The 122915-nt window shown below is 35.1% G+C and overlaps 13 protein-coding genes, 1 long non-coding RNA gene and 1 pseudogene across 15 annotated transcripts; 11 read left to right on the forward strand and 4 right to left on the reverse strand.

The window, feature by feature from the left end:
* The first annotated feature begins 1215 nt into the window (after positions 1–1215).
* On the forward strand, positions 1216–7419 carry LOC144420853 (CUB domain-containing protein 2-like). Its single transcript, XM_078110562.1, has 5 exons — positions 1216–1335; positions 1727–1808; positions 3390–3559; positions 4595–4751; positions 6992–7419. Exons 1-5 carry the CDS (start codon positions 1216–1218, stop codon positions 7417–7419), a joined length of 957 nt encoding a protein of 318 aa, XP_077966688.1.
* A 1621-nt stretch (positions 7420–9040) lies between these two features.
* LOC144420854 (inter-alpha-trypsin inhibitor heavy chain H4-like) lies at positions 9041–9689 on the forward strand. The gene is made up of 3 exons (XM_078110563.1): positions 9041–9171; positions 9284–9477; positions 9566–9689. The coding sequence occupies exons 1-3, from the start codon at positions 9052–9054 to the stop codon at positions 9687–9689; spliced, it is 438 nt and encodes a 145-aa protein (XP_077966689.1). The 5' UTR covers positions 9041–9051.
* Positions 9690–12505: 2816 nt separating this feature from the next.
* Positions 12506–13776, forward strand: LOC144420788 (tumor necrosis factor-inducible gene 6 protein-like). Its single transcript, XM_078110436.1, has 2 exons — positions 12506–12613; positions 13293–13776. Exon 2 carries the CDS (start codon positions 13361–13363, stop codon positions 13718–13720), a length of 360 nt encoding a protein of 119 aa, XP_077966562.1. The 5' UTR covers positions 12506–12613; positions 13293–13360; the 3' UTR covers positions 13721–13776.
* Positions 13777–15530: 1754 nt separating this feature from the next.
* LOC144420855 (inter-alpha-trypsin inhibitor heavy chain H4-like) lies at positions 15531–28858 on the forward strand (annotated as a pseudogene). Its single transcript, XR_013474757.1, has 18 exons — positions 15531–15670; positions 15784–15977; positions 16063–16144; positions 19738–19905; positions 20530–20711; positions 21008–21286; positions 21670–21797; positions 21892–22147; positions 22216–22403; positions 22602–22807; positions 22896–23019; positions 23760–23939; positions 24393–24428; positions 25803–25826; positions 26002–26025; positions 26983–27152; positions 27732–27888; positions 28321–28858. The product of XR_013474757.1 is annotated as an inter-alpha-trypsin inhibitor heavy chain H4-like (transcript).
* Positions 28859–34112: 5254 nt separating this feature from the next.
* LOC144420856 (uncharacterized) lies at positions 34113–42899 on the forward strand. The gene is made up of 14 exons (XM_078110564.1): positions 34113–34225; positions 34602–34799; positions 35096–35269; positions 35977–36231; positions 36300–36487; positions 36686–36891; positions 36980–37103; positions 37961–38140; positions 38512–38547; positions 39861–39884; positions 40060–40083; positions 41041–41240; positions 41781–41937; positions 42370–42899. Exons 1-14 carry the CDS (start codon positions 34113–34115, stop codon positions 42795–42797), a joined length of 2307 nt encoding a protein of 768 aa, XP_077966690.1. The 3' UTR covers positions 42798–42899.
* Positions 42900–44404: 1505 nt separating this feature from the next.
* On the forward strand, positions 44405–58561 carry LOC120343464 (inter-alpha-trypsin inhibitor heavy chain H4-like). The gene is made up of 20 exons (XM_078110856.1): positions 44405–44525; positions 44639–44832; positions 44921–45002; positions 48887–49054; positions 49678–49859; positions 50155–50433; positions 50800–50927; positions 51022–51277; positions 51346–51533; positions 51732–51937; positions 52026–52149; positions 52735–52914; positions 53281–53310; positions 53803–53838; positions 54968–55003; positions 55163–55291; positions 55748–55795; positions 56215–56384; positions 56942–57098; positions 57773–58561. Exons 1-20 carry the CDS (start codon positions 44406–44408, stop codon positions 58189–58191), a joined length of 3132 nt encoding a protein of 1043 aa, XP_077966982.1. The 5' UTR covers position 44405; the 3' UTR covers positions 58192–58561.
* LOC144421115 (uncharacterized) lies at positions 46212–47942 on the reverse strand. The gene is made up of 2 exons (XR_013474967.1): positions 47690–47942; positions 46212–47435 (listed from the first exon to the last, which is right to left on the reverse strand). It is a non-coding gene; the product is annotated as an uncharacterized LOC144421115 (long non-coding RNA).
* Positions 58562–60239: 1678 nt separating the features above from the next.
* On the forward strand, positions 60240–72615 carry LOC120342972 (inter-alpha-trypsin inhibitor heavy chain H4-like). The gene is made up of 18 exons (XM_039412033.2): positions 60240–60454; positions 61228–61406; positions 61949–62030; positions 62179–62346; positions 62723–62904; positions 63246–63524; positions 63750–63877; positions 64153–64408; positions 64873–65051; positions 67412–67617; positions 67792–67915; positions 68027–68203; positions 68816–68863; positions 68944–68994; positions 69344–69493; positions 70340–70509; positions 70931–71090; positions 71733–72615. Exons 1-18 carry the CDS (start codon positions 60335–60337, stop codon positions 72152–72154), a joined length of 3081 nt encoding a protein of 1026 aa, XP_039267967.2. The 5' UTR covers positions 60240–60334; the 3' UTR covers positions 72155–72615.
* An 861-nt stretch (positions 72616–73476) lies between these two features.
* On the forward strand, positions 73477–75707 carry LOC120342319 (uncharacterized). Its single transcript, XM_039411100.2, has 5 exons — positions 73477–73789; positions 74157–74181; positions 74539–74694; positions 75169–75241; positions 75431–75707. The coding sequence occupies exons 1-5, from the start codon at positions 73541–73543 to the stop codon at positions 75567–75569; spliced, it is 642 nt and encodes a 213-aa protein (XP_039267034.1). The 5' UTR covers positions 73477–73540; the 3' UTR covers positions 75570–75707.
* A 4908-nt stretch (positions 75708–80615) lies between these two features.
* LOC120342492 (uncharacterized) lies at positions 80616–83178 on the forward strand. The gene is made up of 5 exons (XM_039411333.2): positions 80616–80938; positions 81470–81494; positions 81736–81891; positions 82229–82301; positions 82713–83178. The coding sequence occupies exons 1-5, from the start codon at positions 80690–80692 to the stop codon at positions 82885–82887; spliced, it is 678 nt and encodes a 225-aa protein (XP_039267267.2). The 5' UTR covers positions 80616–80689; the 3' UTR covers positions 82888–83178.
* Positions 83179–83826: 648 nt separating this feature from the next.
* On the forward strand, positions 83827–85816 carry LOC120342493 (uncharacterized). The gene is made up of 5 exons (XM_039411334.2): positions 83827–84234; positions 84319–84343; positions 84708–84860; positions 85258–85330; positions 85442–85816. The coding sequence occupies exons 1-5, from the start codon at positions 84157–84159 to the stop codon at positions 85509–85511; spliced, it is 399 nt and encodes a 132-aa protein (XP_039267268.2). The 5' UTR covers positions 83827–84156; the 3' UTR covers positions 85512–85816.
* Positions 85817–86985: 1169 nt separating this feature from the next.
* Positions 86986–89654, forward strand: LOC120342277 (uncharacterized). The gene is made up of 5 exons (XM_039411045.2): positions 86986–87197; positions 88144–88168; positions 88431–88583; positions 88899–88971; positions 89440–89654. The coding sequence occupies exons 1-5, from the start codon at positions 87099–87101 to the stop codon at positions 89564–89566; spliced, it is 477 nt and encodes a 158-aa protein (XP_039266979.1). The 5' UTR covers positions 86986–87098; the 3' UTR covers positions 89567–89654.
* Positions 89655–90942: 1288 nt separating this feature from the next.
* LOC120342459 (uncharacterized) lies at positions 90943–93878 on the reverse strand. Its single transcript, XM_039411288.2, has 3 exons — positions 93744–93878; positions 92118–92334; positions 90943–91643 (listed from the first exon to the last, which is right to left on the reverse strand). The coding sequence occupies exons 1-3, from the start codon at positions 93759–93761 to the stop codon at positions 91495–91497; spliced, it is 384 nt and encodes a 127-aa protein (XP_039267222.1). The 5' UTR covers positions 93762–93878; the 3' UTR covers positions 90943–91494.
* Positions 93879–100915: 7037 nt separating this feature from the next.
* Positions 100916–108979, reverse strand: LOC120342855 (cyclin-dependent kinase 8-like). The gene is made up of 10 exons (XM_039411843.2): positions 108515–108979; positions 108321–108431; positions 107843–108034; positions 106615–106756; positions 106285–106399; positions 105284–105455; positions 104869–104966; positions 104456–104543; positions 103181–103282; positions 100916–102241 (listed from the first exon to the last, which is right to left on the reverse strand). The coding sequence occupies exons 1-10, from the start codon at positions 108716–108718 to the stop codon at positions 101990–101992; spliced, it is 1476 nt and encodes a 491-aa protein (XP_039267777.2). The 5' UTR covers positions 108719–108979; the 3' UTR covers positions 100916–101989.
* A 2681-nt stretch (positions 108980–111660) lies between these two features.
* LOC120342117 (importin-7-like) lies at positions 111661–115572 on the reverse strand. The gene has a single exon (XM_039410808.2). It carries the CDS (start codon positions 115458–115460, stop codon positions 112305–112307), a length of 3156 nt encoding a protein of 1051 aa, XP_039266742.2. The 5' UTR covers positions 115461–115572; the 3' UTR covers positions 111661–112304.
* Positions 115573–122915: the final 7343 nt, after the last annotated feature.

The following is a 122915-nucleotide window of genomic DNA, read 5'->3' on the forward strand; positions in this document are numbered from 1 at the left end:
ATTTTATCATGCGTTTGAATGCTTATGATTCGTGATTTTCCTATCGTCGTACCGCAAAAGTTTCGTATTTTGTTTCTTTTAAATACACGATTTGAAACGTGACGATGGACCGATGTTTGGAATTCGTGGCTTTTGAATTTCGATGCAAATTTACTGGCGCCACCAGGCAAGCTCTCGAAAAATTTACATGTTCATCCTTGAAAGTCCATTATATTTTGTTTATGCTTTTCAAGACACAGAATAAAACCGATGCACATACAAATGGATATACGGGAATCCCAGGAAATTGAGAATATATTTACAATTCCGAATTGTGGCCAATTTGAAGAATAGTTCAAATTAATTTCAAACAGCATCATTTCGATTTCATTTTGCCGCATTTATGAACTATCAAATAAATATTTTTAAAACGTGATCTGACTAGGAATTGCAATATTTATTTTATATTAAAACTCCCACATGAGGGCGCCGTTCAATAAACCCACGATTGAATTAATAGAGCATGGAGCGTGCAAGAAACGACGTCAATCAAACAAAATTTTCCTATCTAAGGGAGAATCACGAAAAATGCACGTTACATATATTTATATCGGTATTGCATATCAGTTAAATGAGAATCTTCAAAAGTTACCTAATTTTATCTTAAAATTTCAATATTTTAAAAACGTTTCGATTTCCATATAAACTTGTTTAGATGATCTGGTGCGCCTCAGGCGAGTTCTGTTTTTAAGTTGAAGCCTTTGACATGCAAGTATATATTAGCTAGATATATAGCACTGGACTATGAGACTTAAACTGACTTGATAGCAACGCTCAGGTATAAAAAGGGTAAACCATATCCACGAACAGCGTTCGTAATCATGTTGAGCAGCAAAAAAGATTTTTTTCGGGACAGACATCGATCAATGTTTTTTGCTAATTTACCCGATAGTTGCATTTAAATTTGATGATTGCTCTTGATTAGTGGAAGGGGGTGTTGAGTGAGTAACCCTTAGAGTGAGTACTTTGAGCAATCTAGAACGTTATTGGTCTTAAGAAACTTCAATATTGGACGAATACTGTTGTATATCTTCCGATATTTTCGGAACATATTTATAAGTGAATTTTGTCAGAACCGCGCTTTTTATTATATTTTATGACCAGACGTAAAGTAATTTCTATTTATGTAATTTTGAACCATTATTGTAATAGGTGAGTTGTATTTATATAAACGTTATGACCTGGACTGAAGTTCAAGCAAAGGTTGTTGTGCTGTTATCTCTATATTCTGTATGTTTTGCGAATCCTCTGTCAAGGGGACAGTCTTTCGTCATTGCAGAAAGTGAAGAATTAGCGGTAAGGTTTTTCTTTTACCATTCAATGGCATTTTAAAAATTTGTTTGCAACGCTATATGTTGTCATCAAAAATTATATATATATATTTATTTTTATCACTGATTCCAGAGAGAGAAAAGACATGCATCGTCTTATCATGGACCAGATGAGCCCCATCACAGTTTGCACGTCACGAGTGTAGTCCAGTCAAGATTTGCAAGAGTATCGTTTGTGAATAAAATAGCGAACACTGAACGCTCAGCGAAAGAAGTTGTTTTTTCAGTAAGGCTTTCAGAAGCAGCCTTTATCACAGAATTCGACATGTAATTATTTTTTACAATATCACGGAGTTTTATAACTTAGTGTTACTTAATGTTTTCACACTTTTTTCTTCTTTGTTAACCTCACACAGGATTGTTCGCGGTGTGAAATTTGTCGGGAAAATACGAGAGAAGAAAGAGGCAAAAGAGCAGTACGATCGCGCCGTCGAAAGGGTAATTGTTGTCTATACTCTATTTGGGGATGGGAGACCTGAATCACTCTCGTGTTTTATTATTGAACATCGTCTACTCTATTAGTTAAAACACATTTAATACCTGGGCCTCTTTCCAGAGACTCACACGAACGTAGGCCGCGAGCCGAGGCCCTGAAAAACGCCTAGAAAGTGAGTTTGTAGCGCACATCAGGTAACTAACTAAAAGTGATTTTAAAATGTTCCCTAAAAATTTAGTAACAAATATTGCCTTGTTCCCACTTCCAAAAGTTGCACGTTTTCGGAAAAGACGCTTTTACTAAAAGAAATATGTGCTACGATCAATGTTCCCTCTAATTTTTTGTAGTATGTGTGCGCAGAAATTTTGGTGTGTGCGCACTTTTTTGGAAATGACTAATATTTGTGCAAAAACCAATGAAGAAATTTTGGCGTTCTAACCGCGTAATGAGTGGGCCAACAACAAACTTTTTCAACCTGCCAACCAAGAACATTATTACATTACATCGAAATACGTCTGTGCGCAGTAAATCTATGCGTGTGCGCAGCCTCTGAAAGCTGTGTGCGCGCGCACACTTTAGAGGGAACACTGGCTACGATCTGTCCTATATTCTCTATATTTCCGGCAATGAACAGTGACTTCTGCATGGCGTAACAATTGCATATATGGATTCAAAGAAAAAAAGGATTTGATAATAGTTTCATTTATATATTTTGCATCAAATGACATGAGTAGCCCCCTATAGCTTTTAACCTCAGCGATCAGGTGAAACATTTGTTAGTATAGAAACAAAAGCAGTATGTATGTGACTACTTGACATATTCCGTAGCTAAAAGATTAAATGAAGATGAATGGTTTCTGCTACATATCCAATACTAGTTGGCATTCTATTAATTATTCGTCTGCTCAATCATTACAGCCAAAATTTTCAAGTAGGTTTATTTTGAATAAGCTACTAACGCTACTTTCCCCAACCAACGCCTCATATATTGTTTCCATAGAACATTAATTTTAACAATTAGCCTTACGAGCGAAATATTTGCTGCGAACATGTAGCGTCGATGTATGCATATCAAGTTTTATTGCAATTTTCCTAATTTTTATCTTCTTGGCATGTGTTCGACCTTCGCGCCCGTCATCAGGTGCTACTTCCCGAGGACCAAGTAAAATTAATGAGTTTTTAATATATCAATCGAATTGATTATCTTGCTTTATTTGTTTATGACATGTACTTGTACCTATACCAACCTGTCCACATATTGTTCTGTGAAAGCGTAATTATGGATTTAAAATTGATAATAAACTTAACAACCCAAGACATTAAAAAATGATAGGCATTTTTCCTAGTAAAAATGATCGAAGCACGCACTCATCCCTGAGCCACCACAAATAATATTACTTTTGTGATTAGGCGTGAAAATCAAGAAATCGTTGTAAGATTCATTGTAAAAATTGAGGCTGCTAAAAATTTGTGCTGTCTCGATTATAATTTTTTCAACCAATGTTTAAGCTAATATATCTGATATCACTTGATTGCCTATTAAACCTATTTCTCCCTACGTTACATTTTATCATCGTTTGCAGACATAAAAATCTGGGATAAATGTAGTGGAAAACTCGACGACGAAAGCGGCACAATACAACTCCCGCATGAGATTAGAAAGAATCCATACCAATGTGAATGGAAGATTGAACTGACAGAAAATAGTTGGATGGACATAAAAGCGGAGACTCTTAACACTACTCAAAACAAAGTGAGTAAATTATGTGAACACCTCTACTATCTCATTCGATTACTTGCCAGATCTCGGAAATTGCTCATAATCGGATGACGAATTTATATTCGAATGAAAAACAAATCCGATAAGGCGATTTAATCATATTTCAGAACACAATCTTCTTCATAGCCTTGGTCGGGCAAGAGAAAAGATATACTTAACCAACTTATCGTTCAAGAAATATGGACTTGGGTGACGGAGAATACCGTAATCGAACCACGAGCGTCAAACAAACCTACGGCGGCCGTATGTCAGTAATCCTCTCGCGCAAAGAGGTTTTTAAACGCTTCACACAAAGCTGCAATCTTTGCAATCGAATCTTAGATCAGTACAGTCATTAGCCGGAATATTATATACTTTTTCGCCGCGGTGTTTCATGAGCCACTCTTTACCAAACATAATTGAAACAAAAAAAAAATTGGCGATACACTCAATAGTTAACATTCTATCCGTACTGGCAAATCCGTTCACAAGTTTCAGTTATGCATCCTATAAAATACAAATTTGTCTCGGTGCCATATACGTTAACTGTACACTCGCCCGCAGCCAGTGCTTCAGCTGAGCAGTTGCCGTGGTTACCTTGGTGGTGCTTGGAGTCTATTTTTATATTAACGAGAGACTCTGGATTTCCCAAAAATCCGCTGGATACTTGAACGTTTCCAATATTCAATTTTATTTAGTGTGATTATTTTGCTTTTTCATTCATATTCATTTTAAGCTTTCTATTTCATGTTATTTCTTCATGCTGTGTTAGACCCCATCTAGGGTGTCGCTGCTCGATAACCAATACTGGTTTTTCAGCGTTTCCCTCCACCCTGAAATGCTATTCTTCTTTTATTTTATTCTGTATATGTACCTTGCGGTGAAAAAATAAATTACTGATACTGATACGATTGGAACTTATTCCAATAACACTAAATTTGATTCAAATCGAATCACGAACATTTCCGCCACTCCCCACAACCCCCCTTTTCCATACAATACCATTGATTCCAACATGATTTGGTGCAGGTGATCGTCACAAGCCAGGGCAAAACTATTTTGGAACATAAAGGTGGAATCTCCCAGTTGAAATCCGTGTCGATACAGCATAACACAGCGACTGTTCTGTTGACGGTTTATCCGAAAGATGATCGATGGCCAGGAATTGTGATTTCTTACAATCAATGTAAGTATGATATGAGCATCCATTTATTTTATTGGATTCATGTAAAATAGTTCATGTATATTTGAGTTGCACGCCCATTGCAATCTACGACATATACGCGTCGAAGCTCTTAATAAATAATAATAAATTACGAATAAGATGAAACTAGTAATCAGTCAATATATATCTAACTAACTTCAAGTCTAATGTCTAACTCTAGTACCTGCGGGTTTTCGCAGGTACCCAATTCTCAATTAAATTTTATTATCTTAATTCAGTTGATTCGACTAAATTAAAAAATAAACAAAGATAAAATTTGCGATAAGCATAATAACTTGCTGTTATAATGTCGCAAGTGTATCGAATTAAGAATGAAAACCCTTACTTTGGCCTACCCTTGCAATTCGTTGTGATAAGGAGTTGGAAAGTCGTCACGTGCGCAAACCATAATTTATTCAGCACGATTTGATTAAGAAAACAATGTGTTGCGTGTTTGCATTTTGTCTACAGATGATGGATATGGTTTCTTAGTTATTATATTATATGCATTTTGTCAATGTAGTTAACGGACCATTGCACCACTCTCATTTTTCGGCCAATTTGAAGATTGTACACATTTTACAAATATATATTGTGTCAGCATAAATTGAGATATTTACCCTTCTCACGTCTATGGTGGCCCATCGTTGTCACGCGTAAAATTGAAAATAAAAATAAAAAACCGAAAATAAAAAAATAGTTGTGAAAAACATAAAAATAATTGAAAAAAAAAATTGAAATTAAAAAAAAAAAATTAAAAATAAAAACGAAAAAAAAAAAAAAAAAAAATTTAAAAAAATTGAAAAAAAAAAAATTTGAAAATAATAATAAAATAAAAATTGAATAAAAAGAAAATAAAAAGGTTGACAACGATGGTTCGCCTCGTGGCCCATCGTTGTCACGCGTTTTTATTTTTAGAAAATTTGCTTCTGCTTGGGACCAACGTTGTCAGGCATAATCCTACGCGCACAAATGTGTTCCCTGGGTTTCCAACTCACTACTGATTTTCTTGAGCAATATTCAATATGAAAATGTTCTATAAATTCTCCATGCTACAAGTTCAACGAGAAGTAATATATTTATAATAATGATAAGAGAATATAGAATTGAATACGAAAATTCGGAAAATTTGTTTTTACGTGTCTCGCGACACTCGCGATGCCGGTACCGTACCGTCTTACCAAATACCGATAGTCGGTTATAGTCGCTTTGCGTCTGACCGTACCGGTAGCCATGCAATCACTCATGAAAGAATGGGAGATACGGATAGTCTCGTAGAATATAGACTACTGAAACACTCTCTTTCCGCCTGTCTCATACCGTACAGCCGTAACGTACCGATCCAGACAAATGATAAATCGCCCGTGCTCAACCATTTATTTCAATCCATACCTCGATCCTAGTAGAATATAGTGAGTCGAGGTATGGATTGAAATAAATGGTTGTCTGGATCGGTACGTTACGGCTGTACGGTATGGGGCAGGCGCAGAGAGTGTTTCAGTACTCTATATTCTACGAGACTATCCGTATCTCCCATTCTTTCATGATTGATTGCATGGGTACCGGTACGGTCAGACGGTACCGTACCGGCATCGCACGAGTGTCCAGTGACTCCAGACAACTGAGCAGTTAAGCAGCATTTTTCAATTCAATTACCTTCTACACGTAAAAACAAATTTTCGTATTCAATTCTATATTCTCTTATCATTATTATAAATATATTGCTTGTGGTTGAACTTGTAGCATGGAGAATTTATAGAACATTTTCGTTTTGAATTTATTGGATATTGCTCATGAAAATCAGTAGTGAGTTAGAAACCCAGGAAACACATTTGTGCGTGTAGGATTAAGCCTGACAACGTTGGTCCCAAGCAGCATCAAATTTTCTAAAAATAAAAACGCGTGACAACGATGGGCCACGAGGCGGACCATCGTTGTCAACCTTTTTATTTTCTTTTTATCCAATTTTTTTTTTAATTTTTTTTTTTCGTTTTTTTTTTCGTTTATTTATTTTTTACTTTTGTTTTTATTTTTAATTTTTAATTTTATTTAATTTTTCTTTTCTTTTTTTTTCAATTATTTTTATGTTTTTTCACAACTATTTTTTTATTCTCGCTTTTTCATTTTATTTTTTCATTTTTTTTTTTAATTTCAAGCGTGACAACGATGGGCCACCATACACGTCATTTGCAATATTATATAAATTGAATATTGTTTTGTAGTCAAGCCGGATAGTCCGTTGCAACCAATTGCTACACCGAAGGATTCTGAATTTGCTTTGAATCAATCTATGAAGAATTGTGGTGATGATATTTCATCTTCTAATAGCAAAGAAGGCATCATCACATCTCCTCAGTATCCAAAAATGTATCCAGACAACGCATATTGCATGTGGAATTTTGCCAACACAGATTCGAGTCACAAATTGCGTTTAACCATCATTGATATGGATATAGAAATGGGATCAGGAGATCAATGCAATCACGATAAATTAGTTATCAAAAATGGGAAGAATGTGCAACAAATCTGTGGATACAATCTACCAGATGGAATAACGACATCGGAGAAGAAGATATCGATTGCATTTTTGAGTGATGATAGTTTGGGAGCTGGTGGTTTCAAAATGCGATACCGATTTGTTCCTAAGTAACAGTTTCTCTTTATCATTTTGTCGCTTTTACAAGCTAATCAGTAACGTTATTGTTTATGTTTTATGTTTTAACCCTGCTAAAACGCTTAAACAGCTATCAGTTAGATTCTAAAGTTTTCACAAATGATCCTGGTAATAAATCAATAAATTTATTCAATTCAATGTTTTTGTAGTATTACATCCAGAATATTTGAGTGGGAGAGGAATACTTACAGCGCATGTAGAAATACATTAAAAAGTAGAAGTCGCAAGTTTGTTAAAATTAAATACTGACGGAGTGAAATCGGGGGGTTGCTTCACTTTACTATATAGCAGGTCGCGAAAAAAAATAACAAATATTCCATTGGGTGAACTGACAAAAATATATATTTATACTATTAAGAAATATTCTTACTTATTTTATCATGCGTTTGAATGCTTATGATTCGTGATTTTCCTATCGTCGTACCGCAAAAGTTTCGTATTTTGTTTCTTTTACATACACGATTTGAAACGTGACGATGGACCGATGTTTGGAATTCGTGGCTTTTGAATTTCGATGCAAATTTACTGGCTCCATCAGGCAAGCTCTTGAAAAGTTTACTTGTTCGCCCTTGGAAGTCCAGATTATTTTTTGTTTATGCTTTTTAAGACACGGAGTAAAACCGATGCACATACAAATGGATAAACGGGTATCCCAGAAAATTGAGAATATATTTACAATTCCGAATTGTGGCCAATTCGAAGACTAGTTCAAATTAGTTTTTAAACAGCATCATTTCTACTTCATTTTGCCGCCTTTATGAACTATCAAATAAATATTTTTAAAACGTAATCAGACTAGGAATTGCAATATTTGTTTTATATTAAAACTCCCACATGAGGGCGCCGTTCAATAAACTCTAATGATTGCACTAATGATTGAATTAATAGAGCATGGAGGGTGCAAGAAACGACGTCAATCAAACAAAATTTTTCCTATCTAAGGGAGAATCACGAAAAAAGCACGTTACATATATTTATATCGGTATTGCATATCAGTTAAATGAGAATCTTCAAAAGTTACCTAATTTTATCTTAAAATTTCAATATTTTAAAAACGTTTCGATTTCCATATAAACTTGTTTAGATGATCTGGTGCGCCTCAGGCGAGTTCTGTTTTTAAGTTGAAGCCTTTGACATGCAAGTATATATTAGCTAGATATATAGCACTGGACTATGAGACTTAAACTGACTTGATAGCAACGCTCAGGTATAAAAAGGGTAAACCATATCCACGAACAGCGTTCGTAATCATGTTGAGCAGCAAAAAAGGTTTTTTTTCTCGGGACAGACATCGATCAATGTTTTTTGCTAATTTACCCGATAGTTGCATTTAAATTTGATGATTGCTCTTGATTAGTGGAAGGGGGTGTTGAGTGAGTAACCCTTAGAGTGAGTACTTTGAGCAATCTAGAACGTTATTGGCCTTAAGAAACTTCAATATTGGACGAATACTGTTGTATATCTTCCGATATTTTCGGAACATATTTATAAGTGAATTTTGTCAGAACCGCGCTTTTTATTATATTCTATGACCAGACGTAAAGTAATTTCTATTTATGTAATTTTGAACCATTATTGTAATAGGTGAGTTGTATTTATATAAACGTTATGACTTGGACTGAAGTTCAAGCAAAGGTTGTTGTGCTGTTATCTCTATATTCTGTATGTTTTGCAAATTCTCTGTCACGGAGACAGTCTTTCGTCATTGCAGAAAGTGACGAATTAGCGGTAAGGTTTTTCTTTTACTATTCAATGGCATTTTGAAATTTTTTTATTATACCAGCAACGCTATATGTTGTCATCAAAAATTATATATATTTATTTTTATTACTCATTCCAGAGAGAGAAAAGACATGCATCGTCTTATCATGGACCAGATGTGCCCCATCACAGTATGCACGTCACGAGTGTCGTCCAGTCAAGATTTGCGAGAGTAACGTTTGTGAATAAAATAGCGAACACTGAACGCTCAGCGAAAGAAGTTGTTTTTTCAGTAAGGCTTCCGGAAGCAGCCTTCATCACAGAATTCGACATGTAATTTTTTTTACAATATCACGGAGTTTTATAACTTAGTGTTACTTAATGTTTTCACACATTTTTCTTCTTTGTTAACCTCACACAGGATTGTTGGCGGTGTGAAATTTGTCGGGAAAGTACGAGAGAAGAAAGAGGCAAAAGAGCAGTACGATTGCGCCGTCGAAAAGGTGAGATGTTTTCTATACTCTATTTGGGGATGGGAAACCTGAATCACTCTCGTGTTTTATTATTGAACATCGTCTACTCTATTAGTTAGAACTCATTTAATACCTGCGCCTCTTTCCAAAGACTCACACAAACGTAGGCCGCGAGCCGAGGCCCTGAAAAACGCCTAGAAAGTGAGTTTCGTAGCGCACATCAGGTAACTAACTAAAAATGATTTTAAAATGTTCCCTACAAATTTAGTAACAAATATTGCCTTCCCACTTCCAAAAGTTGCACGTTTTACGGAAAAGACGCTTTTACTACTAGAAATATGTGCTACGATCAATGTTCCCTCTAATTTTTTGTAGTATGTGTGCGCAGAAATTTTGGTGTGTGCGCACTTTTTTGGAAATGACTAATATTTGTGCAAAAACCAATGAAGAAATTTTGGCGTTCTAACCGCGTAATGAGTGGGCCAACAACAAACTTTCTCAACCTGCCAACCAAGAACATTATTACATTACATCGAAATACGTCTGTGCGCAGTAAATCTATGCGTGTGCGCAGCCTCTGAAAGCTGTGTGCGCGCGCACACTTTAGAGGGAACACTGGCTACGATCTGTCCTATATTCTCTACATTTCCGGCAATGAACAGTGACTTCTGCATGACGTAACAATTGCATATATAGATTCAAAGAAAAAAAGGATTTGATAATAGTTTCATTTATATATTTTGCATCAAATGACATGAGTATCCCCCTATAGCTTTTAAACTTCAGCTATCAGGTGAAACATTTGTTAGTATAGAAACAAAAGCAGTATGTATGTGACTATTTGACATATTCCGTAGCTAAAAGATTAAATGAAGATGAATGGTTTCTGCTACATATCCAATACTAGTTGGCATTCTATTAATTATTCGTCTGCTCAATCATTACAGCCAAAATTTTCAAGTAGGTTTATTTTGAATAAGCTACTAACGCTACTTTCCCCAACCAACGCCTCATATATATTGTAAAATGTATTGTTTCCATAGAACATTAATTTTAACAATTAGCCTTACGAGCGAAATATTTGCTGCGAACATGTAGCGTCGATGTATGCATATCAAGTTTTATTGCAATTTTCCTAATTTTTTTTCTTCTTGGCATGTGTTCGACCTTCGCGCCCGTCATCAGGTGCTACTTCCCGAGGACCAAGTAAAATTAATGAGTTTTTAATATATCAATCGAATTGATTATCTTGCTTTATTTGTTTATGACATGTACTTGTATACCTATACCAACCTGTCCACATATTGTTCTGTGAAACAAGAGCGTAATTATGGATTTAAAATTGATAATAAACTTAACAACCCAAGACATTAAAAAATGATAGGCATTTTTCCTAGTAAAAATGATCAAAGCACGCACTCATCCCTGAGCCACCACAAATAATATTACTTTTGTGATTAGGCGTGAAAATCAAGAAATCGTTGTAAGATTCATTGTAAAAATTGAGGCTGCTAAAAATTTGTGCTGTCTCGATTATAATTTTTTCAACCAATGTTTAAGCTAATATATCTGATATCACTTGATTGCCTATTAAACCTATTTCTCCCTACGTTACATTTTATCATCGTTTGCAGACATAAAAATCTGGGATAAATGTAGTGGAAAACTCGACGACGAAAGCGGCACAATACAACTCCCGCATGAGATTAGAAAGAATCCATACCAATGTGAATGGAAGATTGAACTGACAGAAAATAGTTGGATGGACATAAAAGCGGAGACTCTTAACACTACTCAAAACAAAGTGAGTAAATTATGTGAACACCTCTACTATCTCATTCGATTACTTGCCAGATCTCGGAAATTGCTCATAATCGGATGACGAATTTATGTTCGAATGAAAAACAAATCCGATAAGGCGATTTAATCATATTTCAGAACACAATCTTCTTCATAGCCTTGGTCGGGCAAGAGAAAAGATATACTTAACCAACTTATCGTTCAAGAAATATGGACTTGGGTGACGGAGAATACCGTAATCGAACCACGAGCGTCGAACAAACATACGGCGGCCGTATGTCAGTAATCCTCTCGCGCAAAGAGGTTTTTAAACGCTTCACACAAAGCTGCAATCTTTGCAATCGAATCTTAGATCAGTACAGTCATTAGCCGGAATATTATATACTTTTTCGCCGCGGTGTTTCATGAGCCACTCTTTACCAAACATAATTGAAACAAAAAAAAAATTGGCGATACACTTAATAGTTAACATTCTATCCGTACTGGCAAATCCGTTCACAAATTTCAGTTATGCATCCTATAAAATACAAATTTGTCTCGGTGCCATATACGTTAACTGTACACTCGCCCGCAGCCAGTGCTTCAGCTGAGCAGTTGCCGTGGTTACCTTGGTGGTGCTTGGAGTCTATTTTTATATTAACGAGAGACTGTGGATTTCCCAAAAATCCGCTGGATACTTGAACGTTTCCAATATTCAATTTTATTTAGTGTGATTATTTTGCTTTTTCATTCATATTCATTTTAAGCTTTCTATTTCATGTTATTTCTTCATGCTGTGTTAGACCCCATCTAGGGTGTCGCTGCTCGATAACCAATACTGGTTTTTCAGCGTTTCCCTCCACCCTGAAATGCTATTCTTCTTTTATTTTATTCTGTATATGTACCTTGCGGTGAAAAAATAAATTACTGATACTGATACGATTGGAACTCATTCCAATAACACTAAATTTGATTCAAATCGAATCACGAACGTTTCCGCCACTCCCCACAACCCCCCTTTTCCATACAATACCATTGATTCCAACATGATTTGGTGCAGGTGATCGTCACAAGCCAGGGCAAAACTATTTTGGAACATAATAGTGGAATCTCCCAGTTGAAATCCGTGTCGATACAGCATAACACAGCGACTGTTCTGTTGACGGTTTATCCGAAAGATGATCGATGGCCAGGAATTGTGATTTCTTACAATCAATGTAAGTATGATATGAGCATCCATTTATTTTATTGGATTCATGTAAAATAGTTCATGTATATTTGAGTTGCACGCCCATTGCAATCTACGACATATACGCGTCGAAGCTCTTAATAAATAATAATAAATTACGAATAAGATGAAACTAGTAATCAGTCAATATATATCTAACTAACTTCAAGTCTAATGTCTAACTCTAGTACCTGCGGGTTTTCGCAGGTACCCAATTCTCAATTAAAAATTAATTCAGTTGATTCGACTAAATTAAAAAATAAACAAAGATAAAATTTGCGATAAGCATAATAACTTACTGTTATAATGTCGCAAGTGTATCGAATTAAGAATGAAAACCCTTACTTTGGCCTACCCTTGCAATTCGTTGTGATAAGGAGTTGGAAAGTCGTCACGTGCGCAAACCATAATTTATTCAGCACGATTTGATTAAGAAAACAATGTGTTGCGTGTTTGCATTTTGTCTACAGATGATGGATATGGTTTCTTAGTTATTATATTATATGCATTTTGTCAATGTAGTTAACGGACCATTGCACCACTCTCATTTTTCGGCCAATTTGAAGATTGTACACATTTTACAAATATATATTGTGTCAGCATAAATTGAGATATTTACCCTTCTCACGTCATTTGCAATATTATATAAATTGAATATTGTTTTGTAGTCAAGCCGGATAGTCCGTTGCAACCAATTGCTACACCGAAGGATTCTGAATTTGCTTTGAATCAATCTATGAAGAATTGTGGTGATGATATTTCATCTTCTAATAGCAAAGAAGGCATCATCACATCTCCTCAGTATCCAAAAATGTATCCAGACAACGCATATTGCATGTGGAATTTTGCCAACACAGATTCGAGTCACAAATTGCGTTTAACCATCATTGATATGGATATAGAAATGGGATCAGGAGATCAATGCAATCACGATAAATTAGTTATCAAAAATGGGAAGAATGTGCAACAAATCTGTGGATACAATCTACCAGATGGAATAACGACATCGGAGAAGAAGATATCGATTGCATTTTTAAGTGATGATAGTTTGGGAGCTGGTGGTTTCAAAATGCGATACCGATTTGTTCCTAAGTAACAGTTTCTCTTTATCATTTTGTCGCTTTTACAAGCTAATCAGTAACGTTATTGTTTATGTTTTATGTTTTAACCCTGCTAAAACGCTTAAACAGCTATCAGTTAGATTCTAAAGTTTTCACAAATGATCCTGGTAATAAATCAATAAATTTATTCAATTCAATGTTTTTGTAGTATTACATCCAGAATATTTGAGTGGGAGAGGAATACTTACAGCGCATGTAGAAATACATTAAAAAGTAGAAGTCGCAAGTTTGTTAAAATTAAATACTGACGGAGTGAAATCGGGGGGTTGCTTCACTTTACTATATAGCAGGTCGCGAAAAAAAATAACAAATATTGCACTGAGTGAACTGACGAAAATGTATATTTATACTATAAAAAATTATTTTAATCATTCCATCATGCGTTTGAATTCTCATAAATTGTGATTTTCCTATCGTCGTACCGCAAAAGTTTCGTATTTTGTTTCTTTTACATACACGATTTGAAACGTGACGATGAACCGATGTTTGGAATTCGTGGCTTTTGAATTTCGATGCAAATTTACTGGCTCCATCAGGCAAGCTCTTGAAAAATTTACTTGTTCATCCTTGGAAGTCCAGATTATTTTTTGTTTATGCTTTTTAAGACGCGGAATAAAACCGATGCACATACAAATGGATAAACGGGAATCCCAGAAAATTGAGAATATATTTACAATTCCGAATTGTGGCCAATTCGAAGACTAGTTCAAATTAGTTTTTAAACAGCATCATTTCTACTTCATTTTGCCGCATTTATGAACTATCAAATAAATATTTTTAAAACGTAATCAGACTAGGAATTGCAATATTTGTTTTATATTAAAACTCCCACATGGGAGCGCCGTTCAATAAACTCACGATTGAATTGATAAAGCATGGAGCGTGCAAGAAACGACGGCAAGAAACGACGTAAATCAGACAAAATTTTTCCTATCTAAGGGAGAATCACGAAAAAAGCACGTTACATATATTTATATTGATATTGCATATCAGTTAAATGAGAATCTTTAAAAGTTACCTAATTTTTTATCTTAAAATTTCAATATTTTGACAACGTTACGATTTCGATATAAACTTGTTTAGATGATCTGGTGCGCCTCGGGCGAGTTCTGTTTTTAAGTTGAATCCTTTGACATGCGAGTATATATTAGCTAGATCACGTTACATATATTTATATTGATATTGCATATCAGTTAAATGAGAATCTTTAAAAGTTACCTAATTTTATCTTAAAATTTCAATATTTTAAAAACGTTACGATTTCGATATAAACTTCTTTAGATGATCTGGTGCGCCTCGGGCGAGTTCTGTTTTTAAGTTGAAGCCTTTGACATGCGAGTATATATTAGCTAGATCTATAGCACTGGACTATGAGACCTAAACTGGCTTGATAGCAACGCTCAGGTATAAAAAGGGTAAAACATATCCACGAACGGCGTTCGTAATCATGTTGAGCAGCAAAAAAGGTTTTTTTTTTCGGGACAGACATCGATCAATGTTTTTTGCTAATTTACCCTATAGTTCCATTTAAATTTGATGATTGCTCTTGATTAGTGGAAAGTGGTGTTGAGTGAGTAACTCTTTGAGTGAGTACTTTGAGTAATCTGGAACGTTATTGGTCCTAAGAAACTTCAATATTGGACGAATACTGTTGTATATCTTCCGATATTTTCGGAACATATTTATAAGTGAATTTTGTCAGAACCGCGCTTTTTATTATATTTTGTGACTCGACGTAAAATAATTTCTGTTTATGTATTTTTGAACCGTTATTGTAATAGGTGAGTTGTATTTATATAAACGTTATGACTTGGACTGAAGTCCAAGCAAAGGCTGTTGTGCTGCTATCTCTATATTCTGTATGTTTTGCAAATTCTCTGTCACGGGGACAGTCTCTCGTCATTGCAGAAAGTGATGAATTAGCGGTAAGGTTTTTCTTTTACTATTCAATGGCATTTTGAAATTTTTTTTATTATACCAGCAACGCTATATGTTGTCATCAAAAATTATATATATTTATTTTTATTCCTGATTCCAGAGAGAGAAAAGACATGCATCGTCTTATCATGGACCAGATGAGCCCCATCACAGTTTGCACGTCACGAGTGTCGTCCAGTCAAGATTTGCGAGAGTAACGTTTGTGAATAAAATAGCGAACACTGAACGCTCAGCGAAAGCAGTTGTTTTTTCAGTAAGGCTTCCAGAAGCAGCCTTTATCACAGAATTCGACATGTAATTTTTACAATATCACGGAGTTTTATAACTTAGTGTTACTTAATGTTTTCACACTTTTTTCTTCTTTGTTAACCTCACACAGGATTGTTGGCGGTGTGAAATTTGTCGGGAAAATACGAGAGAAGAAAGAGGCAAAAGGGCAGTATGATCGCGCCGTCGAAAAGGTGAGATGTTTCCTATACTCTATTTGGGGATGGGAAACCTGAATCACTCTCGTGTTTTATTATTGAACATCGTCTACTCTATTAGTTAGAACTCTTTTAATACCTGCGCCTCTTTCCAAAGACTCACACGAACGTAGGCCGCGAGCCGACGCCCTGAAAAACGCCTAGAAAGTGAGTTTCGTAGCGCACATCAGGTAACTAACTAAAAATGATTTTAAAATGTTCCCTAAAAATTTAGTAACAAATATTGCCTTGTTCCCACTTCCAAAAGTTGCACGTTTTACGGAAAAGACGCTTTTACTACTAGAAATATGTGCTACGAATACGATCTGTCCTATATTCTCTACATTTCCGGCAATGAACAGTGACTTCTGCATGACGTAACAATTGCATCGAATCAGCTGTTAGCGAGCGGATGAATCTTAGTTATTACTGCTCGATCTTGCGTTGAGTGGGGCAGCCTTTCCATAGCCCTGTTTAGTTATTATTAGTTAAGTTATGTTTAGACGTTGTTAAAAAGTACAAGTAAGTTACTAAACCCTTGTACATCCTTACCACGGATATGGGCATGAGACGAGGCCTTGAAAAACTCCTAGAAAATGAGTTTCGTAGCGCACATCTGGTAACTAAATCAATTCTTTAGTTTTGTATGAGAATGAACATACTGAACGCATTACAGCTTTTCCACAATCCTGATGCGAAATTGGATATAAGGTTCACGGGAATTCAATAACCATAGGTTTACAACAACGCAGCATAAGAACTATGCAATTAAAGAGCCCTACAGCACACTAACACAATGTATTTCTGTAACGTCTTGCCTGACTAAAATCAGACTTCCTCAGTCAATCATAATTTATTAGGTAGATTACGAAAAATATGGCATACATGTAACCAACAACAAAAAATATTTTAATTGTGTGACAGGATTTGCGAAGGACCTCGAAAGGTCTTCAAGCAGGGGCACCAACAACGCTGATTCAGATTAGCGAATGAATTTTATGTAATAACCACAAGCAGTTTACAACAAGAACAGCATAAGAAGTTGCATTCATTTTATAGAAGCTATCAAACGTATTTATTTTTAAGCAATGAAGTCACAAATTAAAATCGTGAGCACAAAAAACACAAATAAATCAGTTATTTTTCACTTAGAAATTTACAGGAAAAGTCAAGAAAATTAAATGAATGTTCAATATGTACATAACATAGTGAACAAAAGTATTACAATTAGTCTTTTTTTAGTTTATGTGGTTATGTATTTGAACAAAGGGAATATTATTTCTAGAAACAGGACTACGACACTAACGGATGTCCGAAAAAAAAATAAATAGTATTTATTAAATCAACTTCAATATCTAATCCACTTTCTTCTGAATTGTTTCCGAAATCCACTATCTCGAAAATCGACTTTTCCTCTATAAGTGTACTGGGGTTTTTGGAGTCAATACAAAAACAAAAATCTGTGCAATTTAGGTTGCTTTCGGCACACACGACTTATATTACACGGCTTATATTATTTTGACTATTGCCAACACTTGCAGTTTGCCAACTCAAGAACTGATTTGGGGGCTTGAAGTAGATCCATCAATTTAACCCGCAAAACACCCTTATCAAGAACACATTTATGGCCGATAGGTGGGAGAATAATTGGCCTTGGTTCTAGGCAACAATGATGAAGTCCTGCCAGGTAATTTTCCATCAGCTTGCTTGCTTCTTGCCCCACATGCTTCTTCAGTGAATCATTGTTGGGTGGATGAGTATAATCCATATGCCAGTGATAAAAAGACGTGCCTGGTATCATTTACATTCTTCATATCCTCTCCATACAGTGAACAAACAAATTCCCCAGCTTTATTTATTAATGCCTCGTTAACCTCAAAAGATCTTCATATTTGAAAAAAAAAAATGAATTGAAAAACTCAATGAAGTCTCCAACATCGGTTTGTTGGGCAGTTCCAATTGCAGAAAAGCGAGAAAGTATTTCATTATGAATAGCCCATCTAAGCTGTTTGCAACTGTTATGATTTTCATATACCTTTACGCTTCAAGACTTCTTGTTCGATCCATTTTGTAGCACTGATAGCAGCAGGGATTAGAGCCTGCGTTAGGTTGAATTGGTGGAACATTGCCGTTTTCTTTTGTAGTGCAGTAATTAATATGAGGAAGAAAATCATATTTGGAATAGCAAGAGTGTAAAAATACCACTAAATACTGACTAATACATAATGCATTTTATCTGATGTACTCAATGAGCGTATACATGCTCATTGCATTACTAGAGTCATGCAGTGTTTGCATACCGGTACTAGACTATATCTACACTGAATTTCGATATATCACAATCTGAAATGCCCTATGGACTATATTTTAAAACATCAACTGTCTGTCTACAACTTGATTTCTCACCTCTCAATCGCTTCCAGTGCTACTTTTCTTTCCACTGCGGCATAACTCATCATTGCTTCCCAGGTTCTTGTCGACTCTATGAATTTAGATTTAGACCAACCGACATCAGTAAAATTGATTGTTTTCCTCTCTTTCACACAACCATGCATTACAGAAACAGCCATTAATTTATATTTCCAAATATGCCATGGCCTATATAGTAGTATAAGTCTGCTGAATAGTCAAGAATTGTCATTAAATTATTCATAAACCTTTCATGCAAGTCAGGAAATATCGTTGTTTGTGGCATATTATTCTAGGTCTAGCCTTCCTTGGAGTTATCGTACCTATTTAACAACGTCTTATGAGCCAGTGCTCACCTAAAACTGCTATTTAAGGTAAGGATATACAAGTGTTTAATATCCTACTCATACTTTTCTACCACCTTCTTAGAATAACTCAATTAATAACAAGAGAGCTATGCTCGAATATATGGACACGTAGCGCCACCCAGTGGCAATAATTTTGATGACGTCATAGCGAAAAAAAAAATAATGGCCTTATCTTCAACCACTGAAAATATCAAAGCAATTGGTCCAGTATTCGAAGAGAAAAGCGATTTTTTAAAAATGGAGACGGAGTCAAATAACAAAAACAACAAAATTTTGAAACGATCGTTATGGCCACTAAACGTGTCCAATAAACGTGTCCAATAACTGAAAAAGACTGTGGAAAGGCTACTCAACGCAAAAGCGAGCAGTAGTACATCTGATATCCATCCGACCACGGGGGATCCACCTACAGCTGACCAATTTGATTGTTACGTCATGCAGAATATCTGCGTTCATTGGCCCATGATACCGAAAACAGAGAATATAGGACAGGCGGTAACACATATTTATTGTAGTAAAACGTCTTTTCCGTAAAACGTGCAACTTTTGGAAGTGGGAACAAGGCAATATGTGTTACTAAATTTCTAAGGAACATTTTAAAATCATTTTCAGGTAGTTACCTCATGTGCGCTACGAAACTGAAAGATAAATGGCCTCGGCTCGCGGCCTACATAAGCAGACTATTATTTCGTTTGAAACCATCTTTTTAAAATTATTTTGAGATCTAAATCTTTATGTTCTTAGGACAAGACTGGATGAAAAATAGAAAAATTGTCTGCTTTGTATATTTAATTATCAAGTGTCTATTTTTAGGGTAACACTGCGGGTCTGGTTGTTGCGGATGTTCGGGAGACTCAGACCTTTGATGTTACTGCCAATGTGCCTGCTCAATCAAGTGTGGAATTTCATCTTGTTTATCAGCAACTATTGAAGCGGAGGCTAGGGAAATATGATCATACAATTATGGTGAACCTGAGAGAGGTAATTTCTAACGTTGAAATTAAGAAAAAACTCAAAGTTGAAAGTTAGCTATATCACATCAATGGCAAAGGCCACGGCAATGAAGAGCAAGGCAGTATTGTGCAACACATAGATGAAAAAATTGCCGGTGTCTTTTGATTTTCAAAGCAGTCACTCACCAGTTACTGGTAAACGTGGAGGGTGGAGTGGAAATGCTGTGAAAATACCCTCATTTGCTTATGTTTTGTGAGTTCGCGTGAACTTGTTTGCGCAAATTTTCTTACAAAAAAACGAAAACAAACAAGATATATAAGTAAAAGCGTTCTGGGAGACACTTTCAACTTTAACCACCGAAAATATGGAAAGCAAATAGTTCAGTAGAAAAAAGTGAAAGACAAATGTCACAACATCAACATAATGAACAACAATTTATATAAACGATCCATAGGTCTATTTTTATACATTGAATTATTGCTCACCAATCTATTTACTACATTTCAAATACGTCATTATACAACCGACCTGATTTAAGAGAAGTTCCTTTCACTAAGACTAGGGTGGAAATTATTTGTATATATAAAGATGGGGGTTTATGTGAGGAAGATGTTGAACATGGAGTAAGTTTTAAATACTCTCCCATTTTAGATCATTGATCATTTTGTGATTGATATATTCATAACGGAAAGATCCGGAATTACATCGATATCTACTACATATGCTGGTGAGGGTAGTGGAGCCAGAGACAAGGGTCTGAGAGGACGAGATTCAGACGGTATACTACAAGTCAAAACTGATGTCAGAAGAAGCAAATACCAGGCTAAAGTCACGTTAGTATTTTTGTCAAATAATCATACTTAGAATGAGAAATACGACAAATAATACCTAATGTTAGTTCAATGAGAAATAAGTGGGAACATAAGTCTATAAAGAGTTTTCATATGTCATACATACATCGTCAGATTTTCCTGTCTAAGCAGTCATTGTAACTATTTTAGATCACCAAACGTATGAAACGGACATGTTCACAAACGTCTAAAAATACACATTGATTTGAAAAACAGTCGAGTACAACGATTTAAAACTGTTTGTACACAAGTTCTTATTATTATTTTTTTCAATCTAGATTCAAGCCAACACCGACCGAAATGCGTCGTCTTATAACTTTACCTGAAGATGAACAAAAATTTACTGTAAATTATGACGTTACTCGGGAAGATTTAGGTGGAGAAATTCAAACAAGAAACGGATACTTTGTTCATTTTTTTGCGCCAGAAGATCTTCCAGTTTTACCCAAGAAAGTTGTTTTTGTGATTGATAGAAGTGGATCGATGTCCTGGAAAAAAATCTCGCAAACCAAAGATGCATTTGTATCGGTCATAAAATAACTCAGAGACTCCGACCAGTAAGAACAAAAATTCAACTATGTTTGTGGATTTCAAGATGACCTAAAATCGCGTAATTTTAATCAGACATAATATATTACCTTATCTAGAATGTCAAACATGCGTTTAATGATAATATTCAGGAATTTCCATGGGGCAGGTTGGTATTGATCACACCAAACTGCGCAGGTGAAGATGTGTAGACTGATTGACACTATATGTTATGGGAGTGATGAGTATTTTCAAGTAAAATTTCTACCAATCATAACTGTTTAGCAGGTATCAACGTTTTGAACGGGAATGTTTTTACATTAATACTGCTGTATCATGTTATCGTCAATTCTAAATGGCAATGACATCATCTTAGCTACTAGCACCTAACTGGCGCGGTACATTTTCACAGATTCAACATTGTGTCATTCGCGAGCAGCCTAACTATATGGTCGGACACCAAGGCCGGTTTAGTTGACGTAACTAAAGCGAATCTAAATAACGCCATTGCACACGTAAACGGTATTCGTGCTGCAGGAGGTGAGTATGAGCTCTCAGTCACGTGACTTTACATATTGTTGCTTATGTATTACATGAACAGTCTATGGTATTCAATCGCCTTTATTATTGTCAGGGACCGATATCAACAGTGCCTTAATAGCAGCTTCTGAATTACTCTCTGGAGTAACGATCGATGACGAAGTTTCAGCAATGATAATTCTTTTAACTGATGGTAATCCGACGTCGGGAATTACAAGAACATCTAGTATCCGAAAAAATATAAAAGAAAAAATTGCAGGACGATTTTCTCTGTTTTGTCTTGGATTTGGCGATGATTTGGATCATGACTTTTTAAAACGAATGGCAAATGAAAACGACGGAATAGCCAGGTATCAAAACTACAACAAATCTTTTCAACCTAACAAATAGATTTTACTTATTTATTCCTATTTTGCAGAAAAATTTATGAAGATTCCGACGCCGACTTACAATTGGAAGGATTTTTTCAAGAAGTTGCGACACCACTTTTGCTCAATGTCAAAATGACTTATTTAGGTGTGAACTTGGCAACCATCAGTCAAACAGATTTTAGCGAATTCTTCAAAGGATCTGAAGCTGTTGTTGTTGGAGCAATAGCCAATAACGGTGAGTTGCAGTAACCGAGTCCAGTACGACGATGCAATTTTCTGAGAGGTTATCTGCTTTTTCTCGTTCATTTCTTGCATTATCTAGCGATATTTGCAGGTAATATTATTATTTTGGCATTTTTGTCTAGACACAATATATATATATATAATTAATGCAAATATAGTTGATAATAAACATTTGTTAAAAATCGTTCAGATGACAAAACGAAAGTTGTTAAATCAACGATCAAAGGAACATCTAAGGATGGTGAAGTAGAATATAATGTAAAAAGCAAAGAATTAGATAAAACATTTCAACACTGGCACAAAGAAACTGGCGCATTTGAAGATTTTATAGAACGTTTATGGGCGTATTTCACAATACGCGATCTTTTGGAAAAAAGAACTTTATCCTCAAGTCGAGTGAGTTATTCTTGTTCAAACTCGTGTTCTTCACTCTTTTTGGCTATTTAAAATTCCATGCTCTCATTATTTTCACCTACCTACACAGAGGGAAGTTTATCAAATTACAAGTGACGCATTACGATTAGCTCTGAAATACAGTTTCGTGACTCCTCTCACATCGATGGTGGTTACATTACCTGAAGATGAAATAACAACAACCCCTGCTAGGCGTGAGTATTGGGATATATTCACTTGCCTAAATGACTGAAATATTTTGCTCCACCATTGCACAATAGCAGTTTAATGTGTGCTAGATTCAAATAATTGACATCTTTAAATGATTCAACGAATCAAAAGACAGGTTCCATATTTATACCAGAAAAGTAAACAAAAAATGATTCAATCATATGGTAAAGTATGGCTATAGCAATCATGTCGACGGTCTCCCTGATAACTAGCCAAGATTATATAAGATGGATGTTTGCTCCAAGTGGTTAAGTAGTTAATCCAAATTTTTGATCAGCTATCAGTATATTTAAATGACAGGTTGTTACTTATCGATTTTAATCGGTAAGTATGTTGATAGGTATTTGTCTTATGTCGTATAATTAGCGAGTTATTAATTAATTAGTGATGGGACACAAGGTGTCACTATGGAGTAAGAGCGCTGTTTTGGAGGGTCCCCTAACTTTCGATCGATAAGTCTTCGGTTTCTGACCGATATTCTCGTTTATTAGTTTGATTAGAAATGATGGTGTTTAAAAATGTACAGTTTTTAAGCGGCACCTTGCAAAACCTCAAAATATTCGTCAAACACTTTGCAATGGTATGGAGATAATTTTTCTGGGGCAAAAGTGGGGGGAAACATATATAACGTAAATAGTTCATTTTATTTTGGCATACAAACTTGTTTAATGAAAGGTTGTGTCAACTTTCTAGATTAAGATCAACCGCTAATTACTTGTTTCAGCCACAATACTTCCAACAATACCTCCGTGTTATCATCGAAGTGACGTCATTCCTCGAGGACACCTGCTTCAACGACCTCCTATATGGTGTCCCTATATCTTGTCAGCAGCAAGAGATAGCAGCTCACCAGATAGTGGAAGGGCCTCTTCCTCGGCCAAAACCGTTTCCAGAAGAATCATAGGTTTGTACAGTACTTTAATAATTTGCCTTTGCCTCATGTTGTTTTTGATGTGCCTCTTCCTCGGCCAAAACCGTTTCCAGAAGAATCATAGGTTTGTACAGTACTTTAATAATTTGCCTTTGCCTCATGTTGTTTTTGATGTTAAAAAGTTGAAAAGGTCAAAGGTAACGTTACAAAATCACTGATTCTTATTTTTGTGAAGTGATTCACTGGTGCTGTACTACAACAATTTGACAATGCGATATATATACACCACCTCACTCACGAGTTGACAGAAGTAAAGTTTCGCTACTATTATGAACCTTTTTAGTGAATGCAATTGGCTTAAATCTGTCACCTGTCCCCTGTTTTACAGTACAAGACAAAATTGTAGCGAGATGTTCAATTCCTTAGCCACGTTCCCATTTTACCTTCGCATAATATTTATTTCTGCTGTCGTTTCTGTTTTCACAGGAAGCTCTTCAGGTGGATCTTTTGTGCAGCGCTTAGGTAAGTACAAAAATATATTGTTGACAAAAATAAAACTCCTTATCTCTTACGAAATAAAAATGTAGTAAAGTATCATTTTTAGCGACTTATTAATTTTTTCGTTGTATAACATTCAATTTTAGTTTAACTATCCACAGGTGGGTCATCGAGTAGACCTGGTTCGATGCCACGCTCAGACAAGTACAAAAATATATCCAATTGTTTTAATGAAGCCTTTCCCAATAGAAAAAAATTTAATATTTATTATGTATGATTGGTCAAACCAAAATACCGAGGCACTAACAAGAAGTTGATAGAATACTTATGACCAAAAAAAGTACTACAACGCTTAGATATAAATGCACAGAATATTTCTACCGTTCAAACTCCAATATATACTTATTAGCTATTGCCAGCCAGCAGCAGTTCAATTTTAAATAAGTGCTGGCAGAAAATCTAATGGGTAGATGGTAATTTCTAAGAGCAAACTGACTCTGGCACACCACCGCGAAAATGGAATTCTCTTCGTAACTTGTTGAACAATCGATTTTAAACCTTCAGAAGTAAGATGATTCAGAAGACTAGTACTTTAATTCATTTTCCAGTTCCCTTGTGAGTATCAATGAGGTCCAATATTACACCCAAAAGTACACTGCTTTATTTTAATTGATGGGAACACAGTTATAACTTTCTCAGGCGTGACCGCCTACGTCACGGCTGACAATTTGTTTTTTGTGAACGCTATGCTCAGCAACATTTTTGCGTTTTGTTGCTCTTTTGTTTATTTCCGATTACTCTTGACATTTCACCATTTAATTATGTGTGTTTCGGGAGTTTCCGGTAGAATCCCACTTCTCGACGGTTTTTCAGGTTACTTGTGAAAGAGTTCTAAGGCTCTTATTTAAAAAACATACGAATTTATTTTTGCTATAAAATTGTCAATAAATATTAACTATGGCAAAACCCGAGAATTTATTACTCAGAGTAGACTTTCTGTGGTGTACTACAAACTCCGTATATTAAATACGGTACGCAAGTAACGCTACCGTTATGAACAGAACAATTCGGCTTAAACAAGTATTGAAAACGCTCTGAATGAAATAAAAAAATAGTAATGACATATTCACTAATACTTTAACTTATCTACATCGCTTTTATACTGTATAACTTGTCTTCAATTATGAGGTATATTAATGATATATATGTATATATATATATATATATATTCAGGAGGTTCCGGTTGGAAAAGACTTTTACCAGGTTTGTTAAATAACATCCTGTTAATGGTGAACGGTTGGGTTGTGAACAGTGATGAGACTCATTATATGTTCCTTACCTTATATGTTCATAATTGAATATAATATGATTGGTATTAATGTATTCTATATATTTCAGGGTTTACTCTTCCACTTCCTCCACGTGAGTTTAGAATCTAATATCAATACTTTTTTATCTGTAAGTAGTATGCGACTCAAAATTGTAATTGTCGATGTCGTAAAATCTCGCAACGCGACTTGACTATAGTTTACGTCATAAAGTTCATGTTTAAAGATAATGTGCCTGGTATTGAAATGATCTATTCTATATATTTCAGGTGATCCTCCTCCACCTCCCCTACGTGAGTTAAGTATCTAATATCAATACTTTCCTATCTATTTGACACAATACATACATTTGTTAGCTAATGTTGGATGTATAAATAAAGTAATTTTTTTCTATTCGGCTTGAACGATTTTTTTCGATCGTAGGTATACACAATATTTGATTTGATCTCGTTGTTATACTACTCTTTGTGCCTTTCAATTTACGAAGTTTTAGAATAATGTGTTTGATATTGAGATCATGTATTCTATATATTTCAGAGTTTAATGCTCCCATTCTCCCACGTGCGTTTAGTCTCTAATATTAGTACATTTTTATTCATTTAATGAAATCAAGAACGTTTCAATAATCAGTTCTTGATAATAGACAACCAATTTGAAAATTATAAAATATTAGACATGTACGCAAAAAAGATTGTTAAATGCTATATCTTCTCCTGCGTCGAGTAATAAAAAGTGCGCTTTCTAAAAGTTGCTGTTTGATTTTTTAATATTCACAATTTGTAACAATTTTTATTAAACATTTATAGTGTATCTCAGATGAGCATTGATTTCATTAAATGTATATATATAGATTCAAATTGATTATCTTGCTTTATTTGTTTATGACATGTACTTGTACCTATACCAACCTGTCCACATATTGTTCTGTGGAACAAGAGCGTAATTATCGATTTAAAACTTATAATAAACTTAACAACCCAAGACATTAATTAAAAAAGGTCAGGCATTTTTTCTAGTAAAAATGATCGAAGCACGCACTCATCCCTGAGCCACCACAAATAATATTACTTTTGTGATTAGGCGCGTAAATCAAACAATTGTTGTGAGATTCATTCTAAAAATTTAGGCGCTAAAAATTTGTGCTGTCTCGATTATAATTTTTTTAACCAATTTTTAAGCTAATATCTGATATCTCTTGATTGCCTATTAAACCTATTTCTCCCTACGTTACATTTTATCATCGTTTGCAGACATAAAAATCTGGGATAAATGTAGTGGAAAACTCGACGACGAAAGCGGCACAATACAACTCCCGCATGAGATTAGAAAGAATCCATATCGATGTGAATGGAAGATTGAACTAACAGAAAATAGTTGGATAGACATAAAAGCGAAGACACTTAACACTACTCAAAATAAAGTGAGTAAATTATGTGAACACTTTTACTATCTCATTCGCGTATGTCTGTAGATAAGCCATTGCTATTTCTCGGAAATTGCTCATAATCGGATGTTCGAATGAAAAACTAATCCGATAAGACGATTTAATCACATTTCAGAACACAATCTTCTCCATAGCCCTGGTCGGGTATGAGAAGAGAAATGTTTAACCAACTTATGGTTCAAAAAATATGAACTTGGGTGGCGGAGAATGCCTTAATCGAACCACGGAGCGTCGAACAATCATGCGGCGGCGTATGTCAATAATCCTCCCGCGCAGAGAGGTTTCTAGCGCTTCACACAAAGCTGCAATCTTTGCAATCGAATCTTAGATCAGTACAGTCATTAGTCGGAATATTATATACTTTTTCGCCGCGGTGTTTCATGAGCCACAGTTTACCAAACATAATTGAAACAAAAAAACAATATGCGATTGGAACTTATTTCAATAACACTAAATTTGATTCAATTCGAATCACGAACGTTCCCGCCACTCCCCCCAAGCACACCCCGCTTCTATTCAATACCAAATCAATGATTCCAACATGATTTGGTGCAGGTAATCGTCACAAGCCAGGGCAAAACTATTCTGAAACATAAAGGTGGAATCTCCCAGTTGAAATCCGTGTCGATACAGCATAACACAGCGACTGTTCTGTTGACAGTTTATCCGAAAGATGATCGATGGCCAGGAATTGTGATTTCTTACAATCAATGTAAGTGTGATATGAGCATCCATTTATTTTATTGGATTCATGTAAACTAGTTCATGTATATTTAAGTTGCATGCCTATTTCAATCTACGACATATGCGCGTCGAAGCCACTTAATAAATTATGGAAAAGTCGAAACTAGTAATCAGTCAATATATATGACGTGCGCAAACCATAATTTATTCAGCACGATTTGATTAAGAAAACAATGTGTTGTGTGTTTGAATTTGTCTTTGGATGATGGATATGGTTTCTTAGTTATTATATTATATGCATTTTGTCAATGTAGTTAACGGACCATTGCACCACTCTCATTTTTCGGCCAATTTGAAGATTGTACACATTTTACAAATATATATTGTGTCAGACTAAATTAGGATATTTTCCCTTCTCACTCCATTTGCAATATTATATAAATTGAATACTGTTTTGTAGTCAAGCCAGATCGTCCGTTGCAACCAATTGCTACACCGAAGGATTCTGAATTTGCTTTGAATCAATCTATGAAGAATTGTGGTGATGATATTTCATCTTCTAATAGCAAAGAAGGCATCATCACATCTCCCAAGTATCCAAAAATGTATCCAGACAACGCATATTGCATATGGAATTTTGCCAACACAGATTCGAGTCACAAATTGCGTTTAACCATCATTGATATGGATATAGAAATGGGATCAGGAGATCAATGCAATCACGATAAATTAGTTATCAAAAATGGGAAGAATGTGCAACAAATCTGTGGATACAATCTGCAAGATAGAATAACGACATCGGAGAAGAAAATATCGATTGCATTTTTGAGTGATGATAGTTTGGGAGCTGGTGGTTTCAAAATGCGATACCGATTTGTTCCTAAGTAACAGTTTCTCTTTATCATTTTGTCGTTTTCACAAGCTAATCAGTAACGTTATTGTTTATGTTTTATGTTTTAAACAGATATCAGTTAGATTCTAAAGTTTTCACAAATGATCCTGGTAATAAATCATTAAATTTATTCAATTCAATGTTTTTGTAATATTACATCCAGAATATTTGAGTGGGAGAGGAATACTTACAGCGCATGTAGAAATACATTAAAAAGTAGAAGTCGCAAGTTTGTTAAAATTAAATACTGACGGAGTGAAATCGGGGGGTTGCTTCACTTTACTATATAGCAGGTCGCGAAAAAAAATAACAAATATTGCACTGAGTGAACTGACGAAAATGTATATTTATACTATAAAAAATTATTTTAATCATTCCATCATGCGTTTGAATTCTCATAAATTGTGATTTTCCTATCGTCGTACCGCAAAAGTTTCGTATTTTGTTTCTTTTACATACACGATTTGAAACGTGATGATGGACCGATGTTTGGAATTGTGGCTTTTGAATTTCGATGCAAAATTACTGGCTCCATCTGGCAAGCTCTTGAAAAGTTTACTTGTTCACCCTTGGAAGTCCAGATTATTTTTTGTTTATGCTTTTTAAGACACGGAATAAAACCGATGCACATACAAATGGATAAACGGGTATCCCAGAAAATTGAGATTATATTTACAATTCCGAATTGTGGCCAATTCGAAGACTAGTTCAAATTAGTTTTTAAACAGCATCATTTCTACTTCATTTTGCCGCCTTTATGAACTATCAAATAAATATTTTTAAAACGTAATCTGACTAGGAATTGCAATATTTGTTTTATATTGAAACTCCCACATGGGAGCGCCGTTCAATAAACTCACGATTGAATTGATAAAGCATGGAGCGTGCAAGAAACAACGTAAATCAGTCAAAATTTTTCCTATCTATGGGAGAATCACGAAAAAAGCACGTTACATATATTTATATTGATATTGCATATCAGTTAAATGAGAATCTTTGAAAGTTACCTAATTTTATCTTAAAATTTCAATATTTTAAAAAACGTTACGATTTCGATATAAACTTGTTTAGATGATCTGGTGCGCCTCGGGCGAGTTCTGTTTTTTAAGTTGAAGCCTTTGACATGCGAGTATATATTAGCTAGATCTAATATATAAGAAAGAGGCAAAAGAGCAGTACGATCGCGCCGTCGAAAAGGTGAGATGTTTTCTATACTCTATTTGGGGATGGGAAACCTGAATCACTCTCGTGTTTTATTATTGAACATCGTCTACTCTATTAGTTAGAACTCATTTAATACCTGCGCCTCTTTCCAAAGACTCACACGAACGTAGGCCGCGAGCCGAGGCCCTGAAAAACGCCTAGAAAGTGAGTTTCGTAGCGCACATCAGGTAACTAACTAAAAATGATTTTAAAATGTTCCCTAAAAATTTAGTAACAAATATTGCCTTGTTCCCACTTCCAAAAGTTGCACGTTTTATGGAAAAGACGCTTTTACTACTAGAAATATGTGCAACGATCAATGTTCCCTCTAATTTTTTGTAGTATGTGTGCGCAGAAATTTTGGTGTGTACGCACTTTTTTGGAAATGACTAATAATTGTGCAAAAACCAATGAAGAAATTTTGGCGTTCTAACCGGGTAATGAGTGGGCCAACAACAAACTTTCTCAACCTGCCAACCGAGAACATTATTACATTACATCGAAATACGTCTGTGCGCAGTAAATCTATGCGTGTGCGCAGCCTCTGAAAGCTGTGTGCGCGCGCACACGCGCACACTTTAGAGGGAACACTGGCTACGATCTGTCCTATATTCTCTACATTTCCGGCAATGAACAGTGACTTCTGCATGACGTAACAATTGCATCGAATCAGCTGTTAGCGAGCGGATGAATCTTAGTTATTACTGCTCGATCTTGCGTTGAGTGGGGCAGCCTTTCCATAGCCCTGTTTAGTTATTATTAGTTAAGTTATGTTTAGACGTTGTTAAAAAGTACAAGTAAGTTACTAAACCCTTGTACATCCTTACCACGGATATGGGCATGAGACGAGGCCTTGAAAAACGCCTAGAAAATGAGTTTCGTAGCGCACATCTGGTAACTAAATCAATTCTTTAGTTTTGTATGAGAATGAACATACTGAACGCATTACAGCTTGTTCCACAATCCTGATGCGAAATTGGATATAAGGTTCCCGGGAATTCAATAACCATAGGTTTACAACAACGCAGCATAAGAACTATGCAATTCAAGAGCCCTACAGCACACTAACACAATGTATTTCTGTAACGTCTTGCCTGACTAAAATCAGACTTCCTCAGTCAATCATAATTTATTAGGTAGATTACGAAAAATATGGCATACGTGTAACCAACAACAAAAAATATTTTAATTGTGTGACAGGATTTGCGAAGGACCTCGAAAGGTCTTCAAGCAGGGGCACCAACAACGCTGATTCAGATTAGCGAATAAATTTTATGTAATAACCACAAGCAGTTTACAACAAGAACAGCATAAGAAGTTGCATTCATTTTATAGAAGCTATCAAACGTATTTATTTTTAAGCAATGAAGTCACAAATTAACATCGTGAGCACAAAAAACACAACTAAATCAGTTATTTTTCACTTAGAAATTTACAGGAAAAGTCAAGAAAATTAAATGAATGTTCAATATGTACATAACATAGTGAACAGAAATATTACAATTAGTCTTTTTTTAGTTTATGTGGTTATGTATTTGAACAAAGGGAATATTATTTCTAGAAACAGGACTACGACACTAACGGATGTCCGAAAAAAAAATAAATAGTATTTATTAAATCAACTTCAATATCTAATCCACTTTCTTCTGAATTGTTCCCGAAATCCACTATCTCGAAAATCGACTTTTCCTCTATAAGTGTACTGTGGTTTTTGGAGTCAATACAAAAACAAAAATCTGTGCAATTTAGGTTGCTTTCGGCACACACGGCTTATATTACACGGCTTATATTATTTTGACTATTGCCAACACTTGCAGTTTGCCAACTCAAGAACTGATTTGGGGGCTTGAAGTAGATCCATCAATTTAACCCGCAAAACACCCTTATCAAGAACACATTTATGGCCGATAGGTGGGAGAATAATTGGCCTTGGTTCTAGGCAACAATGATGAAGTCCTGCCAGGTAATTTTCCATCAGCTTGCTTGCTTCTTGCCCCACATGCTTCTTCAGTGAATCATTGTTGGGTGGATGAGTATAATCCATATGCCAGTGATAAAAAGACGTGCCTGGTATCATTTACATTCTTCATATCCTCTCCATACAGTGAACAAACAAATTCCCCAGCTTTATTTATTAATGCCTCGTTAACCTCAAAAGATCTTCATATTTAAAAAAAAAAATGAATTGAAAAACTCAATGAAGTCTCCAACATCGGTTTGATGGGCAGTTCCAATTGCAGAAAAGCGAGAAAGTATTTCATTATGAATAGCCCATCTAAGCTGTTTGCAACTGTTATGATTTTCATATACCTTTACGCTTCAAGACTTCTTGTTCGATCCATTTTATAGCACTGATAGCAGCAGGGATTAGAGCCTGCGTTAGGTTGAATTGGTGGAACATTGCCGTTTTCTTTTGTAGTGCAGTATCTAATATGAGGAAGAAAATCATATTTGGAATAGCAAGAGTGTAAAAATACCACTAAATACTGACTAATTCATAATGCATTTTATCTGATGTACTCAATGAGCGTATACATGCTCATTGCATTACTAGAGTCCTGCAGTGTTTGCATGCCGGTACTAGACTATATCTACACTGAATTTCGATATATCACAATCTGAAATGCCCTATGGACTATATTTTAAAACATCAACTGTCTGTCTACAACTTGATTTCTCACCTCTCAATCGCTTCCAGTGCTACTTTTCTTTCCACTGCGGCATTACTCATCATTGCTTCCCAGGTTCTTGTCGACTCTATGAATTTAGATTTAGACCAACCGACATCGGTAAAATTGATTGTTTTCCTCTCTTTCACACAACCGTGCATTACAGAAACAGCCATTAATTTATATTTCCAAATATGCCATGGCATATATAGTAGTATAAGTCTGCTGAATAGTCAAGAATTGTTATTAAATTATTCATAAACCTTTCATGCAAGTCAGAAAATATCGTTGTTTGTGGCATATTATTCTAGGTCTAGCCTTCCTTGGAGTTATCGTACCTATTTTACAACGTCTTATGAGCCAGTGCTCACCTAAAACTGCTATTTAAGGTAAGGATATACAAGTATTTAATATCCTACTCATACTTTTCTACCACCTTCTTAGAATAACTCAATTAATAACAAGAGAGCTATGCTCAAATATATGGACACGTAGCGCCACTCAGTGGCAATAATTTTGATGACGTCATAGCGAAAAAAAAAATAATGGCCTTCTGGAGAAAAATTTTATCTTCAACCACTGAAAATATCAAAGCAATTGGTCCAGTATTCGAAGAGAAAAGCGATTTTTTAAAAATGGAGACGGAGACAAATAACAACAATAACGAAAACAACAAAATTTTGAAACGATCGTTATGGCCACTAAACGTGTCCAATAACTGAAAAAGACTGTGGAAAGGCTACTCAACGCAAAAGCGAGCAGTAGTACATCTGATATCCATCCGACCATGGGGGATCCACCTACAGCTGACCAATTTGATTGTTACGTCATGCAGAATATCTGCGTTCATTGGCCCATGATACCGAAAACAGAGGATATAGGACAGGCGGTAACACATATTTATTGTAGTAAAAACGTCTTTTCCGTAAAACGTGCAACTTTTGGAAGTGGGAACAAGGCGATATTTGTTACTAAATTTCTAAGGAACATTTTAAAATCATTTTCAGGTAGTTACCTCATGTGCGCTACGAAACTGAGAGATAAATGGCCTCGGCTCGCGGCCTACATGAGCAGACTATTATTTCGTTTGAAACAATCTTTTTAAAATTATTTTGAGATCTAAATCTTTATGTTCTTAGGACAAGACTGGATGAAAAATAGAAAAATTGTCTGCTTTGTATATTTAATTATCAAGTGTCTATTTTTAGGGTAACACTGCGGGTCTGGTTGTTGCGGATGTTCGGGAGACTCAGACCTTTGATGTTACTGCCAATGTGCCTGCTCAATCAAGTGTGGAATTTCATCTTGTTTATCAGCAACTATTGAAGCGGAGGCTAGGGCAATATGATCATACAATTATGGTGAACCTGAGAGAGGTAATTTCTAACGTTGAAATTAAGAAAAAACTCAAAGTTGAAAGTTAGCTATATCACATCAATGGCAAAGGCCACGGCAATGAAGAGCAAGGCAGTATTGTGCAACACATAGATGAAAAAATTGCCGGTGTCTTTTGATTTTCAAAGCAGTCACTCACCAGTTACTGGTAAACGTGGAGGGTGGAGTGGGAATGCTGTGAAAATACCCTCATTTGCTTATGTTTTGTGAGTTCGCGTGAACTTGTTTGCGCAAATTTTCTTACAAAAAAACGAAAACAAACAAGATATATAAGTAAAAGCGTTCTGGGAGACACTTTCAACTTTAACCACCGAAAATATGGAAAGCAAATAGTTCAGTAGAAAAAAGTGAAAGACAAATGTCACAACATCAACATAATGAACAACAATTTATATAAACGATCTATAGGTCTATTTTTATACATTGAATTATTGCCCACCAATCTATTTACTACATTTCAAATACGTCATTATACAACCGACCTGATTTAAGAGAAGTTCCTTTCACTAAGACTAGGGTGGAAATTATTTGTATATATAAAGATGGGGGTTAATGTGAGGAAGATGTTGAACATGGAGTAAGTTTTAAATACTCTCCCATTTTTGATCATTTTGTGATTGATATATTCATAACGGAAAGATCCGGAATTACATCGATATCTACTACATATGCTGGTGAGGGTAGTGGAGCCAGAGACAAGGGTCTGAGAGGACGAGATTCAGACGGTATACTACAAGTCAATACTGATGTCAGAAGAAGCAAATACCAGGCTAAAGTCACGTTAGTATTTTTGTCAAATAATCATACTTAGAATGAGAAATACGACAAATAATACCTAATGTTAGTTCAATGAGAAATAAGTGGGAACATAAGTCTATAAAGAGTTTTCATATGTCATACATACATCGTCAGATTTTCCTGTCTAAGCAGTCATTGTAACTATTTTAGATCACCAAACGTATGAAACGGACATATTCACGAACGTCTAAAAATACACATTGATTTGAAAAACAGTCGAGTACAACGATTTAAAACTGTTTGTACACAAGTTCTTATTATTATTTTTTTCAATCTAGATTCAAGCCAACACCAACCGAAATGCGTCGTCTTATAACTTTACCTGAAGATGAACAAAAATTTACTGTAAATTATGACGTTACTCGGGAAGATTTAGGTGGAGAAATTCAAACAAGAAACGGATACTTTTTCTTTTTTTTTCGCCAGAAGATCTTCCAGTTTTACCCAAGAAAGTTGTTTTTGTGATTGATAGAAGTGGATCGATGTCCTGGAAAAAAATCTCGCAAACCAAAGATGCATTTGTATCGGTCATAAAAGAACTCAGAGACTCCGACCAGTAAGAACAAAAATTCAACTATGTTTGTGGATTTCAAGATGACCTAAAATCGCGTAATTTTAATCAGACATAATATATTACCTTATCTAGAATGTCAAACATGCGTTTAATGATAATATTCAGGAATTTCCATGGGGCAGGTTGGTATTGATCACACCAAACTGCGCAGGTGAAGATGTGTAGACTGATTGACACTATATGTTATGGGAGTGATGAGTATTTTCAAGTAGAATTTCTACCAATCATAACTGTTTAGCAGGTATCAACGTTTTGAACGGGAATGTTTTTACATTAATACTGCTGTATCATGTTATCGTCAATTCTAAATGGCAATGACATCTTAGCTACTAGCACCTAACTGGCGCGGTACATTTTCACAGATTCAACATTGTGTCATTCGCGAGCAGCCTAACTATATGGTCGGACACCAAGGCCGGTTTAGTTGACGTAACTAAAGCGAATCTAAATAACGCCATTGCACACGTAAACGGTATTCGTGCTGCAGGAGGTGAGTATGAGCTCTCAGTCACGTGACTTTACATATTGTTGCTTATGTATTACATGAACAATCTATGGTATTCAATCGCCTTTATTATTGTCAAGGACCGATATCAACAGTGCCTTAATAGCAGCTTCTGAATTACTCTCTGGAGTAACGATCGATGACGAAGTTTCAGCAATGATAATTCTTTTAACTGATGGTAATCCGACGTCGGGAATTACAAGAACATCTAGTATCCGAAAAAATATAAAAGAAAAAATTGCAGGACGATTTTCTCTGTTTTGTCTTGGATTTGGCGATGATTTGGATCATGACTTTTTAAAACGAATGGCAAATGAAAACGACGGAATAGCCAGGTATCAAAACTACATTAAATCTTTTCAACCTAACAAATAGATTTTACTTATTTATTCCTATTTTGCAGAAAAATTTATGAAGATTCCGACGCCGACTTACAATTGGAAGGATTTTTTCAAGAAGTTGCGACACCACTTTTGCTCAATGTCAAAATGACTTATTTAGGTGTGAACTTGGCAACCATCAGTCAAACAGATTTTAGCGAATTCTTCAGAGGATCTGAAGCTGTTGTTGTTGGAGCAATAGCCAATGACGGTGAGTTGCAGTAACCGAGTCCAGTACGACGATGCAATTTTCTGAGAGGTTATCTGCTTTTTCTCGTTCATTTCTTGCATTATCTAGCGATATTTGCAGGTAATAATATTATTTTGGCATTTTTGTCTAGACACAATATATCTATATATAATTAATGCAAATATAGTTGATAATAAACATTTGTTAAAAATCGTTCAGATGACAAAACGAAAGTTGTTAAATCAACGATCAAAGGAACATCTAAGGATGGTGAAGTAGAATATAAAGTAAAAAGCAAAGAATTAGATAAAACATTTCAACACTGGCACAAAGAAACTGGCGCATTTGAAGATTTTATAGAACGTTTATGGGCGTATTTCACAATACGCGATCTTTTGGAAAAAAGAACTTTATCCTCAAGTCGAGTGAGTTATTCTTGTTCAAACTCGTGTTCTTCACTCTTTTTGGCTATTTAAAATTCCATGCTCTCATTATTTTCACCTACCTACACAGAGGGAAGTTTATCAAATTACAAGTGACGCATTACGATTAGCTCTGAAATACAGTTTCGTGACTCCTCTCACATCGATGGTGGTTACATTACCTGAAGATGAAATAACAACAACCCCTGCTAGGCGTGAGTATTGGGATATATTCACTTGCCTAAATGACTGAAATATTTTGCTCCACCATTGCACAATAGCAGTTTAATGTGTGCTAGATTCAAATAATTGACATCTTTAAATGATTCAACGAAACAAAAGACAGGTTCCATATTTATACCAGAAAAGTAAACAAAAAATGATTCAATCATATGGTAAAGTGCGGCTATAGCAATCATGTCGACGGTCTCCCTGATAACTAGCCAAGATTATATAAGATGGATGTTTGCTCCAAGTGGTTAAGTAGTTAATCCAAAATTTTGATCAGCTATCAGTATATTTAAATGACAGGTTGTTACTTATCGATTTTAATCGGTAAGTATGTTGATAGGTATTTGTTTGTCTGTTTGTCTGTTAGATGCACGCGATATCTCACGGAAGCAAGATTGAATCTGCTCCAGATTTTGCATGTGCATTCATTATATGTCGTACCGGAAGCCTATTGATTTTGGATGAATTATGTCGTATAATTAGCGAGTTATTAATTAATTAGTGATGGGACACAAGGTGTCACTATGGAGTAAGAGCGCTGTTTTGGAGGGTCCCCTAACTTTCGATCGATAAGTCTTCGGTTTCTGACCGATATTCTCGTTTATTAGTTTGATTAGAAATGATGGTGTTTAAAAATGTACAGTTTTTAAGCGGCACCTTGCAAAACCTCAAAATATTCGTCAAACACTTTGCAATAGTATGGAGATAATTTTTCTGGGGCAAAAGTGGGGGGAAACATATATAACGTAAATAGTTCATTTTATTTTGGCATACGAACTTGTTTAATGAAAGGTTGTGTCAAGTTTCTAGATTAAGATCAACCGCTAATTACTTGTTTCAGTCACAATACTTCCAACAATACCTCCGTGTTATCTTCGAAGTGACGTCATTCCTCGAGGACACCTGCTTCTACGACCTCCTATATGGTGTCCCTATATCTTGTCAGCGGCAAGAGATAGCAGCTCACCAGATAGTGGAAGGGCCTCTTCCTCGGCCAAAACCGTTTCCAGAAGAATCATAGGTTTGTACAGTACTTTAATAATTTGCCTTTGCCTCATGTTGTTTTTGATGTTAAAAAGTTGAAAAGGTCAAAGGTAACGTTACAAAATCACTGATTCTTATTTTTGTGAAGTGATTCACTGGTGCTGTACTACAACAATTTGACAATGCGATATATATACACCACCTCACTCACGAGTTGACAGAAGTAAAGTTTCGCTACTATTATGAACCTTTTTAGTGAATGCAATTGGCTTAAATCTGTCACCTGTCCCCTGTTTTACAGTACAAGACAAAATTGTAGCGAGATGTTCAATTCCTTAGCCACGTTCCCATTTTACCTTCGCATAATATTTATTTCTGCTGTCGTTTCTGTTTTCACAATCTTCACAGGAAGCTCTTCAGGTGGATCTTTTGTGCAGCGCTTAGGTAAGTACAAAAATATATTGTTGACAAAAATAAAACTCCTTATCTCTTACGAAATAAAAATGTAGTGAAGTATCATTTTTAGCGACTTATTAATTTTTTCGTTGTATAACATTCAATTTTAGTTTAACTATCCACAGGTGGGTCATCGAGTAGACCTGGTTCGATGCCACGCTCAGACAAGTACAAAAATATATCCAATTGTTTTAATGAAGCCTTTCCCAATAGAAAAAAATTTAATATTTATTATGTATGATTGGTCAAACCAAAATACCGAGGCACTAACAAGAAGTTGATAGAATACTTATGACCAATAAAAGTACTACAACGCTTAGATATAAATGCACAGAATATTTCTCCCGTTCAAACTCCAATATATACTTATTAGCTATTGCCAGCCAGCAGCAGTTCAATTTTAAATAAGTGCTGGCAGAAAATCTAATGGGTAGATGGTAATTTCTAAGAGCAAACTGACTCTGGCACACCACCGCGAAAATGGAATTCTCTTCGTAACTTGTTGAACAATCGATTTTAAACCTTCAGAAGTAAGATGATTCAGAAGACTAGTACTTTAATTCATTTTCCAGTTCCCTTGTGAGTATCAATGAGGTCCAATATTACACCCAAAATTACACTGCTTTATTTTAATTGATGGGAACACAGTTATAACTTTCTCAGGCGTGACCGCCTACGTCACGGCTGACAATTTGTTTTTTGTGAACGCTATGCTCAGCAACATTTTTGCGTTTTGTTGCTCTTTTGTTTATTTCCGATTACTCTTGATATTTCACCATTTAATTATGTGTGTTTCGGGAGTTTCCGGTAGAATCCCACTTCTCGACGGTTTTTTAGGTTACTTGTGAAAGAGTTCTAAGGCTCTTATTTAAAAAACATACGAATTTATTTTTGCTATAAAATTGTCAATAAATATTAACTATGGCAAAACCCGAGAATTTATTACTCCGAGTAGACTTTCTGTGGTGTACTACAAACTCCGTATATTAAATACGGTACGCAAGTAACGCTACCGTTATGAACAGAACAATTCGGCTTAAACAAGTATTGAAAACGCTCTGAATGAAATAAAAAAAAGTAATTATGAGGTATATTAATGATATATATGTATATATATATATATATAGGTATTTCAGGAGGTTCCGGTTGGAAAAGACTTTTACCAGGTTTGTTGAATAACATCCTGTTAATGGTGAACGGTTGGGTTGTGAACAGTGATGAGACTCATTATATGTTCCTTACCTTATATGTTCATAATTGAATATAATATGATTGGTATTAATGTATTCTATATATTTCAGGGTTTACTCTTCCACTTCCTCCACGTGAGTTTAGAATCTAATATCAATACTTTTCTATCTGTAAGTAGTATGCGACTCAAAATTGTAAGTGTCGATGTCGTAAAATCTCGCAACGCGACTTAACTATAGTTTACGTCATAAAGTTCATGTTTAAAGATAATGTGCCTGGTATTGAAATGATCTATTCTATATATTTCAGGTGATCCTCCTCCACCTCATCCACGTGAGTTAGGTATCTAATACCAATACTTTCCTATCTATTTGACACAAAACATACATTTGTTAGCTAATGTTGGATGTATAAATGAAGTAATTTTTTCCTATTGGGCTTGAACGATTTTTTTCGATCGTAGGTATACACAATATTTGATTTGATCCCGTTGTTATACTACTCTTTGTGCCTTGCAATTTACGAAGTTTTAGAATAATGTGTTTGATACTGAGATCATGTATTCTATATATTTCAGAGTTTAATGCTCCTATTCTCTCACGTGCGTTTAGTCTCTAATATTAGTACATTTTTATTCATTTAATGAAATCAAGAACGTTTCAATAATCAGTTCTTGATAATAGACAACCAATTTGAGAATTATAAAATATTAGATATGTACGCAAAAAAGATTGTTAAAAGCTATATCTTCTCCTGCGTCGAGTAATAAAAAGTGCGCTTTCTAAAAGTTGCGTTTTGATTTTTTAATATTCACAATTTGTAACAATTTTTATTAAACATTTATAGTGTATCTCAGACGAGCATTGATTTTATTAAATGTATATATATAGATTCAAATTGATTATCTTGCTTTATTTGTTTATGACATGTACTTGTACCTATACCAACCTGTCCACATATTGTTCTGTGGAACAAGAGCGTAATTATCGATTTAAAACTTATAATAAACTTAACAACCCAAGACATTAATTAAAAAAGGTCAGGCATTTTTTCTAGTAAAAATGATCGAAGCACGCACTCATACCTGAGCCACCACAAATAATATTACTTTTGTGATTAGGCGCGTAAATCAAACAATTGTTGTGAGATTCATTCTAAAAATTTAGGCGCTAAAAATTTGTGCTGTCTCGATTATAATTTTTTCAACCAATTTTTAAGCTAATATCTGATATCTCTTGATTGCCTATTAAACCTATTTCTCCCTTCGTTACATTTTATCATCGTTTGCAGACATAAAAATCTGGGATAAATGTAGTGGAAAACTCGACGACGAAAGCGGCACAATACAACTCCCGCATGAGATTAGAAAGAATCCATATCGATGTGAATGGAAGATTGAACTAACAGAAAATAGTTGGATGGACATAAAAGCGAAGACACTTAACACTACTCAAAGTAAATTATGTGACTACTTTTACTATCTCATTCGCGTATGTCTGCAGATAAGCCATTGCTATTTCTCGGAAATTGCTCATAATCGGATGTTCGAATGAAAAACTAATCCGATAAGACGATTTAATCATATTTCAGAACACAATCTTCTTCATAGCCCTGGTCGGGTATGAGAAAAGAAATGTTTAACCAACTTATGGTTCAAAAAATATGAACTTGGGTGGCGGAGAATGCCTTAATCGAACCACGGAGCGTCGAACAATCATGCGGCGGCGTATGTCAATAATCCTCCCGCGCAGAGAGGTTTCTAGCGCTTCACACAAAGCTGCAATCTTTGCAATCGAATCTTAGATCAGTACAGTCATTAGTCGGAATATTATATACTTTTTCGCCGCGGTGTTTTATGAGCCACTGTTTACCAAACATAATTGGAACAAAAAAATAATATGCGATTGGAACTTATTTCAATAACACTAAATTTGATTCAATTCGAATCACGAACGTTCCCGCCACTCCCCCCAAGCACACCCCGCTTCTATTCAATACCAAATCAATGATTTCAACATGATTTGGTGCAGGTAATCGTCACAAGCCAGGGCAAAACTATTTTGGAACATAAAGGTGGAATCTCCCAGTTGAAATCCGTGTCGATACAGCATAACACAGCGACTGTTCTGTTGACAGTTTATCCGAAAGATGATCGATGGCCAGGAATTGTGATTTCTTACAATCAATGTAAGTGTGATATGAGCATCCATTTATTTTATTGGATTCATGTAAACTAGTTCATGTATATTTAAGTTGCATGCCTATTTCAATCTACGACATATGCGCGTCGAAGCCACTTAATAAATTATGGAAAAGTCGAAACTAGTAATCAGTCAATATATATGACGTGCGCAAACCATAATTTATTCAGCACGATTTGATTAAGAAAACAATGTGTTGTGTGTTTGAATTTGTCTTTGGATGATGGATATGGTTTCTTAGTTATTATATTATATGCATTTTGTCAATGTAGTTAACGGACCATTGCACCACTCTCATTTTTCGGCCAATTTGAAGATTGTACACATTTTACAAATATATATTGTGTCAGACTAAATTAGGATATTTTCCCTTCTCACTCCATTTGCAATATTATATAAATTGAATACTGTTTTGTAGTCAAGCCAGATCGTCCGTTGCAACCAATTGCTACACCGAAGGATTCTGAATTTGCTTTGCATCAATCTATGAAGAATTGTGGTGATGATATTTCATCTTCTAATAGCAAAGAAGGCATCATCACATCTCCCAAGTATCCAAAAATGTATCCAGACAACGCATATTGCATATGGAATTTTGCCAACACAGATTCGAGTCACAAATTGCGTTTAACCATCATTGATATGGATATAGAAATGGGATCAGGAGATCAGTGCAATCACGATAAATTAGTTATCAAAAATGGGAAGAATGTGCAACAAATCTGTGGATACAATCTGCCAGATAGAATAACGACATCGGAGAAGAAAATATCGATTGCATTTTCGAGTGATGATAGTTTGGGAGCTGGTGGTTTCAAAATGCGATACCGATTTGTTCCTAAGTAACAGCTTCTCCTTATCATTTTGTCGATTTCACAAGCTAATCAGTAACGTTATTGTTTATGTTTTATGTTTTAAACAGCTATCAGTTAGATTCTAAAGTTTTCACAAATGATCCTGGTAATAAATCAATAAATTTATTCAATTCAATGTTTTTGTAGTATTACATCCAGAATATTTGAGTAGGAGAAGAATACTTACAGCGCATGTAGAAATACATTAAAAAGTAGAAGTCGCAAGTTTGTTAAAATTAAATACTGACGGAGTGAAATCGGGGGGTTGCTTCACTTTACCATATAGCAGGTCGCGAAAAAAATATAACAAATATTGCACTGAGTGAACTGACAAAAATATATTTTTATACTATAAAAAATTATTTTAATCATTCCATCATGCGTTTGAATTCTCATAAATTGTGATTTTCCTATCGTCGTACCGCAAAAGTTTCGTATTTTGTTTCTTTTACATACACGATTTGAAACGTGACAATGGACCGATGTTTGGAATTCGTGGCTTTTGAACTTCGATGCAAATTTACTGGCGCCATCAGGCAAGCTCTTGAAAAAGTTACTTGTTCATCCTTGAAAGTCCAGATTATTTTTTGTTTATGCTTTTTATGACACGGAATAAAACCGATGCACATACAAATGGATAAACGGGAATCCCAGAAAATTGAGAATATATTTACAATTCCGAATTGTGGCCAATTCGAAGACTAGTTCAAATTAGTTTTTAAACAGCATCATTTCGACTTCATTTTGCCGCCTTTATGAACTATCAAATAAATCTTAAAACGTGATCTGACTAGGAATTGCAATATTTGTTTTATATGAAAACTCCCACATAGGAACGCCGTTCAATAAACTCACGATTGAATTGATAAAGCATGGAGCGTGCAAGAAACGACGGCAAGAAACGACGTAAATCAGACAAAATTTTTCCTATCTAAGGGAGAATCACGAAAAAAGCACGTTACATATATTTATATTGATATTGCATATCAGTTAAATGAGAATCTTTAAAAGTTACCTAATTTTATCTTAAAATTTCAATATTTTAAAAACGTTACGATTTCGATATAAACTTGTTTAGATGATCTGGTGCGCCTCGGGCGAGTTCTGATTTTAAGTTGAAGCCTTTGTCATGCGAGTATATATTAGCTAGATCTATAGCACTGGACTATGAGACCTAAACTGGCTTGATAGCAACGCTCAGGTATAAAAAGGGTAAAACATATCCACGAACAGCGTTCGTAATCATGTTGAGCAGCAAAAAAGGTTTTTTTTTCGGGACAGACATCGATCAATGTTTTTTGCTAATTTACCCTATAGTTCCATTTAAATTTGATGATTGCTCTTGATTAGTGGAAAGTGGGTTGAGTGAGTAACTCTTTGAGTGAGTACTTTGAGTAATCTGGAACGTTATTGGTCTTAAGAAACTTCAATATTGGACGAATACAGTTGTATATCTTCCGATATTTTCGGAACATATTTATAAGTGAATTTTGTCAGAACCGCGCTTTTTATTATATTTTGTGACTCGACGTAAAATAATTTCTGTTTATGTATTTTTGAACCGTTATTGTAATAGGTGAGTTTTATTTATATAAACGTTATGACTTGGACTGAAGTCCAAGCAAAGGCTGTTGTGCTGCTATATCTATATTCTGTATGTTTTGCAAATTCTCTGTCACGGGGACAGTCTCTCGTCATTGCAGAAAGTGACGAATTAGCGGTAAGGTTTTTCTTTTACTATTCAATGGCATTTTGAAATTTTTTTTATTATACCAGCAACGCTATATGTTGTCATCAAAAATTATATATATTTATTTTTATTCCTGATTCCAGAGAGAGAAAAGACATGCATCGTCTTATCATGGACCTGATGAGCCCCATCACAGTTTGCACGTCACGAGTGTCGTCCAGTCAAGATTTGCGAGAGTAACGTTTGTGAATAAAATAGCGAACACTGAACGCTCAGCGAAAGAAGTTGTTTTTTCAGTAAGGCTTCCAGAAGCAGCCTTCATCACAGAATTCGACATGTAATTTTTTTTACAATATCACGGAGTTTTATAACTTAGTGTTACTTAATGTTTTCACACTTTTTTCTTGTTTGTTAACCTCACACAGGATTGTTGGCGGTGTGAAATTTGTCGGGAAAATACGAGAGAAGAAAGAGGCAAAAGAACAGTACGATCGCGCCGTCGAAAAGGTGAGATGTTTTCTATACTCTATTTGGGGATGGGAAACCTGAATTACTCTCGTGTTTTATTATTGAACATCGTCTACTCTATTAGTTAGAACTCATTTAATACCTGCGCCTCTTTCCAAAGACTCACACGAACGTAGGCCGCGAGCCGAGGCCCTGAAAAACGCCTAGAAAGTGAGTTTCGTAGCGCACATCAGGTAACTAACTAAAAATGATTTTAAAATGTTCCCTAAAAATTTAGTAACAAATATTGCCTTGTTCCCACTTCCAAAAGTTGCACGTTTTACGGAAAAGACGCTTTTACTACTAGAAATATGTGCAACGATCAATGTTCCCTCTAATTTTTTGTAGTATGTGTGCGCAGAAATTTTGGTGTGTGCGCACTTTTTTGGAAATGACTAATATTTGTGCAAAAACCAATGAAGAAATTTTGGCGTTCTAACCGGGTAATGAGTGGGCCAACAACAAACTTTCTCAACCTGCCAACCGAGAACATTATTACATTACATCGAAATACGTCTGTGCGCAGTAAATCTATGCGTGTGCGCAGCCTCTGAAAGCTGTGTGCGCGCGCACACGTGCACACTTTAGAGGGAACACTGGCTACGATCTGTCCTATATTCTCTACATTTTCGGCAATGAACAGTGACTTCTGCATGACGTAACAATTGCATCGAATCAGCTGTTAGCGAGCGGATGAATCTTAGTTATTACTGCTCGATCTTGCGTTGAGTGGGGCAGCCTTTCCATAGCCCTGTTTAGTTATTATTAGTTAAGTTATGCTTAGACGTTGTTAAAAAGTATAAGTAAGTTACTAAACACTTGTACATCCTTACCACGGATATGGGCATGAGACGAGGCCTTGAAAAACGCCTAGAAAATGAGTTTCGTAGCGCACATCTGGTAACTAAATCAATTCTTTAGTTTTGTATGAGAATGAACATACTGAACGCATTACAGCTTGTTCCACAATCCTGATGCGAAATTCAATATAAGGTTCCCGGGAATTCAATAACCATAGGTTTACAACAACGCAGCATAAGAACTATGCAATTCAAGAGCCCTACAGCACACTAACACAATGTATTTCTGTAACGTCTTGCCTCACTAAAATCAGACTTCCTCAGTCAATCATAATTTATTAGGTAGATTACGAAAAATATGGCATACATGTAACCAACAACAAAAAATATTTTAATTGTGTGACAGGATTTGCGAAGGACCTCGAAAGGTCTTCAAGTATGGACACCAACAACGCTCATTCAGATTAGCGAATAAATTTTATGTAATAACCACAAGCAGTTTACAACAAGAACAGCATAAGAAGTTGCATTCATTTTATAGAAGCTATCAAACGTATTTATTTTTAAGCAATGAAGTCACAAATTAACATCGTGAGCACAAAAAACACAAATAAATCAGTTATTTCTCACTTAGAAATTTACAGGAAAAGTCAAGAAAATTAAATGAATGTACAATATGTACATAACATAGTGAACAGAAATATTACAATTAGTCTTTTTTTAGTTTATGTGGTTATGTATTTGAACAAAGGGAATATTATTTCTTGAAACAGGACTACGACACTAACGGATGTCCGAAAAAAAAATAAATAGTATTTATTAAATCAACTTCAATATCTAATCCACTTTCTTCTGAATTGTTTCCGAAATCAACTATCTCGAAAATCGACTTTTCCTCTATAAGTGTACTGTGGTTTTTGGAGTCAATACAAAAACAAAAAACTGTGCAATATAGGTTGCTTTCGGCACACACGGCTTATATTACACGGCTTATATTATTTTGACTATTGCCAACACTTGCAGTTTGCCAACTCAAGAACTGATTTGGGGGCTTGAAGTAGATCCATCAATTTAACCCGCAAAACACCCTTATCAAGAACACATCTATGGCCGATAGGTGGGAGAATAATTGGCCTTGGTTCTAGGCAACAATGATGAAGTCCTGCCAGGTAATTTTCCATCAGCTTGCTTGCTTCTTGCCCCACATGCTTCTTCAGTGAATCATTGTTGGGTGGATGAGTATAATCCATATGCCAGTGGTAAAAAGACGTGCCTGGTATCATTTACCTTCTTCATATCCTCTCCATACAGTGAACAAACAAATTCCCCAGCTTTATTTATTAATGCCTCGTTAACCTCAAAAGATCTTCATATTTGAAAAAAAAAATGAATTGAAAAACTAAATGAAGTCTCCAACATCGGTTTGATGGGCAGTTCCAATTGCAGAAAAGCGAGAAAGTATTTCATTATGAATAGCCCATCTAAGCTGTTTGCAACTGTTATGATTTTCATATACCTTTACGCTTCAAGACTTCTTGTTCGATCCATTTTATAGCACTGATAGCAGCAGGGATTAGAGCCTGCGTTAGGTTGAATTGGTGGAACATTGACGTTTTCTTTTGTAGTGCAGTATCTAATATGAGGAAGAAAATCATATTTGGAATAGCATGAGTGTAAAAATACCACTAAATACTGACTAATACATAATGCATTTTATCTGATGTACCCAATAAGCGTATACATGCTCATTGCATTACTAGAGTCCTGCAGTGTTTGCATACCGGTACTAGACTATATCTACACTGAATTTCGATATATCACAATCTGAAATGCCCTATGGACTATATTTTAAAACATCAACTGTCTGTCTACAACTTGATTTCTCACCTCTCAATCGCTTCCAGTGCTACTTTTCTTTCCACTGCGGCATAACTCATCATTGCTTCCCAGGTTCTTGTCGACTCTATGAATTTAGATTTAGACCAACCGACATCAGTAAAATTGATTGTTTTCCTCTCTTTCACACAACCGTGCATTACAGAAACAGCCATTAATTTATATTTCCAAATATGCCATGGCCTATATAGTAGTATAAGTCTGCTGAATAGTCAAGAATTGTCATTAAATTAATCATAAACCTTTCATGCAAGTCAGAAAATATCGTTGTTTGTGGCATATTATTCTAGGTCTAGCCTTCCTTGGAGTTATTGTACCTATTTAACAACGTCCTATGAGCCAGTGCTCACCTAAAACTGCTATTTAAGGTAAGGATATACAAGTGTTTAATATCCTACTCATACTTTTCTACCACCTTCTTAGAATAACTCAATTGATAACAAGAGAGCTATGCTCAAATATATGGACACGTAGCGCCACCCAGTGGCAATAATTTTGATGACGTCATAGCGAAAAAAAAACTAATAGCATTCTGGAGAAAAATTTTATCTTCAACCACTGAAAATATCAAAGCAATTGGTCCAGTATTCGAAGAGAAAAGCGATTTTTTAAAAATGGAGACGGAGACAAATAACAACAATAACAATAACAACAAAATTTTGAAACGATCGTTATGGCCACTAAACGTGTCCAATAACTGAAAAAGACTGTGGAAAGGCTACTCAACGCAAAAGCGAGCAGTAGTACATCTGATATCCATCCGACCATGGGGGATCCACCTACAGCTGACCAATTTGATGGTTACGTCATGCAGAATATCTGCGTTCATTGTCCCATGATACCGAAAAACAGAGAATATAGGACAGGTGGTAACACATATTTATTGTAGTAAAAACGTCTTTTCCGTAAAACGTGCAACTTTTGGAAGTGGGAACAAGGCAATATTTGTTACTAAATTTCTAAGGAACATTTTAAAATCATTTTCAGGCAGTTACCTCATGTGCGCTACGAAACTGAAAGATAAATGGCCTCGGCTCGCGGCCTACATAAGCAGACTATTATTTCGTTTAAAACAATCTTTTTAAAATTATTTTGAGATCTAAATTTTTATGTTCTTAGGACAAGACTGGATGAAAAATAGAAAAATTGTCTGCTTTGTATATTCAATCATCAAGTGTCTATTTTTAGGGTAACACTGCGGGTCTGGTTGTTGCGGATGTTCGGGAGACTCAGACCTTTGATGTTACTGCCAATGTGCCTGCTCAATCAAGTGTAGAATTTCATCTTGTTTATCAGCAACTATTGAAGCGGAGGCTAGGGCAATATGATCATACAATTATGGTGAACCTGAGAGAGGTAATTTCTAACGTTGAAATTAAGAAAAAACTCGAAGTTGAAAGTTAGCTATATCACATCAATGGCAAAGGCCACAGCAATGAAGAGCAAGGCAGTATTGTGCAACACATAGATGAAAAAATTGCCGGTGTCTTTTGATTTTCAAAGCAGTCACTCACCAGTTACTGGTAAACGTGGAGGGTGGAGTGGGATTGCTGTGAAAATACCCTCATTTGCTTATGTTTTGTGAGTTCGCGTGAACTTGTTTGCGCAAATTTTCTTACAAAAAAACGAAAACAAACAAGATATATAAGTAAAAGCGTTCTGGGAGACACTTTCAACTTTAACCACCGAAAATATGGAAAGCAAATAGTTCAGTAGAAAAAAGTGAAAGACAAATGTCACAACATCAACATAATGAACAACAAATTATATAAACGATCCATGAGCTATTTTTATACATTGAATTATTGCTCACCAATCTATTTACTACATTTCAAATACGTCATTATACAACCGACCTGATTTAAGAGAAGTTCCTTTCACTAAGACTAGGGTGGAAATTATTTGTATATATAAAGATGGGGGTTTATGCGAGGTAGATGTTGAACATGGAGTAAGTTTTAAATACTCTCCCATTTTAGGTCATTGATCATTTTGTGATTGATATATTCATAACGGAAAGATCCGGAATTACATCGATATCTACTACATATGCTGGTGAGGGTAGGGGAGCCAGAGACAAGGGTCTGAGAGGACGAGATTCAGACGGTATACTACAAGTCAATACTGATGTCAGAAGAAGCAAATACCAGGCTAAAGTCACGTTAGTATTTTTGTCAAATAATCATACTTAGAATGAGAAATACGACAAATAATACCTAATGTTAGTTCAATGAGAAATAAGTGGGAACATAAGTCTATAAAGAGTTTTCATATGTCATACATACATCGTCAGATTTTCCTGTCTAAGCAGTCATTGTAACTATTTTAGATAACCAAACGTATGAAACGGACATATTGACAAACGTCTGAAAATACACATTGATTTGAAAAACAGTCGAGTACAACGATTTAAAACTGTTTGTACACAAGTTCTTATTATATTTTTTTCAATCTAGATTCAAGCCAACACCAACCGAAATGCGTCGTCTTATAACTTTACCTGAAGATGAACAAAAATTTACTGTAAATTATGACGTTACTCGGGAAGATTTAGGTGGAGAAATTCAAACAAGAAACGGATACTTTGTTCATTTTTTTGCGCCAGAAGATCTTCCAGTTTTACCCAAAAAAGTTGTTTTTGTGATTGATAGAAGTGGATCGATGTCCGGGAAAAAAATCTCGCAAACCAAAGATGCATTTGTATCGGTCATAAAAGAACTCAAAGACTCCGACCAGTAAGAACAAAAATTTAACCATGTTTGTGGATTTCAAGATGACCTAAAATCGCGTAATTTTAATCAGACATAATATATTACCTTATCTAGAATGTCGAACATGCGTTTAATGATAATATTCAGGAATTTTCATGGGGCAGGTTGGTATTGATCACACCAAACTGCGCAGGTGAAGATGTGTAGACTGATTGACACTATATGTTATGGGAGTGATGAGTATTTTCAAGTAAAATTTCTACCAATCATAACTGTTTAGCAGGTATCAACGTTTTGAACGGGAATGTTTTTACATTAATACTGCTGTATCATGTCATCGTCAATTCTAAATGGCTACTAGCACCTAACTGGCGCGGTACATTTTCACAGATTCAACATTGTGTCATTCGCGAGCAGCCTAACTATATGGTCGGACACCGAGGCCGGTTTAGTTGACGTAACTAAAGCGAATCTAAATAACGCCATTGCACACGTAAACGGTATTCGTGCTGCAGGAGGTGAGTATGAGCTCTCAGTCACGTGGCTTAACATATTGTTGCTTATGTATTACATGAACAATCTATGGTATTCAATCGCCTTTATTATTGTCAGGGACCGATATCAACAGTGCCTTAATAGCAGCTTCTGAATTACTCTCTGGAGTAACGATCGATGACAAAGTTTCAGCAATGATAATTCTTTTAACTGATGGTAATCCGACGTCGGGAATTACAAGAATATCTAGTATCCGAAAAAATATAAAAGAAAAAATTGCAGGACGATTTTCTCTGTTTTGTCTTGGATTTGGCGATGATTTGGATCATGACTTTTTAAAACGAATGGCAAATGAAAACGACGGAATAGCCAGGTATCAAAACTACATTAAATCTTTTCAACCTAACAAATAGATTTTACTTATTTATTCCTATTTTGCAGAAAAATTTATGAAGATTCCGACGCCGACTTACAATTGGAAGGATTTTTTCAAGAAGTTGCGACACCACTTTTGCTCAATGTCAAAATGACCTATTTAGGTGTGAACTTGGCAAACATCAGTCAAACAGATTTTAGCAAATTCTTCAGAGGATCTGAAGCTGTTGTTGTTGGAGCGATAGCCAATGGCGGTGAGTTGCAGTAACCGAGTCCAGTACGACGATGCAATTTTCTGAGAGGTTATCTGCTCTTTCTCGTTCATTTCTTGCATTATCTAGCGATATTTGCAGTTAATATTATTATTTTGGCATTTTTGTCTAGACACAATAAATATATATATAATTAATGCAATTATAGTTGATAATAAACATTTGTTAAAAATCATTCAGATGACAAAACGAAAGTTGTTGAATCAACGATCAAAGGAACATCTAAGGATGGTGAAGTAGAATATAATGTAAAAAGCAAAGAATTAGATAAAACATTTCAACACTGGCACAAAGAAACTGGCGCATTTGAAGATTTTATAGAACGTTTATGGGCGTATTTCACAATACGCGATCTTTTGGAAAAAAGAACTTTATCATCAAGTCGAGTGAGTTATTTTTGTTTCCACTCGTGTTCTTCACTCTTTTTGGCCATTTAAAATTCCATGCTCTCATTCTTTTCACCTACCTATACAGAGAGAAGTTTATCATATTACAAGTGAAGCATTACGCTTAGCTCTGAAATACAGTTTCGTGACTCCTCTCACATCGATGGTGGTTACATTACCTGAAGATGAAATAACAACAACCCCTGCTAGACGTGAGTATTGGGATATATTCACTTGCCTAAATGACTGAAATATTTTTCACCATTACACAATAGCAGTTTATTGTGTGCTAGATTCAAATAATTTACATTTTCAAATTATTCAACGAAACAGAAGACATGGTTTCATATTTATACTAAAAAATTCAATTAATTGATCCAATCCTATGGCAAAGTATGGCCATAGCAATCCTGTCGACGGTCTCCCTGAACTAGCCAAGTTGGTATAAGATGGGTGTTTCCGCCAAGTGGTTAATCAGAATTTTCTGAAAAGCTGCGATAGACGTGGCTAAATTCATTCATTAGTATATTTAAATGACAGGTAGTTTAATAATTGGATTAGAAATGATGGTGTTTAAAATATGTACAACAGTTTTTAGGCGGCACCTTGCAAAATCTCAAATAAGGCGTCAAAAATTTTTAAATGGTATGGAGAACATTTTTTGGGGCCAAAAGTGGGGGGGAAACATCTATTCGGTAAATCATTTATTTTATTTTTGTATATGGACGTGATTGAGGAAGGATTGTGAAAACTCTCTGAATGTAAAAATAAAATCAACTGATAATTACTTGTTTCAGCCACAATAATTCCAACAATACCTCCGTGTTATCATCGAGGTGTAGTCATTCCTCGACGACATTTGCTTCTACGACCTCCTATATGGTGTCCCTATATCTTGTCAGCGGCAAGAGATAGCAGCTCGTCAGATAGTGGAAGGGACTCTTCCTCTACCAAAACCCTTTCCGGAAGAGTCATAGGTTTGTACTGTACTTTAATAATTTGCCTCGCATCAAGTAGTTTTTGATGCTAAAAAGACAAAGGTACGTTGCTACCTTCACTGGTTTTTGTGAAGTGATTCACTGGTGCTGTATTACCACAATTTGATAATGCGAACATGAATACGCTTCCTAACTCACGAGTTGACAGCAGAAATAGAGGTTCGCTACTATTTCAGGCCTTTTTAGCGAATGCGATTAGCTAAAATCTGCCCACTGTCTTTTTTGTCATCTGTCCCCTATTTTACAGGACAAGACAAAATTGTAGCGAGATGTCTAATTCTTTAGCCATTTCTTCACTATTATCAAGTTCTATCGCATCTTTACTGAATTTTCTCTAATTGGCAGGTGCTCGACCTTCAGGGGCCCGAAGACCAGGTAAAATTAATGAGTTTTTAATATATTTATCGAATTGATTATCTTGCTTTATTTGTTTATGACATGTACTTGTACCTACCAACCTGTCCGCATATTATGGTTCTGTAGAACAAGAGCGTTATTATCGATTTATAACTTACAATAAACCTAACAATCCAAGACAGTATACGCGGTCAGACAATTATTCTTAGTAATTGTGATCGGAGCACACACTTATCTAGAAGCCACCGCAAATAATATTACTTTTGGTATTAGGCGTGAAAATCAAGATTCATTATAAAGATTAAGGCTACTAAAATTTGTGCGGTCACTATCATCATTTTGTCAACCATTCTTACACTGATATCTGATATGTCCTTTTATTGTCAAATGTTCCCAGTTTACAGGACAAGGCAAAAATGTAACGAGATGTCTAATTCTTTAGCTATTTTTTCACTTTTCCTCCGCATAATATTTATTTCTGCTGTTGTTTCTGTTGTAAATTTTCCACAGGAATGAGACCTAGTGCGACGCAACGTGGTTTACGTCGTAAGTACAAATATATATATATATATATATTCAATTTTATTATTTTAGTAAAATTACTATTGTCGAGAAAAATAAACTGGCTTCATTTACGGGGTAAAATGAAGTAGTAAAGTCCCGTTCTTTTTAGTTTTTCTTCTATAACATTCAATTTCAGTGTAAATTATTCACAGAGTCATTATTTAGATCTCATCCGAAACAACACCCAGTTGAGGACAAAATATATCCCATTGCTTTAATTAAGCCTTTCCCAGATTTTTTTCCTAATATTCATTGTGTATGATTGGTCAAATCAAAATTCCGAGCCCCTAACACGAAGTTGAGAGGATACGGATGACCTAAAAGAACTACAACGCCTATATGTAAATGCACGAGATATTTCTGCTTTTCAAACCCCAATACCTATTATCTATGGCAAAAAGCCAGCAGTAATTCAATTTTAAATAAATGCTCTCAAAAATCTGATGTATAGATGGCATTTCTAAAAGCAAACTTACTGTGGCTCACCACCAGCGATTTTTGGTGCGCGAAAATGGATTTTTCTTCGTAACTCATGGACCAATTGATTACATACCGGTAGTTTTTATTTTGTCATGCTTTTGTCGCCGCCTACGTCACAACTGTCCCTTTGATTTTAGTGAACGCGATGATCAGCAACATTTCTGCGTGAGTCGCATTGGCATAGATTACCGGTGCTGCTATTAGGTATTAGACCTTCATAACCATATACGATCATTGCTCTCGAAGAGTTCTTATACAAGAATGCTCTTATATAAGTACATATATGAACTTATTTCTGCTGTGGAAATATCAATAAAATATGTACTGTGGCAAAACCTGATGTACCTAACGTCAAGTAGGCCTGAAAGCTGTAAAACAATCTGATGGGCATTAATTACTCCGAGCAGACTTTTTGTGGTGTATTACAGACTTGCTGATACTGAAGTGAAAAACTTCGCACATTAAATACCATGCGCACGCCTAACTTGTGCTACTGTTAAGAACAGAACAATCGACTCTAACAAGTAGCCTGCTCAAAACACTCTGAATGAAATGTTAAAACGTAATGCCATATTCCCGAATTAAGATCTGACTTTAATTGTCTTATGATATATATATGTATGTATTTCAGGAGGTTTCGGTGGAGGTTTCAGGAGGTTTCGGCAAGGTTTGTACTTAACCTTTTGTTAGTGGTGAAGAATTGGGTTGTAAGCAGTATATATGCGACTCAAAATTGTAATTGTTGATGTCGTAAAATTTAGGAACGCGACTTAACTAGTTCAAGTTATGACGTTCATAATTGAGTTTTATGCATTACTCTCTCCAGCTCTACCAAGACCCAGACAACCTGGTCAACCAGGACAACCTGGTAAATCAGGACAACCTGGCCAATCAGGACAAGCTGGTCAATCAGGACAACTTGGTCAATCAGGTCAACCAGGAAAACCAACGACAGGTAAGATTGGTGGTAATTATTATGATTAATCTGGCTGACTTTACAACTTCTTACGTTGATTTCAAGGAGGACTTTATACTATTACCAGTTAATGCGTTTGCTAACATACATCGTAAAATGTTATGTTGCTAATAGTTATAACAACGTTTGGCCTTGCGAAAGAAATATTTGTTGCGGTCATGTAGTGTCGATGGTGACCGTACATTTGAACCCATGTACATTTGAACCCATGCGTATATCCACGGGTTCAATCTATATGCGGGTGCTAAAACCCATGGGTTAGGGTTAGTATGGGTTTAACTATCCGTGAAACAAAAAAAATTCCATAGGTGCAATAGCATACAGGTGCAATTGTCATGGGTTCAAATGTACGTGGGTTCAAATGTAATGGAACCAGTGTCGATATATAGATATCAAGTTCTACCAAAACTTTACTGAATTCCCTCTCATTGACAGGTGTTCTACCTTCGCGCCCTTCACCAGATGCTACTTCCCGAGGACCAAGTAAAATTAATAAGTTATTGATATATTAATCGAATTGATTACCATGCTTTATTTAGTTATGACATGTACTTGCACATACCAATCTGTCCGCATATTGTTCTGTGGGACAAGAGCGTATATCAATTTATATCTCACAACAAACCTAACAATTCAAGGCAGTATAAGCGGTTAGGAAATGATTCCTAGTAATCGTGATCGGAGCACGCACTCATCCCTGAGCCACGCAATACTATTACTTTCGTGATCAGATGTGAAAATCAAAAATCGTTGTGAGAGTTATTGTAAAAATTAAGGCCACTAAAATTTTGTGCTATCACGATTATAATTTTTCCAACCAAACTTTAAGCTTATATCTGATATCTTTTGACTGCGTATTAGGTCTATTTCTTTCTTACGATAATTTTTATCGTCGTTTGCAGACATAGGAATCTGGAATAAATGTAGTGGAAAACTCGACGACGAAAGCGGTACAATACAACTGCCGCATGACATTAGGAAGACTCCATTTCAATGTGAATGGAAGATTGAATTATCAGAAAATAATTGGATGGACTTAAAAGCGGAAACTCTTAACACTACTCAAAACCAAGTGAGTAAATAATGTGATCACTTCCTACTATTTCATTCGCTCAGGTTTATAGGTTAAAATTGCTAGATCTCAGAAATTGATTATAATCGGATGTCGCATTCAAGACGATTTAGTCATTTTTCAAAACACAATCTCTTTCACAGCCCAGGTCGAGTATGAGAAGAAAAATGCTTAACCAACTTATCGTTCCAGAAATTTGGACTTTAGTGAAGGAGAATGCCGTAATCGACCGTCGAAAATCATTTGTTGACCGGTTATCAGTAACCCTCTTGCGCAGTGACTACGAAAATCATGTTTCTAACGCTTCACACAAAGCTGCAAGTGTCGAATCTTAGATCAGTACAGTCATTAGCCGAAATAATGTATACTTTTTCCAGCGGTTTTCATGAGCCACTGCATGCCAAACATAATTAAAACAAACAAAATATAATATGCGATTGGGAACTTGTTTCAATAAAACTCAAATATGATTCGATTTAAATCGCGAAAGTTTCAGTCGCTCCCCACAACCCCCCTTTTCCATACAATGCCATTGATTCCAACATGATTTGGTGCAGGTGATCGTCACAAGCCAGGGCAAAACTATTCTAGAACATAAAGGTGGAATCTCCGAGATGAAATCCCTGTCGATAAAGCATAACACAGCGACTGTTTTGTTGACAGTTTATCCGAAAGATGATCGATGGCCAGGAATTGTGATTTCTTACAATGAATGTAAGTGTGATATAAGCACTCAATCATTTTACCAGCTTTATATGTAAAAATAGTTCATGTACATTCAAGATGCATATCCATCTACGACATGTGTGCGTTTAACTTATTTAATATCAAATTACGAATATGGCGTCGGAATTTGTAATCAGTCCATATGTATCTAACTTCAAGTCTAATTACTGTGAGCAAGCTAGCGGATATTTTTTTTCCAAGGTTTATCTGACCAAAAGAAAAAAGTTTTTTTTGCTGGTACTTAATTCTCAGTGAAATTTTATCATCTCAATTTTTAATTGAATCGACCAAACTAAAAAAACTGAGATAGAACTTGCAATAAGCATATTATAATAACTTCCTTTTATAATGTCGCAAGTGTATCGAATAAGGAATCAAAATAGTCTGGCCTATACCCTTGCTATTTATTGTGGTAAGAAGATGTGAAGTCGTCATGTGCCAAAACAATAAATTATTCAGCACGTCATTTGATTGAAAAGTGAAGCATGGATGGTGTGTTGGAAGTATCTTTTTGTTCGGATTATGGATATTGATGCGATTTGTCGATGTATTTTAACATACCATTACACCACTCCACTTTTGGTGTATTTATAAGTCATGTATATTTTTACAAACATATTATGTTATCATAATAATTGAATAATGTTCTTTCGTCAATCCAGATCGTCCAGTGCAACAGATTGTCACACCGAAGGAACCTGAATTTGCCCTGAATCAATCTATGAAGAATTGTGGTGACGATGTTTCATCTTCTGATAGCCAAGAAGGCATCATCACATCTCCTGAGTATCCAAAAATGTATTCAGACAACGCATATTGCATATGGAATTTTGCCAACACAGATTCGAGTCACAAATTGCGTTTAACCATCATTGATATGGATATAGAAATGGGATCAGGAGATCAATGCAATCACGATTTTTTAGTTATTCAAAGAGAAAAGAATGTGCAACAAATCTGTGGATACAATCTGCCAGACGAAATCACGACATCGGATAAGAAGATATCGATTGCATTTTTGAGTGATGATAGTTTGGGAGCTGGTGGTTTCAAAATGCGATACCGATTTATTCCTAAGTAACAGTTTCTCGTATCATTCTGTCGCTTTTACGAAATAATCAGTAAAGTTAATTTGATGTGTCATTGTTTTCTTTTTTCAGAATGTTATAACAACCTGTTTTATGTTTTCAACAGCTACCAGTTAGATTCTAAAATTTTCACAAATGATCATAGTAATAAATCGACTAAATTCATATTTAAAAATATTTGTGCATGTAAAAGAAAATACTTTTGCTGTTTTTGTAATATTACATCCAAAATATTTTAGTGGGAGAGGAATAAATACAGGGCATGTATGGTAATACTTAAAAATTTTTTGAAACACAAAGAATTGCCAGTACTCGTATTGAAATAGATGTTCTTCTAATTGCTATGCTTCATTCATGCCTGCATTGCTTTAATTGGATATAATAAAAGTTCATAACTGCATGTTGTTGTTACCCTATCGTTTTTGGGGGGTTATTAGGAATTCGCTCGATAAATACTACACGCTTGCTACTGGCGAAGCGGTGAATAAGATCTACTCTACAGGGGCAACTCAATATCTTTTCAACGTTACAATTTGGTAATATTCTGTTTAGTATTTGGTATAAATTTTGTAAAACAAGAAGTCAAATACAAATTCCCAGACGTCAGTAACATATGAAAGTTCAAACAATTTTACAGTGAGGAAACCTCACCATACAGAAGTAATTAAATATGGACTGATACAGAACTATATATTTCTCTGGAAATAGTCACTTGCGGTGAATTACAAATGCCGCGGTTAGATTTATTACGCATAAAATAGGTAGGCTTTTCTGTATATAGAATGTTGTTTAACTGTATTTACCGTTGGTTTCAGGAAGCGCTTGCAATAGGATTTATGTTGTGAAAATATGAAAATAACCCGGAATCACGTTCATCAAAAATTGCATTTAGCATTTTTGGTTATATTTTTTTATTGAAATCTGCTGTACTTCAGTTGTTGAAAACTTTCTGACGTGAGGACTGTTTAGAAACGATTCAATCGGGTCCAAATTAGATTGTTGAGTATCGACATCTTGCTGCAATATCCCAATTATGTTTTTAATATGCTTTGTTGCAGTAGTACTAAAACTTGAAACGTGTTTACGTCAAACGCCTATTACCTCATCGTTGATCATACGTATTCACCTATACATTTGCTATAATATCCGTTCAAAGGTTCATATGCTCATACACAAATCGCTAGAAACTATTGTTAAGCAGAAAATTCCCTGCTTCTACGAGTTTCGATTGCACCAATCAAAGAACGTCTTAATCAATAGAAAATTTGTTTTTTTGCGTAGATTCGCTGAAATCAAATTCTCCGAGCAGTAGAATTATTTCCGGAATGGCAAAATTTCATTTGCACTGAATGTTTGAATTTAAATTCCATTTTGGGTCAAAAAATGTAGCGTGCGGTAACAGAGGAAAGACTTAAATCGTTGGTAGTATTTCATTCTTCTTGGCGTTGAATACCAACAGTGGCAGGAAAGGATTTACAACGACTCAGATGGGAGATTACTTGCTTTTCGCTTAGATATTATACTCAATTTCACATATATACATATACACAGGATGAAAGAATGGTTGAATTTTGAACTATTTATTTTGCTGAGGATGCTTGCTATTGGTTAAACTATAGCAATCAATTGGCGACCACTCTACGATCTTGCACGCTTTCATTATGAATGTATAGGCGCTTCTGCAAGTAGCTTTGTTTTTGGTTCTTCAAATAAAAATATTATAACTAACTTATCTTCATATAATATGATAAGTGCACGCAAAAATTACAACATGACAAAGAGTAGTTGAGTAAAGCAAATAAATAGGCGCCGCCCAGAAGCTAGAATTTAAATAGATCGGAATTACACAGCCTACAAATTTATAATATCGCGAGTAGGGATGATGGGTTGAGACGTTGGGAAGTTTTATGAGTTAAGGGTTCGATTGTCATATCACTAATATGTAATGTCATTATAGAAATGACAATCATGAACCACCAAAGTCACATTACTTTTATAGATCGCTATATACCATACGGAAACCATACGAGAATTTGGGAATTTCCGATATATATATATATTTATAGCTATATTAGTGTAGTGATTATATATACTACCTACTAAAACTTAAAATTGCAAACAAAGATATCGTGAGAGATGAGAGTCCCCTGTATTGCGGGAGCTGTGATGCTTCTTTGCATGGCGGAATACTTGGTTGCACTGGAACAGTCGATGGTCATTGAGAAGCTGGATAATGTTAACTCTGACATACTTTCAGTGAGTTATTCATAATACATATTATCCTAGTTGTTAGTAAGTACAAATATCCACAAGTTTAAACCAACGATATCAACGTTATTTCAGAATTTTCTTTAATGTTTTCACTAAGTGTATCAAAATTGGTTGTTGAAAATATATGAACTCATGACGTATTTGTACGTATTTCACACCGAACAAGAAGTCACTGATTTGTAGAAAGCTACTTTAATTTAGGGCCGGAATCTTTCCGGATAAGCATTGTCTACTCAATTTACTATACACACCGGGTGAGGTGGTGGTCTTGGGATTTGTACCTGAGATTTTTACCTGTGCTGCTATTACAGTCAAGTCCTTCATAGTTAGTAAGCTTCAACTAGTAAGCAATTTCCGGATCCCGTTTTTGTGACACAAGAAATATCCAAGAAATATGACGTAGAATCAACAAATATATGAAAAAGTTGGTAAAATAGATCTTTTTAGTAGATTATATACTTCAAATAATATATTGGTACAAAAATTACCATGACGTTTTACTGAGAGAATCAATATAGAGTTTTACAGCATTGTTGTTAAGTTTTATTATGATAATATAACAAAGTTCGCATCGTTTTTTTTATTGTTATTGAACAAGTTAATTGCCTTGTATATGTGACTGGTAAATATAATATCATATCAATACTGGCATTTACCCAATAAACGTTCGACTGACTAATACATAAATTTCCCATCACTTTTTTGCTACTGACATCGAAGGTTTTATTAAATTCGTACTAATATTACTGTATTTACAGCGTCAAGAGAGAAGTCTTTCTTCAACAGGAATCAAAAGCCTACGGGTTACAAGTGTGATTCAGTCAAGATTCGCGCGAGTGACATTTGTCAGTACAATGGAAAATGGCGAAAACTTTGCAAAAGAAATGACATTTTCTGTCCGACTGCCGAAGGCCGCGTTTATTACCGAATTTAACATGTAAATACGACAATATTTGAATCTTAAAATCGTCCGTCAGTCACTCAGGCTACAATCACAAGGACAAAATTAAAATTTACATCAAGCTTCTTCATTATTGGGGAAAACCTTCTATTTTACTAATCGGTTGGATTTTTTAGTAAATATGGCAATGGTGATTTGCTAGATATCAATTCACTACAATTAATTGATTAATTAATTGCAATTATTTATTTAACAATTTGTTTTCAATTTGGAAACTTACTGTGGCCTACCATACCCAGTTATCCCTTTAAGTATCTCAAAGAGCAGCTGGGGACAGGCATGGCATTATGGTGCAAATCGCGACATCGCCAATTTGCAAACTCTTTTTTATTTTTGAGTTTCATCAAAACGACAGCACAACAAGAAAATCGGCGATTGCTATTCAAATTCACAATCATAATTGAAGAGAATACAGCGACATATTGCCCAAATGGTGACATCATGTCGGAAATAATTCAATGTAGCATGCGCAGAAGAAAAAACCTGTAGTTATAATGACCCATGTTTTTCTGTTACAGGGTTGTTGATGGGGTTACTTTCATAGGTAAAATAAAAGAAAAAGAAGCGGCTAAGAAACAATTTGAGCAAGCAAAAGAAAGTGTAAGCTTTAAGCATATTTACGAATGTCTAGAAATTTGTACAGTTATATACCTATATTCATGTTTTAAAATAATATGATAAAAATACGATTTTAACTTAAAATTCTATTTCAAGCCTCCAGCCAGAAAGTCTTAATTGAATATTTCAGGGAAATACTGCTGGGCTGGTAACAGCTGATGTAAGAGAAACTCGAACATTCGATGTATCTGCAAATGTTCCAGCACATTCCAGTGTAGATTTTCACTTGGTTTATCAGCAGTTACTTAAAAGAAAATTGGGGAGTTATAATCACGTTATCATGGTCAACCCGGGACAGGTGGGCAACACTTTTCTGTAATATTTATCGTTATTTCATAAAGCATTATTCTTTTGAATTCATTCGGGAAAATGGAGTTTTTTTATTTCGGAAAATTTATTCTTTCTGATAGGATAATAATCTTATTTGACTCAATGGCTTTATTGGGAATATATGCGAACGGTACACTATCTTCTTTATTGCGCCCACGTGAAGTGTTTAATATCGTGGTGGCTGAAACCAGAAGAAACTTAGAACTTGATTCTGTTTCCGAGCTTGTATATACTTGCCACATTTTTGTTGAAAAATCATTTTGCTTTCTTTCCCCCGAATATGGTCTAAAATGAGCAAGGTATAACCTGGCGAAAAATAATGTCTGAATATGCGCATTTACCAGGTTATAGATAACTTCGTAATTGACGTTTATATTACTGAAACATCCGGCATTACGTCCATTTCAACGGAAACGCTTGGTAAAGGTAGCGGAGCCAGAGAAAAAGTTGCTAAAAGTGACGACGACAAAAATCGGATTGATGTTTACACCGACGTGCGAAGAAGTAAAAATCAAGCAAAAGTCACGTCAGTATAATTCGATAATTTTCTAGTTTTTCTGTTATAATTTTCTCTCTCTATCATAATCACAAATCAGATTGCTGATTCCATTGAGGTGAAATAGATCAAGTTATTTACAGGAAATGACAACTGATTTCAGATAAGTGTAAATTAAGCTAACATTGAGAATACACTATGCGAGAAAATTTGATAAAACCGGTTCTATATATATATGTAAATGTAGACTAAATTATTCCAAAGATGGTGATTGTTTTTATAGTACATATCTTACTTAGGTAGAGATAACCCGTACCACTATGAATCTGTGAATTGAAATCGTAACATGCTCAGTATCATATTTTATACAGATTTAAACCAACCCAGACGCAGCAACGTCGTTTACTAACTCTTCCTGAAGATGAAAAAAAATTCACAGTGAATTATGACGTAACGCGAGAAGTTCTAGGCGGAGAAATTCAAACGAGAAACGGATATTTTGTTCATTTTTTTGCTCCAGAAAATCTTCCGATATTAGCAAAAAAAGTAGTATTTCTCATTGATCAAAGTGGTTCGATGCAGGGCCATAAAATGCTACAGACAAAAACAGCATTTGCTTCAATACTTAAAGAGCTGAGAGATTCCGATAGGTAACGAAGTTGAATATTCGATTCAGTTGCAAAATATTTTAAAAGCAAGTTTTTCAAAAAACTTAAATATATGTTTTTTCCGACCAAGGATTGACTTTGACCAAGGGTCAGAGGTCACGCAAAACGTCATTAGAAAAGTATGTTATATTTTTTTAAAGAATCACTGAGTCTTTGATCTATTTTTTTATTTTCAACATTTTTTAAAATAAATTGTTGTTTTGCTAGATTCAACATTATTTCATTTTCGACTGGAACCGAAACCTGGAAAAACACAGAAGACGGACTAGTTGGTGTTACAAACAAAAATGTTGATGAAGCTGTTAAGCATGTGCAAAACTTAAACGCAGCTGGAGGTTAGTAAGTAGGCTACTCTGTTTAAAAACAATTCCAAATTTTCACATGAAAAAAAACAGAAAGAAAGATTTACTGAGATCTTTATATTGATTCGTTATACTCAATATACAATTATATTTCAAGTCTCATTTGCAACGAAAAATTTTCTGTGTGGCTTCAAGTTTCCAAAAATTGAGAGGTGAAGCTATAGCGTGAAGTCCACTTCAAGATAGTACTGGCGATTGATAATATAAAATAAATAAAATTAAGCTAAACATAATACCATGTTCACTAGGCACGAACATCAATGAGGCCATTTTAAAAGCCTCAAGATTGTTCCAAAATGACTCAATGGATGAGCCATCGTCTTCGATGATCATATTATTGTCTGATGGTAACCCTACATCTGGAGTAAGCAATACAGCGCAGATTCGTTTGAACGCACGAAGGGAAATCAATGGCAGATTTTCATTGTTCTGCCTTGGATTCGGCGAAGATATTGACCACGATTTTTTGAAGAGATTATCGAATGAAAACGATGGAATAGCCAGGTACGACAAACATTAGTTTAAGTTTATTTCAGTAAGATTTGGCCTCAGCCCAATCCTGGAACAATGCCAGACCAGGAAACTGATTCAATAATTACCTCAGCGGGACAATACTTTCTAGAATTCGATATTGGCGTAAGCTTGGCGCAACACTATCATGTTCTAAAGTGTTTACAAATCGTTTCATGAAAATTTACTCCTGTCTATAATCGGAAAGTGAGAAAAAATACTTAAACAAGTTTATCAATCTACCCAATATGTAATCCGAATAAAACGACAAAAAATGCAATTCATACATTCAATTGATTAAAGTTAAAAATATTCTGTTTATGCCATTTTTAATGTCCTAGGTAATAATTGATTTCAAATGACCAAGGTCTATTTAAAATCCGATGTTTCAAAAGTATTGCATATCAAAATATTTATTATTTTGTAATTTGTCATATATAATATGCATTTACATATAGAAAGATTTACGAAGACTCTGACGCTGATATACAGCTGGAAGGGTTTTTTCAAGAAGTTGCAGCTCCGCTCTTGTTGAATGTCAAAATGAGATATTCTGGAGCAGACGCAGACGCTGTTAGTATCTCAGATTTTGATAAATATTTTAAAGGATCGGAAGAGGTGATTGTAGGAGTAATTGGTGAGAATTGTATTGTTTTTATAACTGGGAACATGCTAGCAATCCTGAATATATACAGGTTTACATCAAAAACAGAATCCGGGTCATTTGAAATATAGCTGATAGAGCAGTGGTTCTTGAACTTTTTGAGCAGCGCCCCTTTTGAAAAATCCTACAAACTTCACCCTCCCCCCCCCCCCCCCCCAACCAACATTTTTTGCATTGAATAAATGCTTTTGTGATGGGCAGGTTGCTTTATATTAAGATGGCGCTGTAAGAGTATTAGTCTCATAGCGTTATAGTCTCATAGCGTCATTGCTCAGATGTTTAAGCATAAAACGCATCCGAGTACAACTTCGCCATTCACTGTCGTATGTATAAAGCCATACTCAAATAGTGGTCATCATACATTCTCCTTTCTCAAAGTCAAAGTAAGTTTTAGGTAAAACTAAACACGCAATAAACGTGTGCTTTTTGCGCTTCAATGTCTTTTCTGCTTAAACGTTTACATAAGACGCGTAAAATTGCAACCAATTGTTTACTTCATCACTGTTGAGCAATGCAAAAACTATTTACTGTATGTTAACAAAAGACAACCATTACAGACAAGCGTTAGGCTTGCCTAACGTCTCCAAAAATCACTACCAATACCTAGGGGTGGGCAATATAGAATAATTTAATATTCTAGAATACTTAAATCGAATCCAGAATACCGAACTTATTCTATTTTTATTCAAATGTGGAAATTCTTTCATCATATTTATGTATTAGGCCTACAATTTTAAAAATGTTGATGTACTACAACTTTGTATTTAATTGAAAATACCCTGAGCATTGGATTTTATATGTTACCAAACAGGACAATGAAGTATAGGAAAAAAATTTTAACAAATGACTTTTTGCTTTGAATTGTTCAAAATTCAAGTGATCTTTAAATACTTATATGTTAAAATAAAATAGGTCTGAAAAAACATTTTTAAAAATTATTAATATGTGAGCGCCGAAAACACACAGACCAGATCGAGGCCGCAAGATTGCCTCCATGCACTTGGTAGGACTGGTTAATTAATGGTGTAAAATAAATTTCACAACAATCAAATACAATCAAGTATGTCAGCGTTCTTTATTTTCTGTGAGCAAAATTCGTAAAGTAACATTAATAGACAAATTCATTTATATTACAAAATCTTAAATTTCAGTTATTTTCGATATACATATATCTACCCAGACGTGGCGATACGTTTTGCATAATGTCCATCAATAGTTAAGACCCGATTGTCTTCACCAATCGCGTTGGTAACTTTTTGATTTGTCGGCGAATGGAATTTCGTAAAATATGTATTTTATTGGGAGTGCTAAATAAATGTCACAAAACGCCTTGTTTTGCGATATCACTTTGTATTTTCCGAAACAAGGTGCCGTAAAAAATGAAGCATGATCTAAATTAATCGCAAATAATGTTTTAACATCTAACTTTGTACCTTCGGAAATGGGGTGTCATAAAAAATGCAATTTGATCTAAATTAATCGCGAATAATGTTTTATCATCTAACGTCTTGTACACATCATTTTCCGGTGGAACTCGAAAACTAAATATAATCCGACAGTTGATCACACATTATTATGTCCGCGGATTGGCGTGGTATTTTAAATCGGTATTGAGTTTATTTTATCGTCGCAACCGCGAGTTACCTTGAACACAAATGAATTAAAATAGAAAGACATTTTGAATTCATTGTAGTTGGCATAGATTGAATATTACGAGACAGAAAAATTTATTATACCGCGAAAAAGCCAGTAACGAACGCGGAGACCGTTTCAGAAGCCGTTACACGGAAATTTCCGATTCCATCTTGTGGCCTCTCGCGCCCCCAGTTCAAGAACCACTGTTATAGAGAATATAACTTTTACAAAGCGTTCATACTAAAACTTTTGGGTACCAGTATACACAATCAGACCTGGGTGTCTATGTTCTTAACGTGAAGGCTCTGTTTTTCATTTGAGTCATCCTGTATATGCAAGTTTACCCCAAAGCAAGATAGCACGCTTCAATTCAAACCTAAAAATGTGGGTTGCATTTCTGAATGCTTCATCACATTTATGTCATATTTATCAGTCACGAACAATATCCAGCACTTATGCAAAGTGCTCAACTTGTATAATAAAATACTGATAATCACATATTCACTAATGCACGAATATTTCCGAGACTCAAATCTAGCGATCGTTGCTAGCCATCCATAATTACAATACATGAATAAATTCTCAAATTAACAATTCGTATAAGGCAAATGAAGCATTTTTCATGGAATGTACAGATTAGATCGCAAAACGCAAAATTTCATGCATCCCCGTAAAATTTACATTATGGTTTAACTCAGATGAATCTGCAATGGGCGTACATTCCGTTATTAGTGGTATGTCACGGGAAGGCGAAGTAAGATATGAAATATCGAGTACTGAAATAGATGATTCGTTCCAACATTGGTATAAAGATGCTGGAAATTTTGACGATTTCATTGAAAGATTATGGGCTTATTTTACTATAGAAAATTTGTTAGAGAAGAAAACGTTATCTGAAAGTCAGGTAAGCATAACGCTTCAGGTAAATATCTGCTTTCTTTGTACGTGTGTTCGATCTTTCAAATGGTTTATTTTTGAAAATCACACTCAACTAACTCACACTTTTTCATATATAATAATATATATATAACTATCAACCAGTTTTATGCATGCTATAATCTTCACCCATTTTTTATAGATTAAAAAGCAAGAACTTACATCAAAAATTATAGAATTGGCTCTCAAATATAAATTTGTGACTCCGCTCACATCTATGGTCGTGACTTTGCCAGAAGATGAAATCAAAACGACTCCAGATGGACGTGAGTTTACGTTCTTACTCGTTTAAATAACGTATTTTTTTTTAATAATATTTGTATTTACTGATATACGTTTAGCCGCCAAATATTAATAAATTATTTTTGTTGACACAGCTATTGTTGAGCCAACGCTTCCACCTTGTATTATGAGGGGTTCGAAAGTTCCAGAAGATATCACAGAATTCCCAATATGGTGTCCTGTTATTTTTGATCGACAGACAAGTCGTGTAGTGCCTAACCGAGGACGGTATCTTTCACGAACACTATCACATACACATTCTAGCATTACGAGTATGTAAAATAATGATAATGATAAAATTCTTACGCCTATATGATAAAAATATTATCGGATTGTTTATTCGGCACTCCCGTAGTATGTGAACCAAGATGGCGGTCACCGGAACGTAGTATATGTACCAGGTTAGGGTTAGGCTATAATTTCAGGTACAAATACTACGGCAGTCATTTGGATAGTCCCCAAACTCGTAATAGAACTGAAATAGAGGAAATTGAAGTAAAATTATGGCCTCACCCTAACCTGGTACACATACTACGTTACGGTGTCCGCCATCTTAGTGCACATAGTACGGTAGCGCCGTTTATTCTAATTCCACTAAAACAAACATTTTTTTTAAAAAAGCAAAAATTTCAGTGAATGTTGCTGAAAAATCTATGTTGCATTTAAACATTGTTAGTTCTACGGGAACTTGTAAAATTATAATTTGTGCATTGTGATGTAAAGTTCTTGTGTGTTCTTCTTGGAATGTGTTTAGAAACATATTATTCATTCTTTTTCTACTCCTATAGTATAAACACCATAGGAATTATTTGCAAACTGTTATTTAATATATATATATATATACTGAAAATGGTAAGTTTGTTAAACTTACTCTTATATTTCAGGATTACTAAGCAGCGCCCCGAAATTAGCAAGAATGAGAACAGCATCGAGTAAGTAGCCACAAATAAAATTTTCGTTTTTGATCAAACTTGTAATAGCTATAGAGATCACACTCAAACTTATTGTACAGATGCAAGGGTCATTGGAGCTGGACATAGTTTCAGAAGCAGTTCAATAACAAGTAAGCAATTTTAGAAAGAAGAAAGCAATTCTCAAATGTATGGACACGAAAGTCAAAACGAAATAGTATCAAATCATTTACAGTACCGGTATAGTCTTCCCATCAAAAAATTCTTGACTTCTCTGACTACAGGATCGATGGAAGTAATAGAAATAATAGCCTTGTAGCGACAACAATTTTCCCAGTCTAGGTCCAGTACTTAAATAGAATTTTTTCAATTAAAATTTCCCTAAATGGCCTGCGCTTTGATTTGGAAGCGCATAGAATCTAGAATTCCGAAGCAATATATCTTGCTGAAATTTAAAACTGAAATTTGGAAGATACTTTAAATCTTGGTAACGTTTTATAGACATGCTAAGAAGACAAAGAATATCCAGTTTGCAGCAAATCATGGGACAGCGATCATCACTGGCGACAAGTTTTACGACAACAACAACAACGACAACAACAACTAGAATACCAACAACTGCAACACCACCGCCAAGAAAGAAAACGCCAAGTATTTTTTATTTAGTCTAACACCATATAGTAGTGTATAGCTTTCGACACTTATTTTTAACCTGAGCACTATGCAAGTATTCGCTGAAATGTAAAGAGCAAGTATCGACCCGAATCTCATATTTTTTGTATGAAGCTTATTCACGGCTTTCGCTTCAAGCAAAGATATGTATGAGCGGTTCAAACATCTAACAAAATGTAAGAAGCTTTCATTTTTGGGAGGAACGTAATCTTTCCACTTCCGTATTGCCTACTTAATTTAATACACCCTGGATTAGGTGGGTGAAATTTAAACCCCAGATATGTAACCTCTTTAGTATAATAAAAATAATTAACATCAGTTGATTGATTTAAAAAATATGTTCATCCCAAATTTGCGTTCGGTTATAAATGTCACAATTATGACAATGGGTTCATGAGGCATATTCGCCTCTTTAATCCTCTATTCAAACAAAGCTCTGTATATTCTGTTACAGGCTCCAGAATGAGTTAATAATTCGGCAGCCCAATAAGCCATCAACAGAGGAGGCCAGTCAAATGGCACTCAGGAACATTTTTAACATCAATCCTTACGCTTTCTATAAACAAAATTATTTTTTTCATCTTTGATTAACGATTAACGAAACATTGTTGACTGTAGTTTATATTAATACAAGTTTTTTTAAGTTGATGTAAAGTTTATTTTCATGCGATGTGCGTAAATGAATAAAGGGAAATATAGTTTCTGCTATGTTGGACAATTTCAGAAAATGGAGTGATAGATGGAGAAAATACAGTTATATATACAAGTATTAGGTATATCCAATAACAGATTTTGATGTAACAATGTGCAAAATTATGCTTTTAGGGTTTCTGAGAAAATGCAGCGGGAAAAAACGGACTTCATCTGGACGAATCACCCTTTCTACGCTTATACAATCTGAGCCATATCCGTACACGTGCAAATGGATAGTGAAAGTAAAAAACGGTTCTTGGATAGATTTACACGCTGAAACATTGAATACTACAAAGAATCAGGCAAGTTTTTGAATATATATATCTAATTATAAAGCATATCTGTAAATACTATTCAAAAAACAATTTCATTCGAGTTAATTTTATGTTAAAATTTGCGAATACAGTAAGGTTTACCCTTGTTTTGTATTTGATTTACGCTCATGTTCGAAATCTGGAAAAAAGTTCAAAACAACAAGTTAATCCTTTTCGCGGGTAGTATCACACACACCAATGAATATGATTTACACCATGTATTTTATTCGACCGATTCAGCTTTCGGACCTGCTTCAACTGAACATCTATATAGCTATCATTCACGTAGCCTACTTACTTGTGTAGGTTTTCAAAAACGAGCAAGTTCACTCGTAACATATTTGCTTACTCAATTAAGCAGTATATCATGCCCACATCTGCCTGGAATATTTGTTGTGTTTTTTTCCAGGTTGTAGTTACAGGAGCAGACGGGCAAAACATACTTCTTCATCGAAGAGGATTTCAGTCTCCTAAATTCATATCTGTTGAAGACAATAAAATTAAAATTCTGATAGCGATTCACCCAAGTGACAAGTTGAGACCAGGAATTGAAATTTCGTATGAAGAGTGTAAGTTATGTCTGCATTATTTGCTTGGTAGCACAATCATATACAGTACATATCATATAGATAGCATATCATATTTGGATAAATCGTTGTCATGGTGGAATTTTGTTGTTAAAGAATTCAGTGCTCGGCCACATGAGTCACGTAGTCAGCTATATAGAACCCTCGTACACAAGCAAGACTGGAATCAGGACAGAAGCGATTGATTATATGAAATTCATGTGCGAAAACATACTTTCGCATGTATATGAATCACCGAAAAACGTCTATGATGATTTAAAAAGAGTTTGGGAGGGAATTCCACTCCTGAAGTAACATATTTAACGATCTAGAAATCTTTATTTTTCAAACGGATCATAAACTCTCAAAAACATACCACACCTTCGAATAACGTTTTGAGAAATGGACCGATCAATTGTATTGTGTATCAATTGTATTGTGTTATGTCATAAATGATGTAACGACATCTTTGCATACTGTTGCGCCAACGGTACGCAGAAAAATGTGTCGTGAAAGAGCTCAGACAGCCGTCAATATTGTGGGGTTTCGAAAATTATTATATATAATTGTCCACAAACTGAAGTATTTTTTATATCATGGTAATTATACCAAATAATTTTTATCATATGATATTTAATTTTTTAGTTATACCAGAGCCTGATACACCAGCAGTCGTACACGAAATTGAATTTCCTCAAGAATCTACACCAAACTGCGGAAATATCATTAATTCTGCTGAAAATCCTGAAGGTACAATTTCATCTCCTGGATTTCCGAAAATGTATTTGGACAACCTCTACTGTCAATGGAGTATTTTGAACAACAACGCGACAACCCACGATTTGATAATATCGTTCCAAAAATTCGACATCGAAACGAATGCTGGTGGCCCGTGTACACATGACATGTTGGCAGTGGGAGAGGGAGACGAAGAACAAACATTCTGCGGACACGATTTGCCTGAAGATATAACTACCGGCGCTGAATCGGTGAAGATCAAATTTATGAGTGATGACAGTCTGGGAGCTGGAGGCTTCATGCTGCGTTATGACTTAGTTGCAAAGTAACATGAAAATGATGTGTAAAAACAACTTTTTGCATTGGAATAAATGCTAAACAAGTCTTGATATATACCAATAAGCCATTCTCGTATTTTACATTCTACTTACAAACCTAATTTGAGGCAGTAAAACGAATTTAGCTTTTGTCACATTTCCAGAGAAGGCTTACTTTTGTATCTGTTTAGATTTAGATAGTGCTCCAGGTCCATTTTTTGCGCTCCAGAAGTATGTGCACCAAGATGGCGCACAACCTGATAACCCTAACGTGGCACACATGCTATGTTCGGGTTGTGCGCCATCTCGGTGCACATATGTTTGGCTGTACAGTTCTGATAATTACAAAAATCTGATTTTCTTAAAACATTGAAATGTTGGTTCTACTGAGGCGAATATATTATGTAGGCCACGCATGGCATTTTTGTTTAAAACATTAATACTGGAGATTATATATATTCATCATGATTTTATGTATAGTTTTTTCCATACGTCGATCTGCAACAGAAAACGTTTCAGTAAAAGTGACTTCTCCTAATTTTACCGTGTAGACTGTGAGAATAAGTAACCGATTATTATCAAGCAAAGGGGGGAAACGGGAAGGAACAATTCGTATTGGCTTTATCGAGAAAAATGCCAGAGCGTAATTATTCGTTAATGAATGGTATAGAAATGAAGCAGGGTCGTCGTTTCTCTACTCAATCATGGAAATACATATTTTGTTTAGAATGACAAGATATTTTCTATTTATCATAGCTCATTTTTTGTGTTTTGATGAGATGCTTGATTTGTTTAAATATTAAAAGACATGGTCCATTTACGATGAAATGCAATTAAATTGCGTATATTTTGAAAAACCGAAGGCCAGCATCGAGAACATAACAGAAACAATAAGATTAGAATCTAATTACCGCATCTACGCATACATGACAAGCGTAGAGTTTCACAAACCTTTTGCTTGAGGCTATTATTGGTTTCTCTCATAGAAGGTTCAAGCCAGTGAGGCAAATTTTGACCTTCTGAAATGACAACAGCAAGAGCAGATTGTATTAAGTTTTGATAAAAAGAAAATTAAGCTGATATTTAATCAGTATTAAGGTTGTGAATATACTTTCAACATAGAACAAAACAAGGACCTAATGGGAACTATAAGCATGCAGAGAATAGTTTTGGAAGATATAAGTACGCATTTTAATGTCATATCACATTGATAATAATAACATATCGTAAGAGGATTGCCACAGTGCGGATACAGGTTTCAATAGTATTACTACAAAGTAAGGTGCATGTGGCATAAATGACCGTGTTCCATATTGCTAAATACATACTATTTACACATTTTCAAAAGGTAATAAAAACTAGAAAATTTATATAATTGTATATCTTAATAAGTGAAAAATGAATATTGTCACCCTGTGCAGCGTGATTTTTTTAATTGTATCATGCGAGGCTTTTTGTCCCGCGTCAGAGAGTGGAGATTTACCAGCGGGTATTTCTGAAGAGGATTTTATCGATCCCGATGACACTATATCGTATGATGAGGAATCTCCTGAGTTGCCAGAAGGTCTGCAGGAAGCCTATGAAATGCACGGTGAAAATGCAGGGGGTGAACCAGTCGAAGACGATGACGTATTAAAAATGAGCAAGGTAATATAATTTCCACATCGATTTATGCCAAGAAAGAAAGAACATTTTGGTTTGACTGCTTGACAAATAATTAGAATAATAGTCTCAAATTTGCACATGTGGTGTATAAAAATTATAAAAGCAGTGTGTGGACTAGATTACCAAATTGACGTTTCACCTGGATTTGAGGCAGTCAACATAATAATTAAATAAACAAAATGTATCACAGACCGGCATCAGTATTTTAAAAGACTTTTTTTTAAATCAAAATTCTATAAGCAATTAATTACAGTGTTTAAAACATTTGGATTGATGCATTTCCTGCTCTATTTTTTAAACCTCCAAGCGCAGTCTGATGAACTTTATTAATTTTTTTTTCATTTTTCAGTCAATGCAGGAAATCGTCGATGCAAGTGAGTTAATTTCATTATTCTATGAGATCTGAAGTATCTAATATTTGTATTCAATGTCAGATAAAGAAACTTTTTGATATTAAATTTCTTTAACCCGTAGCTGTAGGGCATGGTACAACATATTCTACTGTTAATAATGCTTGTATCCGGTTACTATATCGCCACGTAATGACATATAGCCTACAAATGGGTAGAATAATACTTAACAAAAGTTATATCTTCTGTCCTACTTACAATATTCAACTTATCAAATAGGATCTTTAAATTATACGATTTGTTTTGTAATTAATGATCATAAAAATTTATTTTCAAAGATTCAGTTTCTATAATATATATAATGCAAATTATTTTCAACAGCCATGAAAAACGGTTTTTCAAAGTTATTCAAAAAAAGGACAGACAAAAGAGCCACAGCTATGGAACTCCTGCAATATACATCACATAATACAAACATTGAACCCTCATATCTGTCAGGTGTTTTCATTAGTGCCACCAAAGTCGACAGTCAAAAAGGTAATGTTATAAAAGTAAAAAATTTACAACGTTTTCCAGGTTACGTTTATTTCAATGAAACGAATACTGAAGATGGTGAATTCAACTATAACATTGACTGTGATTTTGGCGTGAAAATATCTAGGATAGGCAACTGAATCTATTATTAAAATGGCTGAATACCAATTTCAATATCATTTCCTAAAATTTTGATACTTTTTATATCAATAAGTTACTTCCTCTACAAAACTTGCAGCTGAAGGATCATTGAAATCAGTATGTAATTTTAAACCCCACTTCATTCATAATTGTGCTTTCGTCTAATATCCAATCTTTGAACCGCCACTTGCAAATCAATATCCGTTCAAACGATGTCACAGAGAATATATATGAATCGGCAAAAAGCATTCATTTGTTATACCATGCCAAAAGACTGGTAGAAAACAATGGTTTATCTCATAGCAATGCATTAAAACGCTATATTTTATTGTTAAGATTTGGAAGAAAAAATGTATGTTGAAGAAAAAGCACTAAAAATATTGTCTAAAGTTTTGCAACATTTTCAAAGGTAAAATTTAAAGAGTCGATTTTGGAAAACTTGCAAATAAATATTCAGAAGAAGCTTATGATGATTATGATGAAACTTAAATATCATTAATCGTGTTTAAACTTTCAGTAAAGTTACTTTTTACGTACATTAATCTTTTGTAAACTTTCGTCGAGTTTTTGATTAAATTAAAATTAATGTTGTTTTTAGCAATCCTTTAGCAGGAAGACCCAAAGAAGAGTTGGAAGAAGCTAACAACGGGGATACAGAAAGTAAAGAAGATAGAAAGCTAGAAGACATACAACAAGAACGTAGTTCCAAAGAAGACGAAAGCAAAGAGGAGCTTTGAAGCAACATTATATATCTCTCAAAACAAACATAAATAAAATATACCAGAGCATATAGTCAAGCCTTAGGTTAATGTTGTTTCTTGATAATTACATTAAATCCATCATCATTATCAATGCAATGATCGACCAAACTGCCTTTTGGTATAAAATTTTGCTTTCGTGCAAATACGAGATGGGTTTCTGAAGATATTTTGAATAATAGTCATCGCTGTGGAGGCTCGAGGCGAGCTCGAACTACCAGGATCTAGTCAGGTCAAGGGCGAAATCTTCTCGATGACTTCTTGTCACTTACTGTCGCTGGCCACATTAGCATGTATGAAACAGGAATGTTTCTTTAGACGCTAAACCTTCATAATTGAAATTTTGCTTAGTGGCTATACAGCGGCACATTGCTGATATTTTTAGGGATTTTAGGATTGAATTTACACCATTTCTCCGAGCATGACTTTGAGGTGGATATTTAGTTATACCCAGGGGAATGAAAAGGATTGAATGTTGTCATGACCAAACTTTCTCCGATTTGAGTTTAAACAAACAATTATCCTGTAAAAGAGTCGCCCGAATCAAATTCATGATCGGTAACCCACGAAACCGATAAATGTAGACCCGATCCCTGACATTACAGTATGTGACAGAGACAGCAAACAATAATTATTGAATAGGAATTACAATCTTGATTCTCTTTGTAAATTGCTATCAAATTAAAATTTCGTAATCGTAATTTACATATTTTTCGCATTTGTGGCCCCAAAACCTAATAGAAACTCAACTATTTTCAAACTGCCCTTGTAAATGAAATACCTTTTTTACGTACTCGAGATGAGTTGAATTCAGAACTGCAAAAGAGAGTGAATGTAACAATAATATGATACTTGAGCATATATCACACCGATAAGGTTGGTAACGCGTTGTACATATACAGTCGAAAATGTGCATATACATCCAACTAATTTGGACTGACATGCATATATAACCAAGGCCATATCCATTCAACACAATATACATATACAGTCAATAAACAACGGATATATCCGATCCGATCTATTATTCAAAGAAATTTAAATCAAATCCTTGCACGGCCGCGTGTATGATATCAGAGAGTTACCTATTCGCTTCGGGAGGCATCGCGGGAGTGAGACATAAAACATTTTGTTAGAGCGAGTTTTCTTTCTTTCGTTCAAAATAAATTTTCATAATGGTTAATGATAATAATATGATAGATGACATATCACAATTTTATATATTGTTATAACCAAAACAAAAATCAGAGGTTGCCTCATGCAGATTAATGCATCCAAGGTTTCATGGATATATGCTGTATTGGCTGATTTATGATGTCATAATACTTGGCTACAGCTGATCACGGGCCAATATCGTTAGGTTATACTTTGAGAACGCCTAGGCCAGTGGTTCCCATCATTTCGTGGCTCGTGGATCCCTTCCGGAGGCTTTTTAGAACTCATGGCCCCTAATGCCATCATTTTATTTCCATTGATATATATATATATCCGTAAAAAAGCTACAAATTTCGATTCTCATTAGCCCGAAAAGTTTATTTCTCTAAGTTTAAGAACAAATAAGCAAAAGAACATAATAGTATATAACATAAGTTATCAAGTGCATTGCGCTCACCTGCATATTGTTTCAAAAGCAACAATATCATCGAGTAGACTAAGTACAGCCTACAACAGAAAGCAACCAGCATGCCATCACGCGATTCCGCGACTGACAAAGTATGACACAACTGAAATGCTTGCTTTCCGTGCACACTAATAATGAATCAAGTAAATTAGATAATGGCCCACTCCCGCTATTCTTCGCGGAGCGCCTAGGCACCGCTTTGATATTAAACATGCGGTCATGTATGAATTTGGTTTAATGAATTGATCCTTTGTTTAATGGCTGTATATGTATATTGTGTTGGATGATTATGACATTGGTTATATATGCATATGATATCTGACTACTATGTTTGAGTGATGGATTCTATGTTTTCAGTAATTCATGCATTTGGAGGACCCATCACAAAAAAGTCACATACAATTGCGTATCTTCCAAGTATTCGGGATTCGATTCTGAAATCATCAGGTATTTGAAAAATCCCATCCCTAGATGACCTACCTACCTATTAGTATATCGCAGAATAAAGATCAGCCGCCTTGTCTTTGTTTTTTTGACGATTGAAAAATATAATTGCCCCTGATTCACAAGAGGATTGTCGAGTCGGGTGCGTTCAGTCAAAGAGTTATGTTTTTGATACCAATTACAAAAATAATAGACAAATAATATTGTGCGCAAACACCTATTACGTAAACACTTACTTGAATTTATGTCTGTATTGAATTATTGAGTAAATATAATTATACGATTGGTGGAATATATTCTTTCTGAGGATGGCCAAACATGGGTCGCGGAAGGTTTAAAAATGGGTCGCGACAAGGTCGTCAATGCAAGGGCAATCTAAGAGGAGAAGGAAGAATTTTCAGCTTTCCCAATGTTTCAATTTAGCTTCTAAACTCTGGTATTTAAAAATAATGAAATGTAAAATTTCATTCACGGAAAGAACTGTCTTGAGCTCATTGTTACATCACAATTCTGATATGCCAGTCACGTGTATTATTTTTATGGTATCGGTAACCATGCACGTCGCTTGTCGTTGTGTTGACTGCGTGGAATGTCGTCTTAGTGGATTAAAATAACCAAAAATGGGTGTATTTTTGGTAATGTAAATTGTAATAGACGACGCAATGAAAAAGCTCGCTTCTCGACATTAGATTATTCAATATCTAGAGAAAATGTGACTTCATCTCGAGGCACCATTTACCGCAAACGAAGCAGTGTGTGAACATTTGATGAGTAAAAAGTTTTATATTGCGAGAGATACCGAAGGCCAGCTAGGATGTCGTGTTTGCGACGGACAGCGGGCGCCTTTTCTGCTACAATTCGCGACAAGGCACTTGTGCGAGCGAGGATATTTGGCACTGAAGGTTATCAAAACTAAGCTCGCAATCGCCTCGATACCCGTGACAACTTGCGTATTGCGTTAAGTAAAATAGAGCTGTGTATTGAAGATATAATGAAAAGGAAATTTCAGTTTCATCAATCTCACTGAGTCAATGGACTGTTTCTAATAAATAGTTGTCTGTATTTGAGTCAAACTGTACTAACATTAAAAACACATTTTGCGTTATTTAGGATTGGGTCGCTAGTATTCATAAAACTCAGATTTGGGTCGCGCTCGAGAAAGTTTAAGAACTACTGAACTATACGATTAATATACCCAAAGTTAAAACGGTGTGAAAAAATACGTAAGTCACGATTGCAAGAAGTGTTTGGCCTGCACTCGGTTGTATGATTTGATCTGCGTGCTTTATGAAATGTTCAACAATAATTTAAGGTTGATTTGTTTTCACTGCTTAATTATCCAGGAGAGCACCTGTCACAATGATGTTGTCAAGTCAAGTTTTTATCATTCTTTACAGCACTCTGAATTGATATACCACCATACCAGAGCATTTCCGACTCGGTTTGGATGACAACCATGTTATATTGCTTTTCTTCGTCACAGCAGGATATGGCAGATATTCAAACAAGTATGGTTTGCAAGGGTGGCCATTGTACCCCAATAAAATTAACCGCTAATATGACCATACTTAAAGTTTATCGTTAATAATAATATTAGAAAATGATGTCATCATTATGATGATATTATTATGATCATTATCGCCTGGTTATCAATAGGGAAATCGGCGAGTCGCACGCATAAAATGTAATATATAAATGAGCATAGTACACGTGAATTAAAATGTCTCTTTGCCTCTTTCTGATAATTAAGAACGAATATTGTTTAAGTTAAAGAAATTCTACTTGAGACTTACGTTCTTATTTTAAAGAGATTATACTTCAACCTACTATCCGGACATCATTTTGCTTTAGACGTTTTCATCGTAGGACCAAACAAACCAGATGGGTTCAATGTACCGCATTTTTGTGTACGTGCACCAGATTATATCGATACATTGCCAGCGTGAAAATAAGTTAATTTAACTGAATTTTCTCATTTATTTTTTTGCCGGAAAATAAATTATCAAGCTAATCCTGTTTTTTCGAATACCGGCAATTGAACTTACTCACAGTGTTGAAAATATTGTGAAATAAACAGTATATATATTATTTTAACATAACATTTCGTTAACGATTTTTCTTGTGAATGATAATATTGGTGAACGTGGCTGCTATGGCATGATATATGATTTATAAACTAGTTGTAGATGGATGTGATATTTTTTATAAAGTATGTTATTATTAAAACGGCAAACGATTCAGAATAACACAAACATTGTGGTCAAAGCTTAATCATCACACTTTCACAAAATATAGGACACGTGCAAAATCCGATGAAACTTTCTGCTTTAGGCTACTATTAACTTGTTGTGTCGTTAAAGACACATATAGAGACGCGTCATCGTTTTAATTTGTCTAAAACAGCAGCAACAACATGAACTAAAAACTCGACGATTGCAGATAACGACAGAATTCAGGACGTTAAGCTGTTGCTTTAGCATTAGATTCTTAGTATTTTGATCAACAGAAAGTTAGAGTTTTGCTAAAACTGCAGTAAATAAACTGAAACAAATTTCATTTTATTATTTCGCACGTAAGATCGAATATTTAGAAAAGCATTCGCTCCAATATAGTATGAAAGAGAAGGATCAGTCAAGGTTACGAAGCATCAGTGCAGGTTCATGAAAGAAGATACAAACCCTGTTTTAGCATTGGTGTATGCATAAACGTGGTTTTGTTATTTTCCTTGTGAACTAACTTGTTTTGCCCCAAGCCTAATCCTTACAATTTCGAACACGTTTATCTCGGCATAAGATAATTATTATTAGTCAGGTACAAACTGTGAGTTAAAATGGTATCACGTTTTCAAAATTTGGTAAAAAATTTAGGACATATAATACTGTAAATGTAGTACATTTTACACGTGAATCGCATTTGAACGATATTCTGTAGCATTCGAGCACCGACTATATTTAACTAATATATATTTTACACATATTGCACAAATAAGCAAAAGCCATTAGAAACAAATCATCAAATTATAAATAGTACAACAATGAAGACCAATATTCTGTGTTGCATCGTTTTTCTCTTTGTCACGTGCCATGCTTACTGTCCTGCGGAGCATACTGGAGAGTTACCACCAGGTGTTACTGAAGACGATCTGTTGGATCCCAACGTCGGAGTCGCATATAACGAGGATTCTCCAGACCTACCGGAAGAATTGAGAAATGCCATTACACTAGATGAATTGGATGATTTAGAACCCCCATCCATAAGCGGGGATATTTTAGAGAACAGCAAAGTAACCTAGGCTACTTGCTTTTATATATAGGAATGATTCAAAATAATTTTACAAAACTGCACAATAATTGCGTATAAAAATGATTAGTATTATTTTTAGAAATTTTTATCGTAATTAACGACAAATAAATATGCGGTATGTGTAGAAATTACAATAGTATATGTTTGCCAGAAACGTTTCTAAATTAAAACAAAGCCTTTAAATGGAAAAACTAAACTAACAGTGATAATTTGTCTAGCATTCGCATCGAACATCAAAATATTTATGCAAAGTTTTGTGCTGATACTGTTTTTAGTATTAGCTCGAGGCAAGGTAACAAAAAATTACACAGAAAGAAATACCGAAATGATGACCACAGTCCACGGAACTAAATTATCGAGTTATTCCTTGAAATTTTCGCATTCCAGTAATATATGGTCCCTACAGAGATAGCTTGATTAGGCAAAAATAAAACAAAATGTTAGGAGTTAAAATGACCATGTCATATAATTCTCATCATCAATACTCAATGATTTTAATTTTATTTTACAGTCGATGCAAGAAATCATGGATGCAAGTAAGTTAATTTTTCAAAGAGCCGCATGTGACTAATATAATGATACAGCGATTTTAGCCTTTCCAGATTGTTAAACTTTCGAAAATTTTGCAAGGTTGTTGCATTGCATATAGTTATATATTTTGTTTTATTTGGTCTTGACGTACCTAAAATCATATTAGTCATAGATAAGCATTGAACTAGAATTTTTATAATACTCCAATCACCATATGTCGATACATTATCCGAATTATTTTAACAGCAACGAGCAAAGAATTCTTAGAATTATTTGGTGTAACACACGACCAGAAAGTACCAGCTATGGAACTCTTGAAATTTGTATTGGAACATACAAAAATTATACCTGGATACCTGACAAATGTTTTTTCAGAAGTTACCAAAGTGAACAGTCAAACAGGTAAATTTATTGAAACATCCGCATGTTACGTTGTTGACATTTCATTTTATCATTCAATACACTAAACGTACCGATGAATAGATTTGCTAAATGTCTCTGGAGATGAAAGAAATCTTCACTACTACTGGAACAAAGCTTTAAATTATTCAATCGCCAAAGAGTGTGCAGTGTCCGATATGGTATTAATTTTGTCAACTATATATAGTCTCCTTGGGGCAATTTAAATTTTTCTACTTATGAAACACTGCGCCATCGCGTGGCAATTTAACACTTTCAAATATTTTCTCATTTGTTCCCCAAACCATCCATTTAAATTGCTTCGAATGAATTTATTCAGAATTTGAAGAAAAAATGTACGATGAAAATGGAGCAATGATATTGATGTCTAATGTTTTGAATCATTTCCAACAGTAAGTTGTTATTTGCGTGAAGATAGTAATAGATCTATAAAAACGGACAACGATAAAACAAAAATATGGCCAAAAAGTTTATTGTTAGTTCTTCATTTGTTGTTTTTCGACAAATGCTGCATCCACAATGTTTGCTGAAGAACGTCGAAGGCAAAAACAAAACTGAATACGTTAAATCACCTCGCACATATTTTATATATATGTATATCTCTAGATACGGGCAGACTTACATAGGGTAATAATAATTGCTGCCATTTCGCTATACGTCAACTGATACATAACTAATTTATTTGGCACATAATGATAAGCAAGTGAAAATCAATTGCTATAAACAGCAACCATGGAACAAAGCAGAAAGACATTTCTTTTATTTTTTCTTGTAAATCTCTTCACCGTTACGTTATTATTAAGAAATCCCTATGGCGGAAGACCCAAGTCTGAAGATTTAGGTGTAGAGGAAAAGACCAAAAAAGAAGGAGAAGCTAAAAACAAGAAAGCATTAGAAGATGAACCCAAATCGACTAAAAAAGACGAACCGGAACAAGAGCAAAAGGCTGGAGAAAAACAAAGCAGAATCGAGCTTTGATAAATGACATCTTGTTATGTGCCGCCACAATCAACTATATTACTGACTCCTGGATCTGAAAAGAATAGACTCAATAAAATTAGACAACGCAAATACTGATATTATACTTACTTGAATTTACCTATTTCAGCAAAGAGTTTCGTGTGTGTGTGTGTTTTTCATTTGCAAAGCATGCCATGTGTCTTGATGCTTAACCGTTGATCAGTTTAGACTGATCGACGACCAACTATTTACTGAGGCCCCTAGAATGGAGTAGGTTATTATTATTTTAATAAATATCAATTCATTGCATTCACGTGTAATATTACTTTATTTGGAAAACAACGCATCATGTGTTTGAACGAATTATCGAGAAAGAGATTGAGTAAACGCGACTCAATCAAAAGACTGCCTTTATAAAACTCAAATTAGCTTATTTCAGTATCTATTGATCCCATACAAAAACGACAGTTTTTGACAAACTTCTTGTTCAGTCATGACCTATTTATTACCAGTAAGCTGAAGAAATTTTTCAGATTAGTTTCAGCTGGCATGGGAAAAAGCATTGAGTTACAAAGTAAGAAAAGTGTTAAAAAGCCATTCTGCCAGAGCTTTTCACCGAGATTAAATGTTGGCAATAACAACCTGAAAAAGAACGGTTTCATAGACGCCATGTACATACAGTGATTAATTAAACATTAGATAATAATACAATTTCAACAAGATATGCATGGCTTAAAAGGCGAAACTCGATATTCTGATTAACGTATTGCGTTACGTCTATGTGCTACCGTATTTGCATAGTACTAATAAAAAAAAACAATGACTTGATTGGCGCCTTAGTGTCGATTTCAATAATTAGTGTTTGTTTGACATTAACGTAAAAAACGATGGGTGTAGAGTCATAGATACAGCATGCCAGTGTCGCAAAATCTAAGTTGTCTTCAGCGCCATTCTGCATAAAATTGTTTCGCCGGATGTAAGTTTAACTTATACAATTGTACAGGTAACTTATACAGTTAACTGCTGCGTGCTACGTTGTTTGGAAAGTGACTTAGTTTTTCCCTGACTTACACGTGCTTCGAACTCGTTGTAACACGTCATCACTATACCGGCGTGCCGAAGCTAAAGTTCATTGCCTCAGGCAACAAGCAGCTGAATCGAGTACTGGTGTAATCTTGACTGACAGCTTTAGTCTGATATAGCCAATATCAATTTACGTTATTTGAGAAATAGCTGCAAATACAGAAGATTTGTTGTTTATGCAAAGCTGTACCTTAGCTGTTGACCATGAAATATATTGTTTTTACCGTTTATGTATTATTCTATTTATGTAATACGTCAGAAGCAGGCCCAGAAACAAAAATAGTAAGTAATGCATATTAATTGCCCTTTTTCGCTTCATTATGTCTGTTGTTCATCAATTGAATTTATTTTATTCATATTTTTCAGTCACTCAACGAATTTATAGATGCAAGTAAGTTATTTTTAACATAATTTACTATCACATTTCTCCAGCAAGTTTGCCTTTATTTATAAGATATATATGTACTGCTTGTTTGTAGGATGACAAAAGAAATTTTAAACGACAAAGTATAACCTCATTGAATTATCAATGTGGTATTTCAAAATACGGAGAGTGAAAGGCTCTTAGATTGTAGGGCATATACGAGATAAACAGGACCAAAGATATACTTAGTATATATACAAAAATAGGCCTATATCTTAACCTCTCTGCAGTGACCTGAACTGCATCATTGAGTTGAAGTGCTTCACTTATGTTCTTCCCGTTCACTTGTAACACATTTCTGTTTTTAATTAATATATTTAATTTTCTATAGCACTTTCCTCAAAATTTGATGACAATTTCTTTGGAGAAGAAAAAGAAGCAACAGCTTTAGCTATTCTTGAATATTGCACAAAAGAAACTAACATAGATCCAGAATATCTTACTAATGTATTCTATGAAGTCCTTGAAGTGGAATCAAAAGAAGGTAAAAAATACGAATCCTACATACTCCATAATTCTTGTTATGTTGTGGGTTGAAAGTTTTTGATAATTTAAATAAAAGCTTTTGATGAAAACTAAACGGTGGTTATAACTACTCAGACGAAATATTTAGAAACGGCTATTTAGTCTTGATAAGTTGGCGGACACCAAAATATATTATCTGAATTGTCCGCAGATGCATGACTCTTCCCGAAATAAACATATATCACCCCCTAAACATTACTTTCAGAACCCAGCAAACAGCCAAATTGTAATACTGCAAAACGGTATAGTATTCGGTAGATTTTCACAGTCCGTACTAGAACAAATTTTCTGTTTACCCCGTACAAAGCGTCTGTACCCTCAAAGCTATAACAACTGATAAATTGCTGATTTTTCAGAGCTGGAGGGAATCAAGTACAAATTAGAAAAAGCTGTCGATATTATGAACTTGGTGATCAAACATTTTCAAGGGTAAGTACATTGATTTTGCTATCACAAAATTTTGAAAGAGGTTACTTGTTTTTTATACATAATATTGGCAAACCCCACACCATAAATATTCATTCATCGGTTTTATTTCAGAGCACCTAACGATGCTGGACGGCGGCCATCGGAAAAAACTAAAGAAGAAAAACAGAAAGACGAATTATAATTGCACAAAACGTTTTATTATTCATAAAAGCACAACCATCTAGTGTCCGTTTATAAATAGTAGCTGTTTTTTTTTGTATTTTGTACTGCTGTACCAACTGGCTTTCGCTCATTATTTCTACATAACAGATTTGTAAAAAGACTGAAATAACTAGCGCCAACGGCGACATGATAAGAATTTAAATCTCAAGAGTTTATTGGTAAATAGCATATATATACTGTTGGAAGTATAATAATAATTTTTGTATACCTCAATTCAACCCCATATTTCCATGTGCAGTGTAATAAATAAACAAACAAAATGTATTATATGTTATGATAGAGGTAGTATACCTTCGAACCGTAACACTGGCAAATATTTATATGTAGGGATAGATTAAGTTAGTAAGTAGTCAGTGGAACAGTTGGAGAGGAAATAAATAGTAAATTCAGAGAATCCGAAGGAACAAACCTTCAATCAGATGTCTGTCATCTTCAAACACATTTCCAGCAGATGACAAGGCGTTTAAGAAAGATAAACTAAGATTTTTCCAAGAAAATGCTCATATAGATATTACATAATACTTGGAAAAAGGACCTCCTGAAGTATGCTCACCAAGATGGCGCACAACCTAAACTCGGGTTGTGTACCAGGTTAGTGTTCAGGTTATGCGACATCTTGGTGCGCATACTTCAGGAGCACCTAAAAAAAATATAGAATCAGATATACAATGTGCCTTACACAGTCTCTTCTCAGGGTCAAATGAGACTTTTTGCACACCCTGCAAACGACACCCAAATGTGATTGTGATGCTGATTGAGGGAATAGACTAAAAAATCTTTTTGTTCACTTCCCTCTTTAAACGATATGGAATAACATGAATTTAGGACATTTCAATGACTATGTTTTCTTTGCATTTACCTGTTTTCGTTTCGTTTGTAAACACTGAACATGTCAAAATCGTCGTTGGAACTTGGGAAATTTGAAATAATAAAAATTAATGGGCACTGTTGCATTCGATTCTAAATAATAACGAAGATTTCATGTCAAGACTATGTGCTTGGAAAAATCTTTTTGCGCGATTTCTCGGTAATATATCCAAAAATACAGAAAAGACATAGAAGACTATTCTGTCGAATTGATTTTGAAGTTTTAGAATGACTTGAAAATAGTGAAACGATATACTTAAATCAGCTACTGCTGTTTTATTTCATTCCCTGTAGTCACGAACTTTGTAGTTACAAATACACCAATAAAATTGCCAATACTTTTTGGCACATTATTCAATAGATTATGCGATTTGTCTGATGTATGCGATTTAACAATTTGCAGAGTACAGGGGCGACGCAATTGCACAGTGGAAGAAACTAGCCGTGGGCGGTGGTCATTACTACCAATTATCACCATTGTTCAAAACAAATTTATATTTCTAATCCCTGATCTTCTGTATAATAGATATTAAATTTTGAGCACTGCTTTTGTTGTTTTGGTCTGCATGCCTCGAGGCGTGATGCGGCCCAAAATCTGATGTGTCCAACAGTATTGTAGCTTGAACCATGTTTTCACGTTAGTATTCGATTGATCAGTCTTGACAAATACCAGATAAGAATGATACGCACAGGAAAGAGTTATGGTTTACTATTTAGTGCTGTTATATTGCACGTAGTCTCATTATGTATTGGGATCGATATATCTTTTATAAAGGAGGTAAGTACAGTTCTTGGTATATTATAATCTGTGATACCGTTATGGTGGCGGTGTATAGATCGCTTCGATTCTAAACATAACAAAATAGAAAATGACTTACCTAGACCGTGAACATCCATAGCTCAATGGCTTGGCCTGTTATACTTTTTTCTTGTTCATGTCCGTAATAATTAACCAATCAGAAAAACGTTTACGGTGACGTAACAATGAAATTTATGTAGCGGCATTTTTCACGCAGACGAATTCGAGCATGGTTGTGGATTTGGACTCGTTGTCATAGTGTTGCATAAACTCCATAAAGCATAATGCATACTATATCACAGTTTAGAGTTGTGTTTTCACATGAGTTAATTGTCATTTTATTTTCGAAGAGTTTTAGTCTAGTTATCGCAATCAAAAAGTATTTCCGGAAAAGCTGCGGCTGTTCCACCCTAAAATTAGTTTAGTACGTCTGAATGACAAATGGTTAAATATTTTCAATCGAACTTATGGCTATGAACATGCCAACCATATTGCAAGCGCAAACCCGAACAAAAATTTATCAACGGTGAGGCGTAGGAAGAATATTTCTGACGACACGGGTCGGGGAAAAACATCCGTCCAACTTCTCATCTTCGTAAAATAAAAACAAAATACCGGAAACTTAACCTATTGCTGATGACGTGTCCCATGGTAGAAATTTTTCAATTCTATTTTATTCGGGAAGTTTTGCATCGATCGTGTTTCGACGCCTGGAATACGTGTTTTGGGCAATAATATAGCAAAGTTTACAAGTGGGCCCTACATATTCGCATTCATAAAATCCAAGTCTATTGTTTGTTCCAAATTCAGTACAACAAATGAAATATGTGGTATAGTTCCTAAACGAGTGACATAATATAGAGAAATTTATTACCATTTTTAATACTGAACATACTAATTTATACAATTTAATTTACTTTTTTAGTCGGGGGACTCATTGATTGATCTTGGTGAGTTTTTATTATATTTAGATTTCATTTTATATCTATATATATATTAATATTGATCTCGCAAATATTCACCAATTGAAATTATTCCACAATTGAGCCAATAATAATTGATCAGAAACGTCCAAGTTACCGTAGATGTTTCAACCTTCTTTGTATTATGAGGTTCTAATAACACAGGCAATGTTGTTGAATTTTACTTTAGCAGATGAATTTGTTTCCTATTTTTTGCCCAAATAGTCAAATGTTTCGTTTTTTGCTTCAGTTTTATCCGACGAATTTGAGGGTCTGTTTCGGAGGGGAAATGGCGAAACTGACGGCATGAAGCTCTTTCGACTTATTGAAGCTAACACCAAGCTTAAAGGTCCCGACTTCGAAGAGCTGTTTTATAAAATGCTTGGGGCTCGGTCGTTAGAAGGTATATCGCCGTTTCATGATTTATATCTATTATACGATTTTAAATATTTACATCGAAATAGCAACTTAATGTTAACATTGTCAAGTTTATTAACTTAATATCCAGATAAAGAAACACATATTTATCGCGTATATGTTATTCGCTGTTAAAATGGTACACAACCACGATTTACATGTGATTCTGCTATACCTCCCACCCTCTGTGCCGTGCCAATTCATTCTTGGCCCTAGGTTTTCAATGATTGTGCTTGAATAAGCTACATATATCCAGTCAGTATATTCATCTATTTAAATTGCCATTTTTCCCATTTTTCAGAATTGCAACAAACAAAATATGATATGAATAAAGCAACAAACGTAATAAACTCATTGATAAAATTGGCAGATAAGTATGTATTTTTTTTCGAATAACTAGATACTGAATAGTTCAATACTATTATTTATTATGATAATTGTCTCGAAGCAAATTATTGTGCACTCACTCTGAAGTGAACTTACTTCTGAGGTAAAATCTCTGACATGCCAAGATCTAGAGGGTGGATGCTCAAAAATTTGTTTTTCTGTCGAGCATCCGTCTATGCCTCAACTATGTAACAAAGATAATTCTGTAATTATTTAGATTATATTATGATTGATAATCAATTATGCAAAGTTCTTGCCTTGAAAACGATTTCAAAAAATTGTCACCTTAAAATTGGGTATACTCAACGGATTTCAGGCAGCACGATGATAAAATTAACCCAGATAGGACAAAATCAAGAGCTGTCTCTTAGAAAAATTTGTGATTTGTGCATTTTTAACATTTATTTCAAGCGAGTTTTGAATTCTTAACCAATAATATAATATTCAATTTACAGCATTTCAGTAAACCAATCAAGAAAACCTGGTTCGAAATATAAACATGAAGATGAAAGAATTACTGCAGCAAAGAAATTATTAAAAGACAAATTAAAAGGCTCAGTCCAGTTCAAAGAAGAACTTTAATTGAAAATGACGTTGTTTTTGTTATTTCTGATTGAGCAATTATTCGAATAAATCCTTGGATATTTAAATAAAATTACAGTAAGCAATATGTTTGGTGTATATTTATGGGTTGGCTCGTTGAAATATAGCAGGCTAGCCAACTCAGTTAGGATCTATATTAGTTTCATGACCAGCCCATATATACAGTTCTTGTCGGAAAATGTCGGACATTCCTGGCTGTTGGCCTGGCCCGTATGTGGTAAACAGTAATTGTCAATCCTAGAATGTCCTGGCGCCTGATCATCGCATGCTGCATTCTAAGGATACTTTATCAAATAAGGCTTCATTCGTATTCTGATTATTATTTTTATCTGCTTGTTGTAATTGGCAACAATATGTGAATTTTCAAATCTTTGTAATAGTTACTGGACACATAATATGAATATCCTATCTTCAATAAAATTTTCGCATGTCATTGGCACCCTCGGCCTGCATGTATATACGCTACATAATAATTGACATATTTAATGTAATGCAAGCCCCTAATATATATATATATATAAACAAAATGTAGATAGCCAAAATGCCAGCAGACTATTTAGGCAACATTATGTCTGCTGATAAAAAATTTAATGTGGAAAAAAATAATCTTGATAACAATAAGTTCAAGAATTTGATAATGTGTCCTGCCATCTAACGACACGCACAACAGAAATTATCCTCACGTTAGAAAAATGCATTATTTTGCGAGAGTAATTAGAATAATGGCAATGACCTGATACTTTACACCGGACGTCATTAAGATAAAATTGTGCGCAGTAGTTATTAATTCATTGGGATCAAGACCTGAGGGAAAAATAGCCTAAACCTAGATATATATAGGTACCTAGAGAGTAATGCCTAAATATATACAAGGAGGTAAATGTCCGAGCAAAATAAGATTAATGTTAAAAGAATTGTACTGAACGTGTATCGTGAATTATTGTCGTGCCATATTTTGGATGGGTAAAAATTTCTAGCGACTTTCTCATTTCAGTAAGGAAAATTTGTAATGGATTGGTTTATTAAATTTGAAGAAAAACAATTTTCTCAACAACAACAACAACAAACAGTTTAGCAAAACGATATGATCATAAACATAAATATCATTCTATAATTGTACGCAAATAGCAGCACGCAACGTCTAAGAGTAAGAAAGGCAGCTAAAATTCCTTGCAGTCTTATCTGAATAAAAAACCACATGTTTTCTATTCACCACTCAAATAAACCAGTACGCTGACTGTGTCCAAGCCCTGGACACTGATAATTCTTCCTTAGTGCTCGCTTTGGTATATCGAGTAAATTGAACTTATCGACCCACTAGCGAGTTTTACGGCATAAATGAGACAAAACATGGGTTCTCTATTGCATTTGATATATTTATTTCAAACAAGTTAAAACGGTACAAATATTCTATATTGAGAGATTGAATTTTTCATATTAAGAGTCTGTTACTTTTAGTTGTTTCCGTGTGATTATGCTGTGGCAGAGAAATCATGAAATTACGATAATCTGATAATGAATGCGAAACTGTGAGAATCCAGTAGAACTCTGTATCTAAGGATAAAAAAATTTCGTGTTTTAAAACCGACTATGTTCAAATTCCATGTTGCTTTAGAATTCAATTTAGCAGTTTGTTTTCATTCCAAACATATCAGTTGTTCAGTTGAATCATGATATATGTGAAATTATTTTAACTGCTTTGAAACATAGATTCATAAACACACTTAGTAATCGCAAGATGCTAAAATTGTCAAATGAAAATCGTCACTTCTGGACCTACATTTATCAAGTAAAAGTGGGTAAAATTGTTCGTGCTTCCACTCTCTGAACTATGAAGAAATCGTAAGATAAATATAACAATTTTTTTTTTACATTCCGGGTAGTTTTTTTTCTCAAACCGAATCGAACTAGAAGCCACACGTTGGTCGACACGCAACGCACGTGTTTAGAAAGGCCCTTGCTTCCACCGATATTTCTTCGTGTGGTTCGAAACCTCTTGTTGGACGATTTCCTGATCTGAAGTTGCCATTTAAAATGTCTTCATCGGACTCTGGGGCTGATAAGATAAAAAGATAAAGAGGCGTATATTAGTAAACGCAAGGAATAGGAATACAAATTAAAATCGCTGTTTCAAGCCAAATTTGGTCATCTATCAATGTTTTTGGTTAGCTTGACATTCAACATGAACTGTAAAGTTTCTAATAAAATGTCGTTCAGGGCGACTGACACAAACGCTCTGATGACAGAGTTGGCAATCCCAAAAGTCAGTTGATCGGTTGCCGATTTGATTTGGCACAACTTTTAACAATATAAACCATATGTACATCGTGGACAATGATATAGTTTTGCACATTTTACTTTGTATTCTATTTTTTATGACATATTTGAAAACTAGACAATTTTCAATTTATTTTACATTGGTGCAAATTATTGTTCTTCACTTATTAAATTCATTATTCCGATCGGTTACGAATCATTAATTTCTTATCGTTATAGGCTAGCAAGTTTGAGAACATATTTGCTCATTTACCAAATCGTTTTCTTCTTCCAGACATTATAATATCACTACAATGATAGCAAACTGAAGCTGAGCAAGAATAACCAAATCCATAAGCTTTTTTATCGAACAAATATTCTCGTAGTCCTGATCTTCGTTGTTCATTCTCAAAATCTGGTAGAATTCTTCCCTCTGTATTGGTGATCAATACAGCACAGACGATAACAATGGACAACATCAGCATGGTTATCTGATAAACAGCGTTAGAAGTTTGATAACGTGCTTGAAAAAAACTTTGCTAAAGCAAAAACACCATTTAAATCTGTCATCTACAAACTGAGGCCAATCAAGTAATTCAATCTGGCCCACCTGATGCTGCCACAATCAAGGTAAAACCAAATTTTGATGCTTCAACTAAAAAAATAGCTCAAGGAATTTATTTAGATTGCGATTAAATTTAGTTTAGGTACGACGAATCAAGATCGATGGCATTTATTCCATAGAACCAGACAATGACTTTGTGAAATTTGCACGAGGTCGCGCTTAGTAACCGAATTATAACATCATAAAACGGGCCAACATTTATTATTGTGAAATGTTCAAATGGCAGCGTTGAAAGGGTTCAACTTTATAAACAAATTCTCAACATTATTTAAAATATGATTATTTCATTGACATTTGAGCATTACATCAATACGCGTATTCTTAAGCCAATCCAATTTTAATTTATTTATTTTGATATAAATAGCAAGCTAACAGAAAATATTTACATCCCACAAAATTTTGTACTTACTAAATATTTATGTTATTTTTTTTATTCGATTGGTTAGAAAAATATTTTATATCAACATTCGATTTTGGAGAGATGTTACTATATGTCATATACTATACCACGCAGTTACTGTACCATGTATGCAAGTGTAGTTACAAATTTTACAAATTTTCAGTGACCGGAAAAAGTCGTTGACTGTCATTCACGGTCATAACACGTCATTTCGCGATTATCCTACTAAATTGTTATGACATGAAGAAAAGTAACGGTACACAAGTGAAGTTATAATGGAACTAAAAATATACAATAAAACAGGGGTTCTCAACACGCGGCTCGCACTACCCTTAGTAAAACGGCGAATACAAAAGTACAAATACGCCCCTTCTCTGCGAAGACAAAACATAAATCGCCAATTTGGCTGTTTTTCGGGTCCAGTATGAACCTGAAACCGAAACAAAGTGTGTGGTCCAAAGACGCAGGATTAAAGTATAGCCATTATCTTGAATAATTTTTAAAATATGATATTTTCACAACTGTTAAATTACAAACTTCTAGTCGACAAAAATCTTTTCGTGACAAATATGTCAGTTGTATGTATATCCTTCATTAGAATCGAATCAATCGAATACGCTTAACTATCAATAAAAAACGTTTTTGAATTTTCGATTCTGCATAGCGATAACATTATTCGTCTCATTGATGAGATAATAAAACGAGGCGGAATATCTATAGCACGACAATTACAATTTATAACTAAATATGGAAAAATAATTCATTCGTGCATGAATTTTGCTAATATTATCACTATCAACGAGTTTTACAAGACAATTTCACTAATAAAACAAATGTTTAAATTACTAGAAGATCCATGCGACATATATACTTACGACAGACTTGAATTCCATTTTCCAAAATATCTTTACTTCTGATGTATCGCAAAACGTTTACAAATATGTTTTACTGGTTGCTTGAAATTTATTAAATATTATTTTTATCTATAAATCAGTAAACCTGGGAGTGAAACCAAAAGTAATTAGTGTTATAGATTAGGCCTTTGTGATAAAAAATGAAACGTTTAAAATGAAAAAAATATATATAGATAAAATTATTAATAATGAATGAGTCCATGAAATGCTCTACAAAGAAAATTTGCTCAATACAATGTAACTCGTATTCACTCAGAAGTAAATCAGAGTCATCTTTGAGCAAAGTAACGGGCGGCTACCCGTACCAAGAAGTACTGAAACTACGTGACAAACCAGCAGCAAATGCCAATCGACGCAAGGCATGAGGCAGTTTAAGTTAACGAGCCCGAAAAAAAGCAATGAGTAATTGAAGATAAACTTTGGGGTATAACCCGCGGAGAATATTTATATAAGTTGAAAGAACTTCTTCGGAAGCCAATGTTAAATTTATTGTTAAAGAAATCTACGGCAAAATTTTTCATTTTGAGCTCGTTGTCGAAAATGTATATTCCGGTATAATTTCCCATCTCCGTTTGATCTCATTCATTCACTATCACATCAATGATATCGCGATAACACATTTTGCCACGCAAATTTGTAGCAATCTCTTCTGACGAGGAGTAACCTAGTTGGCACATGTCATTTTAAAGTCATCGAGGTTTACATTTTTCTTGATGTCATCGCGAAAATGCGATATGACGTCCTAGCTATAGATGATCATCAATGCGTATACCAATTATTCTCACGGCTCTCAAGATGGTGCTTCGTACCAGAAGTGGTGGCGTACTGCGCAAAATCGGTATTAATGTTACCTTTTATATATGGGTATCAAGCTTCCAGCAAACATATCCAAATAATGGCAAAACAATTATCTATAATGAAATATGAATGAATATTGTCAAAAATATTTTAGAAAATAAATTAAACAACAGAAACAAAATAATCAGTTTCTTCGAAATTCAATGACTCACAAAACGCGTGATATATCATTCAGGGTTGTAACTTGTGTCTGTACACTCGGCCAAATCCAGAATGACGTAGCACGCTTGGGTCAATGTATTCCATTTTCTACGATGCTGTCAAGTACAGGCACGCTCCATTACCTTCGGAAATTGAATAAATGAATAATAACTAGCCATAATTGAAACATTGCGCACCACAACACGGTTTAGCACTAAAATATATCTAGTATACAGTTAAGTTAATTTAAGTTGTCGCTTTTAATAAGATTTTTACTTTAAAAACGACTGCTGCGGTCCCGATAGAATGAGGTATTTTTTGTAAATATAAAATCTCATAATGTAATTGAATAACTTGGCCAGGCGTTCCGATCCGATATCGTTAATTTCTGCGGTGAGCATCAGTACCGATTATGTAAAATTACCAATTACGATTGAATTTTCCGGTCCATGTTCATGCTTCCGAAAGCAAATAACTAACTAATCCCATAACCGACATGGAATGGTACCTGGACGAGAGACCGTGGTTCGCCATATGGTTAAGCCGTCTTATCGACGTTCCTCTTCCCTGGGATAAATATGTAAATCCTATCCTATCCTATTTGAAAAGCGAAATATGTACAACTGTCATACAATAAAATATGCGGATTTCCAGAATGCTTTTTATTTGCTCAAATCTATCCTGATTTCCAGATTTTAATTGGGTTGTCAATTGGCGAGATGAATATGGGAGATATTAGCTTTCCAATTTGATTGATCTAATACCGATATAATCAATAGATGAATACCGATGTATCGGCACAAAGGATTTGTTTTGATAAGCCCAATAAGTACTGATAAATACAAATCTACAACTGACAGTTTCTAGATTATATTAAAAGCACAGTAATTTCAATAATACATGTAATACATATGAAAATACCCAACTATTTGGGAAGTGCTATCTCCAGCCCTCTCCCATTTTGGTAGTCGGATACCACACGCATACCTCGCACACGTAGTGCACTTTATTCCCGTTCTCAATATGATAATTTTCTTTCAAGTCACAACACATGTTACTAAGTTACAAACTAAACAAGAATTTGAAATCTCGTTGAAAGTATTTGGAATCCTAATTTTCTAAATCGACTACATTTCTAGTAGTTGAACTGCAAAAGTATGAAGAAGTGGAGTACAGCCAAAATCTCCCTTTAATGTGAGATGAGGATTAAAGGTTAATCCAGTTATTCCAATACATCGTGATAGAGATTTTTTCGAAACACATTATTGATCTATTACATAAGTACAACAATCCCCTACTCTTATATATTATAAGCAAGCTATAATTTAGTTGAAATAAATGGATTTACCTTTGGATTAAAATTATCTGAAAAATACATTTTGATGACGGCGTGACCCATCAAGCGCATATAGTGCCATATGTCTCATATCACTTAATATTAAAATGTGTATATAATTGTTCTGCACGGAATACACCGATTAGTTCAAAATTCCAAATTCAGTCCATTGCCTAAGATTGGCCAGACAAATTGCAATTGTGTTTGTAAACAGACAACATATTGCAAATACATTCAGAGGATCCCCAGAGATTCATCAATAAATCTTCGATACTTTACCAATTCGCTGTAAAATCCTTCTGTAAAACCTAGGGTTACAATACCGTAACGTGCACCAATGCGTGAATCTGTACTGAAAAAAATTCACTTCACACGATATAGTTATAGATAGTGTTTCCAAACACTTGAAAGTATCGAAGAAAAACGTATTTATTGGCAAAATTAATAACCTCCTTAGAGAACACATTAGCTTCGAATTGGTGAAAACGGATGCGAAGTGGGCGGGGGGGGACGGGGGGAGGAATTCAACTGGTCTCCGAATTTGACTGTAAGTTCGTTTATGATTTAGTATATGATTTATAAAACTGTTTTTTAACGAAAAAAAATCAAATTTGTAGCATGCAATGTTATAATACCTAAAAATTTCTGACAGAAGATTGGGCGAAGGTTACACCTAAAAATAGAAATTACACCGAAAATTTTTAATCTAAAACGCTGTTGTCGCACTGGATTGGTTATTGAATGCACCTCTGGCGATTTCATTTGTCCCATCTATTAAATGAATAATCTACTATTTCTAAAATAACGCCAAAGATCTGAAAAAGAGCGAACCCAAAATTTAATTGAATTTTTTTTTTCGCAAACTGATCAGACTCATAACTTTCGATGCCATATATCCATAAATAATTATGAAGATGGAAGTATTGATTTTACTGTCACTGGTAATACGCCATACATTAACAGTCAGTGCGATAATGTACGTTTCCCGCTACTCGATTATTACTTCCAAGAAAGTGATTGAAAATCTTCGTTAAAAATTGTATTTGATTTATTTATCGGTTTTTAAAAAGCTAATGTCTGTCGAAACAAGAATTCTTTTTAACAGCATGTTTTTGTATCTGTCATTTTTTTCTATTTATTATCCCTAACATTACTGCGAAAAAGGATTTCCTCGATTACAACTCTTATGTTGTCTGCTATATGGATGATCTATATAAAATCTATATAATTATTGAAAATCTCAAATATTATTGACATGACACCAACTGATATTGATACTAAGGAATACCATTTCAGAAAATTCAAGCAATCACCTCACCGCCAGTTCACTAGTCACGAAATAAAATGAGGATACTTTGTGAACAAATTGACTTTATTCACAATTGAATTTAAAAGTATATACAAACTTTCTCTGTAATTGACACTAAGGTCACTTTTGGCCGTTCTGATTTTTATAAGTTCATCCGAAGTGCTACATTTTGGAAAAATTTACCACAGATTTCAAGATGTTCACGTAAGGTTCCATTACATTTGAACCCACGACAATTGCACCTGCATACTATTGCACTTGTGGAATTTTTTTTGTTTTACGGATATTTGAACCCATACTAACCCTAACCCATGGGTTTTACCACCCGCACATAGATTGAACCCGTGGATATACACATGGGTTCAAATGTAAGTGGGTTCGAATGTACGGGCACCGTTCACGTAGTCAAAATACAAGAACGTAATTTCATTATGAAGTATAACCAATAGCCTACAGTTAACCCCAAAACAGAAATAAGTACCAAGTAGTCTACTCCATTTATTTGAATTCCACGTCGACACATAGGCGCTCTTATAGTCAAATCAAAACATTATGTTTACTCTCAAATTAACACACTTGACTAGGCACAGTTAGTGTGTAGTCATCAGCGTTAATTTGTGCAAATGATACCCAAACGTTACTTGAAAATTTCCTAAAATAAGCCTGTACGAATTCCCCATACAATTATGCATAACTCTTATGGACTGTCATTTTGAAAACCCCTTAATATGGGCGGTTAGTAATTTTGCGAAGTGTAACATGAAATCCCTCATTAGCAGCCATTCGTTCGCAAATTCGAATCCCGTGGGATATGATTATGTGTAAAAATCTTCTGGAATTTTCAGTATACATTGTATTCTGTGTATATATTTGGAAACTACAATAAAGCATCTATTCGGAACCGAACATTTCTTGCCATTGTTGTAAACTGCTTCTCTGAGGAAGTCTGACTTTGGTCGGACGGAACGTTACAGAAATACGTTTGTGTTGTGACTCTTTAATTGAATAAAAACCACTTCCCATTTGTGGCATCATAAGGTCATCGTCAAATATGACGATAGGAATGGCCAAACCCAATTCGAATGCAACTCGGCACCGGTATACTTGTTTAAGACAATTTAATGCACTATAAATGTAATTTGGCAAACATCATAGAATACCAACGTGTTCGGCTAACATTCTCCTTCAAAACGCGACTTTCATAATCTTCCTACCTAAAATATTAATGAAAATAATATGTATGTTTCAATAGTTGTGCGAAATTCCCATAAGGCGTCGTGCTAGATTAGTGGTTGCAAACCGCCGATCCGCGGGAAATTTCGTTTTGTTGATTTCTTACCGTCTCAATCGCTTTACCGAAGCCGAAAGGACGAAGTTACGTCGGTTTATTGCGAAATTTCTCTTCCGCCGCCATATTCGTGTTTGAAAAGTGCGGTAATAATGGCCCAGCGACGTCTTGATGCCGAGTTATCACATTTTTTTCCTTTTCGGTTCCGATTCATCGCGAAAGCGCTCCGTCAAATCTGGCAAGATTCAGAAACCTGGAACTCAGCATGCGTGCTGTTTCCGCTCTGCATGCTTTTCTTGATTGATATTACCATCCAAATAAAAGGTTATGAATATTTTTTTGTTTGAACCAGAAAACTGTCAAGAACAGTATAATATTCCAGGGCTTCACCATGACACCCAGCGAGATATGAACTTGTTGCGACCCTGCTGGTGGTCACGAGACGCGTCACAAGAGCGGGGGCAACTGAGATATTTTCCGGGTGATGCACAGCGGGATTTTGAGCCGGGTGCCAAGTTAGCAACAACTTTATCATTGTAATACAAATTAATTTTGTTTGGGGCGTCGATCAACCTCAGAAGGATTGATATGATGAACCCGATAAAACCTCTATACAGTCCAGATTTATAAAAGAATCATTGTCACAATTCATTCTTGAGCTCTCTTGATAACGAATACCAATCGCTGAGTAATCAAGCAATCAGACAGTTCATCAGAATTTTCACCAGTTACTTCTAGCTTTAATTAAAACGAAGCAAATAAATTGACTGCGAGCCGATGCAGAGCTACGTGTTGCAAACCCTTTTTTTAATGCCTCTTTGCCAATCCTGTATTGGATGAGATAGGATTTACATATTTAACCCGGGGGAGAGGAATGCCGATAAGACGGCTCAACCATATGGCGAACCACGGCCTCTCGTCCGGTTATCATTCCATGTCGGGTTACTCGGGTATGGGTTTATTCAGTTATTTGTTTTCGTTAGCATGGACTTGATGGTGAGAAGGCCATAACCGATCAGCGGTCACGTGGACCACCCTACGGCGGCGAGGAGCCCAGCAATCCTCTCGAGATAATTATCCCCGCATGGGATTCGAACCTGCGAACCCGTGCAGAGTAATCAGAGATGCGGTGGTGAGCGTATTCCGAACGCTTAGCACGATGAGCCACACCGCCGCGAAACAGTAGTGACAAGCAGTGGAAACGAAATAAAATAGTAGCAAAATTCTCACTGGAGTTAATTGTGTTTGTACATGATCTGGCATGTACATGTTTTTTATGTGAGATGTGTGCCTTTTTACGCATAATGGGTTGTTATTGTTTTATGTTTCACCCATTTCCATTTTTAGCCGGCACATTATTTGGTAGTTATTTCGGTGCTCCCGAAGTATGCGAACCAAGATGGCGGACATCGGAACGTAACATGGGTAACAGGTTAGGGTTAGGCAATAGGGTTAGGCAATAATTTTTTTCCAATTTTCCTTATTTTAGTCCTATTATCAGTTCGAAGACTAGCCAAAAGCCTCCCGTAGTATTTATACCTAACGGCTAACATTATGGCCTAACCCTAACCTAGTACACATATTACATTCCGATGTCCGCCATCTTGGTTCGCATACTTCGGGAGCCCCGTTATTTCTCATGTGAAATGTTTTTAGGTGTATCTTTTTTTCTAAAAACATGGCGATTGTCCGACATCACGCAAATATATATAATATGTTATTATTTTCTGTTCCACTTATTTCAATTTTTGCCGGTACGCGAGTACATTTTATTTAATTTTCCCGGTCAGCCAGGGTAGAAAGGATGGGAACCACTGTGCTAGAGGGCCGAGAACAATTGGCACAAGATGGCGTTCATTGCCTCGCTTATACATACGCTTTGGCGCCGGCGGGCTCATCTCCACGTGAAAAAGCATCGTGATTCGTGACGCAACAGTCACGGTCGGTCCCATCATTGCGTAAGAAATGTTTCCCTAAGGAGCAGAAAACTAGCGCTTGTAGGCGACTTAAAAATATTTTTAAAATTAGTTGGGATCATCGTATAGTGTTTTGAACATTTTTCCGATTTTCATAGTGTTTTGAACATTTTTCCGATTTTCATGGTATTAACGTTTAATTACTATTTGTATGCCCACCTATCAAGCATTGACACAACAGTCATACAAGAAGCGACCGCATACCTTCGACCAACAAAACAAATATCAACTAGCCAAAATATATTTTGAAAGTCTACCAAATCTCCTCCTGTCAGCTTTCGTATCAGATGTTGAATGCATTCAGAAAACGAGAAATAATGTAAAAGCATTAGGCCAAAAAAAAATGTAAAAGTCCGTAGAGTAGAACAATTGTACACCAAGTATTGCGCATACCGGTATATCATTTTCCATCTTTCTGTATATAACAGTTAAGCATGGTGGATAAACAGTCAGTCCTCTCGCAAATGTAAATAAAGGAGAATATTTCACAGAATCAAAACCAGAGCTATGGTGCTTCTGTTGATGCGTCTCAATCCCAACTGTATCATCAATCAAACTTACCAATATGAATTCGGAGTCAAATTGAACAAATAGGTCAAAGATCCTCTCAGATAAAATTATGAGCAAGCTATTCCTAGTAGGAACAAAATATTAGATTCATATTGAAAAGAGCACCTCGTATTTTGAGTTAGATGAATAGAAAATTAAAGCATAAAAAGGTAACAACACAAATATAAAGCTAAGGTTATTTCAAATTCATTATGGAGACCATCTTGTATTTCATATTTATATACAGACACATGGCTGACATTTCTTTAAGGTATTGAAGGATGTGAAAGATTGATATTTCATCATAGATGGTTATTTCAGATTACACATCTCTTACAGATTGAATACCACTGCCCTAACAAGGGCAATAAACTCTGTTTATCTAAATTTAGTTGAATATTGATTTATTAGTCGAGTATCTTAACTATGAGCCAAGTAATCAGTAATGAAGGAGAATATAATCATATGATCTACAATATTGAGCAGATAACAGCCATGGTTTAACAAGGATTCATCAACTGTTTTAACAATATAAGAGCTAACCACCACGACACAAAAGTACAAATATGTTTGGCAACTGCATTAGTGAAACAAAATGGAATCATATCATGTAAAATAGTGAGATAAATCACATCACCACCCCCTGCGAAAAAAGATCTCGAAGTATTGTTAAATATCGCAATACTCAATTTTTCCATGGTTCGTGTTAGTATATTTTTGAGGTTTTTGGTGCTTTTTTTCAATTTTCTGTTAAAATTTCCCATACATATTATGCCCGGATGTATTATTATTATTACTATTAGTAAAAGAAGACATGTTTTTTTGATGCGTGATTGGTCTCTGTCCAGGTTGTTGTGGCCCAAGTGACCCGTGACCTGATGAACTGCCAGCCATCGTCTGAGACATATGATTGTGTAAATGATGTTGTTGTGAAGTTGATTGACCTAAAGATTTTCCACTTGAACCTGACATACCTTGATACCCACCAGCTTGCCTTACACCCTGGTGAGAAAATATAAAAAGTTGAAAAAGGATTTCATCATTTATCTTGGGGGACTTCTCGTACATTTCCCAGTCTATTTCGAGTTTGGCAGCGCTTCCAAACCAAGGAAATTTTTTTTGTTTTCGAAATATACAAAAAATATTACTTTGTTTTACTAATTTTATTCAATCATTCAGTATTACTGGAAAAACTATTTGTGAAGTGGTTGCTAATTATTTAAACCAGGGGTGAGCAACAGGTGGCCTACGGACCACGACCTGACCCACCAAGCCATTTAGTGGGCCCTTGTCAACACTCCCCCATCAAGAATAAAATGCTAACTTCAGTCATCGCTGATGTTAACAAAAATTTTAAGAACTCAAATTTCAGGTTTCTCACTAAAAAGTTAAATAATTAAAATTTTGCATCATGGGAATTTTTTCATTCGTTGTGTACATTGAAAAACTACATTTTTTGTGTGGTCCAGCTAGCTGTCTGAAGTTGGTTATATGGCCAGCCGAGAAAAAATGTTGCACACTCCAAATATAACTGTGTAAAAGCAGAGAGCAAGTTGCGAGTAACACTAGCTAACGATCTATTAGAGATCGAAGTTTTTAGCAGAGTAACTACTAACTAGTGGGGAAGAAATAAAGAGATTTACAGTGTAATGTATCAGGAAAGATTAGAAGCAACTAGGCTAGGTAAGGGAAATAGTGAACCAGTTATTCGTTTCATACGCTTTTGACCAAATGGTGGAGCAACCAAATGTTATTCCATGCAATAAAGATGGAAAAAAGAAAAGGCTGTTGAGTTATTGAGCAATCATTCAGGCTTACAATAACAGTAAGGCTAAGTAAGACTGCATCTGCATAATAGGTATTTATTTTCAGAATTTGCTCTCGGGACTCCAATGCAAATTAAAAGTACTTGAGTCATGTCATTCTATAGTCCCGACTTACTTGATGCATGTTTTGTCCATTCTTTCCTGAATTAAACTTAACTCGTTTTGATGGAGGTTGACTGGATGAATTATCGTTCATCACATTATCTCTGTGTTGTGCCTACAAAGATATGCATTACAATTTTTATTACCCAATCTGTATATTGTGATTATAACTAGGGCTTCAACTGTTAACCGGGTAAAATTAACCGGTTAATCGCAGCGTGACATAGCTCGTTACGTCACAATGATTACAAAGCAATTTCGTCTCATCTTAAATCCAGTATCGCTCATAACTATTCACTAATCGAGATAGTTTCACGATCGCTCTCCTGCAAGAGATATGCTGCGTGGTTCGGACATACGGAAGTATTTTAGTAAACCCCGATCCCGTTATCAAATGTCTTTTATGTGACAAATTTCTAGTGGACGATGTGCAAATTCTACTTGGAGATATCATAAAGAAAAACAGCATCAACTGCGCTCTTGTTGGGTGAATATGCGATGTTGCAATAAAATCGTGAACAATAGATTTCCACCAACAACCGATTCTGAATTTATTATTGTCAAATTTTTATAATCAGTAATCTTGGTATTTCAATTATTTTTCACATTTATTGGGTCCTTACAATACAGTTAGTGATATTCTTCTGAACTAAACGCCACAGGAGATAAATTTGCGATGACGTAATCATTTTTTTTAAAAAAAATACAACATTATAAAGATGATTTGTACCTGACATGTCAGTTAACGGTTAAAATAAGTCATAACCATTAACCATTCCCAGCCCTAATTATAACCCATGGATATGCATGATTGTTAACTGCATTGAATTTTACAATGTATCAATTCAATGCAAGTGTGGCAAACCATGATATTATTGCTAATACTACCTAATTATATTTAAATTGATGTATTCATGTTGCTATTTGGTGTCAACAGGGATGGGTGAAAATTGACTACAGAAGCATTGAAATTACAACTAGGCCGTCCTAACTTTAACAGGTCTCTCAGATGGCCATAAAGCCTATAAATAAAATTTCAAACTAAATAAATACTCATGCAACTTCATGCTTCAGTTTCATAATAGAAGGGGATTATTGTAGGCCGTATAGAAAATTACCAACAGAAGACCAACTTGACAATAATCTTGCCCGATGTGTATGATGAGATATAACAGAATCAATACTGATATTTATAAACTGCAACATGATATGATACCATGGCTAGCTAAGTCAAAAAGCTAATGATTTTGTTTCACTGATGATCACAATATTCTCATTTATAACTGACCTTCAAATTTTTTTCATTTTTGTCTTCAATTTCTTCATCATTTATGAATTCTCTTCTTGGATAAGGAATAGGGCCGGCGCCAAACACACTGTGTGAGAATAGCATGAGTTCAATTTTTTTTTTAAATGGAGTTAGTTACAACCCAATAATACTGTAATGTTGATGGTTATTACCCACGTAATAGCGATTTGTTCCCCAAATGATAATAAAACTATTAAATAAATTTTGATGTAAAATCCATACTGGTGAAATGTATGGTATACCCCTTTTTTTAATTTTAAACCAACATATTATGCTCAAAAATAATAATTTTAACACATTAGGTATTTGTAACAAATGTCAAGGTGTTCCTAGTAATGGAATTAAATGTTGACACAAATATTGAACATATAAGATTATTCAGAAATACTAACTCTTTATTAGGAATAGGTTCTTCATTGAAGTATGGATCAACTTTAGCCATATCTGATGTTATTCTTCTCTGTGGATCCATGATTAAAAGCTTGGATAACTGAGAAGAAAAAAGCGGCAAAGTTTGAATAATACAAAACCCTTGCAAACTTGGAAATTTACCGTATGTTTTATATAGGTTTAACTAGGTGTTTAAAATTTCTCTTCATAATCAATTTTGTTTTCATGGAATATATGGTACAAACTTTGATTGGATATTAAAATTTCAGAATACCAAACATTTCAGACATCCCTTTTTCAAATACAGTGATAAAAATCCATATATGGTAACACACACATTCATACTACAATACATTTATGGCAAATAACAATGAAATGCTCCTTAGAGGAAAGACGAAGAGCAAAATCTATCAATACCAGTGCAAATGCTTTTGTATCAGGTTTGATTTTGTGTTTATCCATATATTTGGCAAGAGAAGCTGTTGCATAGTTTTGTTTGCGGAAATCTTTTTGGAATGCTGAATATTCTGGCATAATTCTGATGCTTTCCCAATCTTTTTCGAGTGGATATCCCATAACGCTAAAAATCCTGTAAAATAGTAATACAATGTAAATATGAGATAAACTCAGCCAGTAAAGAGAGTGCGAAAGATCAGAAATATACTCTTTCCAAAATAAAACTGACATATCCTTACCAACACACAGAAGCAAAAGTGAAAAGAGTTTATGAATTAACTGAATATTTGATAGTTTTAAGCTGTCATTCACACTTTCCACTTACATAGGCATGGTTATGTTACATTATTAACACCCACATATTTATTGTTAAGATCATTCACTAGTGTCACTGCAATCAGTTGTAATATAGTGAATGCAAGTCTTCTGGACATGTTTTACAAATGATTATGATTTCAGGCTAGTATCTTGCATACTTGCCCCAGACAGAGAAAAGCTGTCATCATAAAGCCCAGGTCAAGCATAGATAACCAATTAATCATTCCAGAGGTCTTTGATGGTGGCGGAAGATGTAACCTGCCAGAAGTTGTGTGAATCACCAGTACTCCCGCAGTATGTGAACCAGGTTAGCGTTAGGTCATTTTTCCGGATTTTCCTTATTTATTACGAGTTCGGGGACTGTCTGTGTTAGCCAAGTGAATATACCCCCAGCCCATAGGCTTCAGTACCTTCACACAGCTTGATGTAAAATAGCCGCACAAAATTAGTTACCTCCATATTGGTACACACACTCGCGCAGAATCACCTATTCACATCTTACCCCAAACAAAATTAATACCTGTGAAATCTACTCAGATAGCTCACTAGTTCATTTGCAAGTATAATCATAACATAAAAATGAAAAAAAAGGTCGAATAAAAAGATGGTGGGATAATTTTAAATTATTATAAAAATGTAGAAACCTGCTTAATTGATCTTGATGATATGGATTTGATGTCTTTATGTCTTCTTGTCTACAATGAAATATTGGTTCCGATGTGAGAAGTTCAGCAAATATACATCCGATTGCCCAGATGTCTGCACAAAGTAATTAATGCTGAATTATTGTTCTGATAACTAAGAATGCAAATTGGTTTAACTGTGAAATAATGCTATACAATAGCGAGTAATTAACAACAGGGATTTTTAAACTTAGTTGTGAGAATTCCTAAGGAACTTGATCTCGTTCTAAATATACTACAAGTCAGGAGTGAATATATGGCATTTTGAATTTGGGGATGATATGAACTCACCAATTGCCTTTGTGTAATGTCTTGCTCCAAGAAGTAACTCTGGAGCTCTGTACCAGAAAGTTACGACAACTGGATCGAGATCAGCAAGAGGTTTGAGTGGTGAGTTGAAGAGTCTTGCAAATCCCATGTCTGCTATTTTTACCTGTGAAAAATGAAAAAGATTTACCATTATATTATTTATTAAAGTATTCCTGAAGAAAATTCCACAAACTCAAATAAGAATATTCACTATCTTAATTGTTGTGACTTGTGGCAGAATAAAATGGGGTGATAATGATAATATAATTCAAAAACAATATTAAAAACTTCAGTATATTAACAGCAGAAGGGACAAAATAAAGAAACTGATTTTGTGATTCAATTGCATCTACAGATCATGTCAATAAGATTCATTATTTCAGAATCAAAGTTTTCAAAACTGTGGAGTCAAATAAGTAACTTTTACAGCATGTGCATTTGTGGGGACAGTGGCCTAGTGTTTAATAAGCAATAGACTCAACTATGATCGCAGGTTAAGATTTGGTTCAAATCCTTTGCCCACTACCTTGGTCAATTTCTTGCCAAACAGGAAAGATTCCAAATCTTCCAAACTATAGCAACTCCTTATCTAGTGGTAGCTGCTTGTGAGGAACTTCATTTGGAGCGAAATGTGTGGCATGGAAAATAAAACATGTCAAAAACTGAGTTCCCAAATTTTATATTTTTTAAATTGGGAAAACTTCATGCTGTAAAAATAGCAACAGTTCTATTGCAGTACAGCAGCACACTATCCAAATTCCAAGAATATTCCTCCATTTGGCTCAATAAAACAAACACTCTATGTGTCTCACAAACGAGGGGTGTCTGGGACCACGTCAAATGCTTCATATCGCGCCATGCTTGTCTCAATAATAATTTAAATTAATCGCGGCCGTCACATGACTAAAATTGCCGTTTTTTGCTAACAACTCTTAAATACTACAAAAAAAAAATTTCCTGCGGTAAATCGGATTATTTTTTCCCAATGAATTCAATGATGACGTTACTAGATTGTGCTTTCTTGTAGTATTTTGCGCAACTCCATTATACTGTATTATTACCAATATTGAGGGACAACAATGTCCAGACGTCTCCCAAAGGAGGAGAGTCTGATCACCTGTAAAATGGGTTTCTCTGAAACAGGACAATGTCACCCTATTTGTATAGTGTGCCGTACTGTATTGTTTTTGATACAAAAATTCAGCCTCACCCTTCCTCTTTCTGGTCCTTCTCCCATAACTAGTATGTTTGCAGGTTTTAAATCTCTGTGCAAAACCCAGTTTGAATGTAAGTAATGTATTCCATCTAGAATTTGATAAAGTAATGACTTGACAGTGTGTGCTGGAATGTTTGTGCCAGGTTTCTTGTTAGACTTGGAAGCTCGATGATATTTGATTATATGCTGAAAATTAATAAATGGTTAAAAATCACAGATAAATTTTGAGAAAGAAAAATGATCTAATGTATTCGAACCGTTTTCTAAAAATCAGAAATTTTTTTATAATTAATGCAGAAGTTATTTTGCGGCAAATTTAGGATAAATATCTTTTTTCAACTTTTTGTGACATTTTAGGGATAATAGAAAATAAAAATGAATGTAGTGGAGTATTTTGAATATCACGCTCTATCAAGACACTACTATGAATTTTATTTACATGTAACTATCTGTTATATTAATAACACTTTACCCATAGATCATGTTCCGAATAGTCAACTTGTAGCCAAACTTTTCTGTCAGAATGTGATAAATAAACTGCTCTCAATGATATGACATTCTGATGCTTCAATTCTCTCAGAAGCTGCAAATTATAATAAAGTAGGAATCATTTTAAATAAAAAAAAATCCATGAATTGTTGATATGACAGTATGATAAATACTTACTGCAATTTCTCTGCAAGCAGACATTGAAATCCCAGTGCCTTCAATCAATTTCAAAGCATATTCATTTTTGTCCGAGGAATCCTTCTTTATAGCTTTATAAACATGGCCATAAGTTCCACGTCCCACCTTACAGCCTTCATATTCAAAAAGATCTTCCACTTTTCGCCTCTTGGTCGCCAGCATTTGTTTGAACTCATAATCCATAACAAAACTATTAAACAGATCTACTGTCTGACTGTTGTAATGCAGTACCGTACAGCAAGCTGGGCTTATTAAAGTTTACAAAGTTCTGCCTACTATGGTCCAATTACGGAATTATTCATCAAAATTATCTTCTGTTAAAAATATGCGACACAGAAACAAGTCACAGAAGCCAGATTCCCGCGACACCGAGATATTTCAGTTGGCTTGGCTGATTTTCTAATTCCTACATACTTCCAATATCATGTCGGTGTGACGTCACGTCTTCTACCGCACACGATAATGCTTCAGCGTACCAATGAGCATATATACATACATATACGGTACGAAATGAAGCATTATGATTTTGCCTTGTAATTAAATTAGATACGTGTATCTCTCTAAGGTAGGTTGGCGTATCGTGCTAAGCGTTGGGAACAAGCTTTTCATCTTTACATGATATGTTTACCAATTGATTTAACTTGGGCTACATTGTATGGAAGGACGTCCCTGTCCCACTTAGATACTTGTCGATCACGTTTCCATCTGCGTCAGCCCGGGCATTTGAAAAAATTAACTGAACAACTATTCCCATGACATATTTGGACTGGTAATCGCAAAGTGAAACTAGACTGGCAGTGTGATTAAAAGGGAAAACAGACATCTCTTTTCTGGGATTTAGATAGTCAAATCTTTATCATAAGAGTAACTGGAATCATGTAACCTTGAGTCTACAAAAATTAGCCCTCATAAGCATATATGCACCCGTGCAATCTTCATCTTGAATATATCCCACTTTAAGACATATTTCGGTCTCAACTATTTTGTTTCAAATGTTTAATCGTAAATGTTTAATTCATGACGAAGATGAAATATCTGGTTAGATTGAGATATTTATTTTCGTCGTGCAACAAACATCAATGGGTTTCAATGTTTCAACTGCAATGGACAAGGTGTCGCGAAAAGACTATCAAAGTCATCGGTCAACGACACCATTTTCCAGCAGCAGATGACGTCAAATATTTACGAAAGTATATTGACATAAATAAATACAACACAATTTGGGAACCAAAATTCAAGAGAAACGATTGATTCTATGAGAGAAAACAAAAAAGATTGACGAAATATGTCAATTTTGAGCTCTATCGCCAATAGATACTATAGCATGGACTTGGACCGGTTATATGAACTACGAAACAATTCTTTCGCACATCATTATCTCCCACAGCATTCGATTTCGAACATAAAAACCCACATAGCCATGACGAGTGTATTCATAACCTCACGCAAATCGGCAAGCTTGAAGTTGTTCACGGCCGAATAAATTGGCTTTTTCCCTGTTCTACGCCTCCCCTCGAATTCACTCGGGGCTAGTTGGGAGTGGGAGTGGTGATTCCTCTAAGGCTCATGGCCCTTCAAGTTGTGTAAAGGGAGTGATCCCCCCCCCCCTAATTTTGAGGTGCGATTCAACACTGTAATTCCTAACTCAAGTTCCTAACTCCTGTATTCAAACATAACGACTATGACATATTCATCAGTGTAGATGAGGGGTTCCAACCCGCAGTGTGCGGGCCAATTACGGCTCGCGTAACGATTTAAAATGGCCCGTCGAACTTGAGTGAAATAGTTTTAACACTTCACGTGATACCTTTTGAGTTTTAGATATCGTCTATCGTTACATCATTATCACAGTTTAAGCACGTTTATTTCGTAACAATTGAATTATACCGATATCTTATGTATAAGTATGGGTATTGGGATTACCCACTGCAGTATTTTAGATATCAGCCGTATATTAAGAAAGTTTAAAGATGTCACAAAACGAAAACTAGGCACTGAAAACAGACGTTTTTCATGTGGATGCCAGCGTTTTCATTTCCTTATTGAAAAGAATCAAACTTCAGCGATTTGTCTTCCTTGCCAACAAAATATTTCAGTTCTGAAGGAATACAACATTATGCGCCATTATGATCAGTTGACGCGCGTATTTCAAAATTTAATTCATTGTGCCTAAGCGCCCCGAACCCAAGCCGTATCGTCGCGCACTTTTCCTTGCTCCCTTTTTCGGGCCTTACAATTTTATTCCGTGGGTATTTTGGCTCGCTGTCAATCAACTTGGGGGACCCCCTCGTGTACATCATTTCTTAAATACATACCAATTTTTCAAGAATACAAATAGTTTTATCGCTAATAGCAAATAATTTACCACCCCCCTGTTTTCGAAATAACCCCCCCCCCCCCCTAAAATGAAAAGCTGGGGAACATACTGTGTGAAGGGACTATTCACTTGGCTAACACAGTCAGTCCCCGAACTCATAATAGAACTATAATGTGAAAAATCTGAACAAAATTTGGTCATAACCCTAACCTGGTACACATACTACAGGAGTATCCTTTTCTGTTGCTTGGTATTTTGCTTTATTTTTATATGAAGGCTTATCGTAAGAAAAAAATTTGGTGGCATCCCGCGATTTTTTCGGTTCAAATAATGACAATTTCGTAAAAATTGAAAATTTTGGTAAGATAATTGAATTTTTTCCTTACGGGGTCGCGGCCCATAGCTTGATGGGCCACGGCCCATGTGGCCAAATCAGATGGGCCGTGGCCCCGGACCAGGGCCGTAGAAGAGTCACCAGTAGCTAGGCAGTTCCGGATTTCTTGTTGAGGGTCGCGAACTTTCACGGCAAATATCCCATATGCACAATGACCAGTCGTCGATGTGGAAACAGAAGTGTGAATGAGCAAGGTGTGCGAAAACCTGGCAGCGCATCAAAATCCTCTATTTTTGGAAATGCAATGTATGACTGAAGAATGACAAACGTATTCTCAACAAGTATGTATCCACAAATCTTGTCTCACCACACATAGAATGACACTTTAATCTTCACTCCCCACATTTCCAGTACTAAATGGAAAAATGCCAGCATGCAACTTTACAATACTGTTCCAAACAACCTATCCCCATATAACTAAGATGTTTTTTTTTTATTTTCAACTTCACTAAAAACACAACTGTTAATAAAATGCGAACTCATAAGGTCATGTACAATCTAAAGTTAACGATATTACTGAAACAGTATTATGGAGTTGGGCAGTAAAGTTTAATAGGTGAAACAAACCAAAAGAAAAACAATTTTAACAAGAGTATGTGGGGACAGGGATTCGTTTTCTACCTAACAAATATAATATACATTCTGGGGGTGAAAGTTCAAGCCACCTGTCAAGAATGAATAAAACTTGAGAAACTAGTTATTTTCAACAAATAACTTTTAAAAAAAATAAAAAATATTTCAGTTTAAAAATCGATATATCCAGCAATCGACATCCAGTGAGGAAAAAATTAATTGTCAAATTAACAAACTAAATTGCGCAAATTTTTCTATTTTACATGGCTCAATGCTAAACATATTCAATTATTGAAACGGTAAAAAATAATACAGAATTCGTTCGAAATCACAAATAATTCGAGTTCCAACACCCCTGACAAGTGATCCAGTATATCACCTGTGTAAGCACCTAATTTAATTACAAATGAACCAGAATAGTTTACAGAAATTGCACCATTCTCAATGCTAAATACATGCTCAAAACAATGTTGACTTTGTACGTATTAAGGAGAGAATGCTGGTGGTGGACCAGATGCAGAAAAATTGAAAGTAGTTGGCACATTAGTGGTGTTAAATTGATAACCTCCAGTCTTTTCGATTTTTTTAGACTCTGCCTCTGCTTGCCGCTGGTCCGCAGTTGTGAAAACTTCCTGAAGGTTCTTCCTTTGATCGTCAGTCAAACCAGAAACAAGCTGATTATACCATCCATTGTTATTTAATTCCAATTGTTTTAAGACTTGCTTGAAAATGAAATATTCACTGCCAACATTATCTTCATCATCAAAAGAAGATGCGTAAATTTCAAGCGGCGTCTCTCCATCACTGATATCACTGTCGCCATCAATACCATTTAAAGAACTCTTCTCCAGCATTTCTAAGTATTCAGCAGACTCTTCATCAACCTCATCCTCGCTTGATTCAAGCTCCTCACGTTCATGATCACTCTCATCTTCTTCCTCATCAGAATTCGAGCTTTCACTGCTGTTCTCTTCCCCTCTACTTCTGTAAGCTTGAGTCAGTCCTTGCAACATTAAGATTAAAGAAGGTAAAATGTCTGGTGCAAGTTCAGATATGATTTTTGGTCGTTCCGCAGAATCAATCACAGTACATAGGCCAAGTACAGATATCCGTCTATCATGAATTCCGAGAAAGCAATCTGCATCTTTAAGCCACTGGCGAAAAAATTGCTCAGTAACAGTTTCCGTTGTGTTTGGGAACTGCATGCTTTCCAATGTTTGAAAAAGTAAGGTGGGATTGTAATAAAGGGCAGCAATTACAACTTGAAGGCACATGGTTCGAAGTTCACTTGTTTTCACTTCTTTGGTGAGTCTTTCAAGAGCAAGCTGAACAAATGAAGGGATGCACTGGTCAATTTTTCCATGGCATTGCAAAATGATTACTTCCAGAAGTTTTACAGCATGACTTTCTGCATCTTCTCCATTTTGTTCTTCAAGAATTTTTTTGCACATTTCAAATACTGTTTCCATATTTTTTGTGTTTGACAAAAATACATCTGTATCAACAGTGCAAAAGTTGTGCACGACAGGCATCATTTCGGAGAAATAATCAAAGCCGTCATCGTCGAAAATAACTTTAATCAATGGCAATGCCTCCCACATTTGTGGTGAAATTGCTTGGCAAGTTAAAGAATACATTAACGATAAGATTTCTTCATAAAAATCCATAATTCTATTCTTCAAAACATGGGCAACCACAGGAACAACAATACTTTCTAATTGTACTGTAATATCTCTTTGTTCCTCCATTGTATCCAAAACTGTTTCAATTGTACTTAACACTCCCATAGCAGCCACTGATCTGTTGTCAGATGCCTCATCGTCATCATCTCCAGTACCATTGATTTGTCCATTTTCATCCGTTAATAGTTTGAAAAACGTCATCACCAAACTCTGTGTTATGTCTACTGCATATGGTATCACTTGCTCGCAATAAAGACAAATAATTTTATGCACAACTGAAGTCAACTCATCATTCTCTGTTTCATGCACAAGTTGAAGTAAACTCTGAATCATGACATTGATATAAGGTTCACAACGCTTCTCAGCTTTTTCCTTGTGCAACAGTAGAGTCTGAAGAGCAAAAGCAGCCTCAACTCGAACTGGAAGTTCAGGGTCATCAATAAGAAGTGTACGTATTCCATCAGCCACTGCAAATATATTCGAATCCTTTTTGAATGTGATTCGGCTGAAATGCTGAGTGACCCATACGGCTCTTGCTCTCATGTATCCAAGTGTACTCTTGTATTCTGGAATAACATGGGTAAAAAGCATGCTTTCTAGTTGACTTTTGTATACTTTTCTTTTTCTTAGGGTTGATGATAAAGATCCAATAATATGCAAAGCTCCTTCCTTGCGACGAGGTTCCGTTTTTGTTTCATTGGCAACCAGAACTTTATGACAAAAACCCATTGTTTTTTGCACAACTTGCTTTCTTTTAGTACAAGCGGACTGCAAGAAACACTGAGCTGCACTCGATGGAGAAAAGAAATCTTCCTTGAAATCAAATCTTTCACGAACAAACTCATGTGGGTCATCGCTCCACAATTCTTCGTCTTTTTCTGAGAAACACATCAGAGGAAATATTACATCTTTCAAAACTTCGTCATAAACTCCTTTCATGACTTTCCAAGTTTGAGAATGGCTAACTCCTTGTTCCAAAAATTGCATTGTCTGTTGTAAGACGCGAGGTGATACATATTTTCCCTTGCTGTAATCACCCAATACTTTCAGAAGAACATGAGTTGCTCCGACAGCGTACCTTCGCAAGAAAAATTCAGAAAATTGATTATATTCTTGACTAACAGTCCCAGGACTACCATATCTTTCAAAAACTCTGGTTAAAATATGCAGAGCCCACTTTTTACATTTCCACCATGGTAAATCGGGTCTCTCTAATTCATCCACTTGTAGAGTTTCTTCAGGTGGTGCCTCTTCAATCACAATTTGAATGTATTTCATCCAGGTATCCAAAACTGCACCTTCAATCAATTTGAGAGGCAGAGAATACTGTGTAAGAGCGTAAATCACTTTCAAACACTGCTTTTGAATAAGCACAGACTGAGCAGACCCATCATTGAGTGCATGCTGAAAAAGTTGTCCCAGAGCGGGTAGAAATATTTTCATTGCTTCCAATAATGGTACCCTCTCTTCTCGTTTCTTGTACTCATATTTTTTAACCAATTGATACAAGGTCTGCAAAGCTCCCATCCATGTATTTGGATCACCTCCCAAGTAGTTGGCAATCTTGTCTATGATTCCTGGCCATCGCTCTGGAAAGTCTTCCCTAATGATTTGATAAACAGTGACGCTCATTTGACTTCTGATAACTTCAGGAGCATGTATAATGGCCTCGACAATATTCTCTCTTATAATTGCTTTATCATTTTCATGAATGAAAAAGACATCGGTAGATTCGTCATCTTCTGGGTCCTTTCTCCACCACTTGGTACACATATTTTTCATATAAATCGCACCAGCTTGCCTGACTGCCATTGGTATTTCTTCAGACATTACAATTTGCAATAGAAGAGGAGCAAATCCACTGATCTTGTGCATTTCATCTAGTTTGCTTTCTGCCTCTTGTCGAAGTGCTGGATGCATTGTCCCTTCAAGGATCTCAACAACTTTTTTTGGATCCATGACTATTGTGGTTTTGAGTTTTAAACCATACAAAACAGAATTTCAATTTTTTCTCCCTTTCTCAGGTAAATAAAAGTCAAAACTATTTTGTTAATATTGTAGTTGATAATAGCTGAAATTAAAACGTAGAATAATTTTAGATATGATGTGAGATTGCCTAAGTAATATGAAATTAGGGATTAAAATAAATTTTGGCATTTGAAATAAAAAAAAATTTATGGACCTATAGTAAGTCTGAGGGAAATCTTTATTAATATCTAAAAATGTAAAAAGGTTCCATATAAATTAACAGAAATACAATAAAATACAGTTTAATATAGATTTCAGATCATATGAATATTCTCAACAACATATGTGTATTCAGACCATATTATTCCAAGGAATCTCCGAAAAAAGTATGATACAATTACATCTAGCATTGGCAATTTTTCTTCCTTCAGTAAATCGAATTTTTTTTTTTGAAGAATCCAATGGTGACATTTTAGATTGCGCTTCCTTTTAGTTTGTTTCGCAGTTCTGGTCTGCTGATTTTTGCCGGTATGGAGGGCCAGACTGTCTCGTAAAGGAGAAATTTGCAATCACTGTTATAATTATGTAGCCTAATTCAGGTCTTTTAATGAAGGGGCTATTCTTGAAATCGGAAAACTGTGTTGTATTAAAATTATAGAAGAGAAAATAAACACAGAAAACGCTAAGTGATGCTAACAAGAAACAAGGTACCATACAGCTACCGTAATGTACAATGACAGATTGGATATTTTGCTCATATAGGCCTATTTATTTGTAGTTGGCCGGTCACAATACAGCAATAATTTTGTAAATCCAGTTAAACAGACACTGAGACATGATGTAAATGTGACAATAACTAAATTCACATTACTGCATTAGCCTACCATGTTCCCGGTATCACACTATTTTTATGCTCTAGAATGCAGGAATGAGATTAGGCTAATTTTGCTAATTTCAATGCACCATTCAATTTCAGTGCACCATTCATCCAATAAAAACTGAAAAGACATGAAAGATAGATACAAAATTCCGCAATTGAACCTTTTTTTTTCGGAATCTAGAAATCAGTACGCTACATGTAACTTATTGATTCTTTTGTTCTTTCGTTGCACAACCTGACACAGCTGCACAGTGACAACTGATCAGTCCAAAATCTGCAAATTAATTTTGACAATTTACAGATTTAGCAGGTCTGCAGGTGTTCTAAAATATAAAGGCACAGTACTGTCAATTATTCTTTGTTCAACCCTATTATGTTTATTTATTTTATCAGCAGCAGCGCTGCAATATTAGAATACCTAATTCTACAGTAGTTCTATCTAACATTAAATATTCCTGTAATCAGACAACGAAAGACAAAAACGAGTTCATAATTTCTACGCGCGGAAACATTTCATGATAGTCATGTTTTCTCACGTGTAATTCCACGCGGAAAAATGAACTTGATTAGCGCAAATACAGTGAAGAGAACCAAAAGTATCAAGCATTTAAGTGCAATATTTGATAAAAACTGTTCCCGGCAACTCACAATAAGAACTTATACATAATGCCCTTCAACCTCTTAGGTATTGCGCAGGATTTTTATCGCTCGCATACTACAAAATAAGTATAGCCTCACTTGCAAGTGTCGCGGACCATAGCGTCCGCTTTTGTATTGTGCGTATATATATTTTTATGTTTATAGACAGTTATGTTGACCCTTGTTTAATGCTGTTTTGTCGGATCTGAACTCCGACCACTCACTACACGTGAGAGGAAAACTATATCTTTCGACCTTTCTTCTCCGGCTGCCGCGCCGGCAGTCGGTCCTGTTCCCAGTTCTCTGGTGATGTTTTGTTTAGTCTGTTTGGCTGCTATATGCTTTGGAGTTGCCGTACAATAAACAACCAATCCGGAATCCTTGAGTCTTCTGATTCATCTACAACCACGGTAGCAACACCTTCAGGCCGTGACACAAGCATGATAGTGTTAGCACGATTTATGTTCATATTTCGGCATCCTTGATATTAAGAAAGCCAATCAAATCAAAACGCATTCGTATTTGAGTCAAAAAATATATATTTTAGGAATTCAATGTCTATCTATGACTAGGTATAGGTTGGAAATAAAAAGTATTTTAATTTACATTTCCGTGTTTACCCGAAAATAAGACCGAGCTTGAATTTTAAAAATGACTTTAATATAAGCCCTTCCCTTAAAATAAGACCTTGTCGATGGTTATTTATAAGAAAAATGGATATCGGTTTTCATATTTTGTATATATCAAAAATTTCGTAATTCTCCACTTTGTAATTTCGTATTTGACGAATGAAAATAAAAGACATTCTTCCAAAATGAGCTCTAGTGTTATTTTTCGAAAGAAAATTAAAATAAGACCAGTGGCGTAACTACCCATTAGATCTTGTGGGTAAATCCAGGGGCACGTTGCTGGAGGGCGGCCAAACGAAGCGGAAAAACGTTTTAAATGAATCAAGGCAGTCACATTAAACGACCTAATTTACCAATGAAGCCAAAAAATTACACAAGATATACGTCTAAACCAGGTGTTTTATGGCTCGTGGCCCCCTTCCGGCGCATTTTTGCACTCGCGGTCTCCGTGTTCGCCATTCCAAAAAACGAAACGTGTTGGATTGTATTATGTGTTTACGACCTATTATGGAATGCAAAAACAAACCACAGACTAGAAAGTAAACGCTCTCCAGTATACAATCAAAGAGAATTTATCGTATTAGGCGCAGTCTTTTTTATAGCTAGACGAATGTCAACATCAAAACGGTTTATAAATTTTGTTTTTGTGGTAAGAAAAATTGGCTTTTGCTCCGACAGAAACCCGAACTTAGTCAATGTGCGTTCCTGTCAAATATAACTCGCTTGGCAGCAAAGAAACCGATGCCAACGTTTTTCACCGGGGGTGATTTTTTCGCGGTATTTTGGAGTTCAGATGGACGTAATGATTTATTGCTCATTACATACGAGCAATGCCAGCATTAATCATATTCTCTGGCATCTCACTTTACTTTGGTAAAGTCAACGGAACTGTTGTTGATACATCTTGAAGTTGTGCTTGAAGGCCCAGGAACGCAGCTATTCATGTGTTCATCCAAAACGGAACTGTAGTTCAATTTTCGTAATTGCGTCTATAATACGCTAGCAAAGGTTATCTCGCAGTCGAGTGGAACTGCCGTTCTGTAGGACCAGACGGCCTGCCGGCAAACTATTTTCCTTGGTAGATTTCAAATTCCATTATGATCAAACAATTCACGCACAAGAAAGTGAATACACCCTGTGATCGCAAATAATCCTATTCAGGTAATGAAACTGCCGTGGAAAGTATGCAAACGAAGTCGCTATAAAATAGATTATTAGTCTTGTGTCGTGCCCCCCCCCCCACGAACTGCTTCGTGGCCCCTGTAGGGACCCCCCGGAGGAGAACCGCTGCACTAGTACAATCAAGTGATTTTACATTTAAAAATGACGCTACAGCGCTGGACGTCCTGTGGTGGTTTGCAAACATCGTTTATGTGAATCAACACCTTATTGGACACGTAGTGGACATAACGATCGTTTCAAAATTTTGTTGTTATTGTTATTATTTGTCTCCATCAACACGTTTTGAAGAAATCGCTTTTCTCTTCGAATACTGGACCAATTGCTTTGAAATTTTCAGTGGTTAAAGATAAAAATTTTCTCCAGAAGGCTATTACTTTTTTTTTCGCTATGACGTCATCAAAATTATGTGACGCTACGTGTCCATATATTTGAGCATAGCTCTATTGTTTATTCATGAATCTCAAGCTTTACCTCACTGTTGCCGTTTCTTTCACAAGCTGCGAATAACGAAGTCAAAACCTAAGTTGATAATGTTTTACTTGAGATCGACTATGGGAGAAAGCAGACTGTCTGTGCCAGCAATACTGCCCATTGAAAGTGATTTAGTCGAGACATTATCTTTTGACGATATAATTTCTGAATTTGCTTCAAAGAAAACTAGACATTGAATTTGGAACTTTCGATAAAATTTACTATTCACTGCTTCAATTCTTCTGTTGTGTGGAATTTTATTCAGCTTTTACGACGGTGTTGAGGGGGCGGCATTTCGCGCAAAGATCCAGGGGCGCCACATTGCGTTGTTATGCCACCAATGACATTAAACAACATGATGCGCAACTCCGGCATTTTTGTCCGAAGATCGTATTCGATAGCACGCTCCAATGCACATACTTGACGAGACGAAAACGAGCGGATGTGTGCTGCTTTCAAGGCGTAGCACGAATGGTGTTCGTGCCTGCTTTGACAGTTGTTGTCGATTTCAATGATATTTTTGAAAGTTGGGGTAAAAAGAAATCGGTAAAAGGTAAGGTGAATACTATTGTTGTATATCACACCCGGGCATCGCACTGTTAAGTACACGTGGGAAAGCCAGCCTTTGTCAAATACTACGAAGTTATTAATTCAGTACGGTACGTAGTTGCCCATTTGCCGAAATTACATATTTACTTATCCCTTATGGTTTCAAATAGTTCATGCACCTCCAGTTAGATTTTTTTAATCAGTGAGGATATATACTCATTGTTGATTGCTGCTCATTGTAACATACTATTACGCATTCACTTTTATTTGCGTATTGAATCAAAGTGTTAACAAGTTCACCTAACATTTCACTCATACCGGTCTATATTGTATAGTCTGATTTCTCAAGTATTTGGAGCCACGAATGCTTGTAATTTTCTGACTAAACCCTTTTATTAGTTGGTTTATATACCAAATTCAGTAAAATATTTTTTAAATAAAACATGAGATATTGGATTTATTAGCTTTTCCATTCTGAATCATATAGACTGCTTTATTTATTCTTAACGAAAATTAATAAATCTCCTCTCTTTCTTCAGATGTGAAAGTTGTGGACAAACCTGTCTAAGCATTGTGAGACTCTTGCAGCACAAGAGGCAATAGCAGAAATAGTAAGTATATCAATCAAGAAATTAAGCCGACATAAAGCAAAACTTTCAACTATTCGTCTAATCTCAATTTCCTATCATTTATTCACAGGACAACTATAGCAGACGGGGAGATATCAGAAGTCTGGCGACATATCAGTGACAGTGTGATTCCAAGAAATATAATGCAATTGAAAATAGAAATTTGCAATAGAAAAACAACCTATGGAGGCATGCAAAGACATTTGACCCTCCGGTAGAGTTGTGTATGGCCCCCACATCCTGCAGGGCTTGAGGAAAATAATAAAAAATTCCAAAGCGTAAGATTGCTTAAGCGGTCTTATTTGTAAAAAGGCACAAAACACGCCAGACATACTTAAAACAGCTTTGGAAATGAGGATTACGGGTACCTCACTGCACCTGTGTTATATTTGGTTCATCAACTTTTGGTAGTACTATAGAAGAAATTCCGGAAGGGGTATAATCATCATTCATGATAAAATACTATCATATATTTTTTGAACAACTTCAATCTAGACCAGGGATCTCGAACTCGCGGCCCCAGAGAACTTCCAGTGCGGCCCTCGATTAACAATAATTGTAATAGTATTTTGGAAGTTTTTTATTTATCTAAATGTAATAGATTTTTCAAACCTTCTAAAGTGAAATTGATTATTCACACAGAAAACAATTTACTGAAAGTAGTTTTGGAATATTGATTTTTTTTGTCCACATTTTGACCCAATTAAGAATACACATCAAGCTAGCAAAAGAATACTTGAATAAAACACTTGAGTAATTAAATTAAACGCAAAGTACATGAAGAAGGTGGCATTTTCGGAGAAAATGGGAGTTGTAACATTTCTGCTCTTCACAAAATTCTGAAGCACATTGTTTAATTTGTCATATTTCCATCAATACAATCAAAAAACACAATAAGCTCAGCAGTCAATATGACAAATTCGAAGACCAACTTCGAACAGAAAATTTCCATGTGTTTGTATATTAATATAATTATACAACGACTTAGTTACTAAAAATCAATATCAATAATAATTCAAGCAATCCTATGCCACGCAATGTAGTGCGAAATGTCTTGTCGAAAAAATCTGTCATTTGTTTTTTTACTGATCTATACATGAAATGATAAAAGTAACTTTTTTGCATTACTGGTATTAATTAAACATTCGTAAAGATCCAGATAAACCCATGATCATGTGGCCTCGTTAGTTAGAGTTGGTACTATAAAATCATTTCAGACTGGCCTTAGTATGCTGGTGACACAAAAAAAGATGCCAAACGCCAGGACAAATGTAATTATTAAAACATTGAGTTTATACTGTAGTATTTTTGTTAATTTTAGGTTCATATATTTAGATTAAGTTATTTTTAGTGTATGTATTATTCTTTCCTTATTCAAAGCTTGTTCAAAAATGATTTTGATGGTTGTACATAGAATTTTACAATTTTTTATAATAAATACTGTAACTTGCAAATGTTGCAATAATAGTGGAATGCAAATATTAATATGTAATTGCATTTGAAATTGAAGAAAATAATAAAACTTAATCCAACTGTTTAGTTGCATCACAATATATGTCACAAACTAAAACTATCTTAAAAATATCTTTTAAGTATACATTATCAAAAACTGTTTGCGGCTCTTTTTACAATTTTCAAAATGCAATGCGGCTCTCGAAAACCCATGAGTTTGACACCACTGATCTATTCTAGACGATTCAAGCATTGCTTTGGGAGATTAAATTGAAATTGACTTCAATTAAATTGAAATAATCTCGCTATATTAAATACAAAATCGTTGCTATCATAAAGGTAAACCAATTCAGCCACTCGAAATATATTGGCCTTCACAAAGCAATGGAGGCAAAATTGAGAGTTCATGAGCTATGAACATTTGTCTTTTTCTTGAACTTTCCATACTCCACAGCCCCTATTATTTTTTTTTAATTTCAATTACCATGTGATGGTCATACATATCTTTAACTTGTATTTTCTGTCATGATGTATTATCTCAATGTGCCAAACTATTAATTAGTGCGCATATTTTGCTTCCAGATGACATAAATGTATTGTCATGTTTATTACCTCAGCTTGGAGTATTAACAAGAAAAAGGTGCCAGTAAATTAGGTAAAAAAATTTTCAACTCATTGTTATAATCAGAATTCACAATCAATAGGAATTATAAACAGCCAACAATCAGTGAGAATTATATGCGAAATCCCTCAGAATAAATTTGTCTAAAATCGGAGGAAGGCAAAAAATATAGGTAGTTTCCATCCACACAAGCATTTCAAGGAGACTTGCTCGAGCCAAACTAAATGAGCATCGTCAGGTGATCGGTAAGGCTGCAAGTTGAAATCAGCCCTGCAACCTCCTGCATAGAAGATAATATTAATTAGTGGGCTATGAGCTAAATTCCTAAATTTAAACAAACCTCTATGATGCATTATGTACCAGCAATGTTACCTACGATTAACTGAATATGTA

The sequence above is a fragment of the Styela clava genome, chromosome 3 (assembly GCF_964204865.1).
Source record: "Styela clava chromosome 3, kaStyClav1.hap1.2, whole genome shotgun sequence".
Lineage (NCBI taxonomy): Eukaryota > Metazoa > Chordata > Ascidiacea > Stolidobranchia > Styelidae > Styela > Styela clava.

What these genes read in the sequence shown, in the direction of transcription:
- LOC120342855 (XM_039411843.2), bottom strand. Translation starts at nt 108,718, where the DNA reads ATGGATTATGAGTTCAAACAAATGCTGGCGACCAAGAGGCGAAAAGTG. An exon ending in AAGGACCAGAAAGAGGAAGG is followed by an intron (nt 106,757 to 107,842) that starts GTGAGGCTGAAT and finishes CATTTTTCACAG; the next exon opens with GTAAAAATAGCAGACATGGG. An exon ending in CATCAAGATCAATTAAGCAG is followed by an intron (nt 105,456 to 106,284) that starts GTTTCTACATTT and finishes ACTATTTTACAG; the next exon opens with GATTTTTAGCGTTATGGGAT.
- LOC120342493 (XM_039411334.2), top strand. Translation starts at nt 84,157, where the DNA reads ATGAAATATATTGTTTTTACCGTTTATGTATTATTCTATTTATGTAAT. An exon ending in TGAAGTGGAATCAAAAGAAG is followed by an intron (nt 84,861 to 85,257) that starts GTAAAAAATACG and finishes CTGATTTTTCAG; the next exon opens with AGCTGGAGGGAATCAAGTAC. An exon ending in GTGATCAAACATTTTCAAGG is followed by an intron (nt 85,331 to 85,441) that starts GTAAGTACATTG and finishes GTTTTATTTCAG; the next exon opens with AGCACCTAACGATGCTGGAC.
- LOC144420856 (XM_078110564.1), top strand. Translation starts at nt 34,113, where the DNA reads ATGAAAAAATTGCCGGTGTCTTTTGATTTTCAAAGCAGTCACTCACCA. An exon ending in AAATACCAGGCTAAAGTCAC is followed by an intron (nt 34,800 to 35,095) that starts GTTAGTATTTTT and finishes TTTTCAATCTAG; the next exon opens with ATTCAAGCCAACACCAACCG. An exon ending in TTCCAGTTTTACCCAAGAAA is followed by an intron (nt 35,270 to 35,976) that starts GTTGTTTTTGTG and finishes ATTATTGTCAAG; the next exon opens with GACCGATATCAACAGTGCCT.
- LOC120342319 (XM_039411100.2), top strand. Translation starts at nt 73,541, where the DNA reads ATGAATATTGTCACCCTGTGCAGCGTGATTTTTTTAATTGTATCATGC. An exon ending in ACGTATTAAAAATGAGCAAG is followed by an intron (nt 73,790 to 74,156) that starts GTAATATAATTT and finishes TTCATTTTTCAG; the next exon opens with TCAATGCAGGAAATCGTCGA. An exon ending in CAAAGTCGACAGTCAAAAAG is followed by an intron (nt 74,695 to 75,168) that starts GTAATGTTATAA and finishes TTTATTGTTAAG; the next exon opens with ATTTGGAAGAAAAAATGTAT.
- LOC144420854 (XM_078110563.1), top strand. Translation starts at nt 9,052, where the DNA reads ATGACTTGGACTGAAGTTCAAGCAAAGGTTGTTGTGCTGTTATCTCTA. An exon ending in CAGAAAGTGACGAATTAGCG is followed by an intron (nt 9,172 to 9,283) that starts GTAAGGTTTTTC and finishes TACTCATTCCAG; the next exon opens with AGAGAGAAAAGACATGCATC. An exon ending in TTCATCACAGAATTCGACAT is followed by an intron (nt 9,478 to 9,565) that starts GTAATTTTTTTT and finishes AACCTCACACAG; the next exon opens with GATTGTTGGCGGTGTGAAAT.
- LOC144420853 (XM_078110562.1), top strand. Translation starts at nt 1,216, where the DNA reads ATGACCTGGACTGAAGTTCAAGCAAAGGTTGTTGTGCTGTTATCTCTA. An exon ending in CAGAAAGTGAAGAATTAGCG is followed by an intron (nt 1,336 to 1,726) that starts GTAAGGTTTTTC and finishes AACCTCACACAG; the next exon opens with GATTGTTCGCGGTGTGAAAT. An exon ending in TTAACACTACTCAAAACAAA is followed by an intron (nt 3,560 to 4,594) that starts GTGAGTAAATTA and finishes GATTTGGTGCAG; the next exon opens with GTGATCGTCACAAGCCAGGG.
- LOC120342117 (XM_039410808.2), bottom strand. Translation starts at nt 115,460, where the DNA reads ATGGATCCAAAAAAAGTTGTTGAGATCCTTGAAGGGACAATGCATCCA.
- LOC120343464 (XM_078110856.1), top strand. Translation starts at nt 44,406, where the DNA reads ATGACTTGGACTGAAGTCCAAGCAAAGGCTGTTGTGCTGCTATATCTA. An exon ending in TGGAGCGATAGCCAATGGCG is followed by an intron (nt 51,534 to 51,731) that starts GTGAGTTGCAGT and finishes AAAATCATTCAG; the next exon opens with ATGACAAAACGAAAGTTGTT. An exon ending in GACGCAACGTGGTTTACGTC is followed by an intron (nt 53,839 to 54,967) that starts GTAAGTACAAAT and finishes TATGTATTTCAG; the next exon opens with GAGGTTTCGGTGGAGGTTTC.
- LOC120342492 (XM_039411333.2), top strand. Translation starts at nt 80,690, where the DNA reads ATGAAGACCAATATTCTGTGTTGCATCGTTTTTCTCTTTGTCACGTGC. An exon ending in ATATTTTAGAGAACAGCAAA is followed by an intron (nt 80,939 to 81,469) that starts GTAACCTAGGCT and finishes TTTATTTTACAG; the next exon opens with TCGATGCAAGAAATCATGGA. An exon ending in GTTTTGAATCATTTCCAACA is followed by an intron (nt 82,302 to 82,712) that starts GTAAGTTGTTAT and finishes GTTATTATTAAG; the next exon opens with AAATCCCTATGGCGGAAGAC.
- LOC120342277 (XM_039411045.2), top strand. Translation starts at nt 87,099, where the DNA reads ATGATACGCACAGGAAAGAGTTATGGTTTACTATTTAGTGCTGTTATA. An exon ending in GGACTCATTGATTGATCTTG is followed by an intron (nt 88,169 to 88,430) that starts GTGAGTTTTTAT and finishes TTTTTGCTTCAG; the next exon opens with TTTTATCCGACGAATTTGAG. An exon ending in TTGATAAAATTGGCAGATAA is followed by an intron (nt 88,972 to 89,439) that starts GTATGTATTTTT and finishes TTCAATTTACAG; the next exon opens with CATTTCAGTAAACCAATCAA.
- LOC144420788 (XM_078110436.1), top strand. Translation starts at nt 13,361, where the DNA reads ATGAAGAATTGTGGTGATGATATTTCATCTTCTAATAGCAAAGAAGGC.
- LOC120342972 (XM_039412033.2), top strand. Translation starts at nt 60,335, where the DNA reads ATGAGAGTCCCCTGTATTGCGGGAGCTGTGATGCTTCTTTGCATGGCG. An exon ending in TTAACTCTGACATACTTTCA is followed by an intron (nt 60,455 to 61,227) that starts GTGAGTTATTCA and finishes CTGTATTTACAG; the next exon opens with CGTCAAGAGAGAAGTCTTTC. An exon ending in AAGAATGAGAACAGCATCGA is followed by an intron (nt 68,864 to 68,943) that starts GTAAGTAGCCAC and finishes CTTATTGTACAG; the next exon opens with ATGCAAGGGTCATTGGAGCT.
- LOC120342459 (XM_039411288.2), bottom strand. An exon ending in TGGAAGAAGAAAACGATTTG is followed by an intron (nt 91,644 to 92,117) that starts GTAAATGAGCAA and finishes TTATCTTATCAG; the next exon opens with CCCCAGAGTCCGATGAAGAC.